The sequence below is a fragment of the Amblyomma mixtum genome, chromosome 2 (genome assembly GCF_055824585.1).
Source record: "Amblyomma mixtum isolate Tamu chromosome 2, ASM5582458v1, whole genome shotgun sequence".
NCBI lineage: Eukaryota > Metazoa > Arthropoda > Arachnida > Ixodida > Ixodidae > Amblyomma > Amblyomma mixtum.
Window position 1 is genome coordinate 85,955,241 of NC_143013.1, and position 144,179 is coordinate 86,099,419.

At 47.0% G+C, this 144,179-nt stretch overlaps 3 protein-coding genes across 4 annotated transcripts in view; 2 read left to right on the plus strand and 1 right to left on the minus strand.

Annotated features, from left to right (window-relative positions):
• Positions 1-10,926: 10,926 nt before the first annotated feature.
• LOC149360002 (SEC14-like protein 2) lies at positions 10,927-38,828 on the plus strand. The gene is made up of 12 exons (XM_089572118.1): positions 10,927-11,085; positions 18,046-18,115; positions 21,036-21,079; positions 21,887-21,949; positions 22,553-22,643; positions 23,316-23,410; positions 25,569-25,647; positions 26,879-26,959; positions 29,741-29,827; positions 30,506-30,615; positions 33,987-34,275; positions 37,833-38,828. Exons 1-12 carry the CDS (start codon positions 11,032-11,034, stop codon positions 37,922-37,924), a joined length of 1,155 nt encoding a protein of 384 aa, XP_089428244.1. The 5' UTR covers positions 10,927-11,031; the 3' UTR covers positions 37,925-38,828.
• Positions 38,829-46,605: 7,777 nt separating this feature from the next.
• On the minus strand, positions 46,606-97,284 carry LOC149360003 (SEC14-like protein 2). Of its 2 annotated transcripts, XM_089569176.1 has the most exons (10): positions 97,146-97,284; positions 75,980-76,049; positions 69,793-69,883; positions 67,952-68,046; positions 65,627-65,705; positions 62,895-62,975; positions 62,302-62,388; positions 56,253-56,359; positions 50,953-51,241; positions 46,609-46,802 (listed from the first exon to the last, which is right to left on the minus strand). In XM_089569176.1, the coding sequence occupies exons 2-10, from the start codon at positions 76,004-76,006 to the stop codon at positions 46,705-46,707; spliced, it is 954 nt and encodes a 317-aa protein (XP_089425302.1). In that variant the 5' UTR covers positions 76,007-76,049; positions 97,146-97,284; the 3' UTR covers positions 46,609-46,704. The 2 variants fall into 2 exon arrangements, with proteins under 2 accessions (XP_089425303.1, XP_089425302.1); XM_089569177.1 differs by lacking the exon at positions 62,895-62,975 and having other exon boundaries at positions 46,606-46,802.
• Positions 97,285-136,655: 39,371 nt separating this feature from the next.
• Positions 136,656-144,179, plus strand: part of LOC149360004 (SEC14-like protein 3) — a 54,550-nt gene continuing 47,026 nt past the window's right edge. Inside the window, exon 1 of the mRNA XM_089569178.1 lies at positions 136,656-136,810. The gene's annotated coding sequence lies outside the window, so the exon portion shown is untranslated. The remainder of the gene's footprint in view (positions 136,811-144,179) is intronic.

Consider the following 144,179-nt stretch of genomic DNA (forward strand, 5'->3'; position numbering starts at 1 on the left):
GTCGCTTTTGTAAGCGACGCCTAGAGCTTTCTACTTATGCACTTATACGCCAGTTGTCTGTTCGTGTCATGTGTCGGACTCAAACGAATACTTCTCGTTTACGGGCTTGACTGTAAAGAAGGAATTTTTATTCCATTCATCAGCATTCGCCTTACAAATCTAAACAGGGAGGAAGGGGTCATCCTGAGGAAATTGCAATCAGATACTCATATAAACCCAGTCAAATCCAGCTATATGTTTCCAAATTCGTACGATCCGTATTGCGCCTTCTACGGCGATGTCAATGGTTTATGTGGGTTTAACGTCCCAAAGCGACTCAGGTTGCGAGGGACGCCGTAGTGAAGGTCTCCGGAAGTTTCGACCACCTGGGGTTCTTTAACTTGCACCGACGTCGCACAGTACACAGGCCTCTAGAGTTTCGCCTCCATCGAAATTCGATCGCCGCGGCCGGGATCGAACACGCGTCTTTCGGTCAGCAGCCGAGAGCTATAATTACCGAGCCACCGCGGCGGCGCCTACGATGAAGTTGCTAACTTATACCATGTGGTGTGGGCAAGCCAGAACAATCCGGGTATTTCAGAAATCAATAATCCAAACAACTGAGGACTGGGAGGTGGCGCTGTTTAGCTCACATTCGGAAGATCATCTTTGGCTGGTGAACCGAGCAAGAGCGGCGGCAAAAGCCAATGGGCTCCTGGAAAGAGGTCCCACCCAACTAACTGCGATTTCCTCTAAGCATTAAACGTTTTCTCACTCACTAAGAAAACGCTTCTCGAATTTCGAAATACTTATGATTCGGATCCTTCATATGGTTGCGTAAGTGAAGAGGTTTTTTGTTGTTGCGAAAGCAACACTACGCGAGTCGCCGAGCCTTTTCGGGGAGCTGAAGAAAGGCCATACTGCGCATGCGCGAGGAGCAGTGACGTCACACGGCGCACAGAAGCGCGCCGCCGCCGTCGCTAAGCGGGTGACTCAGAGGTGCCGCCGCCGCGCTCGCCAGTTGCGTATGCTCTGTAGCGGCGCATAGCTAGCGTGCCTGGGCCGCCACCGCTGCCGCGCGCTCTCCATCGCCCCCCCCCCCCCTCTCTCTCTCCTCGTTGCTTTCGCAATCCTCCAGGTTTAACCAGAGCTAAACCACTGCCAATTTTTGTCCAAATGAGCCAAATCCAGGGCCCGAATTTAAGGGAAGTTCAGCTGTAATTGTAACTTCTCCCATTGATCTTTTCTTTGAAAAACCATCAAAATGGAATCGGTGATAAAACTAGTATTTTGTCTATATCATATAACAGCTTCCAATGCGTTCCTGCGGATAAAAACTTCCCCGTTTTTCTTGGTTTCAGTCAAGGCTGATTCGGCTGATTTCGAAAAAAAAAAACAATCGAATATACAGCTTAATTACCGCGTCCTCGTAGTCCTCTCATCATCATCACCACCCTCCATCTCCACGAGCATTACCTCCATCATCATTAGCAAGATTGAGGTCATTGCAGCACAACCCATCTCCAAATGACCTCTATGATTATCCCTGCCTTTTTCCAGCCACCCCCGCGAATTTCCTTGTTCGCATCTCTCCGTATGACTGTCTTCCTCTCTCCTCACTGCTACATTTTCCTGCTCTTGGAATCCATTCTGTTGCTCTTACGCACCGCTGATTATCTGTTCTCAGCTCAGTCCATTGCAAGTTCATTTTATCATCTCAGCTGTCGCCGGAATATAATTAATTCGCTTTAGATGTCTTCTAGCTCTTCAACGGTGCCCATATCGTTTTTCTTTCCGCATCAAGCTGCGCTGTGCTCAATTTAATCTCAAATACTTTCGTTGGCAATCTCGTTCGCACGATAACGGTCATGCGGAATGCGTAAACAGCTGCCTCCTGTCTATTTCGTTTTATTTTTACCCTTCGCAAAAAGGGCTACTTCCAATGCACTCATCCGCTGCAGCCGCGGAGATTGTGCTGGCGTCGAGACGGCCCATAATCGCACCATTGTTCTTCTTCGAGCAGGGGACAGATAATATGCGCTTATCTTGACCCATACCTTGCGGTTCGTACTACGGCGCGCGGTGGCAGCTTTCTCTCCTTGCTTCGTTTTGCAAAAGGACGACATTCCAGATTTTTTTTTTTTCAGAAATACAAGCAGTAAACGCCATGAGTATAGGAATGAGTACAACTTACCCACGTTTGCTGGGGGTGAATTTTGAAGGTAGGCTTTTGAATGCTGGTACGCAATGATCAGCGGATACAGAAGTGGAGTCTGCGTCGATGGCTTTACATGCAGGGCCAATTAATATTAGTGCGAAAACTCTCACCTGGATTCACCTTTCAAAACACTTATTATCGCTCCTTTTTCTAACCATATTATCAAATTAGGTTAAGTCTGTTCTACTGAAACGAGTAAGGAACATTCTAGTGGCTAGCGGAAGCCTGATATTTGTACATACGCAGAGCTAGTCTGAGAAACACAGCCTTCGGCGACATTGAAAAACTAAAAAAAAGAACTATTAGGTGGTCCTCGGTGAATCGTTTGAATGCAACAGCAGCCAAACGTTAGCTATATTCAAGGCTTACCTTGAAATATTAACACACTAAACAAAATTCAACCGTACATTCGCAGGATCCCACCCCGGCGTATGAAGCTAAAGTGCATATAATGGCAATTCCATCTGTTTCAGGCCCCGTCGAGAAAAAAACACACTGCTTGAAAAAACTCCTGGCAGACGCATTTTCGGAGGGGTTCCGAAATAATGGAATCGTGACACCTAAATAGACTAAATGCACAAGCGTTATTGGCTTCCGTCTATCATAAAAAATTTCGAGCTCACTTCTGCCACGGATGAACGCCAAGTTAAAGATGGCCGCTAAATGTTTCAAAGAAGACGTACCTTGCTTAATTCGTACCCTGCACAAATTTTTATTTAGCTAGATGATACTAAACCGGCGCTTTCTCTTTTATGTGCATTTGCAGATTCATTGCGTTGCCTCTCGTGGTTTCTGTTAATCCCTGTGACTTCAGGGCAGATAGGAGTAAGCAATAGCCGTCATCGGCTCCGGTGTCAAATGCGAGTTTCGCATATGAGGATCAGGCAAAAGAATACATTGTGAAATGAAATTTCAGAATATGCGGCCGCACATTTCGTAGCATCTGGTGAAAACGCTGCCAAATGAAAACATTAATACGTTATCGTGGTTTGCATGACTGCCGTTAGCACAGCGTAGGCGAAAACCTGAGTCCAATTCCGCCTGAGAACCTGCCTTCCTGAAAGCTATTTCGTTCCTGCGTACAACTGAAACGAGATACCGCATGTAAACGGGCAGCTAAACTAAACACACTTCGGCAAATCCTGCATGTTTACACACTAAACACGAATGCGCATATATGGAAGTAAAAAGAGAATGAGCTGTTCTCTAGCGTAATTCCTTTTATAAAAAGGAAGCGAACTAGAAGAAAACTTACTCCATTTTTAATCCTTTGTGTTTAGAGTGTAGAGGCAGAAAATTTAGGCCCTGGTCCTCCCCATTTATTCCCTGATGCACCTTTTTTTCGCACAGGGCTGGGTTTTCACTTCACGATTCCGTCTAACTGTATACCCGCGTTTGTGCCGCCGCAGTGGCTCAGTGGTTATGGCGTTCGGCTGCTGACCCGAAAGACGCGGCTTCGATCCCGGCCGCGGCGGTCGAATTTTGATGGAGGCGAAATTCTAGAGGCCCGTGTGCTGTGCGATGTCAGTGCACGTTAAAGAACCACAGGTGGTCGAAATTCCCGGAGCCCTTCACTATGGCGTCCCTCATGGACTGAGTCGCTTTGGGACGTTAAACCGCCATACACCATAAACTGTACACCCGGCCAAATCTTTAACTTGCTCGGGTGTTGCATCGCTAAATGCACCTTGTAACAGGTTTTTTTTCGGCTACACCGTTGGCATATTCATGCCGTACTTTGACGCGTGAGATGGCATTTCATGGTTCCTTTTTGTTGAAATAATGTTTGAGGGTAGTACTTGATTGTTTAGATTAAAGTCAGCAGAAATCTTCATCGTCTGCCACTACGAATAGCCGAAACAAGCGGAATACGAAGCAATACTTCTGGTGGCGCATTTGCGCTTACTCTGGGTAAACGACTTGTCCGCCATGAAATGAGTGGTAGTTTAACCAGAGGAGGAGGCCATATGGACCAGAACCATTGCTGCGTATTCCGCTTGTTTCGGCTCTTCGTAGTTGCGGACGATGAATATTTCTGATAATTTGATCTAAAAACACGCAAGTATTCTACTTAAACATTATATGAACAACAAGGAACCATGAAATGCCATCTCACGCGTCAAATTATAACATGAATATGCCAGCGGTTTAGCCAAAAAGAACCTTTTACAAGTTGCATTTAGCGATGCAACACCCGAGCCAGTTAAAGTTTTGGCCGGGTGTACACCCGCGTTTCCTCGGGACACAGGTAGGCCTCCATCGCTAGCATACGGTGCTCCGCAACTGCTGTACATCCCGAATGGCACCTGCAGAGATGTCGAAAGCGTGTTTGTGACGCTAAAATATATGCAGACTCTGCAGGTTGTGCCTTTCCACGGATGTCCTACAAATACATATGGCAATGGAAGAGCAGAAATATTACAAGCAACAAAGTACGGGGAAGCATACTGTTTTCAGAACGTACTTTGCGGCACAACGTTTGTTTGGCAGGTTGCTTGGGAAACGAACGCTTATCAAATAATCCATGTCCCGCCACAAAACATGGTGCCACACGGTCGTGGCCATTGTGGATTGCCTTCATCGTTAAAAAATTAAAATAAAATGCTACAGAAATGCTCAAGTGAATTTTGCAGCATGTGTTTTTTCTTGCGTTTGTTTGCGTGAGTTTCTTTGCAACTGTCGGCCCATCAACCGCCGTATTCGGACTGCTAGCTGTAGTAGCAAGCAGTTATAAAATCCAAAAGTTCACGGCTGAGTGTGCATGGCCCGTGATCTTACGGGTACAGAGCATACATCATATTTTGTCAACGAAATTCCATGCAACAGCGCAGAGATAAGCGCACCTGCATGCGCAAGCCGCCTATTACTTATAATCGCCAACAAGGGACGCCTGTACCTGAAACAGCAGGAGCGAAGCATTCGATTACGGGCGAACAACTCAGTGCGCATGCGAGCCGTTTCTTTACTGCTCGTGTCTGCATTTCGCTGCAGGACCCGTGGAAAGGGAGCAGTGTAGCAGCAGAAAAAAAAGGCGCTGACTTAACGCGAGTACGTTAGGATCGCTGGCAGTATCTATTTATAAGGAAACTTCTGAGCTCTATTCCATCCTACGGTGTTAGCGCAGCAATACAGACGACGCGCCAATGGAACGCGCAACGATAGAGAGTATCATTATACCGCTATCCGCTTAAGCGTGGAGCTAATTGTGTTTTCGCTGTAGCAGCTGAGCACTTCCACCTGTCACCGACTCCAGCTGCGCACGCGCCATTTTTCCTCTGCTTTTAAGGTTGTCCGTCCTTCAACAGATCTGTTGTTGCCCGATCCTCCAGCTGCTTTCCCCATTTGCATTCTTCTTCTTCTTCACCTCTTTATAATGGCACATACCCACGTGGGGGGATTGGCCAAGGTATAGGGGTATAAATAAGGAAATTTTCATAGGATTGCGACAAAATATCGGAGCCAAACGTGAATTTTGAAAAATGTATTCATGAAAAACGACAGAAGAATATTTGAAGTGAAATAACAAAGAACATTTTAGCGAGAATAATAATAATAACAACAACAACGACAACAACAACAACAACAACAACAACAACAACAACAACAACAACAACAACAACAACAACAACAACAACAACAACAACAACAATAATAATAATAATAATAATAATAATAATAATAATAATAATAATAATAATAATAATAATAATAATAATAATAAAAAACTCCAAGACTTTTAAAGGAGTTAGCAAATCAACCTACCAGTTGCAATTATGTAATCATGGAGATTCCCACAAATTGATCCCAATGCAAATGCAAATCCTTTGGCGCTCGCTCCGAACGATAACAACACTGGCAGAGATAACGGGAGCCCTAACCTGGAGAGAGGGACCTCCAGGTAAATCTTTCTCTGAAGTGCGAACTTTGGACAGTAGAGCAGGAAATGGTCCACAGATTCAACGTCCCCGCATGAGTCACATAGGTTTGTCGGTGACCACCCACATCTGCATAGGTATAAATTTAAACTGGGAATCCTGCATTGCTCCTAACACTTTCTTTACTTCCTCCTTCGTTACTGGCGGGATGTCCCTTTGCTGGGCTCTACTGCATCTCTCATTAACGTTATGATTACGTTGGCTACTGAATAGATTTGCGTAGAACTCTTCGGCTATCTTAACTATCTTATCCATATTGCTAATGACAGTATGCTCTTTGTCTCTTAACGCACACATCAGATTTTTGCAATACGCGCACCTGGAGTGTTTCAATAGAGAATCTCGCCTTGGTAAAGCGCGCTATAGAGATTAGCACAGCGCACCAGATTGCTGCTGCCGTTAGGAGCCAGCACTGCCGGCGTAGATCACTTGCCCGTCGGGCCACTTTCGCATGCGCTGTCAAAGACTTCCTCTTTATGGTGGCGGCGCGGTGTAGGAAATATTCTTACAGCGTGAGTCGCGGTATACCAGCTGTTTCAAGGAAGAATTTAAGTAATTTTCAAAAATGGGCTTTTTGAAGTAGATACAGCTTTCGCGGCATAATATTAGCACAGTTGGCGGACATCAGAAAGGCAATGAATTATCTTTAGTAAGATGGTTAACTAATTTCTGATAATTAATGTCTAATTATCACAGCTAGGCAACTAGTTGCAATTAGAGCTTTGTTGCCGGTCGTTAGTAATAGCCATATCCGTTTTTACGATTTCTAAAACGCGATTAACCTCGACGCTGTGGCTCGACAAAATTTGGATATATCGTTCCAAATTGCATGCGCTTTCAAAGAACATGCAGGCAACGCAACCTTTCCAGTGCACGTAAGTAGTCAAAAAAGTCAAATTTTGTGAAGCCTCAGCAGAAAGGGCAATCGCGTTTTTTATATTATAAAAACTGATATGGCTATTGCTAACGAACGGATGCAAATCTCTAATTGCAACTATGCACCTAACTCTAATAGTTCAAAAGTTAATTATTAAAAAATCAGTTAACTAGCTTACTACGTAAAACGATTCACCGGTTTTCTGGTGTCCGCCAACACTTGTAATACTACGCTGAAAAAGCGAATTTTTACGTCAAAAAACCTATTTTTGAGAATTACTTAAAACCTTCCCCTGAAACACCTGGCTATGCTAAAACTCTCCGGTGTTCGAAGGCTTCAGCTTAGCTTTACAGAATAACGGTATCGTCGTGCGCTATAGCTGCGCACTTGTACCGTTTTCATGCGCAGTTCGCTCCAGGCGCGGCAAGCGTACACTGGGAGACCGGTAACAATGCACGCTGAAGTGGTCCACTAGCCACGTGAACACGCCGGACACTTGCCCTTCTAGCGCCACGGAGCGGTGACCTAAAGCTAAAACATTCAGTTTTTAAGCGTTCGCTAGTGCTTAGGCCAACGACACAGCCGACACGCTTCTCACGAACCGTCATGTCTCGATTTGCAGCCGAGGTGGCTCAGTGGTTATGGTGCTCGGCTGCTGACCCGAAAGACGCGGCTTCGATCCCGGCCGCGGCGGCCACCAACTCGCCCAATCCTCAGTTCTTCTGAATTTGGATGGAGGCGAAATTCCAGAGGCTCGTGTACTGTGCGATGTCAGTGCACGTTAAAGAGCCACAGGAGGTCGAAATTTCCGGAGTCCATCACTACGGCCCTAGTCACTTGGTACGTTAAACCCCAATAAACCAATAAACCAGTCTATATTGTTACGTGGCGGCCAGCCAAAGAATGAGGCGCGATGAACGATGAACGAGCTGATTTAATGTCCGCTGGCCTAGCGCGAGAGCTCCGTCCCGCGCCACTGCCAGCTTCGTCGCCTTCGTTACATTACCCGGGGTACCGAGCGATCGTCCCGATCGTAAATAGAAGACACCGACGATGGGACACTCGAAACGATGACAGGCTTCAAGGGCACAACACAAATGGCAAGGCGCTGAAGTGCCGGCCGCCACGATGAGAGATACGAGATATGAGCTTCCGGGCCGCAGGTCGCCAGGAGCCGACGGCCTAGACCCTTGGACGCGCCGAGCTGCATAGGCAGGGGGACAGTGAGCGGCGTCTCAGGTCGGTGGGGTCGGGTCGGGGCGGGCATGGCATCGGCTCCAGTTCGTCGTGTCGAATGGTCGGGGCGGGGACGGGTCGGGGGAACAGCAGTATGGCCAGTTTGGGTGTTGGTTTATTGGTTGATTTACTGGGGTTTAACGTCCCAAAGCGACACAGGCTATGAGGGACGCCGTAGTGAAGGGCTCTGGAATAATTTCGACCACCTGGGGTTCGTTAACGTGCGCTGACATCGCACAGTACACGGGCCTCTAGAATTTCGCCTCTATCGAAATTCAACCGCCGCGGCCGGGATCGAACCCACGTCCTTCGGGTCAGCAGTCGAGCGCCATAACCACTGAGCCACCGCGGCGGGTAGTTTGGGTGTGATAGGGTCTCACAGGCTTGGGCACTGCCGGGCGACGCAGGCCAAGAACTCACGGCCGACGGCCATGGCTGACGTAGTACGCCGAAGCTCCAGGACCAGGATGCCGATGATTCCTCAGCACCTAACACCAAATGTTACTTGCCGGCCAGCCGAACAATGAAGCGCGATGAGCGATGAACAAGAGCTGATTAATGGCCGCTGGCCTAGCGCCAGCTGTTGTTGTTGCCTCAAAAACGATGGCACATACCCATGGCGGGGGATTGTTGTTGTTGTTAACCTCGTACAATGGCGCATGCCCACACAGGGGGATCGGCCATGAAGTGGGGTGCATAGAGAGTTTTGGTGATGAATTTTTTCCATGGACAAAAATTGGCCAGGGTTTGCTCTTCCTACCGCGCCACTGCCAGCTGCGTCGTCTTCGTTACAATATTTTCGTCATAAGGTGATGAAATAATAGGTGAGAGTTTCTGACCAACAGACTACACGCCTTTTATTATTTCTGTGTATATAAAAGTGTGCGCTGTTGTTGAGGGTACAGCTCACCGAAGTCAGCAATAATCCGGGCGCGATGTTTGCAAAACTGTCCGCAGGTTAAAATGATTCGTGATTGGTCGGTGTCTTGGCCATTCCGCATCAAAATAAAAAATTTCTAGAGCACGAGCGCAGTCCAATAAAAGACGGTCCGTATCTCCAGCTCTCGTGACTGATGAGCCCACTACCTGCGGCCTATGACAGACCGTTAATAGCGCAGGCTACCGTCGATTGCTTGCTTTGCTTTATGGGGTTTAATGTCCCAAAGCGACTAAGGCTATGAGAGACGCCGTAGTGGAGGGCTCCGGAAATTTCGACCACCTGGGGTTCTTTAACGTGCACTGACATTGCACAGTACACGGGCCTCTAGAATTTCTCCTCCAAAGAAATTCTAGCCGCCGCGGCCGGGATCGAACCCGCGTCTTTTGGGTCAGCAGCCGAGCACCATAGCCGCTGAGCCACCGCGGCGGCAGGCTACCGTCGATTGAAGACAGACCGGTATAACGCTGCCTATTGTGATCACCTGGCCTACCAGCTCCGACCAGTGACAGCTTTCTTGCGCAGTCTAACTTGATTGGCCTGCCGATCGAGAGACGTCGGCCAATGGCAGACCTTTCCTTAAGCTACCTATCGTGATCAGCTGGCCCACCAGCTTCGGCCAATGGCTCTCTTGTGCGGTTTGTCCCGACTGGCTAGTCTAAAGATGTAAGCTACGTATTGTAATTAATTAGCCTAAAAGCGCCGGCCAATGACACTTCTTTACTGAAGTTATTGTGAATGGCTAGCCTAAAGGCGTTAGCCACTGGCAGACCGTTTCTACCGCTGTTTATTGCGATTCACTTCAATTCAATTTTCAGTTCATTTTATTTCACCATATATATTTAGTAGTTTTGGGCAATAAGTTGCTCCAGTTAGCTTGATGAGGCCCAAGAGACCATAACAATGCACAACAGCGCAAATGCTTTGATTGAAGACAATACGAGAAAAAGAAAACTATTCTGACACGTTTTATTTATTTATTTATTTATTTGTCCATACTATCGGTCCCAGTTCGGAACCAGGTAGGGGTGGGCACTGAAACAAACTACAAAGCAAAGTGCACAAAGCCGTACAGCACGTGTGCTCTTTATGGAAGTAATGCTGGGACAATGTTATCGGTAAGATCTTCAGTATTCGACATTAACACATGACAACAAACACTAACAGAAGTTTTAATAGCAAGTTACACAAGTTATCAAGCAACGCGTACTTAAAACATCTCAGAAGTGTGATAGTGAAAGAAAAAGTAAAGTGAACCGCCTCATCTAAGCAAATCACACAATAATGCTCAACTGGTAGACCAAGATAAAAAAAAACAATGTAGTCAACAAACGCCTTTTAAGAACTGACACTTTGGCATATGTTGATTTTTCCTTTTACCCTGCCCTTAGCCTTCGCTATCCTAAAGGCGTCAGCCGAATACAGACCGCTTAGCGACTGTGACTGGCTATCCCACCAGCGTCGATGCAAGCCAGGCTATTTTTATACGTGCTCCTAGTGGTGATAATCCCCCTCCTGACTGACACACGGCGATGCCAGCTTTCATAAGGCGTCGCCGTCTTAGTGATACGGAGCGTAAACAGCAATCCGAAGCGCCCGAATCAAGCCCGCTCGATGCTGGCCCGCGCTGCCGACCAACGTTTTCTATAAACGTTGCTGCCGACAGCGCTGGCGGTAGAGATCATCTGTGACGTCAGGCGCTGGCCTCCACCCTCCACCCCCGCAGCTCCAGCGCGACGCTCGGTGGAGGCGGCGCGCAGTCGCATCCGACAGGCGATCGGAGTGCTTGAGTCGGCGCGGCGCGCAGTGGGTTCCGGCGGCGACGTCGGACGCTGCGGCAGCTGGAGACATGAGCGGATACCTGGGCGACTTGAGCGCGCGCCAGCAGGCCGCTTTGAAAAAGGTGGGCTTCTATTTTTTTAAGCGCGAAGAAAGTTTCGACAGAAACGGCCCGGTTGCCTTCAGCTGACGCATAACAAAGCATTGATCGATGTTTGTTATAGACTTCGTCTAGGCCTCATCGCGTCTTTAAATGAAAGTAATATTAGAGCATTGAGACCCAACACGTAAAGTCTTAGAAGGGTCAGGGTTCGGGCTAGTGGGTAGTCAACGTGAGGATCCATAGCGCACAAAATTGAAGGGACACAACACAAGCGCTAAACTTCCACTGCGCTTGTGTTGTGTCCCTTCAATTTTGTGCGCTATGGATCCTCACGTAAAGTCGTCTCTGTTAAATTTTAAACTAAATGAATGTTCTATCGAATGTAGTTTGCGGGACACGATTCCTTGGAAAAACGTTAATTGTAGCTTCACCTCGATACACAGCCGCCTCATTTCGTTACCAGAGGAAAGGACATGTTGGCCCCCAGCACCTTCATACATTTCAGACAGTTAGCCTGCGTGACTGCATCTGAATCAATTTTCTTCCACATACTCAAGTCCCGTAAGCTTTTGCTGATGATAGTACCTGCAGGTAGCTCTTAGCGGAAAGACAGCGATCATTTTGTATTAAAAGAACAAATTTTGTTATTCGTTCTTCACTGGATTTGAACGTATGGTATGTGTATTAATCGCGTGGAGGAAAAATATTTGGCAAAAGGGAAAGCGTCTGCTTGCTACTCATACTTATGGAGTTATGTCGTTAGTTAAATTCTTTTCATGCCTTCCATTATTACTACATCCTGTACCTAGACAAATCATGCTGAGAAGAACAAACCATCAGCAGCCGTACCTCAGGAATTTTACGTGCTCTGCTGCTCAGCAGTTCGGGGGGTTTGATTTGTGGCCATAGTTGATGCATATCGACAGAGACGGAATAAAACAAAAACAAAAATCTAACACACCGATATTGTCGTGCGTGTTAAAGAACCATGGGAGGAGAAATTATCCTGCCGTCGCTCATTACGGAGCGTCTGATAGCCCAGGCATATGACAGGGCGGTAAGAGCGCATCATAGGTGTCTTTTTCCTCTTGGAAATGACGCAAATAATTGAAGGAGGAGTGACAGACGCCATGTATACTGAAAGCGCAGCGATAGGAGCAAGAACGTGTAGATAATATTTTTTTTTGCGTTAGTTTTCAGCACTGGAACAGCGATTATGCCTCAAGATTTGCGATTCTGATCGAAAGTTAATTTTAATGCGTGTGCATTTTTCCGGAATAACACTTCCAGAATAATTCTGACTCCTTGGGACTCTTAAATATACAAGGTATTAAAAGTACAATAGCGTTTTTGCATTGAACCTATATCAAATAACCGCTATGGCCGGGCTCAAGCGCCCAGTCTCGTGCTCAATAGCTGTAGGAGAAATCTAAGACTGTTTGTCTCCTGAGCCGAACGTGACGCAAGGTTGGAGATAACGCTCCTAATCGACAACAAAAGATAAGCTTAAAGCGTACCTAGAAAAGTGATAACCTCCCATAATACGAATAAGCAGAGCCTGCTTTGATACGTTCAAAGGCAATGCCTTAGTGCCTACCTCTTTGTTTACTCGAACCTCCGATATTCAATCCACAAAGCTCGAAAATGAAACGAACTTCGAAATGCCCATTTAGAAGCTGTGTAAGCGTATTCATGCAAAAATTTCGCGAATACTTTCGCGTCCACGATGAAGCTGACGATGCTCATAGCTTTTGATCTCTTCCGATACCGAAACGTTAGAACTGGACAGTCCCGTAATAACTACTGCTTCCTAAGAAGCAGTCGTGTTTTATTGTTCCTTGAGTTGAGTGGACAATTAAAAGGTATCGAACGCTTTCATTTCTCTGTAAGCACAAAATGCGCCAAGGAAGATCCCAGAAGTCGATGCTCCCATTGTTTGTTGTAGGCAGAGAGGACGCAGAACGATTTTTTTTCTCTGCAATTTTATTCCATTTGTATAACCCACCTCACCGAGTAGTCGACCCTTGCGACAGTCACGTTCTCATTTACGTACTTCGTTCGTACATCACCCTTATCTCTCCTCATTCCCTTTTCTCTCTTACATCGTTTTCTTTTTCGCGCAGGGTAGTCAATAGGTATTATCATCAGCTTAACATTCCGCTTACCCTCTCCCTCTTGTTCCTACTTTCCGCTCTTCTAACAGTGACAGGCGAGCCGCAGCTTCGCCTGACCTAGCGACAAATTTCGAAAATAATGAAAATTAGCAGAGGTCTTGGATCGTTTCATTATTCCAGTGCAGGTAACGATAATGACTGCTAGCCGTTTGCTGTAGAAAAAATGTTTTTTTTTTGGCGGAAAATGTAACAAATCTTAAAAATTTAGCAAAACTAAGGAAAAAAGAATCAGTCTATTCAACAAGACGTGGCGAAGAATGGACAGTGCCAACACCTCTACTAAATCTTGGTAGGGAATGCCTTCAGTACACTCTTCCATCTCTTCTAAATAGGTATAACCACATTAACCTCGATTTGTTTTCTTTTTCACGTCGTGCACTACATAATTCGTTTTTGAATAACATGGTTTAAGTTTCATTATGTATACATATTGCTGTTTCGTGTATTCTCTGGTGCTTCCTTGATGTGCTTGTTTTTAAGATTGTATAAACTCTTGTGTTGCCTCCCTGTCAATAATTAGGATTGTAGACTCGTCAAGCTGCCCAAGGGCAGCTTTTTTCTACGATTCCTCCATCTGTAGTGTTAGATGGGAAATAAACTTTGAAACTTTAAAAATCTTGATGCGAAACTCGTATGTTTGGGAAAACATGCTACTGCAAAACACGACAACGGGCAAGAGAAAGTGGCCGACTTGCTGCATTTTAGCTTCGTTCCCGCAAGGCTATATCCACGTGGCTCGAATGTGCACACTGTCGCATGTTTGCGTTAAAGAAATCCTCGCGATAACAGGAAAACAATTCACTGCATTAGCGGATTGCTTTATTGCCCTTACAAAAAAAGTTTTAGACAGTCTATAGAGTGCCTATAGACTTCTGTCTATACACTGTCTATAGTCAAATCTTAGAGAAAAGTCTATACGCAATACAAATGCCATAGACAGTCTATAGACAATCTGTAGATTTATGGCCATACACTTTTAGTAGACTTTTGTCTATAGACAGTCTACAGACTATGAATAGACAAGAAGCAATATCTATAGGAAGTCAATAGAGTCAATAAGAAGTCTATAGACTGTCTATAGACCATTTTTATATGGGTGCAGGGTTTAATTGTACAGCAAACAGCAACTTGATCTCTTTTTCAAGAATTAATACCCGTAAACACAACCCCAACGAATCAAGAAAGGCTCCTGTGTCTGATTCTGATAATTAATCGAATGTACAAAAAGAGCATGTCAGGTTCGTGAAACTGTTAGCGGCCGAAGGTTATCGTATAAACACACAAGCCCATTCAAGGCAGGCACTTTAGTTCCAAGAACTGGCAGACTTAGAGTAATAGCGACATATAAAAATAACTGTGACTACCGCATTCAAAGTTGTGTTATCACCGCTTTGCAAGGGCTGGTCATAAGGGCTAGGAACTCTTACAGCGGGTGGATTTTTTTTTTATTCAACAAGGCCGGGGTACTGCAAAGATCAACTCCATCACAGCCATAGACCTGTTTTTGTTGTTTCTGCGAATCGTCATTGTCTTCGCTATCAGCAAGGTCACCAGCGCTATCACCAGGATGGGCCGGTCACCTTAGTAGACAAGAGCTCAATAGGATCTGCAGAAAATAATGCCTTGCCGTACCAGCACTATTCTGTTTTTAATGGAGGAACGCATTTGACGGCTACGTTTTTCACCTCTCCTTTTCCACAGATTTTGCTCGTCCCTCAGTCCGTCCGCCCACAACTCGAGCTAATAACACACTGGGAAAAGTACAAGTTTGAGTGGGATTCGAACCCATACCTTTTAAGAGCCTGCATCGGTAGTGGAAGGACGGCACATCGATGCAGTTTGAGCCAATGTTATCAACCTGTCACTTATTGAGATTGAAGTAGGAAAAAAAGAGAACGAGAGTGCACAGGCCGGTCGACTGACTCCAACTGCGTCACTTTAACTGCCACGTGTAGACACAAAAGAACTGACGGATATAAATGGCAAAAAAAAAAGCGAAACAATAGGCGCGCGTCGCAGCAACCATGTCCCCAGGCGCAATGACATCGGCTGCTTAAAACAACAACCCCCTGACACCTGGCATGCTGATATCAGAATTACTGATCACTTCGCGCTACAAGGCACATACACACGAAAACACAAACGGACGAAGCGCGTTAGACAAACTAATTAGACTGGTTAAGGTCACTGGCCAGATTATAGACAGGAAGGTGAAGGCAGCGGTTCAGGTGCAAAATTGATTATCTGGTTTGTAGATCATTTGTGCCATCCCGTTTACGCGCTTCGTCCGTTTGTGTTTTCGTGTGTATGTGCCTTGTAGCGCGATTTGATCAGTATGAAGCACCAACTAGCACCAACCAACGCTCTTGCGTTGTTAACTGGTATCAGAAGCTTATGCACACTTTCTCGTGTAATAGTTAGCCTGGAATTTTCAGCGCCACTAATAATACTAGCGTTGCTAAAAACTGGCCTAATTTCGTATGCAGCGAAGCCCGAGGAGGAAAGCAAAGGTTTATATTGTCACGCGCTACGCATGGGCCCCGAGGAGCAACGAAGTGCGCACGTAGAAAGAGAGGAAGTTCAGTATCCTGCCGCTTACGCACCAGGCTCGGGTCGACCTGCCTATGTAAATAGCCTTTGTGAATAGAACCGGTAACAACACTATAAAAGACACTCTACGCGAGATAAATTTTTTGAGTCTATGAACGCACAGTATCCTCGCCGGATTACCAAATAGAGACTCCTTGAAAACATTACAGCCTTTTAACCTTTTTGGAAAAAGCGCTCGAAATTCTAGAAGCCGTTGTACTGTGCGATGTCAGTGCCCGTTAAAGAACCCCAGGTGGTGGAAATTTCCGGAGCCCTTCACTACGGCGTCCCTCATAGCCTTAGTCGCTTAGGGACGTTGAACCCCCAGAAATCTAAACCTAGCCTTTTGGAAAAAGCAGAGTGGCTTTCACTGTTATGCATTTTCTGCTGCTTTCGAACACGCGTTCGTAGCCTCCCCCGCACATGCTCTCAATGCTATCACTGAAGGAAGAATGACGAGGAAAGTGCAGCGACCTCTCGACAGGCTCCATGTATTCCACAATCACTGCCACGTGCAGACAGAGAAGGGGTGCAAAATATACAAAAGGAAGGATTGAAAGACATCACACGTACCGCAGCAACATCGTCCATCAAAGCGACAACGACGGCTGAACAGATAGCCCCTCCCTTTGTCTCTTCTCTCGCACGTGCTCTTGTCTGCGCTAGAACATGATTGTAGTGTCTGTGTTTGTGCTTTTCATGTGTGATAGCCTTTTACAGCGAACGCTGTAACAGCTTTGTGCAAGCCATTTAGCAGACAAATTTTAGGTGGTACAATGGCAGCCATGTAATGTTTTACTCGTAACGCCTTAAGCCTGACGCAGTAGTGGGGACGGCTGTCACGTACCTCAGCGCGATTTAGGTGTCCGCTGACTCAGACAGCCAGTTATGCGCCTCCCCTTTCCTCAAATCCAACGCAGGGTTTAGACTCGTTTACTGAGCCGGAGTACCCGGGTTCGAACCCGACCGCGGTGGCCGTGTTTCGATGGAGGCGAAACGCGAAAGGCGCCTGTGTGCTGTGCGATGTCAGCGCACGTTAAACATCCCCAGGAGGCGGAAATTTTTCGGAGCCCTCCACTACAGCACCTCTTTCTTCCTTCCTTCTTTCACTCCCTCCTTTATTCCTTCGTTTACGGCGCGGTTCTGGTGTAGATCGAGGTATGTGAGACAGCCCGAAGTGACGGTTTCGGTGGCGGGACAGCTTGTTCATTCAGTTATGTTGTGCACTTACCCTCGCAGATTTTCCAAGATCGAAACCTTTCTTTCTATATTGGCTATCTAGCGCTGGCGAACGTGTTTGCTGCGTTCGCCCGTTCAGAATGGGTGCATGGTGAACGGGTGCGAACGGGGGCAGTACGCACTTGCGCAGTTCGGTTTTGTGAAGCTCGAACTCGCACCTTTAACTCAATGTCGCAGTTTTTGCAATCCGATACACAGCACGTATTTTCTCTGCCTTTTCACATCTTCGTAGGGAGAACGCTTTCAGCAACCACCCGCGATATTTCGACTGCTGCGTCGAAGCGTACATGCCGGCCACTTACGAGGCCCGTAATGGCGCCGTGTTTCGGGCGCGCCTGTGGCGCCATCTGGTCTCAAACAGAAGAACTGCGCTCTGTAAAGGTCTATAGACGCCAAAACGGCCCTGTAAAACGTCGAACAGGCAGTCGCCTGTGAAATGTCAAAATGGGCCCATCACTCCTGACTTCTCGGCTGCTAATGTCAATAGCTTTCGCTAATTAAGGTGCTAAGCTGGTAAGCTTAGATATAACAATATTTTGTGTGGTTGGCTCGCCGCATGCCGAAATGGTCTATAAATGTGATTGTGCCAACGCTAGCATCCTCGTTCCTTGTATCCGTTTGACCGACGTCACTCGGAACGCGCGACAACATTAAAAAGTAAATGATATTAAAAACAAATGCTCCCGCCGAGACACCGAGAACAGGCGAGGATTCTAAATAGACATGTCGCATACGCTACATAATCACTGCTGCCACTCGGGTGCTTACAAGTGACGTAACGAAAAGTGTACAGAAATGTTTTTTTAATGACAACCTTCCTTGTGTTGTTGCTTGTGTATGAAAGAGGTCACAACATTGAACACCACGGACACGGGTTAGACATCAGATTTTTTCCTCTTCTTGATGTGCCTAGGCCCTGGGCGTACTTATCAATGTTTATTCTATTCGCTGAGTATTAAATGGTGTTTGTGCTTCCCAGTTCCGTGAAGCCGTGGCAGACGTGAAGAAGCCAGCGCACTCAGACGCCTTCCTTCTGCGCTTTCTGCGTGGTAAGTGGGGTTAAGTTCGTTTTTTTTTTGCGTGTTTTGCGCGCGAGCTTCTATGTCATCATTCTACGTTTTATCTCCGCTGCGTCAGAGCGACTGGGTTAACGGAGCAGTCACGTTGTCCACGGCCAGATGTTTTCCGCGGCCCCTTCATGATTTCTGGTTTGGTTTGGTTTATGGGGTTTAACGCCCCAAAGCGACTCAGGCTATGAGAGACGCCGTAGTGAAGGGCTCCGGAAATTTCGACCACCTGGGGTTCTTTAACGTGCACTCACATCGCACAGTACACGGGTCTCTAGAATTTCGCCTTCATCGAAATTCTAGCCGCCGCGGCCGGGATCGAACCCCCGTCTTTTGGGTCAGCAGCCGAACACAATAGCCACTGAGCCACCGCGGCGGCTCATGATTTCTGTGTACATCGAAATGAACATTTGTATTGGTGTTTATATTATGTCTGACGATGTCGTTCGCCAACTAATATTTATTTATGATAGGCATGCATGAATAGAGGACGACATGTCAGTATTATGTACATAGGGATTGTGTTGACAAATCGCCTATGATTTTTTCGAAGTGAGCACACCGAATCGAATTTCGGCCGCGTCGGCAGCATTTCGATGGCGGCGAAACGCAACATTCGAGAACCTTTGAAAGATCGCGTGCATGCTACCGTTCACAGCATGTTAAACCCCACGTACCATACCATACGGTACCATACGATACCATACCATACCATTACATGCCATGCCATTCTAATTCCTATCATACGATGCCGTGCCACACCGAACTATACTGTACGATACCATACCATGCCATTACATGCCACGCCATTCTAATACCTACCATACGATGCCATGCCAAACTAGACCATATCGTAGCGTGTCATGCAGCACCATGCAAAAACCATGTCACGCCAAACTAAACTAAATCATATTGTACTGTGCCATGTCATACCATATACCATACCATACCATACCATACCATACCACGCCAATTTATACCGTACCCTACAGTACTGTGCCATATCCTACCATACCTTACCACGCCGAACTCTGGTCTTAAATGGTTTGTCGGGAACAATGAAAACAGCTTAGCACCCACAAACCTATCGCGAAACAAACTCCGTCATGCCATTTCGAAAAAACCTTTACAGTAGACAACGATATCGCATGCGCAGTTCGCCGTCGCGGAAATAATGCTCAGAGCGAATCCACACTCATTTACAGTCTTCATTGCTCTGCCACAGCTGTGCTAATGCGGAAAAGATTTTCCGTGCACGGCGCCAGATTTAGAACGGAAATAGCTAGTCGATATATTTGGGACAGTGATGAACTCAGAAAACAGGGCAGCAAGCACAATGTGCCAATAATAAAAAAGAAGCTCAAATTAAAAAAGAACACTGAAGCCGACGTCTCATTAAGGTTGAATCGTTCCATTTGGTCTGCCTCGCAGTGTCAAACGTCTGATGACGTCGTCAGGAAGTTAGGCAGGCTGCGAAAACACGCTTGCCGTGTGTACACTTCACTTGCACCAGAAAAGGCAGCGGACTGTTTTCCCCTTATTTCTGCTGCTGTAGGTATCCTTGTGATTCCTTTCAAGCGCTGGTATGGGGCGAGCCATTTTCGACAGCTTTTCACTGGAGAAGCTAAAGGGACATTGAGGCCAATATTGAATTTTGCATTATGATTTATTTAGACCATGTCCTAATTACAAACAGGCTACTATAACTGGAAGCTGTACTTTTATACGCAGACGTAGCAATGGCCTCACTACAACAAAGACAGCCTCAAAGAGGTCACAGAGTTACTTATATTTTACCAGCCTGCCAGAAGCATATGTTATGAAAAGTTCACTACACCCTCGTCAAACTGGGTGAGCAACTGGGAGGAATCATCTTTTTGTTATTCGCTTAATAAACGGTAGCTACAGTTGTGCAGTTAAACGACCTCACTTTTATCCTGAACCACACTTCTTTATAACTAGGACGTTGGTTTACAGGTTACCGCTCTGAACAGAGCGCTTCATGAAGAGTATAGAGGATGTTTACCTAAGATTTTACACACTTTTTTAAAATAGGCTCTTTCAGTTAAAAGAGCGCTTATTTTGGCACAGCATTCTAATATACAGCCAGGACATGCTAACTAGCAGGCTGGTCTACTAATACTGAAATGTTAACTTTTTAACTATTACTGTTAGACTCCTTAGTTACTGAGAGGCGCGTAGCCCGAAGTAACTAATATCCATACCAGTTTTCAGAATTTCGAAAACTCATTTGCCTGCTGCGCTGTGGCTCAACAAATTCTGGCTACATCGCGCCAAAATACACGCACTTCGAGAAGCTTGCAGGCAAAGCAACCTCCCAGGTGCACATAACTCATCGAAATAGCCATAATTTGTTGGGCCACAGCACCGAGGCTAACCGCGTTATCGAAATTCTAAAAACTGATATGGACATTAAATATGGTAGGCTGCCCGACTGCAAACAATTAAGCAGCTTAATAGTAATAGTTAAAAAGTTAGCTGTTAGAGCTATTAGGAATGATACTATCACTTTATAAATAAAATGGCCAAATTTAAATAACTTACGAATTTCTTAAAACGGTTCAGCGGCATACTTACAATCAGGCCAACAGAATAAATCTTCTGGCGTATTCAAACGCATTCCATCGTTTTCTATAACGATTTTCTATAACTCTTCCTGCTGGACTGGCAGCGGACCTTGTTTTGAGAAGTATGGTGGGCAGTGCTGTTACTACAATACTATGATAAATTTATATACTTGTGCCAGAAGAATAAAAAGTGTTTCCACTTTTCCAAACTATATTTTACGTGGTACGTTGAGCATTACAGTGTTAAAAATGTAGAAACGCTCCCAAAACAACTCAATTTTGAACACTTCGCATGTGTGCCATTGTGACGTCAGCGCGGGACTTCGATGTGGCCAAGGCGGAGCGCATGTACCGTTACGTAAGTGCCAATGATCGCAGCAGCACTATACACGCGATTCATGAAGTGCACGATGCATCTCCCTAGAGGAAGCGCTAAAATTAGTTTATTGTGCTTTCAAGGGCAGCTTGTCTTTGGCGCTCGCAAACATAAACCTGAGTCATTTAGTTCACAAATGATAAACATACCGAGCCGAACTACCTGGAAGCAAACCTGCCTTTGGAAGCAAAACATAATTAGGTTAATTTACCTCCTGCCTGTTCTGATGTTCAGGTAACGGATCGAAATAGAAGAGGCCGTTGGGAAATATGAGCTAGAAGAGGAAGAGGATGACGACAATAATAATAGTATGATGTCCAAGATACTGAATGAATCAGTTATGTTTGTTGTTTTGGTTTAGATGCTTGGCAGATACTAAAAGTCAGCGGGACTTAAAACGGTATCGTTGTCTGCCCATTATGCAACTGTTCCTGAGGTCTCGTTGGAACTTTTTCTTACAAGCTCGTAAAACTATTCACGTCTTCTTTTTCGTTCGAGGTGAAACTTTTTGCTACTTGCAGTGCTAAGCGGTACTATGAAAACCAATGATCTCGTAAAGAGACGCCTATTCGTTTTTTTAAACTTTAGAAAAGCTACATTTGTTTCGTAAACTTTAGAAGCGTTACATTAAGGAAACAAAATTCTGGATGCTGGAAGGCAATCTCTCGCACTTACCTGAATGCAGAAAAGTGCAGGTCTCCTGAACTTCATTCCGTGTAAGCGACTCTAAAGGTCACAATCAGCGTCAGTGCATTTGTCCCCTTTTTTATTGTTGTTGTTGGTACGCAGGACCTCGAGTGGCGAAAAGAGAATGGCGTCGACGACATACTGCACGACTACAAGATACCTGAGGTATATATTACGGCATGACTCACGAGATCGCCTCAACTTTGGTCCAGACAGGTAGCCGGCCTTAACTTGCAAATGATCATGTAATGCTTGCGTAACGCGTTTTTTAATCGTTGGGGGAAAGGGAACCAATGTCACTGACAACTCACAGGCAAAGTTCTCAGAATTCAAAAGTTTAACTGCGCGCTAGGGAGCCCGATGCCGAGATGCATTAGGCCTCCGTAAGCGCGTTCAAAAGTGCGGTTAGCCGCCCGATTTCTGGTTGGCATCATATCTGGGCTCGAATGTTTTCTTTTGAGTCTATCGTAGGTTGAACTGAAAGGTGGACAGTAGGATCACCTTATTTGTTGACATTGCCTAAACAGTTGTACTCGATGTCTACGCCAGCGGATGTAAATGCCTTTTGAAAAAAAAAAAATGTTGTGGTGATGCAGCGATCTGCGCTTACGCAATCTCAGCTGAGCGAAAGTGTATCTCCTGTATATGCTGTGGATTTTTTTATGAGAAAGGAAGAAAAAATTAAAAAGGTCGGCCCCTCCTAGGCGGTACGTTGTGTGATCTGATCTGGTCTTTACATGGTTTCTGAAGTTGCCTTCACCTCCGCAGCTAGTCAAGGAGAATTTTCCCGGGGTGATCCTGCACCCATGCAAAGACGGCCGGCCCATGTGGATAATTCCATCAGGAATTGACATTAAAGGTGAATTTCAACTGCTCATCGCGTAACGTACACTCGCGTTCAGCATGACCTGCAACACGCTATTGTGTAATCGGAGCCTAATTCACGAATCTCTGGAAGCCCGGTAGCGGTGAAAAGTTATCCATCGAAAGTGTAGAGCTCCTTGCACTGCGAATCACGGGACATTCACTTTTTGTCGAGCGGTAAATTCAATAGTGCCACTCCTGCGGCACTGCAGCTAATGTTAAGCGCAACTCTACAATTTGTACTTCGCCCACAGTCTCTCTTGTTTCATTTGTTGAAAATCTTGAGTAACCGAAGGCATTCCATGAACAAAGGAGGGGGCTATGAAATAAAGAATGCATGCCTCACAAGTAAAAAAGGTTTTAGCATTTCTTTCCAACTAAGGTCCACTTTCTGCAGTTGTATTCATTCCTTCATTCATTTCAAAAGAGGACATGCGTATGATGAACTTGATCTCCCTTAAGAGGTTTAGAATACAAAGCAGCTGCGTCAAATGATTCAAGGTTCATGGTTATAGAGAAGGAAGAATACATACAGATACACTCTCGGAACTGTCACTGTGGCAGCTGCGACAAGCCTTATCTTAACGTGAACAGCGGGCGGTGGTGCTTTTGTGATCTGGCTGAGGATTGCTTATCTGCGTTTCCTTTTTGCTTTCTTGCCGCTCAGCGTTCGTGGCAGTGCTGACTCCGCCCGTGGTTCAGCACCACTGCATCTACATGCTGGAATATGCTGAGTCACTCAAGCGGGCAGCCTCCAAAGAGGTGAGCAGTAATTAGATCTGTTCAGCGTTAGAGTGAATTGACAGCCACGATAAGGACGAGGAATTACAGGATAATCGCTGGTTGGAAACCAATTGTAGTAAATGTATATAAAAAAAGAACATTTGTCGACAAATACAAACGTGAACTCTGAAAAGAACAATCAAGAGGTGATGTGCGATGACCCCCAAAAAATGTCATTAAACACTTTTAGCAATGCAAATGCATCAGCTAAACTTTTATTGGCAAGGCATCAGAGCTTTCAAAAAAATTGTTACGCTCTGAAATTGAGAAAAAAGGCGCAGTCGAAGAGCGCATGAAGCTAATTCTACGCAGTCTTAGCTGTAAATTATTATACGCAGCCCATGTCACACCAAACAGTGTTTGCTAGCTCGTCCAACAAAATCCAAAAATTCCACCTGAAAGATTTCAGGGAGTGATGCCAGAAAAAAACTCCCTGGTGAGCTAAGTTACTGTGCAGTTATCCATTACGGTGCCCCTCATTACTCGCTGGAACTTTGGCAAAAAAATTTGATTCAAACTTGTCAGGGAGCGGCAGCTTGCGCAGCCGGTGCAGATGACACCCTTTTGACCACTTGGAACAAATTGCTCTCCTTGCTCGAACAATTTAAGCAACTTGACACGTAAACACGAGAACAAATTTACAACCGAGGGAAAGGTATTTTTCACATTTTATAATACCATGAGGTCAGTTTTCTTTTTTTTTTGTGGAAGGCGACAGAGACCACAAACTTTGCGCTGCCTGATCCAAGCCATTCTACTCCGTTAAATTTCATGCGCCAACTAGGCCGCCAAAATTTCCACTTGGGCCACTCCGGTATTTTCTGACGTTGCCACTATAAAACAGGCAGAAAGCTTTTGTTGTTCTTAGCAAGCCAATTTTCATTCATCTAGTTTCAATTTAATATTGTATCTGAAAAAAAATCACAGCTTGCTGTTCAGTGAACAAACCTATAAGAGTATGTCCCAAAGTGACTATGGTGGGGGAATTAGACCTTCAGTTATGAGATGATAAAGCAAAAGATAGCTAAGACGAAAAAATGAAAGCAAGTTTCATGCACTCTACGTGTCAAAATAAATGAAATATTTGAAGTTTAATAAAAACAAGGATAAAAAAGACAATTAAGCTTAGTTAACCGCACACTTGTGGTTGAGAAAATTGAGAAAGCTGCTATGCACGGCAAGGGGTCTTTTAATTTAGCTCCACGAATATGAAGGTGGATGGCTGGCAATATTGTGCTGCAGTGGGTTTCAAAACGACACAGACAAAAACATTGGGATTGGTTGTCGCGGTTGACTGTTATTTTGTGCAGCGGTGTCTCGATCGTTTACTGCAGCAGATATTGTTTGAAATTGAGGCTACTTGTTATGGAGAAGAATCACGGTAATTCCTTGAGAGTATAGTGCTAGTAGCGATTCGATAGCGCGTTTATTCATGTAGTTATCATGAAATGCCTTAATTATTAGCCGCCGGTCATGCGCCGACCACTAAAGCGGTGATCTTACACGGAGGCTATTTGGCGCCCGATGTGGGCCTATTTGTAGAACATGGGCACCACAGCACGTGACTGTAGTGCCGCCAACGATAAAGTGAAGCATCTGACTACAGATCCGAAAATTTGCACACGACACCAGCGCCGTAACTCGCTGGTGCAACCACTAGCAGTAATCAGTAATCTTAAAGCGTACTTCGATGCCAAGCTGTGACGAGTTGCTTTTTGTATCGGCGACAGCGTATCGTTTCATTCCTAATTCCTTAGACGAAAGATTCATATGCTGGGCGCCTTTAGGCGTAACTCGGATCAGTTATCAGCTTTTCAGTTGGCTCTCAAGCAATCATTACAAAGCCAAGTTCGAGAGCCGATAGCCAAACCACGGGTCATTTACAAGACGTTCCTATTTACCAACAACGCGTGGCGTTCAGCTCTATAACGTTACCATTACAAGCTGTAGTTACCGGCGCACCGTTTTCATGAGCATAGTTACATGAGTTAACGCACTGCAGTCTGCATGGAAAAGCAAAGCTCTGCATAACGGTTCTGTCTTAATCGTTCACAAAAACAAGGCAGCCTATGAGGAGGCTTCAGATAAACAGAACTCAGATATGCTCCTTTGCATCTTCTCATTTTTTTTGTTTCAGAGAGACAAGGAGTTGGAGACTCACTACCTCGTCATTGACTGCGAGAAGTTTAGCCTGCGCCAAGTCTATAGCTGGCAGGGTAAGCATCTCGACACTGTCTCTTAAAACAGATGTCATTTCTATCCAGAGCCTGTCAAACAATATTGTGTTGCTGATGCACCAATACTTCTCTAGCTCTAGCCGCGGTCGTGCTATGAGGACATTTAAAGCCAGTTTCTGCTCCCCTTAATAATAATCCAGCGGCAACATTTTGTCGCCAGGGGATGTAAGAGAAGTGCGACAATTGCGACAGCGGCCTGACTCTTATCTTGTCTGTATCTCATGTTTCACACAACCTGAGAACACAGCGTCGGACAACCTCGCAGCTCGCGCGCAACGATGAGCGATCGTCAAGTGAATGTGTCGCAGAGAAGTTGGCTAATATTTGATATTACGGCCCTGATGTCCACACAGCTAAGAATTACGAACGCCTCCTTTATGTTCAGCGCCAATCGCATTGCCCCCTTTGTCCCTTTGTCCTTGGTCGCATTAGTTCTTTAACGCGGCGCGTTGTGGCGCCACTTATGAGGAGCGCTGGATAATGGCCAAGCACGAGCAGCTGGAATGGCTGACGAATGCTTTGCCTGTCGAAGAAACTTTTGTTTTACCATTTTAGTAGGCATGTCGCTAGGTATGAGGAAGTAGAACGTTCTGGCGGGCTAGTTGGTTGGTATGTTGGTATGAGGTGGCCGCTCCCTCTCAGTGCACGAAAGGTGCAGGCACCGAAGGCTTTCGAATGAGAGAGGGTCAGAACTGGTAATGAAAGAGGGCTTTAGTTAAAGGAACCGGTTCATCTGGCTGTCATTGAAGTCAAGGAGGGGCTGTCTTATACTTACGTAATCCAGAAGGTGATGCGTGGTCAGGTACCATCTTGGTGCAAAAGTCAAGGGCATTGTTCCAAAAAGACGAACGGCGATGAAAATGAACCGACACCATGTTTTCAGCATCAGAATGGTAGGATAAAATGCCTACTCTTTCACGCTACAAACACGGACGCTTAAGCAAAAGTTGATAAAATTTAAGTTTTGCTTTAGGTACTGCATGTTTGCCCAAAGCGTATACGCGCATAGAAAAAAGGGGAATAATTTCATACGGTGCACACATAACTTCGCTAATGTGCACAGTCGATTTAATAAGTAGAACAACCCTCAAAAGCTTTGCGCCCGGTGAGAAAAAAAAAACACCCAAAGATGCTGTCCCTCAAGATACCCCCCTAGCTCTCGACACAGAACACTTGATATCATGCGAATTTCTGCTCCTCGGCAGCGCAGCCGTGAAGGCGATCACGGACATGCTGCAAATGATGGAGGACCACTTCCCTGAGTGCCTGGAACAGTGCATCATCATTAACGGTGAGCATTTTTGCACCTTCATAATTATGTGCCAAAATGTCAGAAAGTGTCCCAGAACACTCAAGAACTGCGGCCTATGATCTTATATCTCGAGTGTGTCCTAACCAGAAGTTGCTTAAATCTAACGCGGCGGACGTCCGGCATCCGTTGACCTCATCGTCTGTCTCATCACCGCAAAGTACGAAAGTGCGGATAAGGAAGTAGTAAAGAAAAGGGAGGCGCGATAACTTTCTCAGATTGCACACCCGACCGCACCCTGGCGGAAGATATATCGGGAAGTGATAAGGTTCAGAAGGGGGGGGGGGGGGTTGCAAAGCATATAGAAGGTCTTAACAATGCCTGTGAGTGCAATCTACATGTACTCTGGACCATGCTACAAAAACTTACCACATACGCCTCCACCAACGCCCCTGTGCGCTCCAACAGATTTCGTTCTGTGACAGACGACCCATGCTCGATTAAAAGTATTGTACTGCGACTCATGGTTCATTCGCAGTGGACTGGAAGTTACGAATCGCGAGGCGACGGCAAGCATACCGCTCTCACGCGCTCACAAGAAGCGTGACAAGTATGGGAGCCGTCATGCCGCGTTCGTAGCCTTAACTCTACTCCGAACAAACTGTGGGAAGGTGTATTTATTATTGTCGATCGGCTCGTATTTTTGCACGCATTGATGAAGGTTAAAAAAAAGTGTGTGTGTGTGTGTGTGTGTGTGTGTGTGTGTGTGTGTGTGTGTGTGTGTGTGTGTGTGTGTGTGTGTGTGTGTGTGTGTGTGTGTGTGTGCGTGCGCGTGCGCGGGGGGGGGGGGGGGGGGGGGGTGGAAGGACGGTGGGTGGGTTGGGCGAGGCTTTTGTCTTACTTGTCTGACCCGCGAAGTCGCAGGTTCGATTTCCAGACTGACGAGTGCCGTTATTTTACTCCCGCTCCCTAACCTCAGTGTTTAAGCGGCAGAACCATCATTTTATTCCCAGTGAAGATTTGGCAGTGAAGCTGTTATGAATGTTTTCTAAGCGATAAGCCTTATCATGTCGGAACCTTAAACTAGCATTACCCTGCCGGTCAAGATTAGTAATGTAGGCCTACGGCATGAGGACCATTTGTGTTGGGCTTGGGCATTTTCAAAACTCTACTTTAGAAGGGTTGACTCCACCGACTGGGAAAATGACACAAAAGCGCATAATAATGTCTAAGCATAACTTTTATAATCGACGAATCCCAGAATCACTTCTCCTACTTTGAGCAACCTTAGAACCGCAGCGCTAAGAGCACAGTCGAATCTCAATGTACCCACTCAAAGGGGGCTGGAAGTGTGTTCTAATTCACTGGAGTTCGAACCATAGAAAGAGCCCGGTTCGAACGAGGGGCTGGTGCAATATGCGTTACGTGGGTAACGGCATTGGAGACGCGTCAGCGCGCGTAAGGCTTTTTCGCGGCCAAGTGTCCGCTAGGGACTGAAGGACAGTTATGGACCTTTAGTAACACGCCGAGATCAGGTCGGTGCCACTGGGGCGCCATTACCCCACATCCGTTAAAATAAGCCTGTCCCCCAATGTGACAGATGCGCGGAAAAATGGAGCAGGTCGTTGCATAGCCACAAGAGTGACAGGGGCATTGAGAACGCAATTGGCAATAAATGACGAGCTCTCGCTACAGATGGCCTCGGCAGTCACGTGATTGCCGTTGCTATGGTTACCCTATGCCGCGGCTGAGTGAACCCGCTGTTATGCTACACTCACAGTCACGGCTGGTCGGCTCCATGGCCCGTTCCGTTTTACCGTTGCATACGTGCATGGGTTCAAGTTACCGTGCGTTTTATTTTACTTAGACAGAATTTGTGCACGACTAAAAGGGTCATTTCGAATAAAACAGATGTTCTAATAAGTGATTTCACTTATTAGCCTTGCGCTTTCAGAAGGACCATACCCAACAATTGTTTTTTCTTCTGCTTTTCTAATCAATAAGCTTTAAGCGATAACATATTTAGTAGTATTCTAAATCGAACAACAGCACAAAACAAATAAATTAATTAAAAATCCCTCGTGTTCCTTGGTTTCTGTGGCTGTTGGCTTCTCTCACAATTCTGGACAAAAGCATTTTTGGGCGGGAAATTTTTATGAACGCAATTTTTTAATTTAATGTAAGATTTTGCTATAACAATCAATATATCCGCACATCACCCGGCGGCAGTTTTGAAAATTTTTTTTCTATTACTTTTTTGCTATCGTGAAAAGCGCTTTTGACGATAGCAAAAACGTAATAGAAAAAAAAAATGTTTTTCTATGGGAATTTTTACTCTTCGATGCGAACGATGGAAACACCTTAAAATAAAGATATTACTGCATATCAGAAGAATGGACCATTGCCTTGGATGTTTCCGTAAAAATATTATACAATTTTCTAATTTTCAAAATTTTTATCCGAAATGGTTGGACATGGGTATGAATGAAAGTAAAACGAGCGAGCTTGGAGCCCTAAAACTCGCGGGGATTTGCGCACAAATTACATTCGAATTCAAACAGTGCTAATTTTTACCGCGCCAGCTGTTATAGGAAGGCATATTTTACATTCAGTTTTCTACAGTCATTTCCATTAGAGTATCCTGGTGTCCTAAACCTATATAAGTCCTATGAAGTGTTACAACTAAAAGTGTGAGATTTGGTCTTTGTCCAGAATTTAAGCTGCAGACGGCTAGATTATGGCCGTATTAAAGTAGCGATGTCATTGAACTACAGTTAAGGAGAAATTACGGAAGCTGATAAATTAACTGATTGACGCATGCAGCGCCCTACTTCTTTCCCATCATGTGGAAGCTGATACGGCCCATCTTGACCAAGAGGACCACAGAGAAAGTGAGAGTGTTCGGCAAAGGTTAGTATTACTAGTGACGGATTCCGTCGCTATGTTGTCATCCTTCCTTGGCGTCGCGTGATGCCAGTATCGTATTTGTCTTTCAAAGTAGAATGAAAACTTGCCAATCTACCACATGCCTCGAACGATACGACACATATTCTCGTACCTTAGTCGCTGAAGCAATTATCGCACGCTTAGTGAACTACCTATACTAAGGGACGGTATGTTAAAGTCACTGCTTGGGCTCCTTCAGGACAGTATAGATAGAAGCTACAGCGAATGTCAAGTTAACAAAAAGCATAACGGTACAAAGAAAACAGCAGGCACTGTTAACGCCAGAGGGACTGCGCCCTATCTATAGAGCGTTAGCTACTGTTATGCGACTAGAGAATGAAGGCGCGAAAGTACAGGTAAGTTAAGAAAGAAAGGCTCATAACGCTGATCTCCTGCCAGAAAAAATGGTCAAAGCTAGATAAACTTGTAAACTTGCACAACGTTTTCGTGTTTCGTGTTATTTGTAGCACGAGGAAGTAATCTAAAAATAAACGTTTACTCTCATCCCGTCGTTACTGACCCCTTCACGGGAGCACACTACGCCCGCTATACTTATACTGTGTGCGTAGAACAGTCTTGTTGAACAAGCAGCTTTTGCTGAAAAGTAATGGTGGGCTGACGATGTGCTCAATCACTCCACAGAAGACGGATGGAGGGAGCACCTGTTGGGAATAGTGGACGCGGAAAGCCTTCCAGCACACTGGGGCGGAAATATGGTGGGACCCGGCAACGACCTGGACTGCAGACACATGGTCAGTACCTCCCGGCAGTAGCTGGCTGCTTGCCATTAAAAAAAAAGATGGAAGAAGGCGGCGCCGCCGTTCCATGATGTTCTATGCGTATGTGGCTCTCGGCTACGGGATCGCCACAACACATATAATGAGGGCCGGAGAATTTGTTAAAAAAATTCGCTGTGGCTTAGCTTGGTTAAGCCCGGTAATTGCGAAAGCAATATCCGTACCTACGCCATGGTTCAGCTGGTAGTGTGGGTGCTTGGGGGTGGGGGTGCTTGTGGTTAGACTTGTGGCGATGCCTCTGTTATACAATTCAATGCAATGCAATCCAATCCAATCCAATGCAATCTAATCTAATCTAATTTAATCTATTCTAATCCAATCCAATCCAGTCCAGTACAATCTAGTCCAGTCAGGCCGCCGTTCATGTGCATCGCCGTCGCACACGGACGGCGCGAGATCGCGAAGCATTGCTAAGCCGCTGGTGGTTGGCACAGCTACTGCTTTCTAGCGACGTGAGTCGAGCCTAATCTCTTCAGCGTAACGCCACAATCGCGATCCTAGCGGAGAGCGCAGGAGTTAGGCGCCGGTGGTGGCACCGCCGCTCCGCCGCGGCTTGCGACGGCGCGAGTCGGTCGGCCTTCTCTTCGGCGTGACGTCACAAAGCACCTGTTGCGCTCCTAGCGGAGAGCGCAGGAGTTAGGCGCCGCGGCTTGCGACGGCGCGAGTCGGTCGCCCTTCTCTTCGGCGTGATGTCACACATGACGTCACACAGAGGTCAACTAAAGGTCAATGGTGGCACCGCCGTGCCACGGCAAAGGCTGAAAGTGCAAGTAGTAAATCTTTCGCTTTAAAAACGGGTTCGTTATAACAATACATGGTCCGGACCCCAGATAGCACTGACCCGAGAAACCGCACTTACAGCGGGTGGATAGAGATGTGCATAGCAACGCGTCCGACATGCAAGCGACCTTTCTTAGTAAACCGAGAAAAAAACACCGACAAGAAGTTACACGACGCAGTCTGCTACGATGAATGCGTACGAACATTCTCAGCTTAGGTGTTTACTAAAGCGACCCTCGATATACGTATCTCACGCGTCAAGAAGAAAAGTGAAGAGCTTATTTGAGAGCAGAAACAAAAAGAGAAGGGAAAAATAGCACTTTACAAGACTTCATGTAGTAAGCTTGCGTTTCGGACTTGCGTGGCGAATGAGCATATCGAAAATCAGTGCACAGGTTTTGGATGCAACTACACACAACATGAAACGTCCATTTATATCTTATGTCGTGGATGAAAGATCGCCTTTAAGTCTGATAATGATTAAAACTAAACCTTTTAAAGCGGGTTCAGGAATTAATAGGTTTTCTTAAAGGGTTTTCAAGCACCGTAATTAAGTCTGCATTGTTAAATCTATTTGGCAATAGCACTTCGCTACGAAGACTTTTAACTGTACACAGGAGCTCGGTGATCTGAAGGTGTACGTCAGGAAGACGATATATGCCCTTAGTTCTCAGCTCAAGCGATGAGGCTATACCATTTGTGGAAACTTCTTAATAGATCTACGCTGCACCACAATACGGATTCATGTGAGTTGCGAGCATTTTATGGTCCACGTGTCTTCCAGTGTCACAGCTTAAAAAGCTCTAAAGGTTGTAAGAACATAAACAGGATGCAGTAGTCGCAAGATGGAGCTGCGTGTCTTTGCTAACATGCTCGAAAACGTTGTTGCGTGCGCCGGATTTCTCGCATGACGCGTAACTTAGAGTGAGAATGTGCTGAGATCATATTGCACCAGTTGAACTTAGCAAAGTAGAAGGGGCCCGGTGGTTACATCGTTAAAGCCGTAACTTCTTTATAGCTTCCAATGGGAATCGCCATTCATTTGCTATATCCATTATTTAGTTATAAACGTTTCGTTATAACGAGGTTTGACGGAACTTCCTTCGCCTTCCTTCCTGCGGGGGATGGAAAGAAATGCGAACAGAGCGGAACCTAGGCGCTCCGCTGTTTCTTTTTTTTTGTTCTTTTTTTTTTCATCACGCTTTTACTTCGGTGGCAGCAAAATACGCTAGAGTCGTCCGTGATGCATTGTAGAACGACTCAAACGTCTCTTTCTTACCACCCAGGGCAAAGAGCGATAAAAAGAAATTCGAACATCGGAGCGCCTAGGCTGCGCTCTGTCTGCATTTCTTTCCATCGCGATAGTACGGCTTCACAGAAGCTCTAGGACCGGCTAGCTGGCGTCTTACTCCAGTCTGACCTGTTTCGCAATCTACGTGCGCTGTCATGGCAGACAGCGCAATGCACTTTTTTGTCTATCCAGTTATGGTTTCGTGCAAGCGATAGCTTATATCGTTCTTCTTTTATTCTTACGGAGAGAAGGTAGACAGGCTCACCAGAAGTGAACATCTGACTGGCCGCTATACATCCTGTAGAGAGGCAGTATGATAGAAAGTTAAGGAATGGGATAAAGATTGAAAGTTCAATGCAAGTACACAGATGCGCAATACAACAAGTCCCTGTGCTACTCGCGGCCACTGAGGCCTGTTAACTATAAGAACTGCACAGCCTTCATCGTCGTCTTGCTCCCACGGTACCCTACCATCTAAGCGGTCTTGCGTGGCGGGGAGTGATAGTCGTCCGTACACATTCACTTGTCACGTGTCTTTGCCTTTCTGACGATCGCAGACGCGCTCCTTTAAAGAAGGACCATTAAAAAAAACTGATGTACACGATGACTTAATTTTGTATTCAAGCAACTGCAATAGGCAATACATTTAACTTGTAACCAACTACTCACCCCCCCCCCCCCCACCCTTTTTCATTAAACGAGAACTTCGGTTTGAGTTAGCCGGTGCATCATTGATTAACTGATGAACGTTTTGATGAGACGTCGACTCTCGGCAGAAGCAAAAATGTATACGCGCGGCTGGCCTTGGAGCACTTTCCATAAATAAGAAAGAAAAAGAATGCATTAGCGACGCATCATTATCTCTATACACCACCGAGTAAGATTTACTGGGCTCGCAACTTTGTTAACTTTGACAACTTTCTTTGGCATTACAAGTGTTGTTGCTCGTGCATGTGCATGCGTGGACAAGAGTATAAGTGTTTTCAGGAAGAATTAGGTTTTATACCCTGCGTATCACCCCTCTTAACTATATGAAAAGAGACTCACAACGTTTCCAAGAGAAGGCAAGCGTAGCAGGGGGCGGCAGAAAGTTAGGTGGGCGCATGAGATTAAGAAGTTTGCGGGAATACGGGGGCCGCAACTGGTAAAGGTCAAAGTTAATTGGAGAGACATGGGAGAGGCCTTTGCCCTGCAGTAGGCGTAGTCAGGCTGATGATGATGATGATGGTGATGCCTTGCCGCTGGTTCGGTGCAGGTAAACTACGGTGGCCGTTTCGAGGAAGGCGTAGACTGGTCGGAGAGCTCCGTGTTCGGGCAGGATGGCGCCAAGGAGCGGACCATTGGTCGTCGCGACCGGTGGGAGCTGCCGGTGGACGTGGCGAAGGCAGGCGTGCGGATCAGCTGGCGCTTCCAGACCGCCTCCGGAGACCTGGCCTTCGGACTTCGCTCTCACACGGGAGAGGCACTGGTGCCCCTGCGACGCCTGCACGCCTGCGCCCATGTGCCTCAGGAAGGAAGTTGGCACTGCGCGCAGCCCGGAACATGTACGAACCCCCCTTATACATGTCATAACTGACATAACTTCACCAGCGAAAGAACGAGACACGAGAAGAAGAACACAGGACAACGCTGGACTAACAACTGAAGTTTAATCGAGAAACGGCCAACCTAGGTCACCGTGTATCCACTCCTCGGTGATCTGCCACTTATGTATTTGTCTGTTTTGTTTAGTGTGTCTGATACGCATGCGTCTTCTGGTGACCTAGGTTGGCCGTTTCTCGATTAGACTTCAGTTGTTAGTCCAGTGTTGTCCGGTGTTCTTCTCCTCGTGTCTCGTTCTTTCGCTGGTGAAGTTATGTCTGATGTACACCAACTAGCCCACATGGGTACCTTGTTACATGTCATAACTCTTTTGGATGTGTGAATGGTTTGTAATGGAACTTCCTTTCCTCCCCACTAGATTAAAATTACTGAGGTCAAATTCGAAATTGATCTCGGGATCACCGTTTGGCTACGACTGTTTATTTGGCGTAACCTCAGTGATCTGTGAGTTATTTTTAATGCGAAAGCTCTCAGACGCTCGCCAACGCCGACCAAGAATCTCGTAATCTTTGGATCTTGAATCTTGTCATCTTTGGATCTTTTGCCGTTACCTAGCAACAGGGACGCCACGTTAGGCTTAAAAGGAAATGAAATCAGTATCCATGACGGGGAGTAGAAACCGCGGAGGCGCGAACAGATCAGCTTTGCAGGTCGCTTCGCGAGAGCACTCTCGCCGCATCCGGGCACGCCTTGTGTGTTAAACTGATGATGATGATGATGTGCTGAGCAACCCAGTCTCACGCTATGCATTGCACACCTTCTTCTTTGTCCACTGATACTGCTTCGGGCCCGTGTTTTACCAAGTTAGAACGCTGACACTTTTTTATATATATAATTGTTTTCTAATCAAACTTCTTTTCCTCGCCACTAGCTTGAAATTCTTGACGTCAAATTTGACATTTATTTCGGGATCACCATTAGGATGTTTATGCGGCGTAGTCAGCGATCCTTTTTACACTGCTTTAATTAACTCTCCCGAAGTCACTGCAGTTTTCTTGCCAAAGGTGACGGTGGCTACGATACTTGTATCTTATTTCTTGCCTTTTTTAACCGATTAAAATACTGTCTTAAGCAAAAGTAGCGCATTTGGCATCAGAACGCGGTAATCTAACGATGTAGGCCAACTTCAACCTGTCTGGAGTGCGTCTTACGGTAAGAAATATTTTGATGCGCTGAAGGTGCATAGAGTACGCCCAACGTGTAGCGTAGGTTTCCCGATAAAAATCGGCTGCTTGGGGTTATCTACCATTGACCGAACTCTCAGTAAACAGGTGACTGTAGCCTGATGATAAGCGGAAGCAGAGGCTGAGGACCACATCCACGAACTCGTACTCAGTAATTGAACACCGTAGATGCAGAGTCACTGCGTTGAGTTTCCGCATACTGCACAAGTGGCTTGTTTTAAGTACCATCATCACCGTTCCTAGCAGTTTCACCCAGTCGAGAAAAAGAGGTTAATGTCGTCACAACAAATTTCTGCAATGTATTTGACCAAAAACTGGTAGTAACAACATAAGTTTTTGTAGTAACAACAACTTTGTGTGGTTGTTACACAAAAACACTACAGAACTAAAGACTATAGAAAAGTATTACAAAAAATGCAACAGAACGACAGCAAAATCTGTCGTTACGACAAAGCTACAAAATATTTTGTCGTATTATTTGACACAGTTCCGTCGTTTCTTTTTTTTCGATTGGGTAAGTCTGCAGCGTGGCTCTTCTATTGATCTTGCATTCGCCCTGGCTTGTGTCAGCCACGGCCACACTGCCCTAATAAATGGACCACTCTCTCCATCTTAGTCTGTGCCATCTTCGGCTGGGTTTTCGTTCTCTTAATGTCGACTCAAATATCTTATGACATCGGTTGTCGGTTCGCTGAGTTAAATGTCTCGTTTGAGTTCATCTCAGCCTCTTAAACTTGAGATATCATGAACTCACGTATCTTCTCCAAAAGAAATTCCTCTTGCCTTTGTATTTAAGCTGCGGTATGAATTTCCGCCATTTAGCCTATTACGGTGTTTCCAGAGACCCATTCGCGCTTGAATGCTTACGTTCTTACTTACATGCAGCAGAAATACTGTTTAAGTGACCACTTTGTACTACTCAAACGTATGCGCTCGTCAGCGTTTCAACATCCATGCTTTGGCGCCATCACTGCAACTGCAAATGCAGTGTCACTCATCGCTTAAGAGCGGTAAAACCAGTGGATTCATTACCATCGGTAGCTTCAACCATCAATGCGTTAACGTTTACGAGGGGGGCGACGTCATTAGCGCATGTCGTGTGAAGCTTTTCTCGTTTGGTCCAGACCAAACCGCACACTGTATATACTACAGGAAGCATCACTCACAAGGAAGGTACGAGAATTTGTGCTTCACTCCAGTAGACCTTCATTCGCCGCCAACTCACCCAGTCACCTTCATCCACAAGAGGCCCATTTGCAGCTAAGGAGCGAAAGAGAGACGGAGAAATCAAATTCAAAGACGCAGAGAGAAGGCGGTCAATAAAACAAAAAGAAACGTACAAGACAAATACTGCTAAGTGCAGATTTGTCGCATCACATCGTATAATCACCTTTGCATTTTCTCTTCCTAACTTTCTGTGATCATCTTATAGAAAAAACAAAACAGTAAAGACGAAGTTCTGAATTTAAGCCCAGGCATGTGCCATTAAGCCTGAGGACATCATCATCATCAACTCGTTGCAGCGATTCCTGTCACCGCTATTCAATCTTCTGGCCGTTTATCATTGACAGCACATAGCCTATGTTGGCTATGGAGCAATTAACTCAGCCTATTAAATAGGTGCACAGTTTGAGATGAGGATTGGTGAAAGTTCTTAAATAATGTAATCAGCCTGATCTATTGTATTTAATGGCAAATAAACAAGAAAATGAGTTTTAGAAAAAGAAAAAAAAAAGGTAATCTGAAATATGATCTTTGGAAACGAGTTCTAAGGCAGTTTTATGTTTGTTAAACACAGCAGCACGAAACTAAACTGTGCCGTAGACTGCGCACACGTTGATCTCGTGGTGTGTTTCACTCTAGTACTTTGGCTGACCTACCCCAATTAGCTTAAGCCCTGATCATCGCATATCAATCGTGATGCAGAAACAACAGCAGTATAAATCGATGACTTTTCGATCCTGCTTCTTGTCCTGTGTGTGATTGGTTTGAGGTTCGCCTCAGGCTTATGAGCTGGCTAATCACAATGAGGAGTGCAACGCTAAATAACGTTCCTGCCAATCCGGAAGTGATCTCACGTAGGAAAATGCACGAAGAAGTTTGCTAACCTAGCCTTCCTGATCAACAACAAATATATGCAAGCATGTGAAGCGGACATACATGAAAATTAGGCTGAAACATTAGTGATTGTGCTGAAGCCCTCTCATAGCCCGAAATATTAATGTATCTGACCTCATCACGACATAATATTTCTATGTTTGTCGTGCGCACAGTTCATACATTCCACGTGTGTTGGATTTCCTCTCTGTTCGCAGATGTCCTCGAGTTCGATAACACCTACAGCTGGGTGAACGGCAAGACGCTGGCCTACGTCGTAAAGTTGCACACGCCGGAAGTGGATCCCTGAATGCAGATATCACTTTACCGGGAGATTTATATCTTAGAATAGCCAGATAAAAAAATTACCGACGATTACGTTACTTCCTAATGCGAAATTTGAGCGCAGCAAATAAGCTGTTTCACCTTTTCGATAGATTGAGGCAAAGAAATCGAGCAACACATGTATGCGCTATCACAGAATTTTTTTTTATTTTTCACACGTATTCCTTTAACAAAGACTCCACTAACAGTTCTTGACAGTCATGAAGGAAGCTTTGTGGTCGGAGAAATAGACTGATATATGTTAGACTTGGTACACCAATGCTTGATTCTCAAAGACGAGATCTATACAAGTGCCTCGCGAGGTTGTCACAGCCGTGGGACGCGTTACGAGCGAGAGGAACGGGATGTTCTCCCGCATAAGTGTTAGGAAATTGCTGTTTGTCTTTATGTCAACATTAAAGTCCCCCTCTACTACCATCGGTGTGGATCGATGGACGGTTAATGCGAGTTGCAGGAAGTGCACGACGTCTTTCGTGAGTGCGGTAGGGGCGAAGTAGGCAGCTACTACCAGCAAGCCGTTGGGCAACTTTGCGGCGCACAGTTCGCCAACTTCATGTGACGTGCCAAACATTTCGACTGGTATTGCAGAGAGACCTGTGCGCAAGTAGATAGCGACTCCCGCCGCTCTGTTGTGGTCTCTGCGAGCACCACAGCAGTATAAGAAATCTATGATTTCGAGAGGCTCTTCGGGATCCATCCAGGTTTCAGCAAAGCAAAGTACAGAGGAATGGCGCAGAATGTGATCGTGGTGTACGTCCTTGGCATGTGCGGCAAGGGAGCGTACGTTAAGAATGTGGTTGTGAATGATGAATCAAGTGCTGCCAGCGAATGACGCGTCCATTGGCTGTCTGCGTGTGTTACTGATGTGTTACTGCGTGTGTCTGCGTGTGTTACTGGACGGTAAATTTATTTTTTGAGGAAAGGAAATGTATCTCTCTCGCATATCTGGGTGGACACCTGCACCTCGCCGTAAGGGAAAGGGGGAAGATGGGAGTGAACGAAGACGCCGTATTAGCTAGACGCGCCTTTGTTCATTCCAAACCATTCAGCTGGCATTACGGAGTGGCTAGCGTGCTCGTATCGCATTCCGGAGACCCTGGTTCGATTCCCCAACTCGACCAATTTCGTTCTCGGTTTTATTGATTTATGCGGTATAACTAGAAAGGTTAATTAGGCTACTTCATATTTATATTATTATATTTCTATCCATCGTGTTCTGTAATTAACCTGTCAATTGTTGGAACTGTCTAGGATGTTCGACACAACGTATATGAAACGAGCAACGTCTTACTGAGTGGGGAAGTGCGTGGTGGTGGAGGGAACGCGGCTTCGTACTTATCTGTTTTTTTCAGCAGCGTCTCCTTCCGCGGACGCTGTTGTCGCTGCGGCGCGCGTCTTTCTTTTCTTTTCTTCTGACCTGTTCATTCTCCTCTATATTAATTAGGCTAATTGATTAATTAAGCAATTAACTAAACTCAGTCCAACTTAGTTCCAGCATCACTATACGATCCCTTTGATTGGTTGCATGGTTACTAGCCAAAGTACAATTGGCCCCATTTGAAATTCGCGCACTGTGACGTCACGAGCATTTCGACCAATTGAAAAGCGTGACATTGGGGGCGGAGCTGGTTACGAGGCCGACGACGACGCGAAACCCAGGAACGGACGCCAAAGAGCTGCGCTCTAAAATGCATTATTTCGTATTTGTTCTGTTCTCTGAGAGCTGCTTGTCTCTATGGCTATCCGGTCACATAGGTAAGTGTACTGGCTGGCTGGTTTTGAAAAGTATTGTGCATTGACGCAGGCAGACTTAAGGCCCGTTCACACTTGCGAGTCGTAGAGGTCGCGCGATCGTTTTGGTCGAAAAGCGACAGTCGCAAACGGTCGCCCTAGTCAAAAAGCGACAGTCGCGGGTCAGTCACTCGCTGCTCGATTTTTCAGCCACGCGACTGCGAGTCGCAAACCGCTGAACCAATCAGCGAGCGAGCCAAGCTTCCGGCAACGACACCGCTCGCGGGCGCGCCGGGCGACGACCTGCGCTGCTCCCAGCTGGCTGCCCTAGTCGTCGCTAAGCCTAACCGGTTTCATATCGATGCCGCAGCTGAGGGCGCTTCGGATCCTGGCCAGCGCTAGTAATTAAGATGCTGCTTTCGTCACTGCTTTATTGTGGACCTCGTATCATATTAATATGAAAACATGCTCGACTTCCGGGACGCCTTCAGCAGCGGGGCTAGCAGACAACAGTCGAGCAGCATGGAGCAGCAGCAGCAAAGCGGCTATGGGAAGATATTTGCTTGTGTCGCAGCTATCACTTCTACCAGCAACTCGGTAGTGGCCAGCGATCTTCAAAAATGATTCATTTTTTACATTTCTGTACCCAAGGGCTTGGTATGAATGCGAACAAGCAACATTGACGCATTTTTCTGACGCGCAGGCGGCCGGCATACTGCAGGCTGGTAGGCCGGCCCTACAGAGAAGCGCGCCTCTGTCATCATGACGCTTGTACGACTGCGGTGCACATCAAAACCGTCACGACAACCTCATCTTCGCTCGGGTCGTTGTAGTACATCGCGAATAGCAGTTAAGACGACGGAGCGCGAGTACAGGAGGCGCGGCCAAAACAGACGAAAGTCTCGAAAGCGCGCGAACAACGTGATTCCCGAGAGTTTTCGAACGAGAATCTAACGAGAAGGTGACCCGCTGGTCGCGCTTGCAAGTGTGAACAACAGTGTTGTCGAACTGCTGCTTGGTCGCAAGCGACTGCTGGTGGCGTGCCCTTTGCGACTCGCAAGTGTGAATGGGCCTTTACGCTTTTGCGCGCGCTATGAAAAGTAGTCTTGCAGGGGCGTCTTTTCTTTAATAGCGAGTAGCTGCACTTCCTAGGATCGAGATAACTGGAAAGATATGGAAGATGCGTTTCTCCTGCAGTCGGCGTAGTCAGGCTGATGAGTATCTGAACTTCTGAACCTTTCAGTGAGACCACCGACAGCCTTTGCATCACTCGCGGTGGAGCATCGCAGTGTAAAACATGCTGCATCGGTTTAACTAAACATTAGTTGACACGATAAGGATTATTGACTTGTCCCAAAAACGCAGCTGATGGGGATTTTATTGTTATTGGTCAAGACCAGCTGTGCAACAGATGCGTAAGGTGTTTCGGTCTGTGCGAGGTGTGGTTAAAGTGCCAATTTTATGAAGCATTGCACTCCAGAGAATGCCCGCCGGGTCAGGAAAAAAGAGTGTGCCAATTGGAAATTGATGTGTACTAAGCGGCACTGCGTATATAACCCCATACCTCTCGCACTCGTGGTGGATGCTCAAAGCACTAGGCCACAGCTACAAAAGGCACGTATAGCTGTTCGTGTTCATGTAATGCCCATAACATCAGCAACTACTGTATATGGCCAAATAAACATTATCTATTGGCTGTCGGTAGTGAACACCATGTAAATCAATGAGGATAATTTTAGCCTGTAATTCAGAGAAAACTAGACAGTACAACAAGATTCTGAGCAAACGTAGCGATTACCACAGTCGGCACTTCCTCATAGCGGCAAAAGCTTACTTTTGAAAGGTTTCCTGCACACTGGTTCCAATGGCCATAGAAAATTGATTGTAAAACATTTTATTCCTTATGAAAATCTAGGCGCTAACAAACAACGACGTCGTTGTTTGTTAGCGCCAGTATTTTCATAATGAATGTATACCAACTAGCTCAGCTTTCTGCCCCGTTGAAACATTTTATTCGTCGGAAAGAGCTTGGTGCTAAGAGGGCGCGTTAAGAGGTCTAGAGTACATAGCCCTCGAGGACTTTGTCAGCCCACTCCACTGCCAGAACTTGCATTCTGGGGTCAGAGCCAGCAAGCATGGTCTCCCACCGCTCGAGAGAAGGAGCGGTAACTAGATCACCCGGAGGTGGCTCTATTTTACATTCCCACAGGATGTGATCGTAGTTGGATCGTTGGCCGCAGTCTCTACAGCTCGGGTTGTATAGATCAGGATAAATGTACGCGAGGAGTGATGGGGTGCGTGCCGATCTCGTGTGTAAAAAATAAATGGGAGGTAGCGACCATTCCAAATTCCCGCAGTTATTTTGAGCGTTCAGTGCCACGCGGCAGTTGGTGGCAGCCGTGTGAACTAGAAGCGTTTGTCCAGTCTTTGATCGGGCTCTGAGACAGAGTCTATGATATGTAGTTTCTATTGGTAGGTGTGGAAGCTCTGATTTTCGATAAGGGTCAATAGAATGAGAGACGCAACAAAGATGATAGGGCAGACTAAAGAGGCAATCCCCTTTCTCATAGGCTCAATGAGCTGTCACTGCTTGATATTTCTTCCCAGATTTGTTTTTTAAATTCTGGCACTGACGGTATTTTCGAGCCGCTCCAAGGCCTTCTCATTACATAAAACGCATATCTTTTGAATTTTGACCACCGATATTTCAACTCACACTTCGCAGCCAGCAGACGGTGAGACCCACTATCCTCATCAACACCGCCATACGTGTCTTGTCCACTCTAGAGCAATATGGCTCCAACAATTCAGGTCTTGCGCCGGCTGACATAGCACTGACATAGCAAAGCGCACGGGCGCCTTTTGCGTTTAGCCTCCATCGAAGCGCGGAAGCTACGGCTGGGTTCTATTGCGTTTCGCCTCCATCCAAAAGCAGAAGGCGATCCCCAGGTGGTCGAAATCATTCCGGAGCCCTCCACTACGCCGCCTCTTTCTCTGCCGCAGAAGTGGCTCAGTGGTTATGGCACTCGGCTGCTGACCCGAAAGACGCGGGTTCGATCCCGGCCGCGGCGGTTGAATTTCTTTGGAGGAGAAATTCTAGAGGCCCCTGTGCTATGCGATGTCAGTGCACGTTAAGGAACCCCAGGTGATCGAAATTTCGGGAGCCCTCCACTACGGCGTCTCTCATAGCCTTAGTCGCTTTGGGACGTTAAACCCCATAAACCAAACCAAACCAAACCAAATAGCCGCTCTGTCACTCTGCAGGGCCGCAGGTTGCCAGCACATAAAATCGGCCGTGAAGACAGCATACAGCGTGTGCGGCCATTCAAATTCAGAATGTTCATCACCTGCTACCGGAATGCTCGAAACGCGATAGGGTTAGGCTGATGTACTGGACCACCCTTGATAAAAAGGGGTAGGGGTTCAACGCAGTTAAACTGAGTAGACGTGCGGAAGCAGGTGTTCATTCTTCAACTGGAGGGGACACTTGACATCTTCAGTGGGGTAATGCGCATATATGCAGAATTGGTCATTCTCTAAGTAACATTCATGGGTGGCGGCGAGTCCTCGTATTGGTAAAGTAAAAGCTTTTAGCGCAAAACGACTAAGAAAGGACGGGGACAGAACACAGACACAAAGGAGCGATTCTGTCCCCGTCCTTTCTTAGTCGTTTTGCGCTAAAAGGTTTTACTTTACCAAGATGAACCAACTCGCCCAGCAGAACGTGTTACTGAGTCCTCGTATCACTACCAGCGCAGCGGCGCAGCGGTTAAGTGATGCGCCACTTCACTGGCAGGTGGTTGTTTTTGTCACATCAACTGGCGGGGATTGTGCGACCCGTGATGCTCTGCCCGAACAACCTCTCGCGCAGCTGGCTCGCCGCTCCTCCGAACTTAACCTGGCTTCTTTCCATTGGCTGCAGCATGCGTGGCAGTATCTTCCGCACTTACCTGAGTTTCTACCCAAGCTTAGCCGACAAGACAAGATGACTAGATGCTTGCTCGGGGTTGGTATGTCTGGAATAATGCTTTGGCGCTAAAAGGCCTTTGTCCGTGTTCTTGTAAGAACTACGCAACTGCAGGCATAGGTCATCCTTGCCGTATTTATCCTCATACATGAACTGGAACCGCAGCACTACTTCTGCCTGGATGCATTGAAAAACGCAATTCTCTCGCTAAATCTGACATGTCTCAGCCACTTACCTTTTAAATGTGAGCCTAATTAGATTATGTCTACTGTTAACTTTAACGCTACGAGTGCACAGCTCTCTTCCTTGTAGGTTCAAAATGCGCGCCTAATGTCGGCCTCACGGGGCCATCGTTGTGCATCGCAGGAACGAATCATTTATATACTTGCGATACTTACCGGGCAGTAGCCACAAAACTGCAGTGGCATGTATTCCTGAGGGGTTGGCTAAGCAGGATGATTGCAGCGTCGACCAACTCAACCGGTTGACATAAAAACTGGCGCGAAGTCGCGTCAGAGAAATGTATGATCAAAGTTCATAAGCTTCCCGTGCTGCTTTCGTTTGCACGCCAGTTGAATACAAACCCATGCTAAAGCCAAAAAGGAAAAAAGAGACGAACGCCGCAGTAAACACGGAAGCATATGACCTGGTCGAGAGTGATTGACAAACTCCCGAAAAGTCCTTCATGTTGGTACAGCTCTTCAGTTTTTAGGTAACATCACTGAAGAGGAGACTTCATGGTTTTTCTGCGTTCTATGCATGGTCACATTGGTGAAACAAGAGACTCGCTAAAATTTACCTAGAGCAAAAAGCGACGCTACTGTCTATGCGAATTTTTTTAAAAAGCGCTTCATACATCTAGGGGCGTGCGGGGAAGATGAAACTTCTTTATTTGGCTTTGCTAGTGCGGACCGAAAATGTGGTGTCTGCCGCCGAATAATGTCTGCGCCGCAGTACAGTGGCTATAGATTTAGCCACGGCAGCAGCGGTGCTCCCCACGCTGTGTAGATGAAATTCTCTCAGTAGTGTGTTGTATACTTATTTACCAATTTAATACGAATATATTTGATACTACGCTCATATGGAAATCATCAAAGCATTCCTTTGAGGTATGCCTCGGGAAAAGTTGTACTGTTACCGCGATGAATCCCCGTTTCCTGCTTAACACAAGACAAGCCAAATATGAAACCTCATCTTCCCGGCATGCCCTTGGTGGGTAAAGTGCAGCGTCATCAGCTTTACCTCTAGATATGTTTGAGAAGTTGTATGGGTGAATCCGACGAGAGTACGCGCATGCGCATAAGCTGTGGCAACCTGGAATGTCGTCTGCTGCGCTGTTCTGCTGACGTTACACAACCGTCGCTGCTTGTCCGTGCCGAGCAAACGATGCTCCATGCGGCTAGTGCTTCTGCGCATGCGCGTACTTGTCTGTTTCGCCGCTGCAGTCCTACATGGCACGCTGAATGACCGTCTGGTCTACGCTCCAGTGATATTTCCAACTGGAGAACTGTACAGCTGCAACAGAAAAAGATTAGCACAAGTGACTCATGACCGGAGCGCAAAAATTGCGAGACGCGGCGCTATTGTAGCCGTGTGCCCAGATAGCGAGAGTGCCTGGCACATTCCACTTTCCAAAGTAGGGGTGGCCGACAGAATTCAGCCCATCCGAAAGGAGGCACTGCCGCACATTACTTTTGACAGTGCATCCCCAGCACATTTTTAAGTAATAAAGACAACGGCGATAAAGATAACGTCGCTCGCCACGGCAGTGCAAAAAAAAAAAATAAAACTAGATTACGTGCTTAGCCACCTTAGCACATGGTTTAGCTGATAAGACATCTACAGGCGTTCGTTTTAGATGTTACATTTCTGATGGGCGAATGTCTAGGTGGGTTGCTTTCTGCCGGCCACCCCCGCTTTAGGAAATGGTTTGGTTTATGGGGTTTAACATCCCAAAGCGACTCAGGCTATGAGAGACGCCGTAGTGGAGGGCTCCGGAAATTTCGACCACCTGGGGTTCTTTAACGTGCACTGACATCGCACAGCTCACGGGCCTCTAGAATTTCTCCTCCAAAGAAATTCAACCGCCGCGGCCGGGTTCGAACCCGCGTCTTTCGGGTCAGCAGCCGAGCACCATAACCACTGAGCCACCGCGGCGGCACTTTAGGAAATGGAATGTTCCTGGCACTCTCGCTATCGTTTTACTCGGCGACAATAGCGCCGCGTGTCGCGATTTTTGCGCTCCTGTCATGATTCACTTGTGCCATTCTTTTTCCGCTGCAGCTGTACGTGCTCTTGACGAAGAGATTGACCACATTTTTTTTTTGGCAAAGGCACAAAGCTCTCTTTTTTCGATGTTTCTGACTTTTCTTCACTACGACACTCACTGCAGAAGAACGTTGAATGCAGAAGAAGAAAAGCTTGCGTTGCATCTCCACTATCAAACAGACAGCAGGTTTTGTGTTTCGTTACTGTAAGGGCTCATAGCGTGTTTTTTCGTTACGCCGTGAAATAAGAAAGCTGCATTTCGGTTTGGTTTGTTTACGGGGTTTGATTCCAAGAGTGACTCAGGCTACGATGGACGCCACCTGCGGTTCTTTAACGTGCGCCGACATCGCACAGTACACGAGTATCTAACGTTTCGCCTCCATCGAAATACAATCGTCGTTGCTGGGATCGAACTCGCGTCTTTGGGGTCGACAGCCTACACCACAGCCATTGAGCTACCACGGCGGCGGAAGTTACATTTCATGTTTAAATGAATCCGCAAAGGAAATGTGAAAAAAAAAACTCGTATACCTTATAAAAAAAATATTACGTTTAAGATAAAAATATCGCAATATTTTTTGTAAATTGTAAATCGTGGGTTTAACGTGCTAAATCAATACAAGGGCTATGAGAGACTCCGTAGTGTAGGCTGAGTGTAATTTTAGACCACCTGGGGTTACTGACGCACGCTTACATCGCATAGAACACGTCCGCTTTTTGCGTTTCGCCTCCATCGAAATGATTTTCGATTTTAGAAATTTTACTACACAATATTTTTTCTACAATGAAGTAATCTCCTCGGATGAGTGCACCTTCACAAAGTAGGCAATCTTCTTGTCCGTTATCCAGCTGTAGGAATTGTCGAACTCCAGGACGTCTGCATTTCACACAGAGAAAAAAAAAGGGGAAAAGATCTCAGCAATTCGGGCCGAACCGTCGTGTTTCCCAACGTTCACGTGTACAACATTCAATCTATGAAGTGTGGTGAGCAGCAGTAAGCCATGAAATTGGTATTTCTGTAGACACTATCGATTTGTTTTGTTTATTTCTATCCCAAGGGCTCCGTTAAGAGGTATTACTTGAGAGGTGAACGTGAGGTATGGCGGTAAAGGTTACAAGTGATTTTCTATGCCGGTCTTGAATGGGTAGCACACCGATATCTCCCTGAAGCTCAATAAAGATTCCGAGTCGGAGCACAGGACATGTTTCTGCTTCTCCAGCAAACCTTCCTGTCGCCTACTCCCACTCAAGTTCACGCACTTGTGACCGTCGATGTTCGCAAGGCCTTCGACGGTGTTTGCAACGATCACATCCTTTCTCAACTCGCCTCTTTGGATTGTGGCTCCCGCATGTACTCCTATATCCGCTCATTCCTCTCTAAACGTGTGGCTCCCTTCCGAGTAGACACACATCTGTCCGACCCCCCCCCCCCCCCCCCCCCCCCCCTCACCCGTGGCTCTCCTCAAAGTGCTGTTCTCTCTCCTACCCTTTTGAATCTCGCTATGGCCCCTCTCGCCTCCCAGCTAACTGAAATTCCCGACCTGCATCATATATTTAACGCCGATGACATCACTCTGTGGTGTTCGCCTGGCTCTCCCGGTCACGTACAGGACACCCTGCAACGTGGCCTAGATCTCATCGACTCCTTTCTCACCACCGCTGGCCTCTCTCCTGCTCCTGAAAAATCCGAGCTTCTCCTGCTCAACCATTCCTCCTACCAGCGCTCGCACAACCACTTCGTCTCTCTCCACCTTTCTCGTTCTCCCATTCCTGTCGTCACGCAGTGCAAAGTTCTTGGCTTCCCTTTGCATGCGGCCGAGAATGTACAAGCACTCCACCACGCTGTCACCACCTGCCACTCGGTAACTCACCTCCTGCGGCGCGTGGTCACTCGGCGCTCACGTCTCCACGAGGCTCATGCGTGCCGAGTTGCCCACGCGCTGGCCCTCAACAAGGTCTTGTACTTTGCACCCTACGCTTCCTTTCCTCGGACTCAACTTAACGCTCTCGAGACTGCCCTTGTGGGCCTCTACAAGGCAGCTCTCAACCTCCCTATCACTACCTCTACCGCTAAGATATTTGCCACAGGCCTCTTCCATCCTCTCCATCACTCATCCATCACTCACGGTGCCGGAGGCTCGCCTTCTTCGGCACATCCAAATGAATGCACTCATCATCCCGTCTCGCCTCTTTCTCTATCGCTATCGATCGGACCCTTCCTGTCCCAACTGCCCCTGTATCTATGCGGACCTGTCCCATTGCCTCTTCTATTGCCCGGCTCCTCAGCAGTCGGGTTCCTACCCCTCACGTTCTCTATCCATCACCACCTGGCTCGACTGGTTTTGCGCCCAGACGATCGACATGCTCGGCCTGCAAATTATGGTCGAATAAAGGCCTACTAATACTACTACTACCGATGCGAGCTACAAGCGTGAAAACTGCAATTTCGACATATTTCACAGCATATCTTGGATGCAGGAGCACTCAGTAAACCTCTAGTCGTGTCTTAGGTTGCCAGCTCTAATAGGTTTACGCTTTTAACTCTGTGTCGTCGCCACCGAAGTGTGCAATGTTCAATTACAGCTGCTTATACGGCGATATGCTCTCATATACCGGGTGTCCCAGCTAAACGTAACCAAACTTTTAAAAAAGGTGTCCTAGTCCAGTGAAACCAACACAGGGTTGTTCATAGTCGCGTGGCCTAGTCGTGAGTGAGTGAGTGAAAACTTTATTAGCTCTAGATTCGGTTGTATTCGGCGGTATTGAGATGGCTTCGTACATCTTGCTAAAAGGTCGGTTGCCCTTAGTCCAGGGCTCCGCTGGATGCTGCTGCCAGTTTTGCTCGCCGAATGAGACCTTCTTGGTCGACCCGGTGATCGCTGGAGAGCACTCCCTCCCATTGTTCCGCACTCGGGTTTGTTATCACTGGTACCATGCTTATTCTCTGGCATGCCCACGTTATGTGGTACAGCGTGGGGGGTTCTTGGCACCAAGGGCATTTGTCATTGTATTGTGCTGGATACATTTTGTTGAGTACGTGTAGGTTCGGGTAGGAGCCCGTCTGTAGCTGCCTCCACGCGACAGAGTCCTCTCTGCTAAGGGAGTTGTCCGGTGGTGGATACCGCTTTCTGCAGCCTTTGTAATAATTTAGAATCGCCGAATAATCTTGGGGTACAGGTTCGTTCCCCTCGAGGTCGCCTACGTTGGATGCTCGGTAATAAGTGTATCCTCGAGCTATCCTGTCGGCCTCTTGGTTCCCTGTTACTAACGCGTGTCCCGGCGTCCATACTATCGTATGCCTGATTGGTTCTTCGTTTGTTTGTCGTTGTGTTATGTGGCCCCCAGAGCGGTGTATGCGGAGCGCTCTGTGCCCTATTCTGCCGCATAGGTAGTTGCGGCATGCTGTTTGTGAGTATGTAAGGATTTTTAGAGACCGTTTAGATCGATAGCCCTCCGCTGCCGCTAGAGCGACGGCCGCTTCCTCAGCCTCGACTATCGTACAGTCTTGTAGTGATGCGCTGGTGATCTCGCGTAGGGTCGAGTCAATCACCGTTGTTACCGCATTGCTGTTGTGCTGCCCCGCTGTTCTGGTGCATGTGGCTGCGTCCACGTATACCGTAGTTTCTTGGGGTGCTAATGTCTTTTGTAGGTATTCAGCCCTTGCCTCTCTGCGTGCTTTGTGTAGGTTAAGATCCATGTTCCGGGGTATTGGCGTTACTTTTAGTGTGTTGCGATATTCGTCCGGGATTGTTTCTGTCCTCTGTATCTCTTGAATTTGATCGGCGCGGCCCAGTTTCTTTAGGAGCTCCCTGCCAGATGGGCTCTGTTGTAGTCTGCGCAGTTGGGAGACTAGTTGTGGCTCTCTCAATTCATCGAAAGTGTTGTGTAGGCTAGGAGCTTTTCGGTTGAAGTGCTGTGAGGAAGGTGGAGTGCGGTTTTGTAGGCTTTGCGTAGAATCACGTCCGCCTGTTGTACCTCACTCTTGATGGGATTGTAGTAGGGGAGGCTGTATGTGACTCGGCTGACTACCAGGCTTCTGACCAACTTGAGTGTGTCCTCCTCTCGCATGCCATGACGTCTGTGTGAGATGCGCGTGATCATGCGGGCCACTTGTAGAGTGGATGAAGTATTTTTTTCACTCTTCAAAGTTAATTATTTAGTCAAGATTAATTAGCTAACTTTTTAATTATTAACTTGAGGAAGAAAGTGTCAATGCAAAAGTTTTAGATCACCTCGAAAAACCGCTAGTAGTGCTGTTTCCGTCAAGTTACGATTTACGTAGCTTCATTTATTGACCTTAAAAGAAAATTTCCACGTGACCAGCTGCTCGCTCACTTCTCTGCCCCAATGTCCACCCAAGGTCTCATCGAGGAGAGGACTTCAGAAAAAATGGATTTTATATTCTTTAAGGCGCGTCTTGGGACGTTGAAGTGGCACAGTTGTCATGTGGAAGCTTTTTCTTATTGTGCGGGTTATGGTTAAAGGCCGGTAAAAAAACTACTTTACGTAAATATTACTTTGCTGCAAATGTCTCAGTAAGCTGTTTCTCAAAGCGATCTACAACTTTTCCATTGACACTTTGTTCCTCAGGTCAATAATTAAAAAGTTAGTTAATTAAGCTTAACTAGTTAGTCAACCTTGAATAACGAAAAAAATACTGCAGATTAGGTCACGTGACTCTAAACAACCCTCATTTGGTTTCAGACGGCTAGGACACCCCGTGTTTTTTAAAAGCTTGGTTACATTTACCTGGGACACCCGGTATATCTTCTGCTTAGATTATTGCACTCCGACGTGCGAGATGAGTATGGTAAACACGACGATCTGTGTGCTGTTTTTTTCGCCTCCATCGAAACGCGGCTGCCGCGACTGGGGTTCGAGCCCGAGATCTTCGGATCAGCAGCCGAACTCCAAACTAACTGAGCCACCGCTGCGGGCGAAGGATAAGGCGGCAGTATTAATCAAGTAAAGCGTAAATCCCACACAGAGGACAACAGGGGCAATGGGGAGACAATAAGGGCTCTCACATGTTCCCGGAGTTTCGCACAACCAGCTTCCCTCCTGCGGAATGTGGCAACAGGCCTCGAGGCGTCTCAGGGGCAACAGGTACTCGCCGCTGTTCGAGCGCAGTCCGAAGGCCAGGTCTCCGGAGGCTGTCTGGAAGCGCCAGCTGATCCACACACCCGCCGTGTCCACGGTCACCGGCAGCTCCCAGCGGTCTCGCCGACTGACGGTCTGCAGCTGGGCGTCAGACTCGCCGAACACGGAGCTCTCCATCAAGTCTACGCCTTCCTCGAATCGGCCGCCGAAGTTTATCTGGAAGAAAATCAATAACAGATGGAGGCCAGAAAGCTTTACAAGAACAGGGATCGATGGAGCGTATACGGTGCTAACTCTGCTGCTCATGCGGGAGTAAAATTGGTCTCTGATAAGACGAAGAAACGTCATGCTGCTGACAGTCAATATTCGTGCGCTGTTATTTGCCTTATGTTCCTCGAACAGGCTCCGCAATCAGTGCAGTGGGCAGGAAAGCAGAAAAAATAGCTGGCGGTTTAGCGTTGCTAAGCGTGCAGTATTGCGCGAAAGCACAGGTTTTTGCAGGTGGACACCAACGACACGTACATGAAAGCGAGACTGAGGTGTCCACTGATCCAGGGAGCCAGTTGTGCGGTGCTGGCCATGAGTTACACTGTCGGCAAATGATACTCCTTAGTGACGCTTTAATTGCTCCATTGAAATCAGTCACCTTTCGTGACGAAGCTTCTTTGTCCTTACTGCATTTTCCTAGCGCTCATAAAGCATCTAGAAAGCCGGTTGTCACAATCACCTTGCAATCCAGTCAGATGCCGCGAAAATGCCTGACAAGAGGGCGGGAGGCCACTCCCCAGAAAAGTGGTAGGGGTTTAACGTAGTTAAAGCCAGTACACGTGCGAAAGCAGGGGACACTTATGCTCAGCCTTAAAGGCTTCAGACGGTTAATGCCCATCTGTGCAGAATTGGTCATTCTCTACTTAACATTCATGATCGCGGCGAGTCCTCGTACCAGTACCAGCGCAGTGGTTAAGCAATGCGCCACCGCACTGGCAGGTGACTGTTTCTACCACAACCACCGGTAGGGATTGTGCGACCCATGTTGTTCTTCATGAGCAACTTATCACGACCCACCATTAATTTAACTTCCACCTGCCACGGTGGTCAATTTGCTCACAATCCGGCGGGCAGGCAGTGTTGACGCCGCAAGGCCACAAGACAAGATTCGTGCTCGCAATTGGTAGGTCTGGAATACTGCCTTCGCACTAATATCCGCTAACCAACGGGAAAATACCGAGCCATCGAATACATCTGTGCCCTCCCCATTGACGAGAGCAAAGCGGGCCTCTTGGGTGATATGTTCGGGGCACGGCATAATATAATGGGGAAGATAACCGTAAATACCGCACTAACGGAGGAAAGGTAACTACGCCTGTCCTGTCTTGTGCATTCGTCCTGGAACCTGAGCAGAACTCTTGGGAATGATATACACGGTGTTTCGCCTAAGACTTTACACACTTTTTAAAAATAGGCTTGTTGAGTTAGAAGAGCGCGTTTGTCGGCGTAGCATTGTCAACGGTATAGTACATCAGAATACGGCTAAGGCGTGCGAACTAGCAGAATGCTCAACTAATATTGTGTAGTTAACTTTTTAATTATTACTGTCTGGCGCCTTAATTATTGAGAGGCATGTTGCCCACCGTAACTAATGTCCATATCAGTTTTTTACCCTCGGCGCTGTGGCTCAACACGTTTTGGCTACATCGCACCAAAATACATGCGCTTTCGAGAAGCTTGCAGGAAAAGCAAACTCTCCAGTGCATGTAACTCGCCGAAATTGAAAATTTTGTTCGGCCACAGCGCCGAGGGTAACCGCATCTTCGAAATTATAAAACTCATATGGATATTACTTACGGTAGGCTGCACGGCTCTCAAAAATTAAGGAGCCTAACAGTCATAGTTAAAAAGTTAAGCATTCAATATTAGTTAACCAGCCTGCTAGTTAGCACGTCTTAGACATATTCCGATGTACTACACTGCCGGCCGCCGCGGTTGCTCAGTGGTTATGGCGCTCGGCTGCTGACGCGAAAGACGTGGGTTCGATCCCGGCCGCGGCGGTCGAATTTCGATGGCGGCGAAATGCTAGAGGTCCGAGTACCGTGCGATGTCAGTGCACGTTAAGGAACCCCAGGTGGTCGAAATTTCCGGAGCCCTTCGTTACGGCGTCCCTCATAGGCTTCGGTACGTTAAACACTCATAAACCATAAACCAAACGTACTACACTGCTAACAATGCTATGCCAAAAGAAAAAGCGCTCTGCTAACTAGAAGAGCCGATTTGTAAAAATTGTCTAAAGTCCTAGGTAAAACACTATTCATAAAGCTAACAAGGAAGTGGAATGGGGGGCTCGTTATAAATATGAGAGAATCCAACAGCCACAGAAACCAAGGCGCACAGGGGATTTTTAATTGATTTATTTTGTGCTGTTGTTAGATTTATATTACTGAATATGCTAGCGCTGTGTGCCCACATAAAGCTGTACACACATAAAGTGTACACGCATAAAGCTGTGTGCCGGTGTGGCGAAAATGAGGTACGGTTCTTAAAAAGCCCCTTAGTCACACAGGGTTAGCTCGGCGGAAGAATCTAAAACGGGCGCCCACTTATTCTTTTGAGTTCCTCTTAACACATCAGGAAGTAGCTGAATGAGAAGACAACGCTTCTTAGACTCAGGCGCCTCACTTCCCGACATGCCTATGCGCAAAGGGGCTAACTGAAAGAGTGCAATAAATGTGCAAAGGGACTAACTGAAAGAGTACAATAAATCGACGTTTGTGTAGTCGCTGTACCAACTGCAGATACCTCGAGCACGACCTTTCCGAGGGTTGCGTGCTAATAGTTTCGCCACTTTCACAACAGGTTAAACTGGCAGGATATACGGCACCTGTTCGATTCCAGGCTGCTGAAATATGCAGGCTGCGCGGAAATTGTTCGTTATTTTTTTGGCGGCTTCAATAGCGCAGGAAACGTTTTTTTCTTGGATATTTACGTTTACGTACAGAGCATTCCGTATTTATCTGTCGGTGTTGTAAAAAATTTCTCCCGCGCAGACTACTTGCCTGTTTAGGCTCAAGCACTGACCACAGGGCAGCTTATGATAGCATGCACATTTCAATAAATAATTAAAACATAGGAACTTGCCTGATTTGTCGGAATCGGCGAAAAACTGCAGTCGTCTGCGCGTAGAATTTTCGTCTAGGCGAGCGGAGCAGCAGATTTGACAGGCTGCGCCATCTGGGGTACGGCGAGACTGACCCAAGCTCCAAGCAGGGATATTGATTGCCTCGAAGTTCACCAGATGGCGCAGACTATCAAATCGGCTATCTCGCTCGCCTTGACGAAAATTCTGCGCACACACGACCGTAATTTTTAACCGATTCCGGACAATCCATAAAAGTTCAAATCTTAAATTGCTAATAAAAAAGCGCGGACTGTCACCAGCTACTCTGTGGTCGGTGCTTGAGACCAAATAGTGCAGTAGTTTGCGCAGGAGAATTTTTTACAACACGGACAGATAAATATGACACACCCTGAACATCGGAAGAGCCGGAAGACGTTTTTCAATGACCGCGCGAAAGAGTCACCTGGCACAAATAATAGGTACGCCAGCTGCACGCTGTCGGCAATATCAATACAGCGCCCATAGCACCCTTCTGTGCCACCAGGCATCAGCTAACTATTACGTATCATACATTCGCTTTCCACGTTAAAGCTGTGGTTAGCAACCGAAAAACTTCAGAGCTAATACTAAGCCCCTGGTTCCATGTCAAACGAGAGAGTTTGCCGAGCTCATTAGACCGCGAATGTTATTCGAGCTTGTTGCCAATAGAGAACGAATTAGAATTCGAAAATCTAATTCCAGCATTCGATTCATGGTATCACAGGCTAACAGGTTAGCTTAGATTACAGGTTAGTTATTCTGTGCCGTTTTTTTTGAAATCGCAAGCCTATTTGCATAGTATTCAGTAAGTTTCTTCGAAACTTTTATGCAAGGTCCCTCGGCGCTTTATTTTTTTTTCGGTTCTTGCTCCATTTTATTCTTGTGCGATAGCTCAAGGGCATCTTTCCTGCGTGAATGTTGTATAACATTGGCACCCTCTCTGCACTGTGCAATATTTGCAAATAACTTGCGGTTCTGTCAGATTTCTATTTAGAGGACGGGGGTTCGCCAGTGTGTGTAATACTTTCTGCCCATCTTTACCCGGTCTGTTGGCTCGCTTGCAAACAAACTGAAGAAAAAAACTTCACGTCATTCGTTCCAAAAAAGCCTGAATTTCAGTGTGGTAAGGTTATTAAATAACCCGTCTAACAAGGCTCATTTTCATAGACTATTCTCGTCAGCGCACAAATATTCGGGTACAAGCGCATAAATCACGCGAAACTAGTTGAACTTCTCTGCGACAAATGCTTGAAGGGCAACTGCATAATTTTTAGAAATCGATGACCTTAAAAGGGTCGAATGTGCGAGACTTGCAGGTAAAGCGTGAGAAGTCCTTTTGAGCTAACATTTGAAACGGTGACGTAATCGGCGATTAAAACTGCGACAGCCTTCAAGCTTCTCCGCAGCGTACAACGCCAAGTGTGTGTGTGTGTGGGGGGGCATGATGATGTCATCGAACGTATCGGTAAAAAAATCCAACGCCACCGAAGGCAAAGCCCGCCGAACGTTGTTCGGCAGCATCCAACTAGGCACGGCAGGATGAGGCTGACAGCAGCGGTCATTTGAAATCACACCTTCCGTGACGTCACACTGAACTTCCCCACACTCCTCCAATGCTTTGAGGAGAAGGGCAAAATTGATGTATCGATCACGTAACTATTTTAAATGCTAGGTGCAAAAAGACTTGGCATGCTTTATGTACAACCTATACAGATTTGAATCCTTGAATATCCGGAAATTCTCAAAAAGTGATGCAGTACCAGTACCCCTTTAAAAGGGCAACAGGCAAACCTACGAGTATGTAGTTGTATAGACAGAAACAGCATTGTCGGGTCCCTCGACCAGGATAGATTCATAGTCGTTTTCGAACTATAATAGGAAACCAGCTGCACGCCAGGAAGAGGTTTGTGCTTTATCAGCTGCACTCTTGGGTGTTGTGTACATGCCACACACATAAAAGAAGGAAGCACCGAGCGACAGAGATAAGCCCACGAAGGCTGGTTATGCACTGCTGCCTCGGGCACGCTATTTTCACGATACTCCGCACGGGCAATGCCAGCTGCTGTCGGTACCGACCTTGTGCCTGCATTGTGGGTCGTTGCCAGGCCCCACCATGTTTCCGCCCCAGTGGACGGGAAGGTGTTCCGCGTCTATGATGCCTAGAAGACGCTCCTGCCAGCCATCTGCGAGGAGGATGGTAAACAAGTGCCGCTATTAGATTCGTTCTCCTCAAGCGTGTCAGCCATGGTTGAATCCTTGTGGCCCTGGCAGCACCAGCTATCGAGACTATTATAAACAGCCTCCAGCGCTCGCAAGGCTTTTGCGTCTTTGAGCAGAAGGCGTTGATGTTCTTCCCATACAGGAGTGTGAGCACACTGGCACCCCTCGCAGAGAAACCAACGTGAGGCACTTTGAATGTCTGGTTGAAATTGTTCGCCCATAAATTAATGCCGCGCGAAATTACGTGACAATGCTCGTCTCTTTCAAAGCAGGTTTCGAACGCGGAAGTACTTAGATTCAAGGAAAAGTAACATTTTGTAGTTGAAAACAAAAATTGGCTGTGGCTTAGCTTGGTTAAGCCCGGTAATTGCGAAAGCAATATCCGCAGCTACGCCATGGTTCAGCTGCTAGTGTAGCTGGTGGTGGTGCTTGTGGTTAGACTTGTGGTGATGCATCGGTTGTACAATCCAATCCAATGCAATCCAATCCAACATGCTAATTTGGTAGCTACCGGCCTCGCTACGCGACGGGCTGAAAGTGCAACTAGTATTGCTTTCGCAATAAAAAAAAAGCACTGCAGTATTTGAAAAGCAGAGTGCAAAACAATAAGAAAGGTACACTCTAAAAAAAAGGTAGTTGAGGTTACTACATTTTGGGGTAGTAACGACTGTCACATATATGACTACCTAGGTAGTAACTGTACGTAGTAACTGCAAGGTAGTAACACTTACTACCTCTCAGTAACTGTACGTAGTAACTGCGAGGTAGTAACATTTACTACCGCTCGAGAGAAAACACCTTAAGAAATAATCTAATGACTTTTGACATTAGAATCTTATGCATAATAGATAATAGTGCAAAATAAGAGCCAAAATAAAAAAACTAGAGCAAAAACAAAAAAGAAAAATAAAAAAAATGCCTGCTTTATGGAGGATTCGAACCGCCGACCTTTGACTTCCTATCCTCAAATTGTAACCTGTTTCTATACTTTCTATCCTACCACGCTAACCACTACGCCACGCCACCAGACGTTAACTTGTCACCTTATGTGCCGTGATATGTGCAGCCACAGTTGTTTCTTGTTCTTTTCATTGCGTGTAAATGTAAATGTAGCAGCAGCATCTACATTCTCGCACGGGAGAACAATGTTGTTGAGAAGGACCTTTCAGTGGCTGATGGCCAATGACATAAGGAAATGTTCTGTGTTAACGAAAAAGAGTCTCTGCTGAGTTTTTATTGTCGAAAGACATGAATACCTGATTTCGTGGTGACTTTCTAATTTGTCACAAGGAGTGCATGAACATGAAATCAGAAATTCAACGCCCATTTTTGTGCATCTTGTAGTAAACCAGAAGGAAAAATGAGCACAAGTAAGGCACAATAGCTTGGGGTTGGTGAAAAAGTGCAATTAAGAAATCAAACTAAAGAATGGAACACATACGCGCTGCGTATATTGTATTGAAAACAAAAAACAGCACTGGCAATTTTGTTAGATTTGCTGCCAATTAGGAAACCCTTTTCATTATATATAAACATGGGGCATTGAGTAGCAATGTCACCGGGAATGTTAGTATACGTACATGTGCATATTCCGATCATCCACTTCCAGATCAAGGTAGTAATGGATACTACCAGGGTTATAATGAGGTAGTACAAGTGTAGTAACTGCCAAAAAACGTAGTAACAGCAGAAGTTACTACCTTGTTACTACTTAATTTTCTTTCGAGGTAGTAACAAGGTCGTAGCAACATAGTACATAGGTAGTAAGGGTTAAAAAAAGGTTGAAACAGCAGCCGTTACTACGTTTTCACTACCTTTTTTTCTAAGAGTGTACACTACAAGCGCCCGGCGTTCAGATCGCCGCCCAAAAAGACTACTGACGCAGAATTAATACCTGTGCTACACGGGTACTTTCGAATGACATCTGAGTCGAATGGCAGTCGAGACTTGGAATGGCATTCGAACTCGACGGACTCCCGCGGTGCTACACGGCACTTTCCAAACGCATTCGAAATTCTCAGCTCGTTTTCAGTGTACAATGACGACGACGGTCACACTAGTCCGACAACGGCACTATCAAGGTGAACAGCACCATGTGATTATAGTGAACTCTCCAGTTCACTTTAATATTATTGTAGTGGGACAAGTTTTTTGGCTAAACGACACCGACGAATCCGATCGGCGGACGGTCAGCCTTCATGCCCTCGGGAGTTCGGCGGCCGAGCGAAAACACGCTGATGAGGGGACAGTGCGAATACATGCGCGCTTATACATTATCCGTATTGGAAATAAGCGAAACGAACGGCTATATTTCACATGTGCACACTTGGACACTCAATAGCGATAACCACTTGCCAAATTAATTTCAGTCGACGACGACTCCGTTTCCTTCAGCGACGACTAGGCCTAGCGAGTCCGCATGGTTGGATCGGTGATTGCGGTGGTTGTGAAGAACGAATTCACAAGTTTTAGCGAATGCAAATGGTCAACGAGTGTAGTTTTGACAACAGTGACATGAAATCAACTTTTGCTTACATCGCAGGACGCGCATACGATGAACGGGAAGCGGCGGTGTGACTCGAGCTGCCGAGCAGTGCTTTACGGCCAGCAGCAGTCGTCGCCGTCGCTAGCTTGTGAACAAGTTAGGCCATATCAGTTGGCGCGAACGGTCACCAAACATACTTCTGGATAAAGTAGTTTAAAATAAAGTACTGGGCATGTCGGAGGAAGCCGGGAAAATTAGCGAGAAGCGCCGATCATCCGATGTCAACAACCTGGCTGTCAAGAGTTTCCCAGGCGAGCGATCGCGTCGGCGCTTCCCACAGATTGTCGCACTGCGTAAACAAGCACGGGTACAACCGGTACAGAAGAGAAGAGATTATTTAATAGAACTAAAGCGCATATTTCGTTTTGTGTCTTGCAAACGAGCACAAGCTGTTCATACGAAGCGATGTAAACCAATGTAAACAGCAGTATGACTGCAGTCGTCCTCATCGGCGCACTCCTGGGGCAATTTCATGCACACGCGGTAAATGTTCATTGGGGTACTATTATCTGCAAGCACTCACTTACACGGAACACGAACTATTTGCAAAACAAACAGCAGAAAAAAGCGAGTAGCGGGTATCGAAATGAACAGCCACAGAGCTAAAAGCAGTCGCGCGGCGGTGGGCGGGGCGAAGCGACGGCGGCGGCGACGGCTATTGGTTGGTTCGGGCTGTGTCGCGTTTCGAAGGCATTCCAAAATCTCGAATGTCTTCGTGGAGCGCCGTCGACTGGAAAGTCATTCCAACCGAATGCCGTTCAAAAACGTCGTGTAGCAGCTCACGTTTGGTAGTCGAGTCGAATGACGTTCGGTTGGAAGGCATTCGAAACGCCCGTGTAGCAGGGGTATAAGAGTCATCAGCATTACCGGCAGGCCTCACGGAAGATGACGTATGCATGATGATGAGTGGAAAAAGGATACGTGGGCGTAGCCTCCAATGCTGAGAGCTTTGGAAAGTTGACTGCCTTACAGCTATCCCCGGAGCTTGCCAAGTGTTGTTCCACCTATGCGAGACACTTATTGCGACCACGCAAACCTTGTGGACGGGCCAAGATTGAGCGCGGTTTATACGAAGCGTTACTTCCTTTGAATTGGACGTACGTACTCTCCAAACTGTGTCGCTTGCCAAATCCGTGGGGACCACGCAGTCTATGAGCTTGCCCCACGTACAGGCGCGGTAAGGACCAGCCTTGATCGTTAATTCATCAGCTCGTTTCGAGAGCAGGAATCTATCGGATGACGTCATATTAGCCACAAAGGGTAGTGGAAAGCTTTTCAGGCAGTTAAGCATTCCTTCGCTTCTAAATAAGCATGAGCCTCGACTCACGATTGTGACCAGGCATGCTGGTGATGCATTTGCACAGAGTCGCACCTCTCTGCTGTTCTATACAGTCACCAATTATTGCTTACTTCATGTCACCAGCGTGACCACTCACGAGAGGTACAAAAATAGGGGGTTGTTCCGGCGAGCGCGGCTTCGGCCGCTTACCTGTTTTTTGAGCAGCGTCCGCTCCGGCGGACGCAGTTGTTGCTGCGACGCACGTCTTTTCTTTCCTTTTTTCTCTTTCCTGTGGTCTTTTAACTCTCCTCTATCTGCACGTGGCAGCGGTGGTGGCTTGGCTAGAGTCAGTAGGCAGGCCCGTGCAATTTCCTTTTCATCCTTCTCTCAGTCACAACAACAACAACACGGTTTGGAATTTCTTTTCCGTGTGGATGCATAGGCTATACGGTCCCCGTCGTGACCAGTTGCGACTGCAGTTATGCATTAGTATAAGCGCATTTCGCCGCGTCTGTACACAGGATTGTTGGGTCCTGTCCATATATACTCGATGTAGTGCATTAGCCTTCGCACTACGCCTACAAGCGTTCAATTCCAGATGCATGTTTTTTTCTCTTTTTTTGGGGGGAGGGCGGGGGGAATGGTGCGACTTCAATATTTTTTAAAGCACTATTGGAATACCTACCCTGTTTGGCAAAGCGTACGTGTCTGGGGTGTAGCTGAGGCTTAGTAGCATGTGTCGACCTGTCTTGGGCTGTTAGAGTCTTACTTTCCGGCTCGTGTGACGTGCTCTCAACTTATTGTTGGCGAGAACAGAAAACTGGGCAAGTTGGAACGGATTCATCTTAAAGCAGCGCGAAACCCAGGACGTAGGAATTGTTGGCGATTCTAACTGGAAGGCCAAAAGGTTGTAAATATGCTCTTCCTTTTCAGCTTTTTCTTTCTTTTTGGCTTAAGTTTAAAATAGGGGGTATGACATGTTATTATACTAATAATGAGAGCCTGTGCTAGCCCAATTAGGTCTACTCCTTTAATTTCGTATTTTCTGCCAAACACCCGTCTTATCACTTCTTGTCATAAAATTGGTAAATTAGTAAACTGGTTTTTCCGGAAAGGAAATGGCGCTGTATCTGCCTCACATATCTCGGCGGACACCTGAACCGTGCCGTAGAAGAAAGGAGGAAAGTGGGAGTGAAATAAGAAAGAGAGAAAGAGGTGCCGTAGTGGAGGTCTCCGGAATAATTTAGACCACCTGGGGATCTTTAACGTGCCCTGACATCGCACAGCACACGGACGCCTGTTGCGTTTCGCCTCCATCGAAACGTGGACGCCGCGGTCGGGTTCGAACCTGGGTACTCCGGCTCGGTAGACGAGCGCCTTAACCACTGAGCCACTGCGGCGGGTAACTTATCATACGTGCAATTTCTGTGATGGTTTGCGGCAAGCGTTGCATGATTAAAGTAATGTTGCCGTCGTCGGGGATGTACAGAGCAAGTACATTAATGTGCGAGGTTACGGACGCTTGTTTGCCTTCTTAAGTGGTGGAGATAGTGATAGGTATCTTTGGTTTGCCCCATAACTTTTTTTTTCTAGCCACTAGGGGCGTAAAGAAACACGTGAGCTTAGCCGAAAGGAATGCATTCTTTTGTTTAGCTACTCGAAAAATTCCTCTATCCTGAAGAGCAATCTGATTAAGAGCCCGTCAAGCCAGGAAAAGAAAATTATTAACGCTTTTTGGACGAAACGAACGTTATAACCATCAGATCGAGCAAGACTGTAAAACCACTACTGCTAACACATTTTTGTTGCGTCACATCTTCGTATGATCGCCTGTCGTTTTTTAATGCGGGCAAGCATTTAACGGCTAGATTTTCAACCTTCTTTGTCCGCAGATTTTTCGCCGCGCGTCGGCCCGTCCGCACCACGAGAAAAATCGAGAAAATAAAACAGACGTGAACAGGTACAAGTATGAGTGTGATTCAAACCCACGCCTTTCAGATGCAAGTATGGAAAAAATTGCAAAACAAAAATAGCAACGCGGAAGCCTTCGCTGTTTTCTTTGGCTTCACTGCCGCACTCACCCTTGCCGCAGACCTCTACTTTGCTGCTCGTCCGATCTGTCAGGAATGGCCGCACCAATTTCCATGTCACGGGGAAGAAGCTGGGTGCTGCACAAGCCAACCATTGAGTTGAGACATTCAGTGTTCAGCTTCCTAGCGCAAACTTCTAGCGCATTACGGAATAAATTTGCGAAAGTAGCCCTCACAAAACCTACCCATCGACGCACGCGCTGAGCTGCAGTTAACCCGAACTGGAAGCTTCCCCGAAAGTAAAATACAAAAACTAGTTTTAGCAGGAAACCGGTCACATCACCAGGAACGAATGACAGAGGTTTCTGCTAACTACTGCCTTAAAAACATATTGGCTGAGAGCTACTATGAGCTCTGATATTATTCCTTTCGCGTGGACGTTCAACACATGGGGGCAGAAAGAAAAGTGCTAAACTAACGTACACTAATTTAAAGGGCGGCCTGCAAGTTACTTTTAAGTTAAATCGTGCAGGGGATTTCAAAAGTGAGCTGTGAACTTTTTTACTAAGTCACGATCTGCACGTAAAACTTCTAGGGCTGGGCTGAATAGAGCCTAAAGCTGGGACTGAAACTTAGGTACTCACAGTTTATTACAATGCACTTCTCCAGGCATTCTGGAAAGTTGGCCTCCATGACTTGAAGGATGTTTGTGAGCGTTTTCACGGCTGCGCTGCCAAGGAACAAAGGAAGAAAGAGTACAGTGACAACCAACCAGCATAAATATGCAGACTCACGCAGCTGAGTGAGTTTCCTCCGTTTTCAATTTCAATTCAAAGATCGCCCTATTTCGTGGGTAAATTCTTTTTAAGTGTGCAATTTCAGTACATAAGAACTCTGGTCAAGAAAAGCTCCAGTTGCGCACGACATAGCTATCTGGACTTCACCGAACTTGGTTTTACGCTAAAGTGTATTTCTCTCACGGTCGTAAGAACTGTGTCGTATGATAACTCCTGACCATCGTGAAAAGGCATATTCGATTGGTTGTAGCACTGCGCTCAATGCGAAGCCAGGTTAAGCATCTCCTGTAGGCAGCCGCTGTATATTAGATGCAGGTACGCGAACATTATATACCAGATGTTGCAGACAAGCCCACCACTAACTTTTAAAAATGGGCTTTTGGAGGGAACAATATGACTTTTGCGGCATAGTAATACAATTGTTGCCGGACACAAGAAAACGGGCGAAATGTATTATCTAGCGAGCCTGGTAACTAATTCGGAATAGTTAACTTTTTAACTATTAGAGTCAAGTAACATGTAGCTGTAGCTGGCTGATAATAGCATTACCAGTTTTTAGAATTTCGAAAATACGACTACCGCCGACGAACTGGCCATTTCTCGCGCGAATTAAAAAAAATAAATTCCGCAGAGACACTTAATACTGCTTACGTGCGGGAATAGGCAAGCATTACTGCCCCTAGGCGCACTGACGCCCAGCGACAAACCAAACCACACACGCGCGCGCGCGTATGACACCACTCGGAACTCTACGACGAACGGCTGCATCACAATTTTGATACGAAAATTGTTTTTTGATGTGCCTCACATCTCGGTGGATACCTCAACCTGCGTCTTGGGGAAATAGGTAGCCTGGGAAGGCTTACAATTGAAGGTGCATATGTCGTTGGATCGAATCCCTGTGGCAAGGTAGCATCCACTTGACTAATACATGCAAGCTGTATGCAACGAGAAATTGTATGACACCACCCGGAACGCTGTACAAGGAACAGTTACGTCACAGTTTTGGTGCGAATGTAGTCGGGAAAACGCGCAACACTGAGGCCACCCAGTGGGGAGTGTATATAGACGAACGACATGCACAGTCTGTCAAAAGTTTAGAGCCCAGGGGGTTTGCTTGTAAGCCTTGCAGTGGGCCTCCTGAAGCATTCGTAGAAGTCCTGGCCATTCGAGGAGGCAGGACCAGAAATCTGCTTACCTTCAGGAGGAGGAGGAGGAGGATAAACTTTATTTTCATCGACAAATGTAGCAGATGGTGTGGGGTTATAGCCCCACCAAGTGGCCATGAGCCAGTGGAGTTCGGCGCCTTCTAGGGCTCTTGTCACAATCCAGATCTGTGTGTACGAGTCGGAACTGAGCAATGCGGCCTCCCATTGGTCTGGATTCGAGAGCTGCAAGCCTCGAGGGGGGGGGGGGGGGGGGGGGGTTCCCGAGGGCAAGCCCAGAGTATGTGGGATAGAGTGGCCACATAGTTGACAGGAAGGGGAGTAGACCCCAGGGTATATGCGGGCATATATCGCGAGGTTGGGGAAGGTGTTCGTTTGGAGTTGCCTCCACGCAACTTCTTGGGGTTTGGTGAGATAACTATGTGCGGGGAGATGTAGAAGTCTACCTAAGCGGTAGTGAGGACGGCGAGAGGTCGAATGGTTACATTTCTTACCTTCAGGAAATTGGGAGCGCTGGAGATGCATTATGAACCACGCAGTGTGGCTCAGAAGCAAACTTTCTGGGCTCCAAACTTTTGACAAAGGCTCTACATGATTGTCTGAAATGGCGGTGCTTGGCTGGTTGTGTGCACCCTACGGCCTCTTGATGACGTCATCCTGTGTTTCTTGCCATCGCTGTGATTTTCCGTACCACCTGCTAGCACACACACTAGCACACGCCGCCGGCTTTTATCTTAATGGGACTAGTAATGCTTATCCCATCAAAAATCGCGTGCCTGTAGGGTGCACTCAGCGACGCCCACAAAATCGCGTCGCTCTGCGGCCCGCGTGCCACGTGATCCTCACCGCGGCTGGCGCAGCGAGCAGCGGCTAGCACCGCAGCGCGGGCAGTACAGAGAAGCCAACGTCGCAGGTGCGACGCGGAGCGACGCGATTTGGTTGACGTCGCTAAGCGCTCACCGCAGGCACGCCCATTTTGAATTGCGCGAGAAATGGGCCAGAATTTGTTGAGCCGCAGCGCAGACCGTGACCATGCTTTGAAAAACTTTACAGACTTATACGGCTATTAGCAACAGACAGCTACAGCTTTCTAATTGTAACCAGGTGCTTTACTGCAATAGTTGAAAGTTAGCTATTCAAAAATTAGTTAACCAGCTCACCAGGGAGCATGATTCACCGGTTATCTGGTGTCCGCCGAATATCGTATTACTGTGGCGCAAAAGACGTACTGGTAGCTCAGAAAGCCCACTTTTAAGAATTAGTGGAGGACTTCCCTGAAACAACTGGTATGCGCGGGGCCTAGCACTAATAGGCCATCACCTCCATGGGCGGTCCTTTTGTGCGTCCTCCCACTACCACATTCGCAAACGGGGCACGTCACACACTCGATGTCGCCGTCGCTTGCCCGCTTACCTTGCCAGCTGTAGACGTTGCGCAGGCTGAATTTCTCCATGTCGATGACCATGTAATGGGAATGTATTTCGTGGCCCAGCTAGAATATTGGAAAGACAAAAAAGAAGACACTTCAAGTCAGCATACACTGGTGTTCCGCCATCAAGAAGGTAGCATATGGATGGCGCTTATCTACGTTGAAGTGGCCGCCATGTTTGATACCAGAAGCACGGTGACAACCTGCGCGTTTTTAATCAGACTTCTTCAGCCCACACGAAAAAATGATGGCGACGAGAAAAGAACACCGCTATCAAAGCAACATTATGATTATTATTTAGTTTCATCTATTCTGATTGCAAAAAAATTTTGTTGCCTCGACACCTTCCCGCGCCAAGTCCCATAAGCCGCTTATTGGCTTAGACTGGCCTGATGAGTATTGTAATTTTCTATGGCACAATAAAGATATCATTATGATCAGCAGTATTAATAGTAGTAGTATAGTAGTAGTAGTAGTAGTAGTACAGTAGTAGTAGTAGTAGTAGTACTAGTAGCAGTATAATAGTAGCAGTATAGTAGTAGTAGTAGTACTAGTAGCAGTACAATAGTAGTAGTAGTAGTAGTAGTAGTAGTACTAGTAGTAGTACTAGTAGTAGTACTAGTAGCAGTACAATAGTAGCAGTATAGTAGTAGTAGTACTAGTAGCAGTACTAGTAGCAGTAGTAGTAGTAGTAGCAGTGCAATAGTAGAAGTATAGTAGTAGTAGTAGTAGCAGTATAGTGGTAGTAGTAGTAGTATAGTAGTAGTATAGTAGCAGTAGTAGTATTACTAGTAGCAGTAGTAGTATTCCTAGTAGCAGTAGAAGTATTACTAGTAGCAGTATAGTAGTAGTAGTATTACTAGTAGCAGTAGTAGTATAGTAGCAGTAGTAGTAGTACAACTAGTAGTAGTAGTAGTAGCAGTAGTATAGTAGCATTAGTTGTAGCAGTAGTAGTATTACTAGTAGCATTAGTAGTAGTAGTAGTACAACTTGTAGTAGCAGTTGTAGTAAAGTGGCAGTATGAAGATGACGAAAGTGCACAGTATATGCCTGTCTAATAGTGTACCAACTGCCGCAAGCGACTGCCGCAAGCGAATAGAAAGAAGTAGAGAGAAAAGTTGATGAAAAAAAATAGGTGAAAGCAAACGGTGGAAAGAACAGACGCTCATCGCAGCCACCGCATGCGCCGAAGCGACGACGACGGCTACGTGAAAGCGAGATATCCGCGGCTCCAGCGAGGAGCAACAAGAGTTATACGCAGCATGGGCCCTGACTCGCAACAGTGGTTACTGAAAAGAAAACAAAGATAGCCAGTATTTTTTTATCAGGGAACAAAGTTGGGCAAGATGCTTATCGCTCGTCCTTGGGTTCTTTCTTCGCCCGTTTGCCTTCTTACGCGCTTTTGCAACCGTGCATTTGCACCACGTACGAACGCCTGCACACAAAAGAAGTGTTTTTACCTTTGCCTTCTTGAATGCAGAAATTTGGTGATGCAAACGCGAAGGTTACAAACTCAATGCAAGTTACCGCGCCATTCATTTCTTCCTAATCTCATTCCGCAAAGCTCCGGCAAATTATGAACCCATCACACGTACGTGCCAACAGCGTCGAGGGCACTGCTGAACGTGGATCTGTGCGATAAGTACTTTTTCTTTTTTCCTAGCTCAAGACTGCTGAGTTTCTGAATTTCTATTTTCTAAACACAGGACATCTGATCGCAGTGCAGCGCCCTGCAAAGAAGCGGTCACATATTTATGGAATACTGCTGTAATAACAATGTTGTATATGATCATGCCCTTGAAAACTGTGCGCTGTAGCAGAACTGCTGCCGCATGATGCAAAATAGTTGCTTATCCACAGTAAACAATTGCGTCGCGATACTGATGGACTGCCGGCGATCCATTCGTTTGTTTTCTCGCCAACTTTCACCAACTTTCGCAACTTTCGCAACTTTCGCAACTTTCGCAACTTTCGCAACTTTCGCAACTTTCACACCTTCGCAACTTTCACACCTTCGCAACTTTCGCAACTTTCACCAAATTTCACCAACTTTCGAAAAGCGTGCCAACTTTCGCACGTAATAGTGGGTTCTCTGCTGCGTTTAGAAGCGTGTTATTTGGTCCAGGTCTTCACGACAACACAACGAAGTGATTGAGCTAGTTTATGCACTTTCCTCAAAAAAAGTGTTTCAGGGCAACTTTAAGCACTGTTGCAGCTCAGCCAACATAAGCACAATTGGTGCGCAGTGCACGCCACTGGATTGAGAGGTCAAACAATCTGAATTTTGTTCATACACCGGAAACACTAACCTCCTTCGAGGCTGATCGCTTGATAGACTCCGTGAGCTCCATCAGGTAGATGCACTGCTGTATTACCACAGCTGGCGTCAGGGCAACGATGAATGCTACGCGAAGGGCACAAACACAAGTATCGTTCATACAAATGATAAAATAACCGATTTCTCATAAACAGAAAGGTTAAGTTGAGGTCCGGTTGGTTCAACACATTAGAGCGGAGTAAACAGAACGAATGTCGAACCGTGAAAAGGATATAGATACGACGGGCGCTGTGTTTGTCACTTATAATTACTAGGTAACTTGAATACGCAACACTTTGCTACAAAATTTATTTGCATAAGCACATTCGAAATCCCCCCCCCCCCCCCCCCCCCCCCTCCGTCAACTTATACCAGTCTTTCTGCGAGATATTTAGGCAGCCGGTGGTGAATTCTTGCTTCGAAGTGCTTTCGATTACCTTTCTTGCCGGCTTGATACATAGACCCAACCCAAGGTTTTCATGTCATCGTCAGTCCCTCCAGATATCCATGAGTCATGTATAATAAATTCGTAATTTTAAGCTCGTTATAATGAAGACAATGATTTATTGCATATTTCAGCATGTGGAGGCTTGCACACACATGTTTAAAGGTAATCTGCCTGTCAAAAAAAAAAAAAAAAACAGCACTTGTCTAGATTTTCTCCTTTAGTGCGTAGGATTTACTTTGCGGTCAACTGAGTCTCAGTCAGCGAATTCACGTTTACAGGAAGGAGTACGGCAAAATTTGCTACACGGCGAAGATACTTTGATGCAACCTCCAATGCATGCTCGCTGCCAGGTTTGAACAAACGGCTGCCAACTACGCAGAAGTTTGTCAACTTGCGTACGCTAAATAAACCTCTTTTTCCATGCGTGAGTGTCTTTGTGTTTGCCGCTCGATATCTGTTTAAACATGTTTCTCAAACAAATCTGGACGTGAGCCAGCGTGCCAAACGACGCTTTTCAAGAGGTATTTCCCCGTAGGGCACTATTATGCCCATTATGGTGGTTTATTTACGATAGCTATTTTTATTTACTCACTGAACTCTGGGCATGTTTGTGTACGTGTGTGGCAGCGTTTAATAAAAAAAAAAGCATCTGGCAGAAAGTAAAAAGCCGGCTCAAGGTCGCAAACACATATTTCGACCTTGTGCAGCATCGCGTCAAAATTTCTCTTGCCAGCCTTTTTTTGAGCAGTTCCCTTCGAATGGCAGAGCGTTTTTGAAACGCATAAAAACCAGTCTTTGATTGCGAACTATGCGGTGGACCTCTTGTGAGGACGAGAGCTCATATCACCTTCGAGAGGTTCTGAACGCTAGCGATGCCCAAAGAACAGAGCATGGTGGGCTGCAGACTTTTGACAAAGGCTGTACAATCCCTCAGAAGTTGCTGATTGTACAGCTCTTCTTGCTGATTGTGCAGCAACTGAGAAGTGTTGCTGTACAATCAGCAAGAAATGAAACGCGAACTTGTGAAGTGAAATGCCACCACAAAAACACGAACATATTAGCTCTTGGGAAGGGGGGGATAGAAACGCGGTTGATTTACGCTTATAAAAGAGAGTCTTCAAAACTTCTATATGAAATTAACCTGTGATAGCACTGAGCTTCCCGCGGCCAAGTTTTTTTATTTCGCTGTTGGTGTTTGAATTGTCTTGTTCGTATTTCACTTGTTGCTGAAGCACATTCGGCCGTCAGCAATTCAGCAAGAAGCCAGCGATAAGGCGGACTCCAATGCTCTGCTGAGGTGTAGTTGCTGCCTGTCTTGATATGCGCCTGTACACCCTTAATCGAGCGTGCACAGTTAAACGACACGTAGAAAAGAAGAAACACACCTGCGAAATCAACTCCCGCTGGTACCATCCACATCGGTCGGCCATCCTTACACGGGTACAGGATTCCGCCAGGGTAGTTTTCTTTCACGATCTGAGCACAGGAAGAAACCAGGCCCGCGTAAACGCTTCCGCCTACTGATGAAATATATTCAATGAGTGGCTAGTATTATGAGCAGTGCCTGCTTATTAAAAACAAAAGGCAGAAATTTGGTTTATTGGTTTATGGGGGTTTAATGTCCCAAAGCAACTCAGGCTATGAGGGACGCCGTAGTGAAGGGCTCCGGAAATTTCGACCACCCGGGGTTCTTTAACGTGCACTGACATCGCACAGTACACGGGCCTCTAGAATTTCGTCTCCATCGAAATTCGACCGCCGCGGCCGGGATCGAACCCGCGTCTTTCGGGTCAACTGCCGAGCGCCATAACCACTGAGCCACCGCGGCGGCCAAAAGGGAGAAGCGAGTGTGTGAAAAGCGGCGAGAACAAGTATGCAGACACGGATACGCATTAGCCAAACAATATTAGCATTCAGTGGTACTTAATTGGCCTAATCCGATTATACATTACTTCTCGTTATACCAGTTGTTCAGATATTTAGTACATTGAACAAACGAAGTCCCGGCGTCTGCCTATGTCGTTAGCCCTGATAGCGAAGCAAAAACCCAAGAATGGAAACTTCGCTCTCTCGCACGCCATGATAGCGTCACAAACGGCACATAGCCAATCGCATGCTGGCGGCATCTAGCGGCCATAAAGCCACCCATCGCAACGGATTTATCGCACCTTCCGAAATGTGATCTTTGCTGCTGTAGGTGTTTCGATTACTTCTGCTAGGCGCGATGACGCATTACGCGACAGCGCACACAGCTCGTTCGGCCGTTGTTGTTGCGACTGAAGGAAGGATGAAAAGGAAAGTGCACGGGTCTCCCCATTGACTCTAGCTGAGCCACAGTCGGTGTCACGTGCAGACAGAGCAGAGATGAAAGATGCAAGAGGAAAGATTGAAACAACAGACGGCATCGCAACCACCACGTCCGCCGAAGCTACGATTACAGATACCCATTCCCTCAAAAAGCCGTCGGCATAGTAGTAGTAGTCGGAACCGCGTGTTGGAAGTAACCGGGGGCCGCGTAAAAAAAAAAACGTACCATGCCAACCGTTTGTCTCAGAATGTTTCAGATAGTGCCATACGATTCAGCGCTTTGCGTAGCATAAAGTTACTGGGTTAAGTGAGAGCCTAACTCGCAGCAGGGATTCGAACCAGTGACTTATAATCAGGGGCTGCGTAAAAAAAAATCGTATCATGCGCAGTTCAGGTGTCCTCCAAGATAAGTGACACTGTTACTGCTTCTTTCCTTTCCTCAAAAAAAAAAAAAACAACAACTAATTTTCGATTCGTCCAACAGAAAAGGCGCCGAGCCGAACGGGCGATGGCGTTCCGTGCACCCCCTGGCAGCGCTGCAAGACTCTGTCGCGTTCCACTCTTAAAGGCGAAGCTTAAGCGCCCTCCAAATTTTTAAACACGCGTCCAGAGCACCGCTCGGTCGTCGCCCTTGTGTAGCGAAACGCAGGGTTGCAAGCTTGTCTTTTGAGCAACCAGATGCCGCGACTGCGAGCATCTCCACTGGCGCTCTTTTTCGTTGTACCGTTATCTCGTCTCCAGCTAGGGATAGCCCCGATGGCCCCTCCCGAGGGGCTGTTTCCTCTGCAATGTAATCTAATCTTGCTCCGTGGCCGAGCTTCGTCAACTTTTCCTTTCGAGTTGAGTGATGTCGTACCTCACTTGGCTCGTAGCTGTGAAGCATGTCATCAATACCATTCTCTTTTCTCCACTTGAGGTCCTGCGTTTCAACAACAACAACAAAAAATGAAGGGGTAAGGGGGACAATACGCTCAGATAGCGAGTAAAAAAAGCGCTTTTGTTCTCACGAATTTTGCGTTTTCTTTCTTCAGTGCCACATTCAAACACTCAGAAAAACATTTCACTGAAAGAATACTCAAAAGAAGGCTTTTCTCCATGTCCCGCTGTGTTTTTCAATAGATAATGGCGATGGTGTGCTTTGGCACTCAGTGTCTTTCGTGCAGTGCATTTACTTCGCAAGCCATGAAACGTCGCGTCAGGGGTAAAGCGACCTGGCTGACAGTAACACGTGATCACGCGAACCTCTTAATACCACACATTCACTGAATCTAAAGCCCGGGTTCAATGTAGAGTATCAGGAATGACCGACGTGTGCTGCGAATTTGACGGCCTAATCATCCTGGTTCACCCGCAAGCTCTGACAACGGGCTTATCCACAAAGCGACAGTTTTAGCATCCGAGTGATTACAAATCAGGAAACTTGACTACAGCTCTCAGATATGCACACGACATTCTTTACTTTCCTGATAGCGTTAAAGGACACTCACCTGACGGTACATGCGTTCCGCCTTGGCAACATCGAAGTCCCGCGCTGAATTGGTGGCGCCACATGCGAATTGCGTACGGTATATCAATATAGTTTCTATACGATTTTATACAATATTGGGTTTATAATTACCTGCCCCAATCACGCTGTTTTCTAACGATATACACATTAATAAACTAGAGAGATGTTAATACTCAACCATTCTGGACAAAATCATTTCTGGACGGGATGGAGTTTATGAACGTATTTTTTCATATATTGCATTATTTTACTACAACAATCAATATAACTGTAGATCTCCCGTCAGCAGATTGAGTTTTTTTTTGTTATTAACGTTTTTGCTGTCGTCAAAAGTGTACTCCATTAGTTTTTTATTGCAGTCTTAACTGCTTAATGCGATTGATGGAAGCATTCCGAAAGATAGATTTTGCTACACATCTGATTACCGGATCATTACCTTCAATAATTCCATAACAATACCCAAGTACTAGAATATTCAAAATTTTTGTCCACGAATGTTGGACATGTGCTACGCTAGGATCTCGCCGTTAGCAAAGCTGAAAGTGATTTCCTGCATCTTTATTAGCGCCTTCCGCTGTTTCAATGCTAAGCTTTCGGATAATATTACTGGACCGATGTCGCCTACTCTGTGACTTCACCAATTCTTTACAATTCTTTGGGCTAAGCGACAACTGAATTCATTCCAGGAATATATAAATTGCATGCCGACAGGTTTGGGTGAGGCATCAATAATCTGGAAGCATTTCGTAGCCAGGACCGAAGAGCGACTTGCTTTCATATTCAAATTATTTTTATTTCAGAGCACAAAAAGTACAAATTGCCATGTTTAGTAAGCAGAAATGAGTGAAACTGCTTGCACACGCTACGGCTTTTGTACGAAACTTTGTAGATCTGAAATTAGTTTTTACGCCTGCCAGAAACTCCCAAGTTAACAGTACGCAGAAAGCAATAGTCGTCTCACAGTACTCTGTTTAATGCATCACGTGCAACGTTGCTAAATCTAGCGCACTTGTTTGCGCCGTCTACATCCGCGGTCAAAAAGTAGTGCATTCGTTGTGAGCGAAAAGTAATGACTTCTTTGCATGTATGTCTATTACATGATATATTTTCATGGCCTTGTTTAAATACCCTCTTATTCCTGACGACGCGCGGTGGCTTTCTCGTGCCTTAGACCACTCGGCCACAACACAAGCGCAGAGTAGCAAATCTACTTTATTTTTTCACGTGGACTACTTCCATACCTTCCACAGCGTTGCACCTGATGTATGAAACGGAGTGTAGAAAACAAAAATATGAAAAATAAAAATGCACTTCGTGTTTATCGAGAATTTCCACAAGCCCAGACGACAACAATCAGGCAAGGTACTTGAACTATATTGAACTGCAAAACGTACACCTGTTGCGCCGTACGGTTATGATGCTTTCTGTAAATGGGAGGACGGTAGAACTTTTAACCGCCAAAGTTACCATCCTTTTCGACGAAAAAGTCGCTCAAGTGACTTCCATGCGCCGTGTAGTGTTAACCCCCTCCGCCCCCCTCCCCCACCCCCCGAATAGCAACACTAAAGGTGTGGGACAGCGAGAACGTACCTCTGGCCTGCTACTACTCTGCACTGGAGAAAGGAAATATAAAAAAATGGAAAGAAAGGGGTAGAGATTGTAGAAAAGGGGTAACGATGTCGTAACACGAGTCGTATGCAGTGTCTAAGACGTTGAACATGTATACGCACAAAAGGCTAGCGCACTTGTCTCTAAACTAAAGTAGCGGGACAGCAAAGTGTAAGGGGGGGGGGGGGGGGGGAATTAAGAAAATCCTTGTGGCGTTTGCATAGAAAACAAATGCGTACGGATAACCGTAACGCAGTATAGCACGCCTGCCAGCTTGCTACGTGAGAAATGTCGCAGAAGGTGCGCACCACTCTGCACTACTGGAAACGGGAGTACCGACCGAACTAAACGAAAAAAGTCACCTTTCAGGGCTTCGTAAACAATGTTAATCTCTACGCAGCCAGAAAACGCCCGGAGAACTGCTGAAGCAAGAAATTCTTTTGTGTTGCAGTTTTTTTCCTAGTCATTTGTTTCCTAGACTGTTTCCTTCTCACTTTCCCCTTAGGTTTTTATGCACAGCATTTAATCTCTCCCAGCTGATCATTATCTAAACAGGTAAAACAGTCCGTTAGGTCAATGTCCACGCCAGCAATTACGCATGGCAACGTGGAACGCACGTAAACAACTGGACGTTCCTGTCGCCATGCATGACCAATAATGGCCGTCCACCGCTGTCAGGTGGATGAATCGTTTGCAGCCTTGTGTTAGCACACGGAGAACGTTTTTTTTGAAGGACGTCGCTTCGTATGCAGTTAGTTAGTCTTTTTTTTTTTTTTGCACAGATCTGTCACGGCCACTTCACAAGGCCAACTGCTGAACATCTTGTGATGCCGCGCCAGGGTACGCAGGATATACAGTATACAGGACGGACGAAAACAAGCCACCTTTAGTAGATGTAAAGCACAGCTATAGTCAAGAGCACCGTGACTTCATAGAGAGCAGCGTGTGTACTGCAACCTGCCATGACCAGTCAATAGCGAATATGAAAACTTAACTTTATGAGATCTCAATGCATACACGGCCCGCTTCTGAAACGTGTATACAGTGCATAAAAGTGTTACACATGACCCCCCTCCGTTGCGTCGTATGTTGTAATTTCTGCAATAAAATTCGTAGCGAGGCTGTACAGTCGCTGAGGAGCTCTATCTTCTCCGCTCGTGTGCATTAGCTAGAGAGCTCATGCCAGCTTATCTGCTGCGGGAAGTTATCGCTCCCACTGTGCGCTAGCAGAAGATATGATACATACCGTCGCCGACACAAGTAACAGGTTACTTTGTTCGTCGTTATCGCTAAAGGGTTTGTCCTCCCATGAGCAGCGACACAAGTGAGGCAAATCGCATGAGCGTTATAGAATTCGGCGACGCAAGCACCTCCATTGTCTTTGTGATTCAGTGTCAGAGGTGATTTTAAGGTGTCAGCACTACTAGCATACCGTTACATCCTCAATCCTTACGAAACGTGGTCAGAGCGACAATTTAGGTGCACGAATAACACCAGATGCGGCTAGAGTGAAGGTAAAAACGCATTTTTCTCGTGCCAATGCCTCCATACTGATATGGTATATGCTGGTTTTAACGCCCCTAAGATGCATTAACTTCGATTCTTTGGGTTTCTTTAACGTGCGCGGCACACGGGCTTGTTTTGCATTTCTCAACCATTCAAATGCGTCAACCGCTACCGGGATTCGATCCCGCGACCTTGTGCTCAGCAACCGAATGCCAAGCTGACTCAGGCACCCCCTGCTTTACAATGACCGAGACAGCGTAGTCTGGCTTTTTTTTTTTTTTGTCGCGCATCTATATCCCACAAACTTTGTCCATGTCTATACTCCCCCAATGCTTGAAATGATTTCTTGTGGCGATTATGGACTTGATACTTTAATTCCTTTCGTTTTCAATGTAGTGTACTTGGACGGGGAAAAGCTGCTTTTTCCTTGAACTGTATAGATTATAGCATCCCTATCCCTGATGCACTGGCTGAGATGCGTGCAGACGGCTGGCTGCCAACTTTTAAACGCCTGCGTTTTAAAGCTCTCTTCTCTCAAGTCGCCATACAAAGAGTCCGAAAAGCAGTTCTGAACAGTGTAGAACCGATTACACTGCCCTCTGTGGCGTGGAACGACAGTTGATAGGCATCGCCCCTGTACTCACCCCGAAGCCAGCGAAGCAAGAAGGCATCTGTGTCCGTGGGCCTCTTCACGTCAGCCACTGCTTCACGTAACTGCTCATGCGTAGGGCAGGTAGAAAAGAGTGCGGTTTGTAAAAAAAAAAAAAAAAGATCATCGCAGAGCACACGTAAAAGATCATGTCTTAATACTGGATTGAGCTTAGGGACACACAGGCATGGCCGCAAAAGACCGCGCGAATGAAGCAGTATAATCTGCTGAGAAAGAAGAATACAAATTTGTCAAGATCTACAGAATTTGCACATAAAGCCGTCGTCCCATCTTCGATCTCCCTGCTAACAGGACCCCTTTCGTTGCGTCGTCCAATCTGTCAGCCTATACCCTATTAATACTCCTTTTCCTCTAAAACTCTTAATCATTCCAACAGCTCACCGCCTGTCTCTTGGCCACTCCCCCGTAGTGGGTATGTGCCATTCTACTTGAGGCCAACCAACCAACCAACTACAGAATGAAAGTAGAGGATATATGCTTCGCTGCTTATGCGTAGGATTACGTCGGCATTTTGTTGCCAGAACAATTTCAGGGCCTCTCCATTTATGTTTACTGCGGCTGCGATTCCTGTCTAGCTGTGCGCAAGCTACGGGCAGTAAGCTTCCGGTGTCGCCTGTAGCTCACTATACATGTTTGATTTACAAGAAAGTATTGATTCGCCGTTGGGTAGGCCGATAGCCCTGCTCTCAACAACAACGGATCGGACGGGACAATTCTGTACATTCTTTCTGCGTGTCATCGATTTACTGCGGAAAGACAAGAGCTCTTTTTCGCACTTAACCCTCTTGGCTCGAAACCATCCGCTGACGAATCAAACGATCTGTCGATGATGACTCTTGAGTACTTCTGGCCTGCAAGATTTTCAGACGCTATACCGTTTTTTTATAATTTTTTTTGAGGTCGTCTTGCTTGTGCTAGAGCTTGAGACTGTTGCGCGCTCCTCCTTGCTTGCGCACGTTACGGTCATTCAACTTTTATTTACTCGCACCTCCCACCTCCATTTTGCTCCCTGCAGTCCAGCGTAGCCAATCGGAGAATCATTTCTGAACCCTATCTCTCCCTTTTCAACTAGTTCTGGGTGAATACCTTGTACGAAAGGGCTCGAGTTTCTGACGCCGCAAACTCAAACATTAGCATCGAAAGAGTGTAGAGAGCTCAAGTTCAATAAATTCTTCTCTTTCTGATCTAACATTTAGAGGATAACCTGGAAGAATCTCTTTATTCCTATTGGCGCCGAGTTTGAGGCCTTATTAGTAGCTCCCCTTCATTAATTCATTCGAAACAGACGGAATAACGAGATAAACACAGGAGGTGTATAAAATACAATAAATATCACAAAAAACATTGGTTATGAAGAGAGGGAAGACGCGGTAACTGTTCACTCTCGGTGGACACCTCAACCGCGTCACGAGAGAAGAGACTAATGAAGATGAAAGAAAAAGAATAGAGAGAGAAATTGGTGCAGTAGGGGAGGGCCAACTAATATTCGTTGCTGTGCACTTACATCGCACACCACTCAGGAGTCCTTTGAGTTTGGCCTCCAGTTTACCCGTCCAGATTAGCTTCCATCTATAACTACTTCATCCAATCAGGCACTCGCTGCTGCATTGACTATGTTCACCCTGTCGTGGTTGTTTAGAAAATGCTTGTTGTTCTTATGCTTTTGGCCAGACGGAAGGAACCGGGTTCATATCGTGTCTCTTTCTCTACGAGGCAAGCGTCTTTCTAACATCACTTCACACGCAGTACATTCAAGGTTTGAATAATAGCCAGGGAAAATAGCCCGGCAGAGCGCTTGCCTGGCTTTCGTGCATCTTGGCACTGTCGAGAAAACACGCGAGAGTAATTCCGATTGGAATCAGTAAGTGCTTCGCCTCTGTGCACTGCAAGGGCTCGATAGAAAGGCTGTTCGCCTTGACCATTCTTTGCCACTAAAATATAACCAACAGGTATTCAGGCGTTGGTTCCATACACTGTGCGGGTAGAGCGTGCGAGAAGCGATATAAATCAAGGCCACGCAGTGATCGGCCAAGGCATAAATAAACTGTGACAAAAAAATAAATAAACTGTGACCGAAATAAACTCCGTCGCCGCGGTGGTTCAGTGGTTTAGTTATCGTGCTCGGCTGCTGCCCCAAAAGACGCGGGTTCGATCCCGGCCGCGGCGGCTGAATTTCTTTGGAGGAGAAATTGTAGAGGCCCGTGTACTGTGTGATGTCAGTGCACGTTAAAGAACCCCAGGTGGTCGAAATTTCCGAAGCCCTTCACTACGGCGTCTCTCATAGCCCGAGTCGCTTTGGGACGTTAAACCCCATAAACCAAACCAAACCGAAATAAACTCCATCAATATCTCCAAAGGAAACGCGTTGCGGCATTTTTATCGTCCAAAATGCGCAGAGAAAGTAGAGACGTCGGACGCTCTGAAGAATAAAATAGGAAGTAAACTGTACTGACTTTAGGCAATGGAAACTTTAGGTAAAAGAACTGAACTTCAAGAATTCAGTCGCTGCTTGTACGCACCTTTTATAAACGTAAAGAAGTTGTATACATATAGGTCCATATAAACATTATTACCGTATAGTAAACATTGAGTCATAATAACCAGGGTGTCGAACCGGCATATTTTCGGGTTCGGTTCGGGTTCGGGTTCACGCCTTTCGGGTTCAGTTCCGGGTTCGGCTCCAGAGGGCCATTCCGTTCCGGTTCGAACCGGTTCGGACCGTCCTGAACCGGTTCAAACGGGTTCAAAACGGGTTCGGGACCAAAAAAAAATTAGAAAGCAGATGGGTTTCAGTCAAGCTTGCTATGCGTTTCCTTTTTTCTTGCCCATTGGTATAGAAAATAAAAAATGCAATGATTTGTTTACGAGAACATTGATAAAACTGGGCTAGTTAGTAAGAGTTCATGCTTAAGCAGCGCAGTAAATAGGACAAAAAGAAGGCTGGAAACGACACAGACGGTGACATGCAGCTGGTTGTTACATTCTTGGAAAAATATATGAAGGCGCAGGACACAGTGAACAGTCCAAAAACCAGAATAACAAAGATCAAAACTAACGAACCATACCGTGCATGCACATCATAGTCGAGTCATGACATCTTTTTCAACGAAATTCGAAGACTATATTCCATAGTAGACGGCACTCCCCTATCTCCTGGACCTCACACAGTTGCCAAGAAAGCCTGACTCCTTATCTACGAAATTGATGGATGGTGAAGCAACACGCTCACCTGCTTCCATCCTGATCATAAAGGCCTCCACCATCTCCTTAAATGTTCGATCAGGGTGATTAAACAGGAGACTTGTCTTTCTAAGTGGGGAAGCAATGAGCATTTGTTCGAACATCACAGGTGGGTGAAAAAAGTAGCGCTGTCGTACAATTTGACTTTGCATTGCAGCGAGTGCAACGATTGCCCCTCCAAGTAGATAAGACAAGTGTCCTGATTAATAACCCTGTTTGCATTTGTAGGGAGTCGGGTGAGGCCTATGTGATCAGGAAGGAAGCAGATGAGTGTGTTGCTTCACCATCTAATAATTTGGTAGATAGAAGTCAGGCTTTCTTGGCAATTGTGTGAGGTCCAGGAGATAGGGAAGTGCCGTCTACTATGGAAGATACTCTTCGAATTTCGTTGAAAAAGACGTCATGACTCGACTGTGATGTGCATGCGCAGTATGGTTTTTAAGTCTTAACCTTTGTTCTCCTGTTTTTTGGGGTTGTTCCCTGTGTCCTGCGCCTTTATATACTTTTTCCAGAATAAAATAACCAGTTGTTAGTCGGCGCTCGTTACTTAAGCATGAAAAAATTGTTTAATGCGAGATGTTCTCACTTTATTCATTTCATTTATTGTCCGCAGCAAAAATACGAATTTACAGCAAGAGCCGCAAAATAAAATGAACTCGTAATTAAGGTGTAAGGCGAAAAGCCGGTGGATTTTGCACCATTTTTTGCGCCCTTGATAGAGTGATAGAGAGTGGTTAATCTGGCGCGCACCATTTGTCCACCAACTTGTTTTAGGCATTTATTTTCAAAACTGCAAACAACCCCTTTTGGGGAGCTGTGCTTAAGAGGCGACTGAGTGCTCGCCTGTCTTTTCTGGATATTCTCGCATGAAAACTTTGTGCTGATTCATTCGGTTTTCTCACTCTTCGCTTTTACTTACCTGTATGGCCTCTCCACAAGGCAGATGAAAAATGTTGCGATCGGTCATTACTTCCTCTACCCATACATCTACAGCCTTACCTAGACTTTCTTGACACTAGTGTATCATCAGCGGATGTACTGTGCAGCCCAATTCAATGGCCGCAGATATAACGAACGCTCGCTTATTACGAGCGGGTGAGGTGCTACCCTGAGAATATGCATAAGGGCAACGGAAATTCGTCGCAGATACAGCGAACAACTCTGGCCACACCACTCGGTTATAGCGAACGAGGTGGCACGGTGAACTACCCCGAGGTTGTAGAGGTCGTTTTTCCACTAAGCACGCGGATGAAATAGCGCCTCTCAACCTTCACGACACCGCCCCGGAAAGAGCATGTGAACCCAGAAATGGAATTAAAAGGCGGTACTGTTTGCGCAGCGCTAACCGGCAAGTCCGGCGTCCGGAGACACTGTAAACGGTAAAGTAAACACGGTAACGTTATGCTATAACTCTCTATTGAAATAGTAAGTAATCGCCGGTCAAACCCGCTTCGATGGCCTACGAGGGCAATCACTGCCTACGCGTTCGCCGGCTCGGCAAAGCATCCCGAATGGAAGAAGCGCGGTGTGCGTGAGACAGGGGCATCGTCGAAAGCGAAGCTAGCGACCATGTTCGCGGATCAACTAACAGCAGTGATATGATAATTCTGAAACTCTTGCTGGCCATGCCGGTCACGTGGTATGCATAGCCTGCCGCCCAGTCGTCTCCACCTTTTGCGCCGCTACCATGCGCAGGCATTGTCATACAGCGGACAGTGCAACGGATGCATTCTGCGCCACAAGCGCTGCGCTACTTCGCCGCTGCATCAGCTCAGGAACGACAGAAGAAGCTCGAAAACACGTGTGACCAGACGCATGCAGATTTCTGGCAACGCTTCGTTGACCCATAGCTGGCCAGACGTTTCCTCGGATAACTACGTTCCCGCGGACCACAAAATGATCGCAGAAGCGCTTGCTCTGACGAAGACGTTGAACACCAAGTGCGAGCTCTCCTTACCGCCAGGAATCTCATTTATGTGTTTGACCTGGCACCAGATGCCATGCACACTTCATGGCGTCCGCGGGTTTTCTGCGTTTTCTGCGTTTTCTGCAAATTCACTGCCTGTATTTTAAACATTCCGCGTATTCCACTGTATGCCTTGTAAGGGGCACGGACCTCGTCAAGCCACCTTTGGCTTTTTGTCCGTGCCCCTAAGCATCTCAGGATGTTTGAATAAATTGATTTGATTTAATTTGATCCATGATTAGTTACACCCAGTCCCTAAAAAAGATAGTTGGCAGCAAGGTCCTTGACGAGGATTAAATGACCGCCCTAGATAGCCTGAAAAGAGCCGCCACAGGCTCTGCTTTGCACAAGTAGGCACGCATAACGCAGTTTTATAAGAAATAAACGCCACTTTTAGCGGCCTTAGTATTTGGATGTTGTACGAAAAATCCACTTGCTACGAACATCAGATATAACGAACGGAACCCGCGTGACCGTCAGGTTCGTTATAAGTGGGCTCGACTATAGTTTCAACCGGCCACAAAAACCTTTTTCACGCTTCAAGGACGTGCCTTTGCGCCAAAGAGACGTTTGTGCCGTGGTCAGTGCATTTCTACCTGTGCGAGCAACGAGAAACAATTTGAGCAATAAAGTGATATTTTTGTCGTGATGCTGTGTTCTTTTGGGACATACTTAACACCTGTCTTAAAAAACCTATTGACAGCATACATTTCATTATAACATTTATGACTGCGATGAAAACCCCCGGAATTCCTTGCGAACTCTTCATAGGACCGCTTAGCGTGTAGAAAATTCGCATAATGGATAAACACGCAGAACCGCCGCGTTCAACGAGGTCACTGTTCAGAGAACAGTGCACTTTAACGCAGGAGGAACATGCTGCGCAAGTTCAACCTCCTGTCTCGTTACCCTTTCTTGACGTCTGCACCGTCTGGAATTTTCATGTGCGGGCGGAGAAAGGGAGTTATGGTGGCATGAGGCCTTATGCCGAGTCCGCTGAATTCGACGAGGTCAAGTAAGGCATGAGGACGGTCAGAGAGGTTCCAAATATTCCATGCAACAACCATAAAAAGAAGCCTAGAAGACAACCTAGTAGCCTAAAGCATCTTATTTTGCATTAAATTCTGCACTTCTCCTCAAAGAAACGGAGGAGCGCGGGGAAGTTCAGTGTGACGTCACGGATGGCATTATTTCAAATTACCGCTGCCGTCAGCCACGCTGTGCCTTGTTGGACGCTGCCAAACAACGTTCGGCGGGCTTTGCCTTCGGTGGCGTTGTTTTGTTTTTCCTTCCAAGCAGGCGTTCATGCGTTGGAAATGTACTCATACCTTCGATGATGTCATCATGCGTCCCCCACTTAGCGTTGTGCGCTGCGGAGAAGCTTGGAAACCTTCGAAATTTTAATTGGTGAATATGTCACCGTCTGAAATGCTAGGCCAAAAGGATAGGATAGGATAGGAAAACTTTTAATGTCCAACAGAAAGAGGGTAGCCAGAGGGCTACCCGCCTAGACGACGGCCGAAAGGTCTTGACTCTCGGCGGCGGCTTCGGCCAGTCGGACAAGTTGTAACTGAGTCGCCGGGTCGGAGCTCAGTAGTAAGGTCTTCCATTGATCTTTTGTGTTTATACCTCGTCCTTCCCGGGGGGCATGAGGACATTCCCATAGTATGTGGTCCAAGGTGGCCCTAAGTTCGCAGTTTGCGCATTTGTCTGAAAATTGCCCTGGGTACATATGACTCCAGAGTGCTGGGTTAGGAAAGGTGTAAGTTGTAACAGGCGCCAGTTGATGGCTTGGTATCTGGACAAAGATCTATCCGCTGGAGGAAGTCTAGCTCGCTGCAAACGATAGTGTTGTGTAATTTCTCTGTAGGTCACCTTGCGATCCCTGTCTGTAAAGACCACCTCGCTCGGGGCCGCCCGGAAGGAAAAGCCTCGGGCGAACTCGTGGGCCGTCTCATTACCAGGCAGGGATGCATGTGCTGGTGTCCAGACTAGTGTAATTTTCCGGTCTATTACATGACGGCTTAGAATTGTATTCGTTAGAAGGGAGACCCGGCCCCTGCTGAAATTTATTATGGCAACTTTGGAGTCACTGATGATGTACCTCGCTTTTGTGCCTACACAAGCCAGTGCTATGGCAGCTTCCTCTGCAGTCTCTGGGTTACCTGAGAGTATGGAGGCACTTATTTTGAGGAGTTGTTTATTATTGACGACCGAGACGGTCATCGTGTTCTTACCATACTCAGCGGCATCCACGTAGACCACGTCCTCGTCTGTGTAGGAGCGGAAGCGTTTCTCTAGCGCCTCTGCCCGTTTGGCCTGGCGCACTGAATGATGAATAGGATGCATATTCCTGGGTAATGGGGGTACAACTATATTGTCCCGAATTTCTCCGAGCATGTCAACTTTGGCTGTTGTTCTGTTATCTCGGCTCAGATTGAGTTTTTCTAGAATGGCCCTGCCGGTTGTGGTCCCGGCTAAGCGTTTGATTTGGGACGTTCTCACTGCTTCCGTAATTTCTTCCAGGGTATTATGCATTCCGAGCTCTAGGAGGCGGTGAGTGGATGTACGGATGGGCAATCCTAGAGCTTGTTTGTGCATCGCCTGATAATTCCATTTATCTTTTCCTTTTCTGAAACTTTAAGATCAAGGAAGGGGGCAGCATACGAGATACGGCTTACTAACTTCGCATACTTTACCTGGAAGTTTCACACATTCGACCCTATTAAGCTCGTCGATTTCTAAAACCTATGCAGTTACCCTTTAAGGATCCCCAGCTGGTAGAAATTATTCCGGAGCCCTCCCCTACTGCGCCTGTTTCTCTTTTTTCTTTCACTCCCACCTTCCTCCCTCGCTTACGGCGCGGTTCAGGTGTGCATCAAGAACTAAGACAGTTACTGCGCCATTTCCTTTCCTCAAAAACCACCATCACAACATTGTTGGGTGCTCGCGCACCCAACAATTTCATCTATTTGTGGGAAATGACGCAAAGAAAAGGAAGGTATTCTCAATCGGTGCTAAAATGACTATAGACGTTCAGTTTTATTGCGTGTTTTTTCCTTTCAAATGATGCCATAGATATTAGAATACATGGATTACCGTGTGGTATTCGCCTACTGCCACTAAATAATTTAGAAAATAATTTTTTCTCCCATGCTGTTTCGGTTTCATCAACCGAATGATGGCTGTGACGTGAGTTCAACATTAGGTCACGTGAGGCACGGGAAAACTAATACAAACGCTGGTACGTTGTTTTGACTCACTATAGCACTTAAATCAGCCGGCTTCAAGACCTATAATTACAACGAATGACGTATTACCAGTTATATTGCCGTTTTATTGCTCCTCACGCGACCTAATTTCCACTACACGTCACAACCACCGTTATGTTGATGAAACCGAAACAGGCTCAAGGATAAATTCAAATATAAATTATTTATTACGTGTTGGTGAATACCACGTGGTGCTCCATGTACACCAATGTTTAACGCATCGTTTGAAAGAAGAAAGCACGCAAGCAAAAATTTGGTGTCTATAGTACTTTATTGAGTTAGAGCAGTCCTAACAATTTGATTAATGATTTACGCAAATATGTAAAAGGGGAGGAGTCATAACTCAAGATTCACACAAACCTGACATACAAGTCTTTAGAATTGGCGGTAGTACATTACAGAAGCGTCTATTAGGCTTCTTCCCAGGCACCAGACTTGCTGTAAGTTTGCTGTCGCATATACTGGGTACCATTTTCGCACTTCCCAGCGCAGACAGCTACGGGTGGTTAAATATATGCGCCAGATCATCTCATTTTATTCGAAAACAAGAAATATGCCGGGATGCAAAAATAGTTGGGCTGAACCGGGTCCCGAACCGGTTCGGAACGGTTCCTTTGAATCGTTCCGGTTCGGGTTCAGTTCCAAGATGGCGAAAAAATTATGGGTTCGGTTCGCCCTTATAAAAATGGTCTATAGACAGTCTATAGACTTCTTATTGACTCTATTGACTTCCTATAGATATTGCTTTTTGTCTATTCATAGTCGATAGACTGTCTATAGACAAAAGTCTACTAAAAGTGTATGGCCATAAATCTATAGATTGTCTATAGACTGTCTATGGCATTTGTATTGCCTATAGACTTTTGTCTATAGACAGTCTATGGACTTCATAGACTGAAGTCTATAGACACTCTATAGACTGTCTAAAACTTTTTTTGTAAGGGCGGTTCCGGTTCGAGGCGAAAATTCGGGTTCGGTTCCGGTTTCGGGTTCGGGTTCGGTTCCGGTTCGACACCCTGATAATAACCAAAATTTGAGGTCATTGCGTTTCCAGGAGATATGGACGGGGGCGTAGTGAAACGTTAGGCTGATTCGCAAAGCGCAGTAGCATGCCTTTCACATCTCTGGAAGCTGACACTTTGGCTTTGCTTAGAAAATAAAGAAACGAAAAACCTAACCGTGCTTATTGAACGACGTTTCGGTTGGAGGACCAGCCTTTATCAAGTGGTCCTTTAAAAGGCTGATCCTCCAACCGAAACGTCGCTCAATTAGCACGGCTATGTTTCTCGGCTATGTTTTTAATTTCTTGTTGTTTTATCCGCGTATTAATTATTCAGCTGCCAAGAACGCATCTTTGACACCTACAAACACACACACGCTAACACTATATATATATTGGAGAAGTGGCAGCACAGTCATTTGCGATATAATTTTTATATATAGACACACATACGTGACGTGCATGTGTCAAACAGCGCAGCCGCTCTACCCCGAAACCGTGACTTCTTTGAGCGAATAAAAAAAAAATATGAGGGGACACATAAGATCCATAATACAACATTTTGGGCGAGTTGGTTATCTACATTCATTATTACAGCGCAAAGACGGCACATAACAAGAAGTCATTATTACAGCGCAAAGACGGCACATAACAAGAAGTCATTATTACAGCGCAAAGACGGCACAGAACAAGAAGTCATTATTACAGCGCAAAAACGGCACAGAACAAGAAGTCATTATTACAGCGCAAAGACGGCACAGAACAAGAAGTCATTATTACAGCGCAAAGACGGCACATAACAAGAAGTCATTATTACAGCGCAAAGACGGCACAGAACAAGAAGTCATTATTACAGCGCAAAAACGGCACAGAACAAGAAGACTGTTGTGTCCCCTTCTTGTTCTGTGCCGTCTTTGCGCTGTAATAATGAATGTAGACACATAAGTTCCGGCGACGCGATAGTGTTAAAGGTGCACTGAAGAGGATTCTGAACTTGTCTTTTTGCCGCGGGAACTCGATCCACACGTTCCTAGCATTCTTAGAAACTGCAACTTATTGCCCTGTATGGCCGATTTCCATAATTAAATCGAATTAACGTCCGGCTCCCGCCCTTTTTTTTTTTTAATTCTGCCTCGTACGATGGGCGGTGTCGACCAACGCGTGAAGTTCCTTTCAGCCAGCTCCGTGGAGGCTTTGCTTTCGCTTTATTTTGTTTTTTAGGTTTCCATGAATAAATAGTTTCATTCGCAGATAATATAGCCGCAAAATAAGCGCGCAGAAATAAAAATACGCGCGGACTATTTGCTACTACGGACTACTACGTATTACTCCGCCGATGGCAGAGCGGCAAGCCGCCACGGGACTGGGTGAAAGGCACTTCACGCGTTGGTCGACTCCGCCCACCGTACGAGGCAGAATTCAAAAAAAAAGGGCGGGAGCCGGACGTTAATTCGATTTAATTAGAGAAATTGGCCACACAGGGCAATAAGTTGCAGTTTCTAAGAATGCTGGGAACGTGTAGATCGAGTTCCCGCGGCAAAAAGACAAGTTCAGAATCCTCTTCAGTGCACCTTTAATGGGTTAATGCCCATATATGGAGAATTGGTCATTCTCTACTTAGAATTCATAGATCACTGGAAGTCCTCATACCAATCCCGGCGCAGTGGTGCAGCGGTTAAGCGAAGCGCCACTGCCCTGCGGTGGGAGGTGGTGCCACCGGTGGGGCTTGTGAAACCAAGGTTGCTCTTCCCGAGCAACCTCTCGAGACCAATCATCAATTTAACTGCCGCGGTGCGCAGTTTGCTCACAATCCGGTGGGCAGGTTTTGGTTACGCCACAAGGTCACGTGATCTGGGTGGCCCCACCTGCCTCCTAAGTTGTTCCTCTAGGGAATTTTCTTGGATTCTTTCGCTCACGTCCTTACAAAAAAAGTTTTAGACAGTCTATAGAGTGTCTATAGACTTCTGTCTATAAAGTATATAGACAATCTAATACTAATGCCATCGACAGACTATAAACAATCTATAAACAGACTATAAACAAGCGATAGAAATTTGGAATAACCTCCCCGAACACATTGTCATTGAGACTAATCCTTCCAGATTCAGACAGCTCCTAATCGACCATCTCAACAGCAAATAATTTTTCCTGCACCCTATGTCAGCTTCCAAGCCCTGCAAACTGACCAGCCTGTTCTACTTCCAAAGTTGTAATCTGTTTTCGTTTATATTTCTGCCGCACTCTGTCATGACTTGATTATTTGAATTTGTTACTTCTGTCTTTTTTCGTCTTGTTCTACTTTTTATCCTATTCTATTTTACATTTCTTATATTTTTCTGTATTTATACATTTCTTCTGTGTTTATATTCATTTATGACTGCTGAACACCCCTGTACAACCTCGCCCCCCCCCCCCATGCAATGTCCCTAACCTTTAATGGTTAATAAATGATGATGATGATGATCTATAGAATTAAGGCCATACACTTTTAGTAGACTTATGTCTATAGGCAGTCCATAGACTATGAATAGACAAAAAGCAATATCCATAGGGTGTCAACAGAGTCAATAAGAAGTCTATAGACTGTCTATAGACCATTTTTATACGGGCGCGGTCAACGGCGCCGACGCCGGGTTTTCTGCGACACGTGCCCCCTCAAGCTATCGCGTAAAAATCAGCCAGCCGCCCGAGTGAGCGGCACCGCCGTATAATGGGCCTGTCTGGTGTCCTCGTGCGGATTGCAAAGCCAGACGAGTGCAGCAACCTTCGGCGGTCGACTCGCCGTGCCTGCCTCGTCGCTCAATGCCCTCACCCATCCCGTGACGTGCGCAACATCCTGCGTCTGCGCCTCGCATGGTAGCGGTGGGTGCCGCGCCACGCTTTTCCTCTACATCGGTGCGTAAGAGAAGAACTCTTGCACGGTACCAGCGCCAATAACTGAGATCCCAAGCATAATGTGCCGCACAAAGGGTACACAAGGCTGCAGACAGCTTTCACTTCAGTTATTTGTGCTGCAGTCAGGATGTCATCACCATTTATTCCCCGTTAAAGGTCCCGTGATGAACAGTACAGAAAAAGGAGGCAGATAATCGTTCATACACGAACCCGCAAATGAGTAAATGATTAGTAGAACAGACAGACAAAGAGTTAGGTTTGGTTTGGTTTATGGGGTTTAACGTCCCAAAGCGACTCAGGCTATAAGAGACGCCGTAATGAAGGGCTCCGGAAATCTGGACCACCTGGGGTTCTTTAACGTGCACTGACATCGCACAGTACACGGGCCTCTAGAATTTCCCCTCCAAAGAAATTCAACCGCCGCGGCCGGGTTCGAACCCGCGTCTTTCGGGTCAGCAGCCGAGCACCATAACCACTGAGCCACCGCGGCGGCAGACAGAGAGTTAGACAAACCGGAACGTTCATTCTATGAAGTGCGCAATGAGGCCTGTCTCTGAGATGTCCGCATCAACCTGTCTATAGCAGAAGCCTGAAGAAGATACACACACGAATTGCGCACCGTAGAAGAAGATTTAAAGATTTGAAGCGATAGGTATGGAGCTATGTAGCGTGGTTTGTTGAATCCCGAAGGGCGGCAAAGTTTTAAAATGAATTTCCTCGGCTTCTGCAGCGTCGGCGCCTGAAGAAGTAAGACAGATTTTTAACGTTGGGGAGGGTGGTGGCTTTCAAAAGCATGCGTGTGTGTTGGCGGGGGGGGGGGGGGGGGGGGGGGTAGTTATCGCAAACAGACTTAAGCCTGTAGAGCGCACGGGCATCTCATGTGATTTTCAATTACAGCTGTGTTGCGCCAGCTCTTACCGTCCAACTAAGCCTCACCGCTCCATCTGGTTCTATCCCCTACCCCTCTGCTTCCCCTCTGGTTTGACGTACATTCTGTCACTTTAGTAGATAAATGACTACTTTACCTACGTGTCATGTACACGTCGCTACAACATGAAAGCGGGCAGTCGGTCTTTCCATACCCCCCCCCCCCCCCAAACACCCCTCTCCCCCACCCCACCCAAAAAAAAGGAAACGATAAATAAACGAATTCAGTTAATATTTTTCAACTGCGACAGAAAACATCGTTGGGTATTATTCGGCCAAAATAAACTTCAAAAAAAGTGAAAGGTTGCAAGTCGTTCATACTTGTGCAGCATTCGCGGATTGGATGGCCACCGTGTGTTTCTTTTCTTACTGCTGCCGTTTGTACATTCTATTCATTCATTTTTAATTGCACACGGCTTAGAAACCCGCGTGTGTTCTTAGGTAGCAACGCGAGAATGAGCGCTGTTCGCAAAGAACAAATCCTTGCGTAAGTATGAAACGGAGAAAGAGCTGCGGTGTGAGACGCGTAACGGGACGGCTCAAATTCATAATTCGAATCGGTAGGCGAGCTTATTGACAACCAAGTTGACAGGAAGGGACACTAAGCGGAAGCAGTCACACGAGGATGTGAGTTTGTGTTTATTAATTAAGCTAGGAGAGAATGTAAAGAGGCCCTGCCTTGGTATAGAGCTGCCGTACAGGTCTTCGGAAAAGGGCAGAAACAGAGAGTCATTCGGAGACCTGGAAAACAGCCGTACTGCTTCCTCCTAAAAGAAATATAGACTGGCCTGTGCGCAATGGCACATTGACGGATAACTCGAGAGATTAATCTTGTGGAAATGATATCCGGGAGGTAATCGAGATGAGGAAACGGACTTTGGCGGGATGTGCAACGCAGAGCGGAGATAACAGATGGCCTGATATGATAGCAGGCGATAGATTCCTGAGGACGAGAAGCGCAGCCGATGTGAATAGGATGGACTCAGCCGGCACAGGAAAGAGTTAATTGGATATCACTGCGACGGGTCTTTTGTCGTATATTGGACGTAGTCTAGCTAACGATGCTGTTAATGGTAAGATCCAACAGAAACGAGACGTTTCGGAAGTTTTTGTCTGCATTAGACGCCAAAATAAAACAAAATATAGCGCACACAATCGACTAAGGTCTCCTGTGGGTCATTCCCCTAAAATCTGGGGGGAATGATTTGGAATAAAAAATCCCCATACAGCAACTGATTCTCCCGTCTGTATAAATTTCTTTGCGCAGCGAGCTTCCAGGGGAGCTTTCAGATGACGGCAGCGGCCTGATATCGTTACGGTCATCTTTCCGAATGCACAGCTGTGCGCCATTTAAAGCAGAATTCAGACGCCTATACTCGGAATGGTTAGCAACGGCCGACCACGAAGTGACACCGACAGGACGGCTCCGAAGGTCATCACTGCAGCTAGTCTGCTCGCGGGTTTTGAATTTGTGGTGTGCGGTGTCCCCGGACTTTTATTTTTTTCAGTTACAGGAATTTCCAACGGAGTGAATGGAACAGAAGATGATTTTATTATGAAAGTGGAGAGCAGCCGGGCCCCAGCAGCTGCAAACGTGATGGCGATGAAGAAGCCAAAACGTATTTCCAACTAGGCGCCAGATATAGAAACAGACTCTACGCTAAAATATAGTAGTTTCCCCAGAGCATGGTTTAAAGCTTGAAATGGAAAATGCTTCCTCCGGGTAAGGGGCGCACGCAGCCGAAATTAAAAAAAAAATCACGTTATATATATATATATATATATATATATATATATATATATATATATATATAATGAGGGGCGCGTTATACATATGAGAGAAGCCAACAGCCACAGAAACCAAGGGAACACGGGGATTTTTTAAAATATTTATTTACTTTGTGATGTTGCTCAATGGACCGTATTACTCAATGTGTTATCGCTTAAAGATAATTGATTAGAAAAGCAGAAGAGAAACAACCACATGCCGCCGGTGGGAACCGAACCCCCGACCTCCGAATTACGCGTCCGGTGCTCTACCAACTGAGCTACGGCGACGGCTGTCAGATCTGTTTTCGGGAGTATTTGTGTTTACAACTCACTTAACCTTGAGAGTGTTCATCAGGTTGAGTGAGTTGTAAACATAAATACCCCCGAAAGCAGGAGATTTGTTGTCTCTGAAGGAATGGCACATCCCAAGGTGGAGGGTTGACCAGAGTTTAATGCAGTTGTCTTCATTACAGCCAGAAGAAGATTGATGGAAATTTCCACAAGTATCAACCGGGCATTATTCTCATATACTCAGTTGCCATCGGTATCGCCGTCATCATCTCACTCACTGCCAACGTGATCACTTTCTTCGCCCTTGTATCACCGTTTTATTCTGACCGTCTCACAGCTAGCGCGCCATCTCAAACCTGTCATCTCACCTTATCACGCCTAGTACTGTGGAATAGTAAAGTCGCATGCTGCGTATACTCCAAGCCAAACCAGCGTACGTCTCCTTTGCTCATCTTTGCCGGAGAGCCGGATCCAATTTAGCTCTTGGTAAAAACCGATAGCCTGCCACTTTGCGGTGATACCTGTACGATACGTGCGCTTTCATTTATTGGCCTCTTTTCGACTCTAAAAGTTTCGCTTTCAGAGGAGGTACCCTTTTTTTAAATCAGAATGCGCTAAACTGTCGACGAAGGCCGTTCGATTTGTGCTCAATATCTCTGACTGATGATGTCGCTACGCCTAAGGCGGAACGCTCCTCTAATTAACAGAACCCGGAACAGCAGCGTGCAGACAGTGATGCGCGGACATGGAAGGTATTAGAATAACGTAATGTGTTAATGCGCAGTCGCAGCCCGAATACTCTCGTCAGTGACCGGAGCGTTTCGTAACTTCGCGCGAAACCTATGTACTTGCATCTGCGGAACCGCATGTTTCGATTACTACTGATTACCCTTTCGTATAAACTGCGCAAGCCCATAACAGCGAAAGAAAGGTTTGGATTAAGCTGAGTTAACACGCGCAGTTTTTTTTTCCGCGTCATAAAATACATAAGTAAACACATCGAGTACTTATAGAGTTGAATAAGAGGCTTCGTGAAAATGAAATCGACCTTGAAGCTTATCTGTGGTTGCGCGAATTCCTTACCGGCTTCCTTATTTTGTTCTGCCGTTATTACGCTCATTATTGCAACTTAACATTCGGCTAATTTTCTAACTACGCTGTACTTTGAACGAACTTTTTGCGGAAAAGTGTCAACTGCGACGCAAGAAGAAAATGAGGGGCTGATGCGTTGCTGTCTCAGTTATTCGCCATGCAAACTCACTTCCGTCTGTTTGCTGCTTTTCTTTTTCTGCAAATATTGGCGTATGGATCACGCCCAGAATAATATTTTGCATCCATTTCAGCCTGGGTGTATGCGAGGAAGAAAAAAGATAAGATGGAAAGTTGTTATCTGTTCAGTGGCGCGTGGCGTAGAATCCACCGAAGGTTGCCAAACATCAGCAGACGTGAAGGCCACCGGTCTCACATTTTCGACACCATCTCCGAGCCGCAACGCGGTTTTGGAGGGTGAGGGTGTTAGAGGGGCATGTGCTCTGATAATAAGGCTTATGGTGCACGAAAGAGGATCTCAGTGAAGTTAGTGGCGCGGTTGCCGTAGCGTCTTATCCTACTCGTGTCTTTTTTCTCTCTCTCTGATATCTGAAAGATGTCTCCGTCGGAATGGATCTATCCTCCTCCGGATAGATCGCTTAGCTCGGCTGAGGCCTATGACTGGAGAAGACTCCAAGCTAGAAACTTCGCATCCCCGCTCTGGAGGAGCTGGACAGGAGGTGACACGAGGGAAGATGCGGAGGTGTGAGAGTTCTGCGGGCATACCGCTACACTCGAACACATACTATGGATATGCCCCAGTGCCCCAGGATATGGCAGAATTAATAATGCAGAGGAATGGGAGACCATACTCAGAAGTGCCGACCTTAGCATACAACGATACGCTACCCGCCTGGCAGCAGAAGCTGCGCGACTATATGGTTGCTAGTCTTCCAGCTGCGACGCTGCCCCTCCCCGGACGCCTGCGTGCGGACCCGGAGGGGCACGGGTCTTCTTCTGGCGGAAATAGTTTCTTCACTTCACTCGCTCTCCGTCGGATGGCTGTTAAGTCGCGAGACCAGGCAAATAACAACTGGCGCAGAAACACGCAAAATCAAAACATCTAGGCTTGGGGTTGACATAAACAAAATTCAACTGTCAGGTAAGCAAGCAAGTCAGGCAACAAGTCATAAATTCCGACAATGCAAAGGCAATAAAGTTAGCAACTGCGATCAGTTCGGCCAGCAACTCAGACAACAAGTTAGTCAGTCGATCAATAATAATCAGTCAGTCAATATGTCATTGAAGAGGTCAGTCAGTCAATAAATCAATTGAGTCAGCAGGTCAGGCAGCCATTGTCGAAAAAACTATTCTGCGCGAGCAGCCGCAGACAAGATGACGTAATTGGACAGGACGCTTGCCGACTCACGGATGATTTTGTTATGACGGAAGATGACATAGGTATATTCGAAGTGGACCAAAAGAACAGCATACGTAGAAGACGTGCACCCAAAATACTTTAATACTGCCTTCACAACTTCACGTCGCATCTAGAAATCGCACCTCACAATCGGCAAGAGATACCGATGGCCCGCTTACATATAGCTAGATATAGCTAGATTGCAATGCGCAGCAATGTGAGAATACGCATAGATGACAGATTTCTGAAATGCTCCTTTAGACGAACGTAAACGCATCACCCAGTCTAACCGATATAAACTAACTCAGGAAAATTGGAACTCGTAGACAACTGCGCAAGCGCGAGGCACATACCATGACTTTTGGCTGACTCAACGTGAAAATGTACAATAGTTAGGTGACAAATCAATTCTTCTCTGCACTCGCGCCCACAAGCGGGGCATCTTTGGGCGGGCGGAAAACAACGACAACCTAATAATGTTGCGCAACATTTTTCGAGTTTTGCCACATCTTATGTTGGCATGCGTATGGGCAGTGCAATCATATTTGGCATTTCTTACTGATTTTCCCCCAAGTACTGACGTCGAAGAACGCGGATAGAAAGATGCAGTTATCTGGTCACATCCCGCTTAACTCTCGGCTACTGCACGGAAGCACGGTTTTACCCATTTCAAAGGCAGCACGCGGACAGGACAGGATTCTACTCTTCACCGTTTTCGACTGCACCGAATCAAAAAATTTCACGGCTTTTCAAATCAAAGCTTTTTTAGACGTAAGTTGTAAAAGCCAACATGTAGAGGCTCGTTCAAAGCACAGAGCAATGTGCAAAAAAAGAAATGGAGCTCGTTTTCCTTAGGGAACTCAAGCGTTAAGACGTATACCCTCTTCTTTAAACATCTTTAGAGATCCACCAATACGGTCATTCCGCCCCCCCCCCTCTCCTGCTATTGACTAAAATCAAGTAGTCATAGTTGCTAAGTTTAAATGGCAAGACTATAAAGGTTGACTGATGTGTCTACTTTCGAGAGAAAAATGTTTTCCATAACAGAAGCCAGTGCTCTGAAACCAATACAGACTCCCCATTTTTAATCTCAACACTCTCCACATCAGGAGCAAGAGGCAAGGTATATGGACCAATTCTCCAAAAACTCTTTTACATAAATGATACACTGCAGAACAAACCTATGTTGACAGTTGTGCTGCGCACGTAATATACTCTTGAACAGCAACTATAAGTTTTGGTTTGGGTAAAGCATAGAACAAGTCTCGACCATCGATGCGAAACGTCGGCTAGGCAGTCAAGTCAGTCAACGACTTTGTATAGCTCTTACAATATAAACCATTACTCAAAGTATTAGTTAATGCTTTATTATCTTATTTCAAACCTTTATCTGTTTAATGCGAGCGCGAAAAAGAAGGTCGCAGAGAATTAGAATTTAGGTTAGAATGCCACAGACTGTTTGCATAGATAGGATTAAATTAGGTTACGAAAAATACGAAGCTAAAAAAAGGGAGTGGAAGGGAAGACAATGAAATGTAATTATCAAGCACAGTTCAGAGAATGTATTCGAGGGCCAATTTGCACAAGTTCACTAAACGTACAGTAATGTACAAAAGTTTGAGGAACGCGGTATGCGGGAAAAAAAATTGGCAGTGGTTTAGCTCTGGTTAAACCTGGAGGATTGCGAAAGCAACGAGGAGCGAGAGAGAGGCGACGGAGAGCGCACTGCAGCTGCGGCGGCAGCGGCGGCGGCCCCGGCACGCTAGCTATGCGCCGCTACTGCGCATGCGCAACTGGCGAGCGCGGCGGCGGCGCGCCAGCTGTGCGCCGCGTGACGTCACTGCTCCTCGCGCATGCGCAGTATGGCCTTTCCTCGGCTCCGCGAAATGGATCGGCGACTGGCGTAGTGTTGCGTTCGCAACAAAAATTTCTTCTGCGCAGTCCAGGAAAAGCAGGTCAATAAAAAGCATAGATGCATGAGGACATATGCGTGTTCCATCCGCTGGAACAAATATTAACTGACTGACAAGCAACGGAACACAGAAAAATTTTTTAGAGCGGAAGCTCGACTTCATGACCAAAGTTGCAAAAGCCGTTTCATCGCTGAAGCCTGGCCGAAATAAATATTACCGCGACCGGGTATCGAACCCGCGGCGGCGCGAACAGGCCAGCTTCGTTGGCCAGTGCCCAAGAGCACTATGCTATCGCCGCTTTTATTTTTCAACATAATATTTATTACAATTACGCGATGTTTTAAGTACCTGAATTACTTACAAACATTACGAAAACAGTGGGATATCAACACCAATAAGCAACGAAGCACGAGAAACGTGTAGATTCGGAAAAAATAGCTAATACGTCACGACACGACAGATCAAAGCAACAAAAACTAGAAAAAGAAGGCAATAAAAAAACAGAGCACTAAGAGTGAGTGCCATTCCGGTTCAAACTCGTTCTGGGTACAAAATTCTTTTATGTGTAAAATCATTCTACACAAATGGCCTCTAGCAGAAACAACGGATTACAAGGTCGGTCCATCATGCGTGTTTTCCAGAGGCTGTGTGATCCAATTGAAAATAACATACCTAAGGGTTCATCAACAAATGGTAGTGCAGTGAGAAATCGTACAGAATGCGGCGTCAAATTAAGTTTTTTTTTTCAGTGCCCTTTGCATGATTTCCCAGAAGAGTATTACATCTTTACAATTAATGAAAAATGTACACAAACATTTTTCTTGGTGCGCAGACACATTACCAGTCAAAACAAGACTGGAGAAAGAGGGTATTGAAGTGTTTACAGTGAACTGCCGGCGTTGTGATGCTCCTAAAATGACTGAGCATTGTTTCACTATGCTATCGCCGCAGCCGATCACGCCTCGTGTTAAACTGCAACACTTCTTCTCTAGAGCTGAGCATTGCACATCGGTCCTCATCAACTTCCATCTGCGGCGCGATCAGGTCAGCTTAACCTCGATCAGAGCTTAACCTGAGTCTAATAATTAATCCCGTGCCGACGACCCAGAAAAGCAAATACATGAGCCGACCAGGCTAAACACATACTTTCGCACGTCTATTCGGTTTAAATACGTTAGAGCCCTACCATTTTTTTTCCCGCTAACCTGCATCCTGAAAAACTTTTGTCTATGACTGCTCTCGCTTGGAACCATGCGAGAAACCGTAGAGATGCAGGCCCAGGACGCGATGGCTTGCCGAGCTCGTCTACGGCATTTCAGGAACTACCATTCGAAGCTAGGAGCGTTAATTTCGCGTATCCGTCTTGCTGGAGAAAACAAAACACAAGCATACACGGCGCGCATCCTTCGGTATTCACCTTGTCTAAAGCGGCGTGCTGTCGCTCACTCAGTCCTCCCAGGTAATCACTCATTGCTCCAACTGCTACGTCCAACGCGTCCGCTTAGCTCCAAGACCACACTGCCGCGGCGCGGAGCCGAGTACGTTGTGGGAGTATGTGTGGTATGTGTGAGTGCCTATCAGCGGCCTCCGGCGGCGACGCAGCTCCCTACTCGTCGCCTGTGGCGCCGCTTACTCACTCCGCGGCAGATCTGACAAGCAGTCAGACCCCTTTCCGGCCCGTACCGCCGCGCTGCCGCGAAGCAAGCTTGTCGGCGAATTCTTCGCTCTAATCGCCGCTGTTATTTCCGCTGCAGTTCCTTCGCTGCAGCCAGCTCACGAACACGACCAATTAATCGGGTATCTTCTGAAGTCTTCATTGCTATGTATCAGGCGTCAAATGGCCTTAGGGAGCATGTACGCAAGGTGCGTGGCGATAAATAACTACACGTGTTTTTCCTCCACTGGGAGGCCCTCTCGAGTGCCTTCATAAATCTCACCTGTTTCGTGGCACCCGAAGGGATACGTATTGATTAGCAGCCACGTGTCATCGCAGCGAAAGGGTTCGGCATGGTTCCATAGCTGGCGATAAAAAAAAAAAAAGAAAGTGTGAGCGGTTATCGTTGTCTCATTCCATCGCACTTCACTAAGGGAATCACAAGCCTGATCAGATTAAACGAAGTTGCAGTCACTGACGGTAGTCCAAGTTAGTGAGGCATTTCGAAACCCCTGCTGTATTTTTTTTGTTCACTGTGAGCTAAACAAGACCGCTCGCGTGTTTATATGCGAAGAAACGACGTAATCATCAAGGATATATACTTGGCAAGGAGCCCTCGTTCTTCTTCAATTTTTATTGCACGGTCTGGACGAATAGACTCTAGCAAAAGGTGCGTCGTCGATATATATATATATATATATATATATATATATATATATATATATATATATATATATACTCCCTGCTACGTTCGTTTCCCTTCTCTCGGAATCCACTCCGTTACCCTTAAGGACCTGCGGTCATCTTGCCTTCGCATTACATGCCCTTCACAAGCCCATTTCTTCCTCTTCATTTCGACTATAGGATGTCATTAACCCGCGTTTGTTCCCTCGCCCACTCTGCCCGCTTCCGATCTCTTAACGTTACACCTATAATTTTCCTTTCTATAGCTTGCTGCGCTGTCCTTTAACTACGTTTTTTTTTTGCACCTCTATTTTTTCTCTTTTAGTCTTCGTGTTAGCACTTTTACATCTCATTTGCCACCACTTTTTTGTTTAGCCGTGTTAGTTGTTGGCTCTCATGCACTTCAGATGTTTCGGCTCGGTCATCTTCTTGCTTCGTTATCCCGATTTGTGCTTTTACCACTTTTAAAAACGATTTTTGCCCACTGTTTGTTACGCAGAAAAAAGGGCAAGTGAAATAAGTTCTTCTAGCTGCTTCTTGTAATCTTTCTTCTTTTTTTTGCGGTCTTGTTTACCTCTCTACTGTATGCTTAACTATTGAACATTTTATATTGCTTGCGGCTTGGCACGTGCTGTGATTCTAGTTTTACAACGGTGGGCGGTTCCTTGAGGGCATATATGTAGAGGTTGGCGCCTTTCTCAAATAATGTTGCAGTTCAGCGCTTGTGTGTGTGTTTTCTCGTCCTGTGTCCGTGTGTAGCATGTGCTGGTTGGTTGGTTGGTTGGTTTATGGGGTTTAACGTCCCAAAGCGACTAAGGCTATGAGAGACGCCGTAGTGGAGGGCTCCGGAAATTTCGACCACCTGGGGTTCTTTAACGTGCACTGACATCGCACAGTACACGGGCCTCTAGAATTTCTCCTCCAAAGAAATTCCAGCCGCCGCGACCGGGATCGAACCCGCTGTTGAAATTATTATTGCCATTCGTGATCTGAGAGAACTTGCCAAATGCGCTCCAACCCAATCTTATTATTCTAGTAAATGTAGTTAAATTGCATTAACAATTGCTGCTCATGGAATTTCATAAAATTTTTTTAGTTACTACCAAAATGTAATGCAGTTACTTTTAAATTGCTTTTTACTTTTGGTGCTCATAAGGGAATACAGTGGTCACAGCTGTTGCAAGTATTTCAGATTTCTTGATTTATTGCGTCGCCAGATTAACTGAGCTTCAAATTGGACGCCAAATATTTTGCCCCGCTTGAAAGATAGTGTCCTTGGCCATGCTGGACAGCCGCTTGGCGGCTGACGTAGAAGAGGGCAACCCACTGCTACATACGAAAAGCTTCTTCGCACTTCATTACGATAAAAAATGTCCTGAAGTCCTCGACATCTATCTTTAAATAAATCATGAAATCATTACTTCACGGCGTCATGTAGTCCCGGCTTCTTAATCGTCTTCTGCGCCGCTTGTCGGTGCTGCAGCGATATCTTGTTCGGATGGTGGTTGTGGAAAATGTTTATTTGCTCTATTTTACAATATTTTTTTTGCGGCTTCAGATGGAGTCGTCCATCTTATCATCAGGGTCGGTTCCCCTAGTCCAGGGCTCCGCTGAGGGTAGCTGCCCTGCGTGCACGCCTTACCAGTCCTTGTTGAACTTTCAGGATGTCGCTGGATAGCATCCTCTCCCACTGTTCCGCACTCGGGTTTTCAATTATGGGTAGCTCGTCTATTTTCTGGCATGCCCATGTGGTATGGTATAGGGTTGGTTCGTCTCCACACCACGGGCACTCGCTCTTGTACTTACAAACGGGAACATTCCCGTGCCTAAACATGCTAAGTAAAATCTTGTTCGGATTGGAGTTTCAAGAGTGAGCGGTACTTGGTGTTGTGGCCTGGCGTAGCTAGTCAGTAAACAAAATCTAAAAATGGCAGGTCCATTGGATTGTGCGCCACGCCTTAGAGTTTAGTTAGGAAATCTCTCCCAAAGAAAATAGAGCGAAACACCAAATTCTCTATCCAAAAGTTACAAACACATTCATTGGTTTTCTCGCTATGGGAAGGCGTCTGGCGAGAATTTTAGCAGGCGATTTTAGTAAAAGAATTCCGAAAGTAATTAATTACTTTCATGGCGAAAAACTGCACTAATGTTTGTAATAACATTACGAAATTACTAGGCAAGAAGAGCAAATCATAGCATTACAAATTACCAATAAATTTGTTCAAATTACTGCAATGAAATTAAAGTACTTTTATTACTTCCATGTATATGAGGAATGGCATATTTGTTCGCAGGGCACTGAATACAATGTAGCGAAGTTAAGTTGTACGCAAAACTTATAACATCATCAGTAAGTGCAGACATTCTGGCAGATAAAAAAATTGATAGGCAATTACAGTGGTCGGTAATGCGAAATTTGAGCGTATCTCTTCACACACAGCCTGCCATCGCTGGCAGGTGGCGTGTTACGCTGCTAGCCACTAGAGTTACTGTATATGCTACCAAAGGTAGCAGAGTTGCGCGTAGGTCCGCCATCTTGCCTGTCAAGCAAACGAAGTTATGCGGCGAAACCGCAATCTGTTTCTGCAGGCGACACCGATCGACCGTGGGCGCTTTTTCGATGTTTTAAACCACTTTTTCACTTGATCGCAAACAAAGAGCATCGAAACAGCTGACTGCGTAACCTATTCAAAAAGTATAGTCACGAAAAAGCGCTGCTCTTTCTAGCGCGCGCCGTGAGCTGCGGCAGCAGGCGATTCCCACAGTCGCCTTCCCCGAACTATACCTGATAACTTGAGGGCAGACTCAGTATTATAAATACGCCGTGCAAATGCAGAATTCGTTCATCTTTGCGGCAACATTTAATCACCGGACCTGCATTAAAAAAACCTGTTTATAGTCCCCTTTACTGAATCCGAAACTCCTGGAAAAGTTGTAAGCCGGAACTATAAAAAGGACAGTATAAAATCTGCAATACAGTTTACTCGAAACTGGATGAACGTTAGCATCTGAAGTAAACAATCAGATGCCTAAACATGCTTTCTCTCGCTTAAAAATTGTTTGCCATTGAGGTTTCATGCGGCGGAACAGGGCTGCCCAACAGCGGTAAATACGCAACGCGGAGCTCTATTTTAGCGTATCAACAGCGTACACAAAAAAGCGCAGAGCCGCAAGTCCAGCCTGTTTTCGGTAAAGAAACCTCAATGGAACTTTTAGCAAAAAAAAAAAGAAGAAAACGCGAGAGCTACGCGCGCTAAACACCTATACAGCAGCGAACGTAAACCGCGGTTGGATAGTGGATACACTTCGAACTTGGCCGACTGTGAATCCAGTTCACTGCAGCGGCGGCGTCGGGAATTACAAAAAGTGTCCCGAGCGTCGCCTTCTCCTCAGTACACGGCTGCTTGGACACCACGTGATGGCGCTCTACCAATGGAGTCGCGAGCGGCGTTTTGAAAACAGACGCTCAACTCTGCTACCCTTGGTAGCTTATACAGTAACTCTACTAGCCACCGTCCAAGATATTCCCGTGGCAGCCACCTTCCAGGAGGCGTTTCTATCTGCTACTTGGACAACACGTTACACCGACAACGCCGACGCCGATTACGACGCGGAGCGCAGGAACGGGGGTCTAAGAGCTGCGCTCTAATACAATGTAATGCGGCTTTGGATCATGGAGTTAAAAGGGACAGAATGATAAACGAAACACGGCATTGGACACAAATTTTATTCTGATGCCTTTATTGTCATTTTAATAGAAAAGCTACTTTTTCCTTATCATGGGCCATTCGAGTAAGTATTGCTTTTAGTGTACTAAGAAGGAACTTTTGCAGGAGACCGTTCGACGTACACCGTTGTTGGTGGTGTCATACGGTTTAGCTTGCATATTGCATTGTTCAAATGTTTAGGGGAATCCCCCAAGATGCGCTTAGGTGGATACCAACGAGTAATTACTCCCTTATTACAAATCTACTCCACCTTGGAGGATTCCCCGAAACATTTGACCAACACTGTTCTCACTTCGAGTTATTGATCAATTCACTCTCGCCCTATACTATAACCTTGCCGTCCCGGTTAGCTCAGTTGGTAGAGCGACTGCTTCAGAGAAGCGGTGGTCCCGGGTTCGAACCCCGGTTCAGAACGAATTCTTCTTTAACTACGAAGTTTCTGTGAAAGCTGTATAGCTCTTCTTTGTAGCCGCAAAGCTGCGCTTAGGTGGATTCCAATGAGTAATTATTCCCTTACTGCACATTGCATACGTGTAATAATCAGGATGGAGGCTAGCTCGAGACAGGCACTCGAAGCGAATGTCGAATGTTTCACCCGGACCCCTGTGGATTCACCGTTCAGAGGCGCGTCTTCATTTCATTTCTCAGTGTACAACCTGCGTCGAGGTCGAACGCTCACGACGACACACTAACGCTTTTTCCTTCACAGCACGTAGGCAGCCTTAAGTACCCTCGGAATTTATTTTCTTCGTACAAGGTTGGGTCAGGTATCCATTTTCCAAGCGTTTCACCAATGATAAACTGAGCATCAGGCAAGAGCAAAGCTTGTACCCTTTCTATCATTGGTGGGGACCCCGCGGCACAAAACAGTCGTCTTGTGCTGGAAATACCAAAGACAGAAACGTTTCGCATTCCGGCCAGCGAACTGACACGTGCGACAGAGTTTTCCGACAGCCGACGCTCCCTCCGATGCGACATGAGAAAGCATTCGAGATAAAAGCGCATTCCCTATTTCTTTAAACCGTATAAAGACATATTGCATTAATTATTGTGACCTTCGTTACTTACAGAGGAAACACGCCTATTCAACTCTCGTCCGTCCTAAACTTGAATATTCATGCTCAATCCGGGACCCCCAACAAATTAACCTAGCCAAAACCCTTGAGTACATCCAGAACCGCGCGATAAGATTCGTATATTCTGATTATTCATATCATACGAGCGTAACAGCATTGAAAACAAAAGCTAACCTCCCCAGCCTTGAATCCCGTCGAAAAATAGCCAGACTCTGCCTTTTCCACAGGTTTTATCATTCGCCTTTGAGTAATTCCCTTATCACCCCTGCACACCGCCTTTCACTTCGCATCAGTCATCCGAAAGCTGTTCATACACCTCGAGCATCCCCTTCTGCGCATCTGAAATCATTCTTCGCCCAGACCGCAAGAGACTGGAACGACCTGCCCGCTGAAGCTTTCATCCATCCTGGCCTGGAAGCCTTCAAATCATTCATCACTGATATCTATGCCCACCCCTCATGTAATGCCCCTAGTGGGCCTTTGAGGTACAAATAAATAAATAAATAAATAAATAAATAAATAAATAAATAAATAAATAAATAAATAAATAAATGAACTATGTGGCGAAGAGGTTTAGATTAATTCAGGTCACGTGGGATCCTTTAACATCAGTGCACGGGCGTTTCTGCATTTCGCCTTCTAATTTGATAAGCACTGTTTATTTGAATTCGAACTACCGACCTCATGCTGGGTAGCAAAACGGCAAAGCCAGTGTACACGGCGGCCGGTAACAAAGGGAAGCGATTAGATTCGGGCTGGTTGTTCGCTTACTAAATGCATTCTTGGGCACTGCATAGCAGCCCATTTCACATAGGTTAGAACGGCCACGAACAACAAATCGAAGCGTACATAACCAACTGAAGGTTTAGGCTCGTGTTTCCAGGAAAGGTTGCGAAAGAAAGAACGGAAAATCACTCTTTAAGAAAGCTGCCATTATAAAAGTGACGAAGGTGTCTGCGAGGTTCGACGTGTCGTTTTTTTGTCTCCTTGTGTGTCTTATTGTTTATTGTGGGATTGTCTGTGAGTTGGACAGAAACTCATACCTTATTTATCGCTCTACAACGATGTACACCATTTCTTCTAGAGTAATAAGGGAGTAATTACTCATTGACATCTACCCGAGCGTAGCCATACGGCTACAAAGGAAAGCTACACAGCTTTCTCAGAAACTTCGTAGTTAAAGAAAAAAAAATGTATAGTATGTTCACAGCGAGCGGCATGGGTATCATAGGAGACGAATGACCGCATGGGTCGCTGAGCGCGGCAGAGGTGTCAGATGCTCTTGTGATGGCAGCTGGGATCCGGTCTGTTTGTAATCTCTAAGGTTCGTGTTCACCCCGTCGGTCCATGTGGACGGTTACGAGTGCGATACATGATGTTACGCAATTAGCGGGTAACTGAATGGAGCAGATTGAGAAACCCTAATATCACTTTTGATGAATCGGAAATCTCCAAACTAATGTCAAGGAGAGCTGAAGTTTATCTCTTTTGCTTTTATGTGCGGAGAGGGTGGGGGGATATTCTCCTATTTAATGGCCACCATCCTGCTTTTCAGGAGTCGACTTTTCTGGAGCTAGGCGGTCAGAACCCACGCTCGAGCAGCCGCAAGGGGGTCCGTGTGGCGGCCAGATAGTTTGTCCATTGCAAAGCGTTGTGAATGCTTTGTACGAATTTCCTGCTTATAAATAATTTGTCTTTGATCTCTCTGGAGTGTCCGTAAAAACCGTAATCCGAAGAAGAAGAAGACAAGAGCCTATCTTCACTGTGTCCATGATAAAAATTCTTTGTACTGAAGTGCCACATTTTTTTTTTATTTTGAGCTAAGCAATGTCTAATGTCTTTGCCTGAGCACTATCTCAGCGTCCAGTCTGAGCGCTTTCTTTGATCGAACTCTCAGACTGAAGCTGACAGCAATCGTTGATTTCAGTTGAGTGCAGTTCAGTTCAGTTCAGTGCATTTATTTCAGTCATGTACAATGGCTGAGGAGAAAGGAAAAAAAGCCGCGCACGCGGCTTGACAAAGTTCCCATCTCCCGTAGCGGCTTGGCACGGCGATGACAGACAGCAGTAAAACAATAACAAGAGAATGCATGAAATAACAAATATGTACAATATCTTCATAACAGATCACCAGAATAGTCTCGGTACTGTTACACACACGCAAATGATAGTTTAATCACAGCACATGGACACTTTGTTTATTTTACAGTTGGATATGATTCATTCTTTTGTAAGAACATATTTCTGACAGCGTTATATGAAACGGAAAGAATGGATTGATTAGTGAAAGCGTTACTATTAAGGAAAGATGGCAACACATACCTGAGAGTTTGAAAACCGTAATTTGTGCGTGGACAAGGTACATACCAATATTCGTAGTGTCTTGTGTTGTGAACAGCGGTATTTTCCCGTAGATTCGCAAGGTCAGCAAAAAATGTGGTGTCACTATGTACCTGAGATTTGTACTGCTGAATTACACGGTACTGATGAATAACCCTTGCATCCATAATGCGGTATTTTGCAAATAGAGCACTCGTATGTGCTAAGTATGTGGCACCCGCAATTGCTCTGACTGCATTTTTTTGTAATGTCAAAACCTTCTGAATATTAGTTTGCGTCGTTGTACCCCAGACCAAGTGGCAATATTTAACATGAGAGTCAAAGAGGGCATGGTAAATAACAAGTTTTGTCCTAGTAGGTATCATGCACTTTAACCTTCTGAGTATGCCGACAACGCGAGCTAGCTTACTCTCCATTTGCTCGATGTGGTAGTCCCATAGCATAAATTCATTGAAGTGAACGCCAAGTGTTTTTACAACATTAGTTATTTCTATCATATTACCACCCAATACTAAATCTGTATGTACAGCCCATTTGACATTTTTAGCTCTAAAAAATATCGCCTTTGTTTTCCGTGTGTTTATTAGTAGGTGTAATGCGGAAACTCGCACAGTTATTGTGGTCGGGCACAGTCCTTGTCCCAGCAGTGCTGCTCAGCAGGCCGGCGTTCGCAAGAGCGCACCCGAGCTTCGTCAGCTTCGTCTTCTGTCTTCTTCTGTCATCTTCCTCTCCTTCGGCAGCGCTAGCCGCTGAGGCAGCAAACCCCAATTCTCTTTATTACAATACCCCCGGGGTGAAAAGGCGCCATCCTGGCGCCCTAAGGGCACGAGACGAGAGCTGGGTCGTAGTAAGGCTTCAGGCGGTCTAAGTGCACGATTTCACGGCCGCGGCGGCGATGGTCCGACGAAGGCGTGATGGGCTCCACAAGATAATTAACTGGCGATGTCTGCTGAACAACGCGATAGGGGCCCTGGTATTTGCTCAGCAGTTTTGTAGACTGTCCTGGGCTGGAGGAGGGCACCCAAAGCCAAACCAAGGAGTCCGGAAGATAATGCGGCGGCAGACCGGGAGAAGCGGCGCGGGAGCTGTTCTGACGGTGCTGGTCGTGTGAAGTAAAGGAACGCGCGAGTTGGCGGCATTCTTCGGCATGCGCAGCGGCCTGAGAGACGGTTGTGAATTCGGACGAATCGGGGCGGTAAGGGAGTATGGTGTCCATGATGGAGGAAGGCTCGCGTCCGTACAGAAGAAAATACGGGGAAAAACCAGTAGTGGCTTGCGTTGCAGAGTTGTAGGCGTATGTAACGAAAGGTAGAACGCGGTCCCAGTCTGAGTGATCGGCAGAAATGTACTTGGCCATCATGTCTCCGAGGGTCCGGTTAAAGCGCTCGGTCATGCCGTTGGTCTGCGGATGGTACGAAGACGTCGTGCGGTGAACGATATGACACTCCCGAAGGAGGGCTTCCACAACGCCGGACAAGAAGACGCGACCCCGGTCGCTGAGCAATTCCTGAGGCGCACCGTGACGAAGAATGAGGTTCTGAAGTATGAAACCGGCTACGTCAGAGGCCGTCGCAGCTGGCAACGAGGCAGTTTCGGCATAGCGCGTGAGATGATCCATGGCGACGATGATCCAGCGGTGCCCCGAGGCAGTGATGGGAAGAGGGCCATAAAGGTCTATTCCAACACGGTCGAATGGCCGGGCGGGACACGGTAAAGGTTGCAGAGGAGCAGGTGAGTGCGGTGGAGGGTTCTTGCGACGCTGACATTCCAGGCAAGATCGTACGTACTGGCGGACGAAACGGTACATGCCCCGCCAATAATACCGAAGGCGTAGGCGGGTAAAAGTTTTCAGGAGACCGGCATGAGCGCATTGCGGGTCATCGTGGTAACTGGCACAAATGGCGGAGCGGAGATGCCTGGGAATCACGAGCAGCCATTTGCGACCATCGGAGAGGTAGTTCCGACGGTACAGCAGCTGGTCGCGCACGGCAAAGTGATGGGCTTGACGTCGGAGCGCTCGAGAAGGGAGGCGCGCTGAGCTGTTGGCTAGGAAATCCAGAAGAGAAGTAATCCAAGGATCCTTGCGCTGCTCAGAAGCCATATCAATAGTGTCGAGAGAAGGTGTGAGGCCGGAAATAGATGGTGGGTCAGGCTCAGAGGTCACAGGGGAGCGCGAGAGAGCGTCGGCGTCGGAGTGTTTACGACCGGAACGATAAATGACCCGAATGTCGTAATCTTGTAAACGCAGAGCCCAACGAGCGAGGCGGCCAGATGGATCTTTGAGTGACGACAGCCAACAAAGGGCATGGTGATCGGTAATGACATAGAACGGGCGCCCGTATAAGTAAGGACGAAATTTTGTGATCGCCCAAATAATCGCCAAACATTCTTTTTCTGTGACGGAATAATTAGTCTCCGCTTTGGTGAGCGCACGGCTGGCGTAAGCAACGACGTACTCATTGAAACCGGGTTTCCGCTGAGCTAGAACGGCACCGAGACCAATGCCGCTGGCGTCTGTGTGCAGTTCTGTTGGCGCGGAAGGGTCGAAATGGCGCAAGATCGGAGGAGAGCTGAGGAGCTGGCGCAGCGTTCCAAAAGCCTCGTCGCATGCAGGGGACCAAGCCGACAAGTCGTGGCTACCAGCGAGAAGTTGCGTCAGCGGGGCGATAACGGCAGCAAAATTCTTGATGAAACGGCGAAAGTAGGAGCAAAGGCCAAGAAAGCTTCTGAGTTCTTTCAGAGATGTGGGCTTGGGGAAATCAGCAACTGCGCGGAGCTTGGCAGGATCCGGGAGTACACCATCCTTGGACACGACGTGGCCTAGGATAGTCAGCTGTCGAGCGCCGAAGCGACACTTTTTCAAGTTAAGCTGCAGGCCAGCGTCACTGAGACAGCGAAGAACACTCTCGAGGCGAAGAAGATGAGACGCAAAATTTTGGGAGAAGATGACAACGTCGTCCAAGTAGCAGAGGCATGTCTGCCATTTAAGGCCACGGAGGATGTTGTCCATCATACGCTCAAAAGTGGCAGGCGCGTTGCAGAGACCAAAGGGCATCACATTAAATTCATACAGTCCATCAGGCGTGATGAAAGCTGTTTTCGGGCGATCGACGTCGGCCATCGGCACCTGCCAGTACCCAGAGCGCAGATCCAACGAAGAAAAGTACTCCGCTCCCTGCAGGCAATCCAGCGCGTCGTCTATACGAGGCAGGGGGTAGACGTCCTTCCGAGTAATTTTGTTTAGCCGGCGGTAGTCGACGCAGAATCTAATGGATCCGTCCTTTTTCTTGACGAGCACGACCGGAGAAGCCCACGGGCTGTGAGAGGGCTGAATCACGCCGCGATGTAGCATGTCGTTCACCTGTTCATCAATGATGCGGCGCTCGGCGGAGGAGACGCGGTAAGGGCGTTGGCGCAAGGGCCCATGGGTGCCAGTGTCGATATGGTGGCGAACCGCTGCGGCACGACCCAACGGTGCTTGAGGAGAGTCGAAGGATGCGCGGAAGCGCTGCAGCAAAGCGATGAGCTGGGCGCGTTGGTGAGGTGGTAGAGCGGCATCGACAGAACGGGAAAACATATCCGGGGAGGACGGGTCGGCGACGTCGGCGGGAGGAGTGAGGGCGTTGATGTCATGGGCGTCAGCGTCATAAAGGACAGGAGAAGCGTCGTCGAGATCGATGACATCAACCGTGCCAAGCGATTCTCCCCGAAGTAAAGTAGTGGTGAAAGGCAACGGGTTCGCGACGTACAGAGCGGCACAACCACCAGCAAGTGTGAGCACGGCATGAGGGAGCAAGACAGACTTGCGGTGCGCACAAAGAGGTGAGGGTGAATAAAGGACAGTAGCGTCAGAGAGGGCAGCACAAGTCAGCGGCACGAGAACAGAAGAGAAAGGTGGCACATCGACGTCGTCAGCGGCGAGAATAGGCGCGGCGGTAACAGGGGAGGCGTCCACAAGAGCATCACAAAGCGGCGACAAATCAATTTCCGCACGTGCACAGTCAATGATGGCGTGATGCGCGGACAGAAAATCCCACCCGAGGATGATGTCATGAGAGGAGCGGGTGAGAACGAAGAACTCAATGGTGTATGGGAGGCCTTGGATGACGAGGCGGGCAGTGCACGCTGCGATAGGGCGAATGGGGTCAGCGCTGGCGGTGCGAAGCGAAAGGTCAGAAAGCGGCGTCATCACTTTTTTTAATTTGCGGCACAAGTTACGACTAATGATGGACACGGCAGCACCAGTGTCAATAAGCGCGTCAACAGGAACACCTTCAACGATAACTTCAATAACGTTCATAGGGCTTGAGACGGTCGTTGACGGCGCAGTTCTTGCCTCCGGAACTGCGGCGCCTAGTTTTCCGCTTGAAGAGGTGGGGACCGGCGGCGCATAGGAGAGAGCGAACGGCGTCGAGGTGACGGTGACGGTGAAATGCGTCGTCCTCAATCCCTTTCAGAATGTGCTTGATTTTGTCACCCTCGCTCATAGATGGATTGAGCCGTTTACACAAGTCAACAATGTCCTCGATGTAGCTGGTGAAATTCTCGCCATTTTGCTGGGCACGACTGCGCAGACGTTGTTCGGCGCGAAGTTTTCGGACAGCGGGGCGTCCGAAGACGTCAGTCAGGCTGGTTTTGAGAGCCGCCCAGGCAGTAAAATCCGCCTCGTGGTTGCGGAACCACAAGTTGGCGACGTCAGTCAAGTAGAAGATGACGTTCGTGAGCTTAACGACGTCATCCCATTTGTTGTAGGCGCTCACGCGTTCGTAAGAGGCAAGCCAATCTTCTACGTCGGTGTCGTCAGTGCCGCTGAAGACTGTCGGGTCGCGCTGACGGACGGCACCAGAACAGATGACAGCCTGGGCAGGTTGGACCGAGGTGTCGGACGTCGTGGTAGAGCCTGGGATCCTGGGCATCGTGGCGTAGTTCCACGGGGAGAACAAGGAGCACCTCCACCAAGTGTAATGCGGAAACTCGCACAGTTATTGTGGTCGGGCACAGTCCTTGTCCCAGCAGTGCTGCTCAGCAGGCCGGCGTTCGCAAGAGCGCACCCGAGCTTCGTCAGCTTCGTCTTCTGTCTTCTTCTGTCATCTTCCTCTCCTTCGGCAGCGCTAGCCGCTGAGGCAGCAAACCCCAATTCTCTTTATTACAGTAGGGAATTTTTTTCAGACCATGAGTTAAGTTTGCCCAACACGCTGTTAGCCTTTTCTACTATATCATTCGCGTTGGTGCCAGACAGAAATAAAGTAGTGTCGTCAGCGTAAATTAAGTATTCTGTTTCGGAGTCAATCTGTACTAAGTCATTAATATATGCTCGTGTCATTACTGAAAGACTTTCATTCCTGGTGCCAGTAAACTTTATTTTTTTGGTACAATGAAGAGAACATTCGCCTCTGTATCAAAACATGGCAGGAACACAGAATATTAACAAGGAAAACATGAAGCCGGCAAATTTGGCACTAAACTTTGCATATTGTTTCCCGTCACTCGCCTCTAAAATCTTTACGTTTGAGATGACGTTGATGAGGTAGTGTGCCATCGGCTTGCTTCCGCCAACTTTCTGCATGCAGGTTTTGTATTTGCCTTTATTGTGCAGTAATCGTGAATTATCTACACCGATACAGAGGCTACCTATACTATATCAAGCGCATAAACTTTTATTTCTGTCCTATGCAACAAAAATTCGTGATATTGTTCTAGCACATAGTGCCTCACCTGCATTTCATTTTCAGCTCTCTCACAGCTCTTAATTAGAGCACCGTTTTCCGCCCGAGCAGCTTCTTCATCGCAAGAAAGTGCTTATCCACTAATCTAGATCAACTTTGATTTCTAGTGAATGCCATTTTTAACGTTGCACATCCCATCCGAATCACGCGCTAGACACAACCCCTGGGCTTTCGTTCTGTTGCCAGGATTTAATTAGTTCAACAGCGGCATCGTTTGGGCTAGTTGGTTAACATTGTTTAGATCGTGAAAACATTCAACAAGACAAGGACACAGAAAGGACACAGAAACAGACGGACACGCTCAGCCCACTGTGTGTCCACCTCTTTCTGTGTCCTTCTTATTTTGAGCAGTTTCACTATCTAAAATTGATTAATTACTTCGCACCAAAAGCACAAGTCTGTCGCCGCCGCCGGCACTGGCAGCAGCTAAATCCAGCAATAAGGGGCGTAGACACACAGCCGCTTTAAATTTGTAATAAATGCGCATTTTCTAGTCTGGAAACAGGTAATGGCTGCTACGTCTACTGCTACGTGTCCAGAATTTCTGCTCTTTTGGGGCGTTCTACCTTTCAATTTTGAAAGAGCAGTCAGACGGCTACCGCTAAAATACAGTTGTAAACTTTATTTCGCTCACAGCGGCGAGACGGGAAAGAAAACGCAACGAAAAATGACGGACGATTTAGCGCGGTTAGGACTACTGCGAATTAGGTTGTTTTGTTGGTTTACTGGGGTTTAACGTCCAAAAGCAACTCAAGCTATGAGGGACGCCGTAGTGAAGGGCTCCGGAAATTTCGACCACCTGGGGTTCTTTAACGTGCGCTGACATCGCACAGTACACGGTGCGCTCGAGCTTTGGCCTTCACTTCGGTTCGAGTAGAGGTTCGGTTTTCAACGTCAAGCAAGTGTCAGACAAAGACCGGGCGAAATCGTAGTAAAGTGGGGGCCTTCGTGATAGCGAACTAAAACTGGAGGAGGATGCGATAGTGTAAATATTTTAATGCCCATGTATGCAAAACTGGTGATTCTCTACTTAACATTCGCAGATCCTTAGGAGTCCTCATACCACTTTCTGGCGTAGTGGTGCAGCTGTTAAGCGATAGGCCTTGCAATGGAAAGTGCTGCCACTGGTGGGGCTTGTGAGAACCAGGTTACTGAGGCTCGCGCCTGAGCAGCACAGGTAATTGGCCCAATATTGGGAATGGATGGCATCACTCAGGTCCTTTGTAGAACCAGCCTTTGCCAATACATTTCCCATATTGAGCAAACAAGGGAAGCGGAATGAGGGGCTCGTTATAAATATGACGGAAGCCAACAGCCACAGAAACCAAGGGGCACAGGGGATTCTTTTTTTTAATTAATTTATTTATTTTGTGGTGTTGATCAATTTAGAATATTACCGAATATGTTATCGCTTAAAGCTAATTGATTAGAAAAGCAGAAGAAAAAACAACCACATGCCGCCGGTGGGATCCGAACCCACGACCTCCGAATTTCCCATATTGGGCCGATAAGCCGTTCTGCTGGAGTCTTCCCGAGCAACCTCTCCCGACTAATTATTAATTGAACGACCACCTGCCATGGTGGGCAGTTTGCTCACAAACCGGTAGCAGGTTGTGATGACGCCACAAGGTGACGTCACCTAGGTGGTCCACCTGCCACCCAGGTGGGTGGCACCCAACCATCAACTCATCAAGGACAGACCATGGACGGCACAAAATGACTGAAACGCCACGGCTTCCCGGCTAAGTGGAAGCCATAGTGCACTAAAAATCAGCGTACACAAACCACCTTCCTTCAGCTGCGCCCCCTGGCTTTTTCCTGCTTGTCAACTCCACCGCTTCGCTCGCTGTCGCTGCTAGCTTTGAGCACCACAGTTGGATTCCCTCTCTTGATCTCGTAGAGGGAAATTTAGTTAATGATGATGGTTGTAAGGACTCTTGACGTCTTGCAGATTCGTTTTGCTTAATCACATTGCAAGAGGACACTTCAGGAGAGGTTAACTTTTTATAACAATTAAAAGCACAAAGGAAGATACAAGCAAGGAGAAAACCTATTTACAATTGACTGGCTCGCAGTTCTAGGTGACGAAACCAGCCCTCGGTCCTGCCGAAGCAGCTGGTTTTAAAACCAATGTCCCCGCCCTCGGTGGGAGAATAACCAATCAAGTACTATACAAACATCCACCCAATAACTTATTGGGGAAAGGAAAATACCACAAATCGGCAGTTGGGGAAAGAATAACACAACCAATGAGTGATTGGGGAAAGAAGGTAACTCATCGCGACACTGTACACATATGCACACTTTCCACCATCACGATTTGGGATAATTATGCTTTCCCGCTGCGAGCTTCGCGAACACTCGCTTTCCCAACGTCCGGTTGCCGCCAAGTTCGAGGAACGTCATTTCAACTCATCTGTTTCTCGTCGTCGCTCCTCATGCCTGCAGCTAGCGTGACAATATGTCAAAGCATGCCGCTGCAGACATGGTACAAAGAGCCACGCACTGTGGCGCGGGTCAGCCTCGCCGTACACACGTGCACACAGGATGCCGCCTAACGACTCCGTCCATGAGGGGAGTTTGACGTCTCCTGTAATCCCCCGCCATTCGGCGCCCCCTCTTTTCCCGCCGGGTTGACTGACCCCTTCCTGTGTGGTTGTGCGGAGGGCCCGAGAAAAAGAACTTAATGGGCATTCCCATAAAGCGACCGGATGCGGCAAACAAACTACGGCACCGCGAACTTCACTCCTCCCAACCAAGAATGTCACACAGACACTTGTTGTCAGTGGGACATTAAAGTTCAGCCACGGTGTCCAACAACAAAAGTACATACGCACGCAAACACACGTACGTCGGCTGTCCGGTCAGTCCACCAACACGCACACATGCGCCGGCTGTCCGGTCAGTACACCAGCACGCACACATGCGCGCACACAGCGGATATTTCAACCCGCACACACAAGGCCGGAAACCAATCTGCACATTCCAGAATTCACCATGTCAGATCGGTGCCCCAAACTGGCAGAAATAAATTCTAGCCACCTACATCTCGAAACAACACTTGTTTCTTTTGAGCCTTGCCCAGAAGACTGGACCAAAATTTACAATTATTCGGCACAGAGCCGGTTGTAAAGGCTGCCGCCGCCGTCGGATCAATAGAGCTCACCTGCTCCCCGCGGGCTACGAAGATTGCTGCTGCCCTCGCGTCTGCATTCTCCACTTCTTTCAATTTTACAGTTCGCTCAGGCCTCTCATCGGCTACTTCGCATGCAGTTTTGCAACGAGATTCAAGTAGCGCTAGCTCTTCGTACAGGTGTCCACCGACGTTCGCTTCAAAGAAAATCGTGCTGTCACGCCTTCTTTTCTGACAACTACCTTCACCAGCTTGCTTCCCCACTTCTGGCGATGAAGCATACTGTGTCTCCTCCACGTCGATACCCACAGGGACAGACGCATTATCCGAATCCTGCAATTCCTTATCAGCTTCTAAAACCATTGCAGTGATCAAACGCGCATTCCTTCCTTCCTCGGCATCAAATGCAGCCTCATCGCTCGTTGTTAGCTCACAATCTGCTGCAAAAACTTTTGCAGCTACCGGATTGGCCTCAAGCTCTACCGGCGTCTTAGGTTTGTCTCGAATTTTGAAGTGTTCTTCAAAATCAGCTCGCTCTGTTTCTTGATGTAGCCGCTCTCTTTCTATCTGGTCTAACAGCGAGTGGGTCTCAGGTGTCACCAACTTCGCTACACCGTCAGCTACATCTGCTGTCACTGCGCAGAGTGTCAGCTCCGGCTGGCTAACCGATTCATCTTTGGCAGCCAGCTTACCTTCGCCTGCAAAGAGTGTTCCCGCTATGCGCGCCTGCTCTAGCTCTTCGTCGAGCGTTACAGCTGCGCCAGAGTTTGCGCCAACCTGTTCTTGCTCAATGCTGAACTCCTGTTCACAAACCAAACACTCATGAGCCTCCTGGGTCTCCTCTATCTCGGCTTGCTCTGACAAGTAGCGCTTCAAAGGCGCGACTAACGCCCCTATGCCCTCAGCCATCTCTGCTGGCCCGGCACACATGGTTGGGCCCTGCTGCCTAAATGCTGCAGCTCTCACACCTATAGCCATTGGCCCATGGGTAATTCTCAATACGGGAACATGCTGTTCTCGCTTCGATTTCGGACAGTCAATCATTAGATGCCCAAATTCCATGCAGTGAAAACATTGAACTGCAGCGAATAACATCTCGCTACCAGCTTTCGTTCCCTGTCCTACTTTCAACTGCATCTGTGCGAGCTTTATCTTTTCTCGCTCAATTATGAGTTTCAAATTCTCAATTTCAAGCAGCTTTTCTGCCTCCTCAATCTCCAAACATCGCATCTTGCCCTCCCAATTATACCGTACGGCAGCCATCTCCCTTTTCCGTGCTATCATTTATAGCACGAAAACACTACACCGACATGGTGAATTCGGAGGAAGCAGAAAGGTCTCCTACCTCGCAGGTTGCTTTCCTCTGCCACGGTAGTCACGTCGCCCTGAGTGACGACAGCGGGCTCCTTGATGCGGATGAGTTGAGTTGAGCCCCGGCTCTCACAGCAGCTCGCTGACTTGTCCTGCCTCGTTTGACTTGCTGGTCTCCTGGTTCTTCTCTTGAACCTCAACGGGGACGCCTGGTTCCTTCCGCAGCTCACGGACTAGGCACCTCCACGACACGTCGGTCGCCTGGCTCCTTCAGCTCCTCGCCGACTTGAGCCACCTACGTCCCGTTGACAATGACCAGAAGTCTCCGAAGCTTTCAGCGTCGCTCTGACGCTGACTCACGTTCCTCCTTTAGGACGTACCGCTCTGCAGCTTATCCACCGACTTGATCCTCCGCCCCTCCATCAGATACCTCGAGCAGGAAGACGTAGCAAATCCTGTCGACTGCGCCAATTGGATTCCCTCTCTTGATCGTACTAGAGGGAAATTTAGTTAATGATGATGGTTGTAAGGACTCTTGACGTCTTGCAGATTCGTTTTGCTTAATCACATTGCAAGAGGACACTTCAGGAGAGGTTAACTTTTTATAACAATTAAAAGCACAAAGGAAGATACAAGCAAGGAGAAAACCTATTTACAATTGACTGGCTCGCAGTTCTAGGTGACGAAACCAGCCCTCGGTCCTGCCGAAGCAGCTGGTTTTAAAACCAATGTCCCCGCCCTCGGTGGGAGAATAACCAATCAAGTACTATACAAACATCCACCCAATAACTTATTGGGGAAAGGAAAATACCACAAATCGGCAGTTGGGGAAAGAATAACACAACCAATGAGTGATTGGGGAAAGAAGGTAACTCATCGCGACACTGTACACATATGCACACTTTCCACCATCACGATTTGGGATAATTATGCTTTCCCGCTGCGAGCTTCGCGAACACTCGCTTTCCCAACGTCCGGTTGCCGCCAAGTTCGAGGAACGTCATTTCAACTCATCTGTTTCTCGTCGTCGCTCCTCATGCCTGCAGCTAGCGTGACAATATGTCAAAGCATGCCGCTGCAGACATGGTACAAAGAGCCACGCACTGTGGCGCGGGTCAGCCTCGCCGTACACACGTGCACACAGGATGCCGCCTAACGACTCCGTCCATGAGGGGAGTTTGACGTCTCCTGTAATCCCCCGCCATTCGGCGCCCCCTCTTTTCCCGCCGGGTTGACTGACCCCTTCCTGTGTGGTTGTGCGGAGGGCCCGAGAAAAAGAACTTAATGGGCATTCCCATAAAGCGACCGGATGCGGCAAACAAACTACGGCACCGCGAACTTCACTACCACTCTTCCGATTTCTTCAGCTACCTGTCTCGCGCACTCACTGACAATGGCCGGCAAGTTTCTTTCGGCCTATCGAACAGGCAACACCATGCAATCATTGTTCTTCAGGGTGGCTGCAGCAGGATTTGTAGAATAAAAACAAAGAAAGGAACGAAAAGACAGACAGACTGGACGAGGCTGCTTCGTTCAGGTCTGTTCATTCCTTTCTTTCTCCTCGTTCTGCCAATTATGCTGCAACCACCCTGAACTACCAACAACTAGCTCAGTCAACCGCCATTTCAGCAATCATCCTTCTTCAGTAGTGTACCGCGTAGGAGGCTGTGTGTCATCCTGAAACTCCCTCTTTCTTTAAATCCGTATTTTCGGCTATTGTTTGCTTATCTGTCTTCTCTGCGCTGCATTTTATCGCGATGGGGTTGAGGGTCCCGCGATGTTGAAAAGCCGGCCTGTTTGTCGTTGGCTGAGAGCGAAAAATGCACGAAAAATCCCAATAAAAGCAACTTAGGGAGCAGATGGGTCACCTATGTCACGTGACTTCGTGACGTCATCACGACCCGGTCATAAGATAGTGAAGCGGCAGTTTGATCAATGATTGGTCGCGAGGTTTATGGTTTATGGTTTATGGGGTTTAACGTCCCAAAGCGACTAAGGCTATGAGAGACGCCGTAGTGGAGGGCTCCGGAAATTTCGACCACCTGGGGTTCTTTAACGTGCACTGACATCGCACAGTACACGGGCCTCTAGAATTTCTCCTCCAAAGAAATTCAACCGCCGCGGCCGGGATCGCACCCGCTTCTTTTGGGTCAGCAGCCGAGCACCATAACCACTGAGCCACCGCGGCGGCTCAAATTGGTCGCGAGGGGTTGCTCGGGAACAGCAAGCTTTGTCGCACTTGCTTCACAGCTGGCAGCACCTGCCATCGCAGGGCAGCGGCGCATCGCGTAACCGCTGCACCACTGCGCCAGGAGTGGTACGAGGACTCCCAGAGATATATGACTGTAAAGTAGAGAACTACTGAAAGGGCTAGCTTAAGTGTACCGTCCACTTTTTTTTACGTCATCCAGAAATACAATAGCCACTTCGCTAATAACTTGCGTCGGTAACAACTATTAGACTGTGCACTCAACAGATATATTTTTAATTGGAAGCCCGCTTTTGGGCTCTCTTCCTGATAACTGGATGCAGCTGCCTACTGATAGGCTAGTTGGGCATAACACTGCTTTCTTGCATTGTTATCGGTTGTGCTAACGTTTTGTCACCATACCCACTGGCAACTTGCAGAGCAGCATGCGCTTTGCCCTATGTTTACTGCTCTCTTCATTCAAATGGAGTTGTAACTGGAATGCTTACCTTTTACTTTCTGTTTTCGAGGTTATTGGTAGCAGCTTTTTATATTTTTCAATTCTGGTCATCGCCTTATATTTTATATAATATTGTGTCTTGTACCATCTTAAGCTGTCAATGTGCTTAGCTACACGTTCTTAATCATATGAATGACGTGCGCATCGTTCAGGTGCAGTTGTAGCATTGCTGTTCTCCTTGTAGCTTTTTTTTTTATTTTAGAGCAGTTCGCTGCTGTTATTTCGCAGTGTTTACTTCTACTCCTTGTCGATTGTATAGTCCGTATTTCATATTTGGTTAATTCGAAGTGCTGTAAGATGCAATATTCTTCCTGCTATCGTTGATGTAACATATGCATTCAAAGTGACATCATTCGTTTGAGCTTTTCTAAAATCATTCAGTTTATGCTTTGTAATTTTTACAACAAGTTAAGGCCATTTAGAGATGTGTGTTGTGAGCATCACAGAAATAACGATAATAAGGCAAGTTGGTCTGGGTTCATTCTTAGATCACTGTAGGGCAACACGAACCCGCGGTGCAAGACAACTCGTTTATTTTAGAAAACGACACACTTGGGAAGGCTGAAAAAGAACAAAAAAAACTAAACAAGCAAAGAAAACATCCTGCTCTCAGTTAGCTTATGTAGCATACAGATACGCGATTTCTTTTGAGGAAAGAGGCGCAGAAGCCTGACTTGTGCATGTATTCTTATTTTCTTTTATTGTCTATATTAAACGCTTCCATAATCTCCCTATTGAGTGTTCGTGTCTGCTTGAACAGGGCTATAGTTTTATCACAGCATGGGCTGCATTTTCAGGAATGACAATGTGGCTAGATCAGAACAGCCGCCGCATCGTAGAGATCACATGTGTTCTCTAAGGTGCGCGTTAACACATGTGCCTGTGTGGCTATTGTATGTTCGGCCACACGATGAAGGAAGTGCACCAACCGGTGCTACAGTGAACAGATCTGCTCACATGTTTCACCCCGCAGCCGCTGCTTTCCCGCCGTGCAGGCACGGCAACATGTTTCTTTTTCGTGACGCACGCTAAGTACCGTTTTTGGCGACGAAAACACCAAAGGAAGACCATATCTTTCCGCAACGTTCTTGACGCCATGCAATGGACAATGCACACAAGGAAATACCACTGTCCTTTTCCCACATTAGCATCTTTCCTGTTTCGCGCAGGCTGCGTGCCTTTCGTCGACCTATGCAAGTTTTCATGTGCCCAACAGATCGGCATATCTGCGTAACCGGCCAATTTTAACGTCGTTGTTTGGACCAAAAAGCTTTTTTCCAATAGATGAAAATGACTTCGAAAGTGCAGCATGGAGAACCGGCCCATAAACACTAATCGTAACTACTTTAGAATAGCCCGACGAGAACCTTAGGAGAGGCTTTTAGCACCGAGGCCGGTATGGCCAGCAGATGTGACTGGCAGAAAGGGCAACTCCAGACTAGAAGCCGGAATATGTCACCGTCAGCAGTTCGAATACAAAACTGAATAAAAACAGCACTGAAGATGCTATAGTTGAATACCTCATTACGTCAAGTGCACTTCCGTGCATGTTGCTTCCAGCACTGGAGATACTACACTTGGATACCTCACTATGATGCACCGCCGCGGTAACTCAGTGGTTATGGTGCTCGGCTGCTGACCCGAAAGACGCGGGTTCGATCCCGGCCGCGGCGGTTGAATTTCTTTGGAGGAGAAATTCTAGAGGCCCATGTACTGTACGATGTCAGTGCACGTTAAAGAACCTCAGGTGGTCGAAATTTCCAGAGCCCTCCACTACTGCGTCTCTCATAGCCTTAGTCGGTTTATGACGTTAAACCCCATAAACCAAACCAAACCAACCATCATTATGATGCCAAGTGCAATTTTGTGCATGTTCCTTCCAGCACTGGAGGTACTATATTTGGATACCTCATCATGATTTCAAGTGCAGTTTCAATATGTTCCTTCTAGCCCTGGAGATACTACACTTGGATACCTCATCATGATTTTAAGTGAAATATCGTGCATATTATTTCCAGCACTAGAGATACTATAGTTCGATACCTCATCATGATGTCAAGTGCAATTTTGTACATCATGATGTCAAGTGCAATTTCGTGCATGTTTCTTCCGGCCCTGAAGATACTATAGTTGGATATCTCATCATGGTGTGAAGGGCGTTGTCGTGCATGTTCCTTCCAGTATTGGAGATATTATAGCTGGATACCTCATCATGATGTCAAGTGAAATTTTGTGCATATTCCTTCGAGAACTGGAGATACTATAGTTGGATACCTCATCATGATGTCAAGTGCAGTTTTGTGCATCACGATGTCAAGTGCAGTTTCGTGCATGTTCCTTCCAGCACTGCAGATACTATAGTTGGATACCTCATCATGATATCAAATGGAATTTTGTGCATGTTCCTTTCCGCCGTGGCGATACTATGTTAATATACAACCCAAAAATGAAGCGGCAGATGTCTCTCAAAGGCGGCCCTCCAAAAAGGCATCGGCTTACCATGGTGTCGTGATCAAACGCCTTGCACCTAAGAGCATGTGCCTGTTAGCTGTCGTAGCAGGCGCAATGCATTTGACTATGCCGGCATGAAAGTAGGTCGCTTATATGGATAGAAGTGCCCCCTTAGAGGAGCATTTGCTGTTTCATTATTCAGCGTTGTCCGAGGGTATTAACCTTTAATTTAAAGCGCTCCACTATACGGGCACAACAGACCGATACAGGATTACACCAATGCAACCGATACACCAGCACAGGAATAGACAAATAGAAGTCACATCGATAGATTGGTCTATCTTTTCACACTGCAGCCGGGAGAAACCAATAGGATTTGTATTAGTTTCTCTTATCGGTATTTCCTCTAGTGCTGTGTCCTGCCCCCATCCTCCATTGCTATCATGCTAGCGATCAGGAGACTTTTGCATGAATGCACGCGCCTTACCTCGCCTCATAGCCTCCTCCTCTTTGCAGTGATACAAGCCAGCTAACTCGAAACTCAAAAGGCGCCCTTGTGTAGTGCGATGTTAGTGCTTGTTAAAGGGTCAGTCTACTCACCGAGATGAGTGTATAAATAATGGCATATTCTGGTAGTTGGCACCCTATAACATCAATAACGAGGGAGCTGCGCCCGGTTTAGGCAGGAATTTATATTTTATTTCGGCGTTAAAAGTCGCGTAAAAATGCATGGTGGCGACCCCAAACGTTCATTTTGTTCAAGAAAGTGGTAGTCTTTTTTTGTAGAAGCATAAGTGAATATACTACATACCATTTGTATGCCCCATTGTCAGAGAAACACACGTTTTGTTCTAGTAAACTGTAGAAGGCGTACCGCTCGCTTTTTCTGTAAATCACATGAATATTTATAGTTACACGTACGCAAAACGCAGGCACATTCCCACTTTTAGTTCAGCGTATGCTACCAGAGACGCAAAAATAAACTCGGCCTATAGTGGCGCCATCTGGTCGTCAGGACGGGAACCATTGCTGTAAACAAACCGACTCTCCACTTAAGCCTAGGAGCGGCAGAATCGTCTCTCTAATTATTAAAATAAAGCAAATTTATCTCTTATGTGTTTTCTTATAGGCGAGATGAGACGAAGCGAAAGACAGGCGCCCCATTTATGGCCAGTGAACGCATTGAAAAAGGCAGCAACAACGAGAATTCAGTCCGAAGCGAGAGGTCCGGCTTAGACGGGCGCCGCCATGTTTGTCGCCGCGCGGCGGAAATCTAGACAGTTGCCAGATGAGACTACCATCTCATACAGATGTGTTCCCACATTAATAAATTCTATTTTAAGATGTTCTACCGCACTCCTTGGCACCACAGTTGGCTAAACGGTAATTTGAGTAAAGAGCTATCGGTTGCCGCAAAGAAAATATGGTCGATAAAATTCAGTAGACTGACCCTTTAAAGATCCCCAGGTGGCCGAAATGATTCCAGAGACCTCCACTACGGCACCTCTTTCTCTCACTCTTCTTTTACTCCCACCTTCCTCCCTTCCCTCCCGGCGCACCAGCCACAGTGGCTCAGTGGTTAGGGTCGCGGTTTTGGAACCCGAATCTATTCGCCTTCGTTAAGAGTTCCGTTCTACCCCTTTCGAGTTCAGTTTCGGGTTCGGCTCCGGAGCGACATTCTGGTACGGTTCGAAACGGTTCGAAATGGTTCGAACGGGTTCAAACGGTTTCAAGTCCCAAAAAATTGTGTATGTAGATGGGGTTTTAATCAATCTTTTTATGCTTACTTTTGTGTGTGGTGTTGATATATAAAATAATGCGCCCTCTACCTTACCGCACAATATTGAGGAAGGAAGTTGACCTGTATCGGCAGCTGCAGACAGACACCGTTCCTTCGCCCTAAAATCGACGCGCCAGTCACCCTTTACCACATAGTATCAGAATGTGCGAGCACTACCTCAAGCTCCCATCCCCCAGCCATCAAGAGCCTCATGAGAACAATATTGCTCTTCATAACAAACAAGAGCTTGCCAAAAAATATATATACTTGTTCGGCATCGCCTTTATAAATCGCTCTATATATATTTCGAGCACCTATCGATCAGTATAAATAAAAACACAGCTAAACGGCTTCTCGATGCAGATGGCGTCGCCCTGTTTTCCTCTGATAAAAAGCCAGGTTGGATGGGTTGAGAGCATTTCGTGTCTGCACGGGCACATATCTGCAACATCCTGGTTGCGACGTTGAGTTGCGACGCCGTAGCAGGTGCTGCACTGTGCGAGGAAGAAGGTACGCCCGCATGCGCTGCATAGAATTTTTGTGACTTTCCTGGGGAGCTTTCAAAGGAAGCCAGTGCGTTGACAGAACTTTTTTTCTCCCTTGATAGAGTCTGATGAATCTTTCGTGCAATTTTTGTCCACCAACTTGTTTCAGAGTTTTTATTTTTAAAAGCCACAAATTAACACCTTCCTGGTAGCTGTGCTCAATAGGCAACAAGGTGGTCATCTGTCTAGTCAACCTATAAAGCACAACTTCAATTAGTGTATGTGCAGGTTATATTTGTAGGCGCTCAACGGAAGAGAAACGAGAGAGGAGACCACAGAACACAAAAATGTCGACTGACGAGAAGCGTCTATTTCGAACATAGGAAACATCAAATGGAATACAGGATGTATGACTACACGGCATAAAAGACAAGAAAACAGTAAAAAAAAAAAACAGGAAATCGCAAGGAGCGGGTTTAAAAAGGTGCCGTTTGTAGTTGACCGCACAGCCCGTGTACATATATCCGGTCCATTACTAAACATCCCTGACTGCAACTCGTTGCCTGTGCGAACGCCGAAAGGATGGGAATCGTTGGTACTGAGGATACAAAATAGGGGGCACAGGGAAGTGAACTATACAGCGTAAATCTGGCAGCCGTAGCCAGCACAACTGCGAGGTGAAGGAGGCGGCTTGTGGTCCTTTGTTTTTGCATAATTTCCTGCCTTCGCCCTCACGTTTCACTCAGCGGGAAATAAACGTTCGTTCTCATTTATTTGTTCCTCATTCTCGTCCGTCAGTGCTGTGGCGCTGTGTAGCTCTAGGCGTAAAATAACGAAGACAGGCTGCGGCGGTCAGGGGATGGTGGTGTATGGTGTATAATGAAGCTTTGCGAATGCAAGAACGGCGAGTGGACGAGAACCTGGTTTGCCAGGAAGAAAAAAAAATGGGATTGTGGTTGTGGCAGTGGAGGGGGAAGAGATAAAAATCTCTCCCACTTTCGCCAGAAGGCCAGCATCGCGCATGAAATGGCACGGTCGGTGGCGTCCTCTCTCGTAGGTCCTAGGAACTACGCCGAAATATACTTTTACCATGGTGGTGGAGGAGGCGCGCCGCGCTCCTTCCTCCTTACTTCCTCCAAGTATCGCTCGTACCACCGTGCTCGTACCAAGAAGGTAGGTCAGCGGAAGACCAACATTGCGCATGAAATGACGCGGCTGGTGGCGTCCTCTATCGAAGGTTCTACAAACTGCGCCAAAATCTACCGCGGAGGCGGAGGCGCGCCGCCGTAGCACGCGTAATGTACTTTTAGCTAGGCCCGCAAATATATCTGCAAAGCCCGCAGCATGGCCGCAGCCTTTGAACTCAGTGCGCAGTATCGCGACAGCACGGAAGAGTAGAGCACGTTGCATAGGCGGGCCGGTGGGCTGTTTCGGAACTGAGATTTGCGTGTCTGCCAGCTACAGTCCGTCGACAACATACTGAACGTTGTTAATTAAACTAGCCTATGATGTTAGCGCTTTGGAAATCAACTTTACTACAGTGGCGAACGTGCATAGGAGTGACGCATGAGCAGAACTCTAACGTTATTTCACAAACAAACCAGAACACATAATGTTTAAAACGAGCGATGTCATTCGTTTGCAGTTTATCGCGAAGAACTTGTCGCATACATGTCCGTTTGTCGAACCCTTGCAGGAACAATGCCCATGGATTTCGCTTATCGGACCTGTGCGCCAGCCGGAGCGGCTTACCAAGGACACCAACAAAAATTCAGGGGGGCACTTTGACCTAAAGTGCGGTGTTGCTGCTTGTGTCACTGATGCGTTGTTAAGATGTTAGGCTTCGCCTCTGAGAGTGAAACGCGACAGCGTCTTGCAACGCTGCCAGGGAGTCCACAGAACGCCATCGCCCTTTCGGCTCTACGCCTTGCTCGTCGGTAAACTGCTTTTTAAGGGAAGGAAATGTATCTGTCTCGCATATCTCGGTGGGCACCTGAACCTCGCCGCAATGGGGAGGGGGGGATGGGAGTGAACGAAGACACCGTATTCACTAGACGCGCCTTTGTTCATTCCAAACCATCGAGCTGGCATGGCGGAGTGGCTGCATGCTCGTCTCGCACTGCGGAGACCGGGGTTCGATTCCCGAACTCAGCGAATTTCCTACTCGGTTTTATTTATTTATCTGGCCGGCCTGACTAGAAAGGTTAATTAGGCTAAGTGGGTAATTAAGCAATGAACTAAACTCAATCCCGCTTACTTGAAGCATCACTATTGGTTGCATGGTTACTAGCCAAAGTACAATTCGCCCCGTTTGAAATTCGTGCACTGTGACGTCACGACCGTTTCGACCAATTGAAAAGCGTGACAATTTTGTCGACAACTCCTGCTTACAACGATGAGGCATTAAAGTTTTCAGCCTTAAAACGCGGCGTTAATACGGACGGAAACAGCAAAGATCATCTGAATGATGAAGCGCCGCAGTAGCAATTTTCCTTCGATCTCATGTCATTGAGCACATCAACCTCGACGTGACCTCATATACAATACGTACGCGTATTTGCATTTATGTTTATTTAGGGCTTCCGCGGTGTCGATTCGTTTCAAAGATGAAAGCCTGGGGCCCCACAATGGTGGCCTCGCTGCCGTACATTTCTGGCCTTCCCAACCCGTGTGACGCGACTTTGAAAAGCGAAAGCCGATGCGCGATTTCGCTTCTGCAATCAGCGCCCTGATTCCATAGACCGGTTTATACGGCTTGCCTGTTCGGAGGCTTTGCACTGTGTGTGACGGTAATTTTGGAAAAAAACAAACAGTTTATAAAAAATCAAAATCAGATGCATAGGCGCATGTAGACTGGCAAGCAGCAAGACTATCCCTGTGCCAGATGTCAGTAATGGAGAACCCTAAAAGGCACTGTTCGTGCGCGAGTCGTCAGAACTCGGACGAATTATTAGCTGCATAGGCAATAGCAATCCGAGGCGTTCGTCTGCAAACTGAGCGTTCAGACCTGCTGCGTCTGGAAGAACGAACACTCCCTTGCGGGCGCACTTCATACGTAACGTCGCTGAGTTTGCGGAGGACCTCGTAGGGGCCGAAGTAACGGCGTAAAAGCTTCTCGGAGCGACCGCGCAGACGGATGGGGCTCCAAACCCACACATGATCGCCAGGCTGGAAAATGACTTCGCGGTGACGGAGGTTATAGCGGTGAGCATCGACTTCTTGCCGCACGCAGGTTCGTTGCCGAGCCAGCCGGCGGGCAGCCTCTGCATGGCGAACGAATGCATCAGCGTCGGCAACGGATGGGCGTGCAATATCGGGCAACAACATCGTGTCCAACATAGTCACGACTTCACGACCGTGTACCAAACGAAATGGCGTGAACCCCGTCGTCTCTTGAAGGGCAGTATTGTAGGCAAACGTGACGTACGGAAGGATTTCGTCCCAGTTCTTATGGTCATCGTCGACGTACATAGAAATCATATCAGCGATAGTCTTATTGAGGCGCTCGGTTAGGCCCTTGGTTTGAGGATGGTAAGCAGTGGTCTTACGATGACTTGTGCCACTGAGCCGCATAACTTCCTGAGTAAGCGTGGACGTGAACGCTGTGCCTCGGTCAGTTAAAACAACATAAGGGGCGCCATGGCGGAGGACTATGCTGATGATGAAAAAGTCAGCAATTTCAGCAGCAGTGCCGCGGGGAAGGGCTTTCGTCTCACAATACCGGGTGAGGTAGTCGGTGGCAACCACAATATACCGGTTACCCAATGATGACGTGGGAAATGGGCCCAGTAAGTCCATGCCGACTTGGTGGAAAGGAATTCTCGGCGGAGCAATGGGTTGGAGCAAGCCAGCCGGCTTGAAAGGTGGTTTCTTCCGACGTTGACACTCGCGGCAAGTGCGTACATAACGCTTGACAGCCGCAGAAAGCCTGGGCCAGTAATAACGGTGACGAACTCGTGCCATCGTTCGAGAAAATCCGAAATGGCCGGAAGGAAGCTCGTCGTGGCATGCCGGCAAAACGTCAGTGCGGAGCGTCGTTGGAACCACGAGCAGGTAACCAGAGTCCGTCGGGCCGTAATTTCGTTTGTAGAGGACGCCATCTCGCAAGCAAAACGACGACAAGCCACGCACGAATAGACGAGGCGGTAACGAGGCGGTACCCTCAAGATAATCGATGAGTGGCCGCAATTCCGTGTCGTCCCTCTGTTGTTGAGCGAGGGCGGACGTGGTCAGAGCACCAATAAAGAGAGGGTCATCTTCGAGGTCATCAGAGCTGGACGGGATAGGAGCACGGGACAAGCAGTCTGCATCGCTGTGTTTGTTTCCCGACTTGTAGACAACTGTTACATCAAATTCTTGCAAGCGAAGGCTCCAACGAGCTAGCCGGCCCGAGGGGTCTTTAAGATTCGCGAGCCAACACAGTGAGTGGTGGTCACTCACGACCCGAAACGGGCGACCATACAAGTAGGGCCGGAACTTCGTTATCTCCCACACAACAGCTAGGCACTCCTTTTCAGTGGTTGAGTAATTGGCCTCGGACCGAGACAGCGTACGGCTGCCGTAAGCAATCACGCGCTCAACACCATCTTGCCACTGGACGAGGACAGCACCGAGGCCAATGTTGCTGGCATCGGTGTGAAGTTCTGTATCCGCCTCCTCGTCGAAATGGGCAAGAATGGGCGTTGTTTGTAGGCGTTTGCGGAGCTTTTCGTAGGCGTCCTGCTGTTCCTGTGCCCAGACGAAAGGCTGATCGTCTTTTGTCAGCCGTGTGAGAGGCTCAGCCAGCCTGGAGAAGTCTTGCACGAAGCGTCTGTAATATGCGCAGAGGCCAAGAAACCGGCGCACAGCTCGCTTATCAGTGGGAGTCGGGAACGCAGCTACAGCGGCCGTCTTGTCGGGGTCGGGGCTGACACCCTCAGGTGTCACAACATGGCCCAAAAACTTCAGCCGTTGGTACGCGAAGTGGCATTTTTCGGGTTTTAGAGATAGACCGGCTGATCGGATGGCCGTCAATACTGCACTCAAGCGTTTGAGATGTTCTTCGTAGGTCGCAGCGAAAATAACCACATCATCAAGATAGACGAGACACGACTGCCATTTGAGGCCAACCAGGACAGTGTCCATCATTCGTTGAAAGGTGGCAGGAGCGGTACACAGGCCAAAGGCGAGCACCTTGAACTCGTACAAGCCGTCGGTGGTTATGAACGCGGTCTTTTCACGGTCACGTTCATCGACTTCGATCTGCCAGTACCCACTGCGTAGATCAAGAGAGGAAAAGTATCGGGCATGACGCAGGCGATCGAACGAGTCATCAATTCGGGGCAACGGATAAACGTCCTTTTTAGTAATCTTGTTGAGGCGACGATAGTCGACGCAGAATCGGAGAGTGCCATCCTTCTTGGCGACCAGCACAACGGGCGAAGCCCACGGGCTTGTTGACGGCTGGATAACCTCGTCGCGGAGCATTTCCTCAACCTGCCTCCGAATCACCTCCCGTTCTTTCGCAGACACTCGATAGGGGTGGTGTTGTATAGGCCTCTCGCCTTCATCCACTACAATGCGGTGTTTAGCGACCGATGTTTGCCGAACTTTAGAAGTGGTCGCAAAGCAGTCACGAAAAGAGTCGAGGATCATGTGGAGGCGGTGTTTCTGATCGGCGGTTAGGTCGGGGTTCACGTCAGTCATAACGGGGGCGTCAGACGTCGATGCATGGGTATCGTTGAGGGACAAGGCGCAGTGGGAGACTGAGTCACTAATTTCATCGAAATAGGCTATGGCGGTTGCTTGCGGCAAGTGGCAGTATTCGGCGCTAAAGTTCGTAACAAAAAGCTGCGTTCGCAGTCCGCGGAGGGAAGTAACACCCCGCGCAACGCAGACTTGTTGACTCAGCAGTAACGACAGGTTACCTTCCGCAACCCCGTGAGGAGTGCGTGGGTTGGAGCATTCCACCGTAATAAACAAACTGGAGCGGGGTGGTAGCGTGACATTGTCATTACACACGCGAAAAACAGGCCTGTCGGGCTCGTTGCTGTCGGCTATGGCACAATGAGGTGAGAACGTCACGACAAGTTCGCGGAGGTTGATTATCGCACCGTGTTCCCGAAGAAAATCTAACCCGAGGATGAGGTCCTTCGAGCAATGAGCCAACACAGCGAAGCAGGCAGTGAAGGTGACACCACGAATCTCCATTCTAGCGGTGCAGACGCCAAGCGGTGTCACCAGATGCCCTCCAGCTGTCCGGATGTGCGTTCCAGGCCAAGGTGTCAGTACTTTCCTCAGGACAAGCGTCAGACCACGACTCATGACGGAGAAATCGGCGCCGGTATCTACGAGGGCAGTCACGCGGCGGCCATCAACGATGACCGGGATTTCAGCCGAAGCTTGGTCACCTTCAGAAAAACGCTGTGTGAGGGAGGTCGGACTAGGGGATCGTTCTCGCGGTCGGGTTGGGGCGTCAAGCGGAGGCGTCTCCGTTCGTCGAAAAGTCGTCGGACTTAAGGGTCGTTCAGATTGTCCAATTGAGGCGTCAAGCGAAGGCGTCTCTGGGCGTCGAAAGGTCGTCGCGGCGTGGGGTCGGAGGTCGGGTCGCATGCTAACGTCGGTGAGCGGAGGATGTTCGTCATTATGTCCGATGACGGCGGCCCTACCTCCGGGGGTCGCCGTCCTCAGTTTTCCCGGCGCGGGCTGGAGGACTGCCGGACGTAGGACTGGCGGGCTGGTGAAGAAAACCGTCGAGGCGACGGTGACCTGGACTGACGTTGGACAGTGGGTGCAGGTGGGACGTTGGCCGCCAGGTACTGATCGATCTCGCGGGGTCGTTCACCATAGCGTGGCAGGGGTGCGTCGGGCGAAAAGCCGCGCAGGCCAATCCGGCGGTACGGGCAGTGACGACGGATGTGACCTGCTTCGCCGCAGTGGAAGCACAGGGGCCTGTTGTTCGGCGTTCGCCACATGTTTGCCTTCGTGACGGGTGGGCGGTCGTCTGGCAGCGCTGTCGTATGCGGGAATCGGTAGGACGGCGCGGTAGGGGCAGGAGAGTAGAACGCCGGCGGTGGTGGCGCAGGACTTCGCAATGCCTCGCTGTATGTCATCACATAGGGCGCTGGCGGTTGAGGAGGTGGAGTGGGCTGCACCGTGCGGCGTATCTCGTCACGGACAGCCTCCGAGATGGCGGTGACACTAGTAGGCTGCTCCACAGAGCGAAGCTTCTGCAGCTCTTCGCGAACGGTGCTCCTGATGAGCTCTCGGAGGGAGGTGTTCCCATCCCCGGACCTCGGCATGCGGCACTCCACAGCAGTGATGTTTGACGGACGGCCGTAGTGCGCAAACCGCTGCTGCAGGGCACGCTCCATGCCTGCCGCCTCCTTTGCAAAATCGGCGACTGTAGCCGGAGGATCGCGCACGAGCCCAGCGAACAATTGCTCCTTCACGCCCCGCATCAAATGGCGCACCTTCTTGGCTTCCGACATCGAAGGATCAGCGTGGTTAAAAAGCCGGGTCATATCCTCCACGAACATCGCCACGCTATCGTTTGGCTGCTGCGCTCTCGATTGCAGGGCCAATTCAGCACGCTCCCTCCGTTCGTTGCTACTGAACGTATCCAGCAACTGGCGCCGGAAGTCTTGCCAGGTTGCGATGGCGGACTCGTGGTTTTCGAACCACGTCTTGGCGGCGTCCTGGAGGGCAAAGTAGACGTTCCGAAGCTTGCGGTCCTCGTCCCACAGATTAAATTCAGAGACCATGTCATACCCGTCCAACCAGTCCTCCACATCTTCAAACTTGTCACCATGAAACGACGCGAGCGTACGAGGCGAATGAAGAAGTAGCGGTGGCGAACTCACAGTTTGCTGCAAGGTCTGGCTGGCCACCGTAGAGGTCATCTTGCGTGATGGCGCGGTGAGGGGATTGTACTCGGGGGCTAAGCCTTTCAAGCGGCGGCTTGACTTGTGGACAGGTGTTGTGTCCAGGGGGGGTGGCTGAGCGCTGGAGGTTCCTGGGACCTCTTCGTACATAGATCGTACCCAGCACCTCCACCAAAATGTCACGGACGCCGGTAGGACGTTCTATCCCTGGCAGAACAGTACCTGGCGAGCACACTGGGCAGAGCGCAGCCGGCAGGCACTAGCACCGAGCAGAAGAGGACGAAGTCCGGCGCGCGACAAAGGTCGAAGACAGACCGCACGGGGGCGCCGGTAGAGTGATGGCTAAACTAAGTGCGGCAATATATTCTTCCACGATCAAGTGAACTCAAGTTTTACCTGACTTGCAGCTGCAGCGATCTGTGTTAAAAAGCGAAACCTTACTGACACAGTATATCACCATATATGATGACGTACTCACTCAATTAAGGTTGTTGAATTTTGAAAGGAAGCACCTTCGTCGTTAGCTTCTACAGCTATCGCTTTTACTTCATTGTATTGAGGAGGAGGATAGGTTTGTTAGCGGTAGATGGTTCTAGCATTTCTATGCAAAGCCAGCTCCTACTCCAGCGCCGCTTGCTATAGAGAGCTGAAAAGTAAGAGTTGGGCTAAGTACAGCAAGTTTTTTCACAACGTATAGGCCAATGTAGATGCATGACGTAAGTAAGATGCGGTGGCGCTGCTGTCGCTGGATGAGGGTAAAACCTCTGGTTACGCTCCATAGGAATACGTGTAAACAAAGGTTTTCAAAGCAGTTTTCTATGTTCACAGTGCGCCTATGATGTCATCCTTTCGCCGAGTACATCTTGGAATAGATTTTATTTATTTATTTATGATACTCTCAGGGTACAAACGTTCATTATAGATGGGAGGGGCGGATGCAGAGGCATACACATTGTACACACAAAAAAAGTTAGCCCCGCTGCGGTGGCTCAGTGGTTACGGCGCTCGGCTGCTGATCCGAAAGACGCGCGTTCGATCCCGGCCGCGGCGGCTGAATTTCTTGAAGGCGAAATTCTAGAGGCCCGTATGCTGTGCGATGTCAGTGCACGTTAAAGAACCCCAGGTGGTCGAAATTTCCGGAGCCCTTCACTACGGCGTCTCTCATAGCCTCAGTCGCTTTGGGACGTTAAACCCCAATAAACCAAACCAAACCAAAACAAAAAAGTTATTAGTAAAAATATACATAAATCTCTGTAAAATCACTTCAAAAGCAAAAATAAGCACACAAAAAGAATGAACGAAGGTACAACCGGTAAATTTCAAAATCGGGGACGATGTTAATAAATACAGAAAAATATTACAAAGAAAACAAATATAAAACAATGAATACAGTTCGTAATAAACAAACAGCCATAATGAGAATATGAACACCAGCTATGAAAGCCGTGATGAAAATATGAACACCAGCTATGAAAAGAAACTTAAAGCGGATTTAAAGTTCTCAATTCCAGATATGCTTGTTAGTGATGCTGATCGGTTATTCCAGTCGTTTGTTGTCCCGGGAATAAATGAGTATGAATATGCAAGCGTATTTGAGTGTGGAATATGTACCTTTTTGCTGTGGTCATGGCGAGTTGAAATGCATGACGGTGGTTGAACCGAAAGATATCGCAAGGTTGTGTTAAGGTAGTATATGTTATGAGAGACAGGCGAGAGAACTTTCTTCGGGTCGACAAAAGTGGTAGTTGTAAGTAGGCTTTTAAATTAGTAACACTAGTGGTCATTTGGTAGTTCTTTGAGATAAACCGGGCTGAGCGATTTTGTATTGCCTCAAGAGAATGCATGAATGTTAGGTGACCGGGATCCCGAACAGATGACGCGTATTGAAGTTGTGGACGAATGTTAGTTTTATACAATAATAATTTTAACGATGATGGTGCAAGGGAGAAATTTCGGCGTATATATCCAAGGGTGTTACTGGCTTTAGAAATGATGTAATTAACATGCGATTTCCAACATAAATTATTGGTAATGAGGACTCCCAGATACTGGTATGATGTCACCGATTCTAATGAAACGTTATTAAGCATATACGTGGGACTTATGTGGATAGTACGAGATACACTCATTGATTTGCATTTGTTTGCATACACCATGTGTTACACCATTCCAGAATATCATTTAGGTCATTCTGAATTAATAGAGCATCTGTAGCATCTGTCAGTGTACAGTATAAAACACAATCATATGCAAAAAGACAAATTTTGGAAGAAACGTGAGAAGGTAAGTCATTTATTTAAATCAAGAATAAGAGAGGACCTAGAATCGACCTTTGCGGAACGCCGGATTGAACTGGGGCCGAGCGTGAGTTCACTTCATTGGTGGTTTCAAACTGAACGCGAGATGTGAGGAAAGCATTAATGCAGACAATTATTGCAGGGTCTATGTTTAGGAAGCTTAGTTTATGAAGAAGTAGTGTATGGTTAACTTTGTCAAAAGCTTTGGAGAAATCGAGAAATACGCAGTAAGTTGGAAAGCCACAGTCTAGATAGGCATGCAAATCATCAGTGAAAGAGACTAGTTGAGTTTCACAAGAGAAATTTTTATGGAATCCATACTGCACACTGAAAAAAAGTTATCTTAAAGAAAGTTAACTAGATGCGTTTATACAATGTGTTCCATAATTTTACACGGTACGGATGTAAGGGAAATGGGCCTGTAGTTGAGCGGATTGTGTGTTGTACCTGGCTTGTGGATGGGGATTACTTTACCAGTTTTCCAGTCATTAGGTATACTGCCAGAGTTATACGATTAAGAAAAAATGGACTGTAGTATGATTGAACAGTATTCCACGGTATGATGCAAAAATTTAACATTGATCTCGTCGGCTCCAGAAGATAATTTGGGTTTTAATTTGTTTATTATGGCTTTGATACCAGTTGCTTCAAATATTATGGGTTTCATGAGGTAATAATTCGTAACATTTATAACTGGCATCTAATTAGTAAGCACAGGGGATGAAAATGACTGAACGAATGTGTCGTTAAGTGTTTTGGAACAAAGGTGAGGCGGTACTGATTCCCCAGAACTTGTGAGTAGTGATAAGTCGTCCTTATTAGTATTTCCTCTTATAACATTCCAGAAACGTTTTGGATTAGTCTTTAATAATTGTGGAAGAGTGGTGTTAAAAAATAAAAAGTTAGCTGACCTTAAGGAAGTATTATAAGACTTCGCCGCTTTTTTGTACGCTAGCCAAGCTGTCGGTTTTGAAGAGTGTTTAGCTGAACGGAATAAACGCTTTTTTTTTGTTGGATAACCTGTTTAAGTATGTGTTATAGCGAGGGGATTTACTGCTGGTGTAGGCGGTTGTAAGGGGTACGTGTCCGCTGATAAATTCTGAAATTTTTTCTTTGAACATGCGCCAGTTAGTTTCTATGGGCCGATCCTGACAGAGCGGCAAAAAAACATCTAAAAATGAGCAGAGTTCGCTGTTGATGATGGTGTAATCAGCTTTGTTATAATCGCGAAATTTTCTTTTTTGTCAGCTCATTTCTGTTTGAGCCACAGTTAGCGTGAAGTGTAAGATATCATGATCACACAGCCCAAGCAGGTGTGAAACCGCGGATAAGTTATCCGTTGATGACCTAAGAATAAGGTCAAGGAGTGATGATGTGTTGTGCGTTACACGTGTGGGAAGACTAACAATCTGTGATAGGCTGAAGTCTGAACAAATGGAAAGAAACAAGTTATATTCAGCGGACGAAGGGGTAAAAAAGGGATTGTCATGTGCCCAGACAATATTCGGAAAATTGAAGTCGCCTAAGAGCAAAATTTCAGCTCTAGGATAACGGGTGATAATCTGATTTAAGGAATCGTGTAGGTTATCCCAAAATGACGTTTCAGTCGAGGGGATTGGTAACATGCACCTAGGATTACTTTTTAAAATTAAGATTTATGCAGCACCAGATTAGCTCTAAATTCGCAGCAATAGCTACTAGAAAACAGTCAATGCACTCATTAATAACAATTTGGACACCGCCACCAACTCTGCCCGTTCGGTCACTCCGGAAAACAGCATACCGGTTTTCACATTTAAACAATTCTTTAGTCGTTATTTTGATATTTAGCCAGGTTTCGGTTAATAGTAGTAGTAGTAGTAAAATACTCGACCGAAATTTATAGGCCGAGCATGTCGACCGCCTGGGCGACCAGAAGCCGCTGTTCTTCTTCCCCTTCAGCGCCAAGCCAGTCGAGCCAGGTGGTGATGGATAGAGAGGGTGGGGTTACAGACATCGATCATAGTGCATAACTCATCCTCTTTAGGATAAAGGCTACGAATGTTCGTGTACAGAAGAGAGTAGTCGAAACTTTTCGAAGCGCCTCCCCTCTGATGGTCCTATCTTTTCGATCGCGCGCGACCAGAACGGAGAGGTCTGCCATGAGCCTTGCTTGAGTTTTCAGTTGCGTTTTGAAAGGAATTGCCAATTTCATGGCTAGTGCCCCGATTCTTGTCATGTGTGTAGCACTTTCCTTCGATAAAAAGTTTTTTATACCAGAGTTCGAAAGATGTGCTACCCTTGGGTTTACCATACTCTATTAATTTTTTTCTGATATTACGCGTGGCTTGGCAGAAGTCTCCTCTCATTCCTTTTCCAGTATTCTTCAACAGCTCACGTTTTGAAAAGACTAGTTCTTTTGTTTTGTAGTTTTGAAAACTTGCTACAAGCGGACGGGTTTTTCCTGCTACGAAACGCCCGATTCTATGCGCGCGGGAAATATCTGACTGACTGATATCAGTTTTCATGGTATTGTTTAGTAAATCAAGAAGTTGTTCCTCCGACTCGGACCACGTTTCTTATGCGCTCTCAGATATACCATACAAAACCGGATTGTTCCGCCGAGATCGGTCTTCTCCGTCATCAAGACGGGATCGAAGTGCGATATTTTCATTCTCGAGGCGCTCTAGTGTGGCACGCAACGCGTTCATGTCCTGCTGCCAGTGCTCCAACTGATGTCTGATTTTCCACTTTTTTCAATCTTTGCTTTATATCTGACACCGCTTCTGAAACGGATTGCCGCTGTCGCCTGAGCTCCGCCATACTTTCCAGCATAGTGTTTTGCACTAGTTCCACTCTTTTGGAACATTCGTTCATCTCCTTCATGGTTTGCAAAATCTGCGCAAGATCTTCAGGACCAGGATTGCACTCGACGTCCCCACTGAGAAGGAGTACAGTCGCGTGTAAAGAAGATTAGCACAGATCACTGGCGATCAGAATTCGTATATCTCACCACGCGGCGCGGCGGTACGCAGACCTGCCTAACGGGCCGTTTCCATGTTTGCAGCGTAGGGGGGGGACGGCATGAAGTAAGCTTTATCAAGCGTGCACCGCCCGAGCGTTGAAGTGCCGACCCTACGTGACTGTGCTTGCGGCATTTATTTTGGCTCGGTTATCATGAGCAAAGATGGCCTCTTTTTATTACTGTTTTTTTTTATGTCCGCGATGGTTTGTCAAAAGGAACTCGCGGGAACAATAGACGATAGCGCTGCTTTTAGCCAGTAATTTTGCTGTCCGTGGCAGTCCGCTGAACCCCCCTAATACTGTAGAATGGGAACGGCCCGGCACTCTCGTTATCAGCCTCTTCGCCAAGCGCAGCGCCACGCGTTGCCATTCCGGCGCTGTTCCGTCATGTGTGCTAATCTTTTTTACCCGCGACTGTAGCAATGAACACAAGGGCAAGAACACTGCTTCTGGGCACGTAAGCAAGATGACAAAGCGGTCGTCTGATTTCAACCAGGGAAATGGTAATTTGGAAAGATAACTAACCAGCAGGACGGAGAAAGGTATGCGTAAGTTTTTCGTTCCTTCCTTCATCGTGCCTTAATGCCCACTGCCGACTGAATGCTCGATGCCCGTTCATATCCTTTCTGAGGGTGATGACGTCGATGCTGCGGCTGCGCAGTGCCGGAGGTCCAGGGGGCGGGCGGTAGATTCGGACTGAGCCATGAAGCCATTTGGCAGCAATGGCGGTTCCGGAGCGTAGGCGGCGTCGCAGGATCCGTCCGCCAGTGAAGCATTTTCAGCCTGGTGGCCAGCTGCTGGCGTCCCAGGCACAAAAACCACGAGGAACTGCAGGACGAAGAAAGGTGTGCATAAGTTTTTCATTCTTTCCTTCGTCGTGCCTCCGCGCCCAATTCTGAATGTATGAAATATCAATTCAAAGCCGATGTGAAGACCTCCGTCACTACTTCCGGGATTGTTCCCTTACTGCTTCTTTAATTTGTCGTTTAAAATCTCTTAGCTCATCAGACTTCATACCATATATTTACCCCTCCCTTCTCTTAGACCCTGCTGCTTGTGCTCTTCTCCTTCAAATGGTTCAGTTCATATGTAACACGATTCCTAATTACTCACGCTGATTTCTATCTTTCCTCTCATTTCTCTTCCCCAAGCTCTGCACAGAGGAGGGCTGCGTGCTCCTTTGTTGGGCATAGGTGCTTTAGTCGTGGCCTGTATACTGTGCCTTGACTGTGTTGTGACTTTGGTTTTGTCTTGTTTTGTTTATGTTTTTACTTCCCTGATTTTCGTTGTGGCCGGCACTCTGAGCTTTGTCTTGATTGTTACCCAAACCATGACTACGTTATGACTTTGGTGTTCTCATTTTTTAAATTTATTTCGCGGCCTGCACGCTGTGCTTTGTCTGTCTGACTGTGACTGTAACTTTGATTGTTATGTGCCTTTTTATTTTATTTTATTTTGAATTTTAATTTTTTACTGCTTTGAATTTTCCTTTAATTTTTTTTTCCTTGGAGCATTTACCTCTTTTTCATTTGTGTTGAATTGACGTTAAACAATGCGTTGCTGGTCCGGGCACCGTCTCTCTTTCTTTTATGTTTTTTTTCATCTTTTCTCAGAGGAGCAAGAAAGGGTAAAAGGGGGTAATCCCCGGCTGGGGTTACGTTGCAGAAGCGCGGTCAATAAAAACACATGCAAACCATACTTTCCCTAAATATTTGTCTCGCGTCCCTCATAGCCTGAGTCGCTTTGGGACGTTAAACCCCATAAAGCACCCGTGGAAGCGTCCCTTCGTTCGCAGCTGGAGAGTGTTTGTAGGTCAGAGTTACAAAGTATACGATGTCGTTTCGAAGTTAACTGCTTAAAACGTCCAGACAAATGTGTGTTGGGAATCCGGACATAACCCCCCAAAAGGTGCTCTATCAGCTATCTATTTCACCGAACCGCACAAGCGTCTCATGCAGTGCGACATGCTGCCACGTGCGCTTCGTTTGCTCACTAACACAGAACGCAGTCACTCAAACTGTACAGGCTAGGCAGCTGTAGTTGAAAATCAGTTCCCAAACGGCACGATAGGCGAACAGCACGTCGTAGCACACAATGACCCGGCCATCTGCCGCCTCCGGAGCCTCCCGCCTCCTTGAGCGCCCCCTATATTTTTAAACATAGGCAGTTTTCAACGTAAGTAATGGAAAAACTGTAGTAAGTAATAAGGGAGTAATTACTTATTGGCATCCACCCAAGTGCAGCCATACGGCTACAAAGGAAAGCTCCACCTTACTCCACCTTGGGGGATTCCCCTAAACATTTGACCAACACTGTTCCCACTTCGAGTTCGCCTTACCATAAGCTTGCCGTCCCGGTTGGCTCAGTTGGTATAGCGACTGCTCCGGTGAAGCGGTGGTCCCGGGTTCGAACGCTGGACCAGGACGAATTTTTCTTTAACTACGAAGTTTCTGAGGAAGCTGTTTAGCTTTCCTTTGCAGCCGTATGGCTGCGCTTGGGTAGATGCCAATGAGTAATTACTCCCTTATTACAAATTTACTCCACCTTGGAGGATTCCCCTAAACATTTGACCAACTGTAGTAAGGAGCGTGCGTCCACTTCGGAATACCCTAATTCCATTTACACAGTTTAGAGTAGGAGATACGAGTAGCAGTTTTTTTCTGACCCCCACGCCTCATCGTCTCATCGCTTTCTTCCACTCCAACCTGTGCGCTCTTAAGACGAATACTCCTATACTGGAGTAAAAAGGGAGTATGCTGTCCGCTAGCGCCACAGAGTTTCTTACTGTTACCTAGAGGGAAAGCTGGCGGGGCTGCACTTCAGCCACCATGGACGCTCAAAGCATTATGGGGCGGTGAGCTACTTGCTGCGGCACAGTCGTAGTTTTTCAGGAACACGGAGTGTCATTACTAAGAGGTTTCATTCCAAAAACGCTGTTCGTGTGTGCGCGCAGACGACTTTCGCGCGAACGCAGTGTGCAAAAGTCATAGTAGTGAAAACGCGACGACACACGAAGCCAATAAAAGGTTTTACTCTTCCGAAATGCCATTAAAAAACCTCTTAAAGTATCTAAGCAACAACATTTTTTTAAAAACATATCTACTTTTAAAAATGCGCCTGTTAATTACGAAATATTAGTTTTTTTAGTGTTCATCACTTGGCCAATAGGAAAGCTAGTCATCTTTTATTTTGGGCAAACTTTGCACTTAAATGCTGTTCTGCTCGTTTGTTGCAATCATTAGACAAGATATTGAATGTTAGGACGTTTGTAGTTATCAAACAGCTTTATTTTTCTATTATTTTTTGGCCAAAGTTGCAGTTCCGCAACAAGTAGCTCACCGCCCCATGATGCTTTGAGAGCCCATGGTGGCTAAAGTGGTCTCGAGGGATCTCCATGCAAACTCCCATAGACGGGCTGCCAGCTTTCCCTCTAGGTAATAGTAAGAAACTCTATGGCTAGCGCACTACCTGTTATAAATGTGAGTGCGCAAGACACAGCTTACTCCCTTTTTATTCCATTCTGTTAAGAGTGTACCACACGTTCACAGATGGCATAGTTTGGCGGCGGTGCGCAGGCAGCACACATACAAAGCCGTTTTCCTGCTTCTACAGAGTTCTTGCCCGTAGTTGCCTTGCGCCTCATCTAACAAAGCCTAACAGGAAACCGCCTGACGAAAGCCAATACTTTGCACTTCTTCCCTTTTCTTTTTGGAGCACATGCGTGAGTAAAACATAACGGATCATCAACTACGACGCGACCGAGAGACCCCGAGTTTATCGAGCTTGCTGAGTGTATGTTTATGGTGTCGTTGGCGTTGTTGCTGCGCTCTTCCTGTATTATAACTGCTATTTCCGGAGTATCGGCTACCTCTCGTTTAGCCTGCTCCTGTAAAAATCAAAGTTACAGGTCTGGAAGCATACTGCATGAAAGCATGAGGTCTGATTCACTTCCACTGAACCAGTTTACTGCAGGATGCATTTCTGCACAAGTAGGCACGAGCACCGCGAACAATCCAAGCAAGGAGAGAGGGAAATAGAGGAAGAGAAGGAGGAAAGCAGATTATGTAAGTAACCAAGCGCCATTAATCTTGAGGACATCATCATCATCAACCAAGCGCGCCCGAAGCTCCCCCTAAGCGGTCGCTCCAAGAAACTACGAGAAAGGACAAATGTAGAGGGGGACCGGAAAGTGAGAAAGCAACTGCGCCGTATAATTTTGCTGTCAGCCTTAAATAACCCGTAAGTGTATATACCGAGTGAAATTACTGGACGAACGAGAATTCGAGGACCGGATTGGAGTGAACTGGACGAACAAGTGAAATTAGTGACTTGAAAGTTGCATCATTAAACAGCCACAAGATGAAACTGTACATAAATGTGAATTACGGCTTTCTATATGCACTCCTTGTTTTCCAATGTGGGTCCAAAGTGCGAATACGTCAACTTCAGAGACTTTAGTTTCGAAAACTCTGAACAGGGAACAGCGGGTGGCAACCCTTAAATGCGTCGTGTGGGAATAACTACTTTGCCGTGCGACCGCTGCACGACCAGGTTGCCTCATCACAGCTGCCTGTTGCTATATCGTGTTCGTACAGGCCAGCTGTGCATCCTGTGGTTAATAGCAATTCCACCGCTGTGTCCTCGCTGCCTTAGTGAAAGCGGAAAACGGCCAATCGGCCAGCTCAGTTCGTCGGCGGTACACCGCGAGGAGACATCTGAATCTGTTCCTGCTTTTGCACGTGAGCATAGTTTCTTTAACCTGCTTCTCAGTTTTGCTTTTCCGGTGTGTAATGTTTCCGAACCCGCCCACCAACTATCCTACCCTCCTTTTTTTTGCTGCCCGTATATGTAAGACCTACTGCTTCACTGTTGCTGAAGGAAGCGAAATTACGACGTAAGCAACCGGATAAATTCAGAAGAAAGATGCGTTTTTATGCACTCTTCTAAACACAGCGTTAAGTTGTACTCGGACACTCTTAACAATGCGTTAGGGATCTAGAAGGGCACATAAGAACTCACACACAATTCGATACAACTGCTGCGCAAACACAGAAACTGAACGGAAAACTCAAGTTAATAACTACAACAATAACAAAGACCGATAAACATCAGCACGAGTGTGTTGAGTGTGATGACGTCGCTGCGGTCGAGGAAACCAGTAAGACACAGAACGAACAGCTTGCAGATGTAGATGCTGACAGGTGTCAAGCAGCCGAGAATTCCTACAGAAGCTCTTTTTGGCCAGCACAATTTCTGTACGAGAAACAGCAACTCGTGTTGATACTTTATAAGTCAAACACTTTAACAAGTAAACGCCTACAGAACCAATGCGGCCTGCATGGCAAACATAGTAGCACGCATACCGACCAAGAAGCAAACAACAACTCTAAGTTTTCTACGTGGTGCATATATTTCTGCATGCACAGCAAGGAAGCAAAGATAAACTCGACATCAAGTTTGGTCAAGCCAAGCAACTCAGCGTCAATGTGAAGGTGGCGAGTCTAAAATGAAACGTTTAAACATTCCAATTACGCATCGGTCAAAGCAGAACACAATGTCATAGCAAATACACGATGAAGATGGTGGTGGTGGAAAACATTTATTTACACATGCACTACTGGAGGTATTGCATGAGCTGACCCAGAGGGGGCCAGCCCTTACAAGTACTAGGTGGAGGTCCCTAGTTCGGGACCCCAGTGGCGTCGGCCGCCGCCCGGGCTCGCGCGACCAAGGCCCGTTGGGCCTGCAGGTCACAGCAGCCGAGCAGGGTCGCCTCACAGTCCTCCCGGGTTGAGTTGGGGTGAGGAGGGATAGCAGGGTTGGAGGGGCAGGCCCACATCATGTGGTAAATGTCCGAAGACTTCTCCGCACAGTGCGTACAGCTGCCCGAGAAAGAAGGGTCGAAGTGTTTGAGAGCTGCCGGGCACAGCAAAGTATTGGTATACAGGCGAAGCAAAAGCCGCTCCTCCGCCTTTGAGAGACCTTTACACGGGCGGGGATAAAGACCATGGCCAGATTGATAATGTAAATCAATGTCTTTAAAGGAGTAAGCGGGAGTGAATTCGAGTTCCTGATCGTCGGGGTCGGAGGGAGAGAGAGCGGTGAGAGAGCGCGCGGGCGGCGGCGTGAGCTGCCTCATTTCCCTAAGGCCCATGTGAGCAGGAGCCCAAACGATACGCCGGTGCGCGGGGTCCCCGGTGTAGACGCTGTTTTGGAGACACGATGAAGACGACAAACCGCTCGAATATAAAGGCCAAGGAAAGCAAGTGAAGACGACAAACCGCTCGAATATAAAGGCCAAGGAAAGCAAGTAATTTTAAACTAAAAAAGAACGAGGAAGAGGAAACGCAGGGAAGTTAATCTGAAGGGGGTTCCGGTTGGCTACCTTGCATTGCTGGAAGGGGAAGAGTGGATGCGAAAGCGAAAAATGTTTTTATTATTTTATGGGGTTTAACGTCCCAAAGCGACTAAGGTTATGAGGGACGCCGTAGTGGAGGGGTCCTGATTATTAATGAGGGAGCATTAGACGGCTCTTTCACGTCAGCAAAAAGTGCCCGCGAAACGTGCCCTGCAAATTGATGATGATGATGATGTCCTCAGGCTTAATCCCTGCAAATTTTGTCCGCACGATTACGTCGTTCTCTTCAGATAAATGTGTGAAAGTGTGATTGTCACGGATAGCATGCGATAAAATGTTGCCGTGGGGAAAAATTGGTTGATGACGTGCAATTAGTTAAATAATTAAGCCCTAAAAAACGCGAAAAATACACAAACGTCAAAATAGCCGTGGATGTCGATATAGTACATGGACGTCAGAACAGCCACGGATGTTGATGTAGTGGGCCTCTTCGATTATTCGCCTCTGGCAGCCCGCGGGCTGCCAGAGTACGGCGCCAGGCGCTTGATTTTCTCTGGTTGCTCCGCCCACTTCCCTTGGCTGCCCAGAACGCGTTCGTTTTTCTCTGGCTGGGCGGTTTCGGGCTGCCAGCGGGCAGCCATACTCGCCAGGACGATTTTGTGCTGGCAGCGCTCGGGCAACTAGCAGACGACGGAGAGGTGGTATGGTAGCGGGAAGATCGCGCGGCCATTTTTATATGGACTAGAAGGACCGCGGTTCTTCATGCGATGTTTTGCACGATGCAGGCCCTTGTTTAGACTAGGTCACGGTGCATATCGTCTGTGTCGCCTGCAATGGCACCTTTTGCGGTAGTTCTCGCTGTTTATTGGTATGTTTTGCGTGCGTACGCGCAATCATATTTCGATCGTCTCACCACCTCGCAAGCACAAATGCTCGCGTCATATTATGATCGCATAATTATGATTCTCAGAATATTTCGGCTTTTAATTTCGTGCGCCCGGCTGATATTGCGATGGTTGTTCAAGGCCTTTCACGTGCGCAGCCGCAGATTCCAGCTCCGAGTACGCGCTCAGACGCGCGCGTATGTGCATGTGCTGAACGTGTTTTGCGAGTTGTTGGTTGAGCGCGATATGAGAGCGTATGGTCTTCATTGCGTTCGGCGCAGTGCAAAGGCGGATATGCTTTGAAAAAAAAAAAAAACGCTAGACTAAAACATGGCCTTTATTAGAAGCCCTCACGAGCACATTGCTCGAGGCATCTCTGCGGGCATATATGTGGCCACACAGTTGTCACTATTACGGCCGGGTGCTTATTCTGTCTTCGCCAGCTGTTGTACAGCTTGATGTTCGGGCCTTCTGCCACATATACTCAAAATATCGGCCGCTTATCTGTTTTTTCAGCCAGCGTCCGTTTCGGCGGACGCGGTTGTTGCGACACGCGTCTTTTCTCTTTTTCTCTTTCGTCTTCTCTTCCAACTCTCTTCTATCTGCACGTGGCAGCGGTGGTGGCTCAGCTTGAGCCAGTCGGCAGGCCTGTGCACTTTCCTTTTCATCCTTCTCTCAGTTGCAACAACAACAACAGCACATCTGAGAAGTACCCTAGGCATGCATCTCCTCGCGTTTGGCTCATAAAAAAAAAAGAGATGTAAAGAAGCTCTTAGCGCTGATCATCATGCAAGTACATGCGGAACGCGAGGCACCGACACGCAGGGCTTTATTGTAGCGCCTTTTATTCCAGTGCCAGTTCTCTGCGTTAAAGCTGTATTATTACAGATACGATACGCAGCTAAATTTGTATAGTACACACGCTTGTTCTAGATGAACGTACAACAAGCTGATATGCTGTTTTGTCGAGAT

Bases quoted from the DNA above. Each gene is read 5' to 3' on its own strand.
- LOC149360002 (XM_089572118.1), top strand. From the start codon at position 11,032: ATGAGCGGATACCTGGGCGACTTGAGCGCGCGCCAGCAGGCCGCTTTG. The intron at 21,080-21,886 runs GTAAGTGCCAAT...GTTGGTACGCAG, and splicing joins CGGAGCGCATGTACCGTTAC to GACCTCGAGTGGCGAAAAGA. The intron at 25,648-26,878 runs GTAAGCATCTCG...TCGGCAGCGCAG, and splicing joins CCAAGTCTATAGCTGGCAGG to CCGTGAAGGCGATCACGGAC.
- LOC149360003 (XM_089569176.1), bottom strand. From the start codon at position 76,006: ATGCCTTCTTGCTTCGCTGGCTTCGGG. The intron at 69,884-75,979 runs GTGAGTACAGGG...TCCTGTGCTCAG, and splicing joins CTTGCTTCGCTGGCTTCGGG to ATCGTGAAAGAAAACTACCC. The intron at 62,976-65,626 runs GTAAGCGGGCAA...TTGGCAGCGCAG, and splicing joins CAACGTCTACAGCTGGCAAG to CCGTGAAAACGCTCACAAAC.